Genomic DNA, 144,179 nt, shown 5'->3' on the forward strand with positions numbered 1-144,179 from the left:
AACTCGGCGAGGAATGCGAGCACTTTTATTACTTTGCTATCGGGAGAATAAAATTGCTTCAAGTTTGAAGAGAAAGTGATAATCTTGCAAAGAATACGTGTAAGCAGGTGATGTGGATATAAAGAAAATGTGTAAGCAGATGAGGCGTCGATCTAAAGAAAATGTGTAGGCATGTGAAATTGGCACAGTGTCAAATTCAGACGCTTTATTACTATCCTTAGTTAAATGTGACATATTATGTCAACTTTACCCCTTAATTCTGATACCCTGAGTTAACTCCGACATATTATGTTAACTTTACCCCTTAATATTCTGATACCCTGAGTTAAGTCCGACTTATTATGTTAACTTTACCCCTTAATTCTGATACCCTGAGTTAACTCCGACTTATTATGTTAACATTACCCCCTTTGGCGAACTCAGGTAACTTGGGTCTACTATAACACATTGAGTCGACCACTGAACAAATAACTTTCACCTGGGGCTGCGGCTAGATTTGTGCCATGGTTGGCCCAACACCTTCTTGTCCCAACTGCTCTCAGATATATCTCCCTCATGTATGATCACCAACATCTCCCTGCCCCACCCCCTCTCAGATATAATTCCCTCGTGTATAATCACCAACACCTCCCTGCCCCACCCCTTCTCAAATATATCTCCCTCATGTATGATCACCAACACCTCCCTGCCCCACCCCCTGTCAGATATAATTCCCTCATGTATGATCACCAACACCTCCCTGCCCCACCCCTTCTCAAATATATCTCCCTCATGTATGATCACCAAAACCTCCCTGCCCCACCCCCTGTCAGATATAATTCCCTCATGTATGATCACCAACACCTCCCTGCCCCACCCCTTCTCAAATATATCTCCCTCATGTATGATCACCAACACCTCCCTGCCCCACCCCCTGTCAGATATAATTCCCTCATGTATGATCACCAACACCTCCCTGCCCCACCCCCTGTCAGATATAATTCCCTCATGTATGATCACCAACACCTCCCTGCCCCACCCCTTCTCAAATATATCTCCCTCATGTATGATCTTCAACACCTCCCTGCCCCACCCCCTGTCAGATATAATTCCCTCATGTATGATCACCAACACCTCCCTGCCCCACCCCCTCTCAAATATTTCTCCCTCATGTATAATCACCAACACCTCCCTGCCCTACCCCCTGTCAGATATAATTCCCTCATGTATGATCACCAACACCTCCTTGACCCACCCCCTCATCAAAGTCTGAAGTGCCCCCCACACACAAAGAGCTACTTGGACAACTAGGTGCCGCCCCTTAAACCCTCTTGACCCATAATTAAGGCCCTCGCTGGCGTTGTCCTTGTTTCTAAGTTTAAACTAATGCTCCGGTGTTTGGCCTTTAAACCATGTCAAGGCGTTTCACCCAACTTTTCTAATCCACTTAATGTCCACTGAACAAAAGCAAAGAAACAACCTGTGAGTAGTTTAATTTGATTGAACTTTGCGATACTCTCAACACTGTCTTGTTTACTTCTAATATCCCCCAACACACTTAGATTTACTAGTAGTTTTACCCGGCTAAAGTTACGGTTCTCGTGTTACCAAAGCCATTTCTATGTGATAACAATCTAGACAACTTTACACCTTTAGTTCTCAGGTCTCTGGTAACCCCCTAACCTGCACCCCTCACCTCAGTCTTTTATCACACACACAGATCTGCGTATCTCAATGTCAGTCCTGCAGTATATGCACACACACAGGTCATTATAGGGGTGTTCGACAGATGTGCAGTGCTGAAATCACTACACGTCTGAAGTACACACAAACAAATCATGTGTAGGTAGTGTTTTTTTTTCAGACATTTTTTTCGGGGGAAGGGGGCACTCGAAGCTTTTGGGGATGGGGGTGAGGATTGGATGAGTATTGATGTTCTATATAATTTTATTTACATATTTTTTTCTATTTCATTCAAGGGTGGGGTGGTGGACGTGCTTTAGGCACGAAGAGATTTTAGTATTGGCCACAGTCGATAGGATAATAACAACCTGACGTCATACATTGTAGGGTATCCTAAGTACTGCAGCAAATATCCTTGTTATTGCAAAATGAAGGATATTCCTCGCTACAATTGTTGTAAACAAACTATCCACGGAAGAATATTCCCCACTACAATTACTGTACACAAACTATCGAAGGAAGGATATTCCCCACTACAAATACTGTACACAAACTATCCAGGGAAGGATATTCCCCACTACAATTATTGTACACAAACTATCCACGGAAGGATATTCCCCACTACAATTACTGTACACAAACTATCCACGGAAGGATATTCCCCACTACAATTACTGTACACAAACTATCCATCTGTGCATGTCACCCGGACACCGTCAAGTTCCTAATCGTTCATTACCTGCAACCGGGCAGACTATTTTTTTCCCTTCTGTCGTGTGACCTTCAAGTTCTGTCTGCTGACCTTCAAGCCGAGATTGATTTATAGTTTGTGTTGTTTGTTTTTTCGCCTGTCTCCACTCGACCGTCTCTCAGTGTCTGTATCTCGCGTGGCTAACAAAGTCTTAGAACTGTGATAAATCACAAGACGGCTGCTCGTTGGTACCTTTAAAATCCTAGTGAATTAGGAGCAAGTGTTGTGTAATCAATCAGCTGATAGAGAGGTTTTTGACGTTTATGTCACGTGATTTTTTTTTTAAGCTGTGAGGACGGAAGTGGAAGGCTTGATAACTAGGCTACAAATGCGCTCGATTTCACTTTCAAGTGGAATTTGAAGATTTTTATTTTGATTTTCATTTTATTTAAACAGAACAAAAAGGTGAAAAAAAATCTACATAGGCCCTAATGATTTTTTTTTTAAATGAAGGCCTATGCATTAATGTTTCAAATTTAAATTAAATCTAATTAACCTTGGGCGTCTCAAATTATGGGGGCGGGGGGATGCTTTGAGCTGGTGGAATATGAAAGCCATTTCTTACTGCTGGGGACTGCAACAACTCACTGGTCAGCAAAATGGCGGGTACGCGGTAAACACAAGCACAATGGTAGATCAAACAACAACACGCTCATGAAGGATAACACAGCATTGTCTCGTTCTGGCCACCGACCTTGGTTAGGGTCAAGGCTAAGGACTTAGGTTAAGGCTAGTGATGATAATTAAGAACTTAAGATACTTATATAAGTTGTATTTGCACACACACAAAAACAAAAACAAAACAAATAGCCTCGACGACTTTTTAATACATGAATTAAATGTCAACCCTTTTTAGAAACGTCTCATGTTAAGTAAATTTTAAAAAACTGCACTACACAACACCCTTAGATCTTTAGCCCAAACACACTATGGTACACACGTGTTACAAAATGGGCGGGTGTTAAACCAGCAAACATTTCACACAAAACAAAACAAGCCCGTTCATGTCACGTCCTTCAGACAGACGACATAGCTAATGTAAAGTTCTTCATCCTAGCAACCGCAGTCTGTGATCTTGTTAAAACTTTCGCCCGGCGTACCAGCGCACTTTTTGAGTGCATAAATACGCAGGTTTTGATGACGTAATAGGGCGGGATTTAAAATACCGCGTTTTGTAAGCCCTTTCTAAGATTTTTATCCAATAAGGCGTACGAATATTACAATAAGGCTCTTGATTCCCCTAATCTAATATAAAGAGTAAGCCAAAGACCCCCCCCCCCCCTTACACACACACGCACACGCACACTTTTCCTTCTTTCTGAAACACTTTGTAAGCGCTGTCTACTGTTGCTAGCTTTTATCAGAACAAATCTGATACTTTGATCAAATACCGTCTGTAACGCAATACCCCCTCCTGTTGATTTGTTCCTTTGTCTATTGTCATGCAGGGTCTTTATGAAATCAGTTTTCTTTGTACCTTGGGCAGCTTTGTACAACATGTCAAGATCTTCATGCTATTTCTGGAGCCACTTGGACATATATTCAATCTATTTGATTTTAAAGTTTCCACTCCCACCCCCTCCCACACACCCAATCCACCCACCAACACAGAAAATAGACAATTGTTAAGCGTGCTACAGGCCCACCATATGTGTAAGGTAAGGGACAGCAGCTATGATGTCACAGGGTATCCTCCCCTCCCCATCGGTACAGGTTGTGATGGTGCTGTATTTGGGTACAGGCGTGTACAGGTTGTGATGGTGCTGTATTTGGGTACAGTCGTGTACAGGTTGTGATGGTGCTGTATTTGGGTACAGGCATGTACAGGTTGTGATGGTGCTGTATTTGGGTACAGTCGTGTACAGGTTGTGATGGTGCTGTATTTGGGTACAGGCGTGTACAGGTTGTGATGGTGCTGTATTTGGGTACAGGCGTGTACAGGTTGTGATGGTGCTGTATTTGGGTACAGGCATGTACAGGTTGTGATGGTGTTGTATTTGGGTACAGTCGTGTACAGGTTGTGATGGTGCTGTATTTGGGTACAGGCATGTACAGGTTGTGATGGTGCTGTATTTGGGTACAGGCATGTACAGGTTGTGATGGTGCTGTATTTGGGTACAGGCGTGTACAAGTTGTGATGGTGCTGTATTTGGGTACAGGCGTGTCCAGGTTGTGATGGTGCTGTATTTGGGTACAGGTTGTGATGGTGCTGTATTTGGGTACAGGCATGTACAGGTTGTGATGGTGCTGTATTTGGGTACAGGCATGTACAGGTTGTGATGGTGCTGTATTTGGGTACAGGCGTGTACAAGTTGTGATGGTGCTGTATTTGGGTACAGGTTGTGATGGTGCTGTATTTGGGTACAGGCGTGTACAGGTTGTGATGGTGCTGTATTTGGGTACAGGTTGTGATGGTGCTGTATTTGGGTACAGGTTGTGATGGTGCTGTATTTGGGTACAGGCGTGTACAGGTTGTGATGGTGCTGTATTTGGGTACAGGTTGTGATGGTGCTGTATTTGGGTACAGGCGTGTACAGGTTGTGATGGTGCTGTATTTGGGTACAGGCATGTACAGGTTGTGATGGTGCTGTATTTGGGTACAGGTTGTGATGGTGCTGTATTTGGGTACAGGCATGTACAGGTTGTGATGGTGCTGTATTTGGGTACAGGCATGTACAGGTTGTGATGGTGCTGTATTTGGGTACAGCAGTGTACAGGTTGTGATGGTGCTGTATTTGGGTACAGGTTGTGATGGTGCTGTATTTGGGTACAGGCGTGTACAGGTTGTGATGGTGCTGTATTTGGGTACAGTCGTGTACAGGTTGTGATGGTGCTGTATTTGGGTACAGGCGTGTACAGGTTGTGATGGTGCTGTATTTGGGTACAGGCATGTACAGGTTGTGATGGTGCTGTATTTGGGTACAGGCGTGTACAGGTTGTGATGGTGCTGTATTTGGGTACAGGCGTGTACAGGTTGTGATGGTGCTGTATTTGGGTACAGGCGTGTACAGGTTGTGATGGTGCTGTATTTGGGTACAGGCGTGTACAGGTTGTGATGGTGCTGTATTTGAGTACAGGCGTGTACAGGTTGTGATGGTGCTGTATTTGGGTACAGGCGTGTACAGGTTGTGATGGTGCTGTATTTGGGTACAGGTTGTGATGGTGCTGTATTTGGGTACAGGCGTGTACAGGTTGTGGTGGTGCTGTATTTGGGTACAGGTTGTGATGGTGCTGTATTTGGGTACAGGCGTGTACAGGTTGTGATGGTGCTGTATTTGGGTACAGGCGTGTACAGGTTGTGATGGTGCTGTATTTGGGTACAGGCGTGTACAGGTTGTGATGGTGCTGTATTTGGGTACAGGTTGTGATGGTGCTGTATTTGGGTACAGGCGTGTACAGGTTGTGATGGTGCTGTATTTGGGTACAGGTTGTGATGGTGCTGTATTTGGGTACAGGCGTGTACAGGTTGTGATGGTGCTGTATTTGGGTACAGGCGTGTACAGGTTGTGATGGTGCTGTATTTGGGTACAGTCGTGTACAGGTTGTGATGGTGCTGTATTTGGGTACAGGTTGTGATGGTGCTGTATTTGGGTACAGGCGTGTACAGGTTGTGATGGTGCTGTATTTGGGTACAGGCGTGTACAGGTTGTGATGGTGCTGTATTTGGGTACAGGCGTGTACAGGTTGTGATGGTGCTGTATTTGGGTACAGGTTGTGATGGTGCTGTATTTGGGTACAGGCATGTACAGGTTGTGATGGTGCTGTATTTGGGTACAGGTTGTGATGGTGCTGTATTTGGGTACAGGCATGTACAGGTTGTGATGGTGCTGTATTTGGGTACAGGCGTGTACAGGTTGTGATGGTGCTGTATTTGGGTACAGGCGTGTACAGGTTGTGATGGTGCTGTATTTGGGTACAGGCGTGTACAGGTTGTGATGGTGCTGTATTTGGGTACAGGCATGTACAGATTGTGATGGTGCTGTATTTGGGTACAGTCGTGTACAGGTTGTGATGGTGCTGTATTTGGGTACAGGCATGTACAGGTTGTGATGGTGCTGTATTTGGGTACAGGCGTGTACAGGTTGTGATGGTGCTGTATTTGGGTACAGGCGTGTACAGGTTGTGATGGTGCTGTATTTGGGTACAGGCGTGTACAGGTTGTGATGGTGCTGTATTTGGGTACAGTCGTGTACAGGTTGTGATGGTGCTGTATTTGGGTACAGGCGTGTACAGGTTGTGATGGTGCTGTATTTGGGTACAGGCGTGTACAGGTTGTGATGGTGCTGTATTTGGGTACAGGCGTGTACAAGTTGTGATGGTGCTGTATTTGGGTACAGGCGTGTACAGGTTGTGATGGTGCTGTATTTGGGTACAGGCGTGTACAGGTTGTGATGGTGCCGTATTGGGGTACAGGCGTGTACAGGTTGTGATGGTGCTGTATTTGAGTACAGGCGTGTACAGGTTGTGATGGTGCTGTATTTGGGTACAGGCGTGTACAGGTTGTGATGGTGCTGTATTTGGGTACAGGTTGTGATGGTGCTGTATTTGGGTACAGGCGTGTACAGGTTGTGGTGGTGCTGTATTTGGGTACAGGTTGTGATGGTGCTGTATTTGGGTACAGGCGTGTACAGGTTGTGATGGTGCTGTATTTGGGTACAGGCGTGTACAGGTTGTGATGGTGCTGTATTTGGGTACAGGCGTGTACAGGTTGTGATGGTGCTGTATTTGGGTACAGGTTGTGATGGTGCTGTATTTGGGTACAGGCGTGTACAGGTTGTGATGGTGCTGTATTTGGGTACAGGTTGTGATGGTGCTGTATTTGGGTACAGGCGTGTACAGGTTGTGATGGTGCTGTATTTGGGTACAGGCGTGTACAGGTTGTGATGGTGCTGTATTTGGGTACAGTCGTGTACAGGTTGTGATGGTGCTGTATTTGGGTACAGGTTGTGATGGTGCTGTATTTGGGTACAGGCGTGTACAGGTTGTGATGGTGCTGTATTTGGGTACAGGCGTGTACAGGTTGTGATGGTGCTGTATTTGGGTACAGGCGTGTACAGGTTGTGATGGTGCTGTATTTGGGTACAGGTTGTGATGGTGCTGTATTTGGGTACAGGCATGTACAGGTTGTGATGGTGCTGTATTTGGGTACAGGTTGTGATGGTGCTGTATTTGGGTACAGGCATGTACAGGTTGTGATGGTGCTGTATTTGGGTACAGGCGTGTACAGGTTGTGATGGTGCTGTATTTGGGTACAGGCGTGTACAGGTTGTGATGGTGCTGTATTTGGGTACAGGCGTGTACAGGTTGTGATGGTGCTGTATTTGGGTACAGGCATGTACAGATTGTGATGGTGCTGTATTTGGGTACAGTCGTGTACAGGTTGTGATGGTGCTGTATTTGGGTACAGGCATGTACAGGTTGTGATGGTGCTGTATTTGGGTACAGGCGTGTACAGGTTGTGATGGTGCTGTATTTGGGTACAAGCGTGTACAGGTTGTGATGGTGCTGTATTTGGGTACAGGCGTGTACAGGTTGTGATGGTGCTGTATTTGGGTACAGTCGTGTACAGGTTGTGATGGTGCTGTATTTGGGTACAGGCGTGTACAGGTTGTGATGGTGCTGTATTTGGGTACAGGCGTGTACAGGTTGTGATGGTGCTGTATTTGGGTACAGGCGTGTACAAGTTGTGATGGTGCTGTATTTGGGTACAGGCGTGTACAGGTTGTGATGGTGCTGTATTTGGGTACAGGCGTGTACAGGTTGTGATGGTGCCGTATTGGGGTACAGGCGTGTACAGGTTGTGATGGTGCTGTATTTGGGTACAGGCGTGTACAGGTTGTGATGGTGCTGTATTTGGGTACAGGCGTGTACAGGTTGTGATGGTGCTGTATTGGGGTACAGGCGTGTACAGGTTGTGATGGTGCTGTATTTGGGTACAGGCGTGTACAGGTTGTGATGGTGCTGTATTGGGGTACAGGCGTGTACAGGTTGTGATGGTGCTGTATTGGGGTACAGGCGTGTACAGGTTGTGATGGTGCTGTATTGGGGTACAGGCGTGTACAGGTTGTGATGGTGCTGTATTGGGGTACAGGCGTGTACAGGTTGTGATGGTGCTGTATTTGGGTACAGGTTGTGATGGTGCTGTATTTGGGTTCAGGCGTGTACAGGTTGTGATGGTGCTGTATTTGGGTACAGGCGTGTACAGGTTGTGATGGTGCTGTATTTGGGTACAGGTTGTGATGGTGCTGTATTTGGGTACAGGCGTGTACAGGTTGTGATGGTGCTGTATTTGGGTACAGGTTGTGATGGTGCTGTATTTGGGTACAGGCATGTACAGGTTGTGATGGTGCTGTATTTGGGTACAGGCGTGTACAGGTTGTGATGGTGCTGTATTTGGGTACAGGCGTGTACAGGTTGTGATGGTGCTGTATTTGGGTACAGGCGTGTACAGGTTGTGATGGTGCTGTATTTGGGTACAGGCATGTACAGATTGTGATGGTGCTGTATTTGGGTACAGTCGTGTACAGGTTGTGATGGTGCTGTATTTGGGTACAGGCATGTACAGGTTGTGATGGTGCTGTATTTGGGTACAGGCGTGTACAGGTTGTGATGGTGCTGTATTTGGGTACAGGCGTGTACAGGTTGTGATGGTGCTGTATTTGGGTACAGGCGTGTACAGGTTGTGATGGTGCTGTATTTGGGTACAGTCGTGTACAGGTTGTGATGGTGCTGTATTTGGGTACAGGCGTGTACAGGTTGTGATGGTGCTGTATTTGGGTACAGGCGTGTACAGGTTGTGATGGTGCTGTATTTGGGTACAGGCGTGTACAAGTTGTGATGGTGCTGTATTTGGGTACAGGCGTGTACAGGTTGTGATGGTGCTGTATTTGGGTACAGGCGTGTACAGGTTGTGATGGTGCCGTATTGGGGTACAGGCGTGTACAGGTTGTGATGGTGCTGTATTTGGGTACAGGCGTGTACAGGTTGTGATGGTGCTGTATTTGGGTACAGGCGTGTACAGGTTGTGATGGTGCTGTATTGGGGTACAGGCGTGTACAGGTTGTGATGGTGCTGTATTTGGGTACAGGCGTGTACAGGTTGTGATGGTGCTGTATTGGGGTACAGGCGTGTACAGGTTGTGATGGTGCTGTATTGGGGTACAGGCGTGTACAGGTTGTGATGGTGCTGTATTGGGGTACAGGCGTGTACAGGTTGTGATGGTGCTGTATTGGGGTACAGGCGTGTACAGGTTGTGATGGTGCTGTATTTGGGTACAGGTTGTGATGGTGCTGTATTTGGGTTCAGGCGTGTACAGGTTGTGATGGTGCTGTATTTGGGTACAGGCGTGTACAGGTTGTGATGGTGCTGTATTTGGGTACAGGTTGTGATGGTGCTGTATTTGGGTACAGGCGTGTACAGGTTGTGATGGTGCTGTATTTGGGTACAGGTTGTGATGGTGCTGTATTTGGATACAGGCATGTACAGGTTGTGATGGTGCTGTATTTGGGTACAGGCGTGTACAGGTTGTGATGGTGCTGTATTTGGGTACAGGTTGTGATGGTGCTGTATTTGGGTTCAGGCGTGTACAGGTTGTGATGGTGCTGTATTTGGGTAGGTCCCTCCCACATTACCTCATCTTATACGTCCCACCCACATTACCTCATCTTGTACGTCTCACCCACATTACCTCAACTTGTACGTCCCACCCACATTACCTCAACTTGTACGTCCCACCCACATTACTTCATGACTGTACGTCCCACCCACATTACCTCATCTTGTTCGTCCCACCAACATTACCACATCTTGTACGTCCCACCAACATTACCTCATCTTGTACGTCTCACCCACATTACCACATCTTGTACGTCCCACCCACATTACATCATGCATATACGTCCCACCCATAGTACCTCATCCAGTACGTCCCACCCACATTACCTCATCTTGTACGTCCCACCCACATTACCTCATCTTGTACGTCACACCCACATTACCTCATTTTCTATGTCCCACCCACATTACCTCATGCCTATACGTCCCACCCACATTACCTCATCTTGTACGTCCCACCCACATTACATCATGCATATACGTCCCACCCATAGTACCTCATCCAGTACGTCCCACCCACATTACCTCATCTTGTACGTCCCACCCACATTACCTCATCGTGTATTTCCCACCCACATTACCTCATCTTGTACGTCCCACCCACATTACCTCATCTTGTACGTCCCACCCACATTACTTCATGACTGTACGTCCCACCCACATTACCTCATCTTGTTCGTCCCACCAACATTACCACATCTTGTACGTCCCACCAACATTACCTCATCTTGTACGTCCCACCCACATTACCACATCTTGTACGTCCCACCCACATTACATCATGCATATACGTCCCACCCATAGTACCTCATCCAGTACGTCCCACCCACATTACCTCAACTTGTACGTCCCACCCACATTACCTCATCTTGTACGTCCCACCCACATTACCTCATCTTGTACGTCACACCCACATTACCTCATTTTCTATGTCCCACCCACATTACCTCATGCCTATACGTCCCACCCACATTACCTCATCTTGTACGTCCCACCCACATTACCTCATCTTGTACGTCTCACCCACATTACCTCATCTTGTACGTCCCACCCACATTACCTCATCGTGTATGTCCCACCCACATTACCTCATCCAGTACGTCCCACCCACATTACCTCATCGTGTATGTCCCACCCACATTACCTCATCCAGTACGTCCCACCCACATTACCTCATCTTGTTCGTCCCACCAACATTACCACATCTTGTACGTCCCACCCACATTACCTCATCTTATACGTCCCACCCACATTACCTCATCGTGTACGTCCCACCCACATTACCTCATCGTGTATGTCCCACCCACATTACCTCATCTTGTACGTCCCACCCACATTACCTCATATTGTACGTCCCACCCACATTACCTCATGCATGTACGTCCCACCCACATTACCTCATATTGTACGTCCCACCCACATTACCTCATGCATGTACGTCCCACCCACATTACCTCATGCATGTAAGTCACACCTACGTTGATGCTGTTCCGACCCTAGCCCATAACTTAAGGCCCATGCTACGCATTACAAGTGCACTAATTGACATTTTGATAAGTTTAAAGACGTCTTAGGCGTGGTTTCATTCGTCAGCTGCTCGACAAAATATCTGACATGCCTAACTGTTTAAATTATGTCCCTTGGTTAAAACAATTACCTTTGACCGAATCTTCATCTTTTTTTTATTGGATTGGATAGTGAAAGTCAACATAGTTTTAACAAAAGATAAACATGGATTAGCTTCATTTGTTTGTAACTCGTTGCTTCCTAGAATTATCTACGTCAGAGGATGATCAGCTGATTGGCTTTTTTTATGTGATTTTTAAATGGACTTTCCAATGAGGGCATTGGATTTAGAGTTTCTTTCTTCATGCATCTCTCGGATAACACGTACGCCGCTTCCCCATCTGTGAACGGGAAAAAGTCACAGGAAAAAAAAACAGTTTTTGCTAGGAAAAAAGTCACAGAAAAAAGTCAGAAAAGAAAAAAATTATCGGAAAAAAGTCACAGAAATAAAGTCACAGAAAAGAGTCTCAAAAATATTCTAAAAATATTTTGATTTAATTTTTGATAATTATAAAATATTGGGTGTTTATTAGTGTGTTTGGTAATTTTTTCGGTAGCATATTTGAAAACTTTAAAAGCATTATGGTTTTTAATAATAATAAGTCAAAATACTATGAGATAATGTACATAGCGAATTCAAAATGTGTTACGTATTATTTAGTTAAATACACGGTGGGAAATTATTAAAAAATAAATTTAAACTCATTATTGTGTTTGCTTATGTTTTAGCCGTAGGCAATATCTTGGTCGGCTTCTCCTCAGTCGGCTTTGTCCGACCATATTGAGTGTTGTTTACGTTTTGCGACAATGACAGCCTTTATACCGTGTCGGCTTTCTCTTTTGATCCTATGCTTTTTTATGTAAAGAGCGTGATAAATGTGGTCAGTAAAAGTGGTTGAACTATTTTTGTGATTAACTGAGGACAGCAAGTCATATTAACTACGTCTTTAACTACGCTAATTTAAATTTAAATTTTTAAAATACGATTAAAACCAAGAAGGTTCAAACATCATAATAAATTCTATTAAATATTATATGTAAAGCAGAATTACAATTAAAACCTACAAACTTTATACTATTATTTTGTGTGCGTTATAAATATTACTATATGTATACAAACCACGCTTATATATCTAAAATGATTACACTACATTTAATTAATCGTAAGTTGATTAGCGTAATACATAAAAGTAATAACAAATTCCATGCAAATATACATTTGTGACCTTTTTTCTTGTGACCCCCCCCCCCCCTAAACCCCCCCCCCCCCCCCCCCCCCCAGAAAATGGTCTGAGAGAAACATGGATTTTACCGTTGGATTTTCCTTAGTTGGCCTTGCCCTCCACGTGGTGATTATTGAAGTTTTGCGTCAATGTCGGCCTTTGTACCGTGCCGGCTTTCGCATTGATCCCAAGCTTTGTTTTGTAATGAGGGTGGTAAATGTGGGCAGTAAACGTGTGAACTATTGTTTGAGACAGCAAATCATATGACCTGTGTCTTTTCATATTTCAACTCTATTTAAAGCTAGTAATAAAAACACGATGAAAGCAAACTAGGTAGGTTGGGAAATTGTATTAAGCGTTATTTAAACAGTCAAGTAATAGATTATTTAAAGTCAAAAGTAAATAAATCCTCATTAAACCCAGCGATCCACATCAACTAAAGTTAATATGTTTATTGACCTCGGCATATGAAGGAAAGGTGTGGTCAGCACTTTGCCCAGCCCCCTTAGGATATTTAATTAACAAAAATTGTTTTTACATTTGTTATAAATGTAACCATACTAATACAACTTAATTACAAATATCTAAAATATCGACTAAAATATCGAATTTTAATTAAAGGTATGTCGATTGGTACTTTCTGAACACGTATTACATAAATCATAATAAGTGCATTCGAAAAAAAAATCCACGCTAATACACATTTGTGACTTTTTTCCTTTGTCTTTCTCTGCGAATTTCTTTCCTGTGACCTTTTCCCCCAGTGACTTTTTTCCACCTATTGGAAATCTCCCCCCCCCCCACCCCGGCCCCGTCCCCGGAGAAAAAATGTCTGAAAGAAACCCTGGTGAGATTATAGCTCTGTGTTACTTCTAGGACAGGTGGTAAGGTCAAGGTTGAAGATAAGGTTAGTGTAGACTATAGTAATTGGTTTACTATTAAGGCGGTATATATTTGGAGGTCTGTGATATTGTTTTACACTGCAATTTTGTGTACTAAAATATGTAGCAAAAGCTACCGTGGGGTCAGCCCTGAGTAGGTTACCTCAAAGTTTGCATGTGTGGCTACCGAAGGCTACCTATTGCCTGAATACGCTCAAGGGCTCAAACACACTCAAAATGGTTGTGACGGTGGGGGAGAGAGGGGAGATTACCCAACTTAGATAAGAGTTACGGGAGCTTAATATGTCCAGGGCTTAAAATTTGAACTGGTCTCAGGTGAACGTGGAAATTGTGACGGCTGATTTAGATGTGACATATGACTTCTAGCTATGACGTGAGATTATGATGTAATATATGACATTTAGTTGTGATGTCTGATTTAATTATGACGTCTGATTTAGATTTACCAAATGCAGTATATATTATGTGTGTGTGAGAGAGAGAAGGATAGAGAAAGAGAGAGAGAGAGAATCGAATCTCCTTTTTGTCCTCTGGTTTCGTACCTTTGTTAAAACTGGGGACTGCAATTCGGAAACCTCAATTTGGTTTATTTTGACCAATCGGGCTATCCAAAGACGCCGAAAGCCTTTAGGAGACAAAACGCCAGAACACGCTTATATTGAATGTGAAAGTGTTTAGTATATTTGGTTTACACCCCCCCCCCCCCCCTCCTACGACCACCACCACAAATCCTATAGCTCTAAGCTTCAGTACACACGTCCTTTCCAGCACCTTTGCGATAAAAATAAAGTGTCTAATTAGGTAAACACCGGACCAGGCGACACGCTTGACTGAACCGGACTGGCTGTAAACATCAAAGTGGCGGTGAGCCGTGGCCTAGCCTTGAGCTAATTTTGTCTCCAAGTGGCCAGACTTTTGTGGCGTCTTGGGTCATGAGCACTGACAGACCTAGTGGACACTTGCCCAGCAATTGTAGGCTGACCACGATTCTCTAGCGTGAACACAAGAAGGTGACCTTGACATGGCAATGGCGTGAAGGTCAGATGTAATTTCCAGACGGTGCTAAGTCTAAATCAAACATGCAAAGGCTGGGATGCAATTGAAGAAAACCGACCGATACAGAGCAGAGTTTCTTCCAGGCATCTCTTTCGGGGGGGGGGGGGGGCGAAGTCATATTGGAATACCCGAAAAAGCACCCCCCCCCCCCGAACGAAATGAAATTTATATAATTTATATAGAAAATATATACTTTTACTAGTGTCCGCCCCCCCCCCCCCGAAGAAAGTCTACCCCCCCCCCCCCGAAAACTTCAAGTGCCCCCCCCCCCCCCCGAGAAAATAGTCTGGAAGAAACACTGAGACAGAGTCCGTAGATATGACTCACGGACTTAATCAGATTAAGATTAAGAGACATTTTGATCCAACAAAATATGCAAGATACGTTTTGTTTAATAGTTTTACCGTAATTTTAAAAAATGTAATGATTATAACGAATATCCAACAATAGAATCAATACCAAGAGTTGGGGTACTGGGGTGGTCGGTAGTAGCACCATATCAGTTAAACTATAACGTGTGTGGTCTATCGCTGGGGTGTTTTACTAGTAGCCTTATCCGCAACTTTGAACGATCTATAAACATGCCACGAACTGATGCACCCAGAGTTTCTTCCAGGCATCTCTTCGGGGGGTGGTAGAAGCCCCCCGAAAAGACCCTACCGCCCCCCCCCCTCCTAAACAAAATAGAATTTATACAGAAAATATATATAGTTTTACCAATGCGCCCCCCCCCCGGAAATTTTGATTGTAGGAAAAAAAGTCACAGGAAAAAAAAACACAGGAAAAAAAACACAGAAAAAAAGTCACAGGAAAAAAAGTCACAGGAAAAAAAGTCACAGGAAAAAAAGTCACAAATATATATTTGCATTGAATTTGTTAATACTTTTATGTATTAAATATTCAGAGAGTGCAAATTAACTTAGGATTAATTAAATGTAATGTAATGTGTGTAGGTTGTATACGCCTAGTAATTTTTATAATTCATCTAAAAATATTTAGTATGAATTATGTAGATTGTAATTATGTTAAACATAATATTTATAGCATTTAATAGAATGTCCACAGTTTTCATCGTGTTTTTTTTTAATTAAATTACCGTGAAATGGTAAGGTCATCTGAATTACTGCCCTCAACTCATGGCAACAATAGTTATGTTTAGTTCAACCACCTTTACTGCCCACATTAGTCACGCTCATTACATAACAAAACTTAGGATCAAAACAGAAAGCCGACAAGGTTCAAAGGCTGTCATTGACGCATAACGTCAACAACACAAAATATGTTCGGACAATGCCTACCGAGGAGAGGCCGACCAGAGAATAGCCTACAGCAAAATGTGCCTAAATTTCTTTTATAGTTAACTTTTCTACCGCGTATTTAACTAAATACGTAGCAAAAGTTGAGATTGTTATGTTAATTATCTTAGAATATTTTTACTTACAATTGTTATAAATCATAATGCTTTTAACGTCTATAAATAATTTATGCTATCAAAAAATACAACCCACAGCAATAAACATACAAAATTTACAATTCTTAACAAATTAATAAAACGATTTCTAAAAAGATTTTTGTGACTTTTTTTCTGTGACTTTATTTCTGTGACTTTTTTTCCGATAAAATTTTTCCACTGTGACTTTTTTTCTGTGACTTTTTTTCCTAGCAAAAACTGTGACTTTTTTTCTGTGTTTTTTTTTCCTGTGACTTTTTTTCCGTTTACCGAAATTTTAGTCCGCCCCTCCGAAAATTACAAGTGCCCCGGAGAAAAAAGTCTGAAAGAAACACTGGATGCACTATGGAAAATATCCTTTTATTCGGTCTTTCCATCCAGCTGACTACCCACTGATCCACTCTGGTTCGAATCTCCGTCTACTAAGTTTAGAATATAACGAATAGTGTTGATATCGTGAATACAGAAATTCTTTGTATCAAGCTTGTCATTATTTCTTCAGTTATGTCTTTATCAGGCGTCCTGAAACTTTTACCAAATCCGTCTCTGATGCTAAGTAATGTCAATTACTCTAATCTGAAATGTTTCACGTTTTAAAAATTTCTTGAGTTAAAAAAAAACAACGGAAATTATCCTCGGGTATTAACCTAATTCAAGAGTTCCTAGATCCGGGTACTTGACTGTTTTTGGTGTCACTGGTGACCTACTTGTACTGATACCCGATCTAGGTCAATCGCCAAACTTGACCAAGCCGGACATAGACAGTCAAACGAAACTGGATCCAACTAGATCTAGCTCAGTCAGGTTTTATGTTTCTATTTGAATCAACAGAAACAGAAAATAGAATGAGCAAAACAGAATGTGTAATAAAATTCTATTTTAAAAATCCGGCGACTTGCTTGACACAAGTTAGGCGGGTGACTTCCCTTATCTGCATATAAACAACTAAAAAAACCCTCGGAAATCTTGGGAGGGACCTACGGAAGAAAGTGGGACGCGTGCGCATAATAGGACAAAGTACAGAGGTTAATTAATGGGCGAATGACTGAAAATTTCGTTTTCTCTTCATCTTGCGCGTCATCTATGACGTCATGTTGGACGCGTGTCAAAATGGAGGGTGGTTGTATCATAAGTCAGTGACCTAACCAAATTTCTAACTTCTTTATTTTGGATATTTAAAACACTCTGTCTAAACCACTCGTGTTTTAATGTATAGTTAAAGCCATTGTTTGTTTCACATAAAATCTGTATAATTTAACTTTTACACTACCCAATTGTCACGTGACTTACTTTCGTTCATGCGCACCAATGAGTATTTCCCCTCGGATTAGTCTCCCCCCTCCCCCGCTAGTCAGTGTAGGTAGCGCACAGGTGGGACTGGCGCGCAGCGAAGCAGAACGCAGACGACGGGGGTGACATATAAAGTGACAACCAGTCAAACCACGGCAGTTTGAGATCTTGTCGCGACAGATTTGAACTTTCTTCCAATTTTTTCTTCTATTTCACCAAGTGCTGATTTCCATTCACCACGGCATTAGACAAATGAGATTCGATTCGTGTGAGTTTTGTTGTGTTAGGGTTAGGACATCGGTAGATGCCCACGACGCGTGGTCAGTCGATGGTCAGCTTAGTCAAGAGAATAAACCTCGAGTAACTTGAACAGTAACACACTCATCAAACCATTTGTATAAGGTAAGTTTTGTTCTCTCTCTAAATATTTAGTTTTAATGAGTTACTACTAGTAAAGACAAATTAACAATGCTGACTAGACAATCCGGTAATTTTCGAGAAATTGAGAAACTGGTAACTCTACTTTATCTACCCTATGTATAGGCTTATACCGTCAGGTCTAAGGAGACCTCAGTTTATTTTATAATTCTGACTAGTTCTAGTTGTATTTGTGTGGAGCCATTAAAAAACCCGAGTCACCGGTGTTTATATTTCTGTCGTGTTTCCACTGAGATTAATTTAGAATCTGCGATAACCAGAGTCAATACTTCCTAGCCCCCCACCCCCATCCTCCCCAGCACATTAGTATTTATAGTATCTGTTTATTAATATTGTCTATTGGTTGTTCCGAATGCTTTCACCTGTTGTCACCAACATTGGGTTGGTATACTGGCTGTTGCTGGGGTATAGCTACTAGATGTGTCCGTAGCGTTAGACATGTGTCATTGGTTTTTACCTCGGCCATGTGTGTTCACTCGTGCTGACCCTAGGGTACGGGTGAACTCTATTGGCGTGTTCATGGGGGGGAGGGGGTTTCGGTGGTTGTATTCGTGTTCTGGATAACCAGGTTGTGGCTGGGAATGAAAAGTTATGACATCACCAGATCTTTACATTTATATGCCTAATCTAAATTTAGTTTGCCGGATATTGCCGCAATTTAAACTAGGGTGAAACGTTGGGGGGGGGGGGGGGGTAGAGATTCCACCCAGCTAAAAAGCCCCCCCCCCCCCTTTCAGTAGTTTCTAATATCGAATAGCAGCGGAGTTTTATCTAATTTTAATCTTCACGACATAACGACGTGTCTATCAATGGAAAAATCCACTTTTACGTCATACAAATTAGTCATATTAAACATAATGTAACAATTCTTAAGGTGGATTACTTTAATGACACAACCTATGCAGTTAAAAATATAAATTACTAAGCACTTTTCTTTATTTTTATCCTTAAGATAATCAGCGAAATCTGTGAAAAAATATCACTTAAAAAACGGTTTCACTGTGTTGAAAATTGCACTTCTGATTTTTAAAAGTACCCGGAACTTTTACGTAGTGAATTAATGTGAATAATATATTTTCTACTGTGCTGGACTATTACATGAAAGTTGCGCTGCATTACACATTGTTTACAAAAGCCTAGCTTAAATATAGTGTTTTTTCCTTCGTTGATCCTATGCTTTGAATTCACTCACATTTTGCCAATTTATTTCTGAACTCTCCAGTGAGTTCGGTAATTAAACCAATCCGGGGGTCCGAGCAGTGAGGTCTCGCATCTATATGTCGGTTTATTTTTGTTTCGCAAAGTTTTAGTTTTGGAAATTCATACACTTAATACCCTTTGAATAGGGATGGGGGACATAAAGCACTTGTGTTAGTAAATTGATTTGCTTTTTTTATTCAGCGGATTCTGATTAGTTAATTGTAAATGTTCATTAGGGTTTGTATACATCGGTTATATACCAAAAAAGGACATGGGTGGTTTTATCGGTTAAAGGGGTTTGGTGTTGTAAGATTTTTTTTCTCGAAAGTGTCTTCTAAATTTGATATGGTAGTTTGGCTTATCATTATATTACATGAAAAGTTATTATTTGTGATATGTATCAATTAATAATAAAACATAAAAAGTAATGGTATTTGGCGATGTTATGTATCGCTGTAGCCGGGTACTGGATCAAAATTGTGTAGTTGTCCTAATATTGACTAACAGAATTCTACGTTTGATGACTTATCTTGGTGCTGATATCACTGATAAACATTACTTTGGGGGGTGTGGTGTCAAGGCCACTCGAGTTCATGACCTCTTCTTCATCGCTTGTTCACTTCTGTACGAATTCCAGTTTGTTTGTTTTCTTAATTAAACCCGAGCTAAGCCGTTTTATACGTATACATTCAGTATGCTAGGTAAATGTTAGTATTATCTTGGTTTAGGTAGTATTTTGTTGTTAATTTTAACGTTTGGGCGTTTACCTCTGTGCACCAAATTCGTCGGTGAGGACATCATAAATACATGACCCCAAATTAAAATATCTTGATTCAAATGTATCTGAATTATCTGACAGTAAGCTTTTGTATTTCCCTCATACAGACAATACGTCATAGTTCACGCTAAGACCGTTATTTTTCTTTTGCTGACGTGTTAAGCATTAATTACTATCTTTCTACCTGATTATTTTACGTTCAGCTTACAGGGGAGGCTATTCCAAGCGATTTTAAAAAAAGTTACCGTTCGTGGTGCGGTAAAAGCGCAGTTCTCTTTGACGTGAAACGTGCGTCATCGATTGCAATGATAGTTTAAATGAAAGTAGATCTAGTCTAACCAGAAAAGAAAAAAAAACGCCGAATAACTTTCGAAATCCGGTATCATCTGGGTTAAGCGTAATTTAATCTGAAATCTATGCTAATTAGATTTTGATCGCGTTAGTTGAAGGTCAGTGGGATAAACATCTTTACCTGCCTCGGTATAAGTAGTCAAATAAGTTGCATGTTGGGGCATTGGTTGGCTGGGCTGTTGGACAGTCTGTGTTTAGGTATGGTAAGTCAGCTGTAGCATATGGTAGATTCCGGTTGATAGTTTAATATGAAATGTAATGTAGATCTAATACATTTTTACATTTGGTCTATAGCCGCTTGCAATCTTAGGGACCTTAAACGTCAGTACATACAGTATGCGACTACACTTTAGCGGAAACTAAACAACAGCATAAAAAGCTAACTTTTTTGCGATAAGCATAATCTGTAAACATTTCAAGGTCGTTCATTTTGATTAATAGCTCATTAAAGTAACGACCATTAAGATAATTAATGTACACTGTCTCCGGGGTCACCGGAACGCAATTTCCCACCGGACATGCAGTGTTCCGTGTTTGCACGTCCCCAGCTTCCGCGTTGGTTTTTTAGAATTTAAAAGGGCGGGATGTTGACACGGTCTCGGCACTTATGCTGCAATCTGAATTCTGCATGGAAAACGTTATGCTTACTAGATCTAGCAACTTTACATGCTTAGCTGCACCAACTTTTAAGGCGAGTTGCTTGTGTGGCTTGTTACATATTTATTTGAAAACTTCGGTTTGTTTCTATAAAATGTTAAAGAATTGTTTTTTCTAATATTTTTGACACTATTTTGTATACATCAACTTTCATTAAAAAGATGAAATTTTAATTGTAGGCCTAGACTAAGTCGTTTTCGGAATGTTAGACCTTTATTTTTGTGTAAACAATTATACACAGATGTACTCTTAACACTAAAGGTCCGCAACTCGTGTTAAACATACATCTACTTGTTATTGAACCTGAAGCTCCTCCCACCCGAGGCCATCTCTCCGCCATGTCATTTATTGACACCGCTGGCGCCCCAGTTAAAACCCATGGCAAAAACTGTGCGCGGCGGTTTGAACTTTCCGACGAGAAAAATCTGGCAACGCGCGTCCCGTGATACGAGCGAGGGCAGCTACTGCCGTGGCCCAGTGATTTCGGGCAGCTAGGCCTATAAAGCGTGCTAGTCATCCTCAGTCGGTTATTGCCAGTTAGAAAACACGCAGTTGTCTCATGACTCGGTACTTGGAAATAGTTGCACTTGTGTAAGACTTTCGGTATTTTGTTACCTGAAGCGGCTGGCTATGTTGTAACGTTTCACGAATGTTTGTTTTATTTAAGGTACATGGTGAACACTGTTGATTAAGATGGGTGTTGTTGTTTTTAGTTACTTTTTTTTTTTAATTTTTCGAAATTTCACCTGCTATTTATTTTATTCAGATATTTTTGTTAATGCTTTGTTTAGCCTACAATTTTTAATTTTAAAAAAGTTAATCTTAATAGGGCAAAAAAATGTTTAACTAAACTATTTACAATTATTCTAAATGTTCGATATTTTTTTTTACAGGGTCAAGTGTTTTCAAGCCAATATCAAGCAAAAGCGTAAAACATCTTTGGACTAGTTTATCTCAAAGAAATCCTCGCCAGCACTACCAACCATGCCTTTTAGTTTTTTCCGCAAGAACAAAAAAATGCTCAAGGATAAGAGCAAGAGCACCATGGATCTGCCCCACAACTTCTCCCAGCCGCCCGACGTCGTCGTGGCCAAGAGAGAGGACAACGTCGGCAGTCTGTCGGACCTCCGACAGGAGAAGCCGGTCACCCAGCCCGACCTGGTGACCATCATGACCAAAATCCACAAAAACAAAAGCAAAAGCCTACAGCGGCTGGACAAATCTCAGAAAAGTAAAAGCTTGTGGAGTCTCTTCGACAGCAAGGACAAGAACAATAACTCTAAGAGCAATGAACACAGTCTTTCATTCAAAGAGAAGGTTCGGATGTCTGCGCCATTCAGAAAGAATAGCTCAAGCAGTAGCAAATCTGACAGCTCGTCCAGTAATAAAAAAAGCAATAAAAGTGACGACGAGCCGATGGTCAACAACAACGTGACGCCACCCAGACACAGATCCTCCAGGAAACGTCCCCTGGGGTCCAGCAATGAGAACCTGACCCCCGGGATGGACAAGAGACAGTCGTACATCAATCAGCTTGGTGAGCACTTGACAATTAAACTTTACTAACCATTAGTTGATTTAAAGCTAAACTTTAGTTAACATTAGTTGATTCAAGGCTAAACTAGTTAACATTAATTGATTCAAAGCTAAACTAGTTAACATTAGTTGATTCAAAGCTAAACTAGTTAACATTAATTGATTTAAAGCCAAACTTTAGTTAACATTAGCTGACTTCAGTCTATAATAAAAGCTGATTAAAATCTAAACGTCATATTAAATTGATTCCCTAAATTTTAGTTGCACATTTTAAAAATATCTACGGTTGTACCCTTGTACTCAATATTTCTTTAACGTGTTTTTATCGAACAAAGCTGCATAAACGTGTCGAAAATGTAACTGCCTTTACATACCATTTCTACTTTAACAAAAAGTTGACGGAGCAAGCTCTATAAGTTTTGTTGTTTTATCTCCACCAGATGCCTACATAGAATACCTGAAGAGGGAGGACAACAACACGCCCAACATCTACAACCGTCTGTGCTGTGCCCAGTTCCTGAGGACCTGCCTGCTCAGACAGCAGATTCTCATCAACAGATCTAACGAACGCTTGGACAACGCCCAGCACAGCCCACAAAGTGCCTCCCCCCAGCTTGTACGCAGCTTTTCAATACGCAGCAGCAGCAGAAGGCTGGGAGCACCAGCTGGCAATACAGCACCTAGGGGAGAAATCTGTGACAATGGCGTCCTCACCCACGTGGACAGTGACGAGGCGTTCGTTGGGAGGGCCTTGTCTTCGTCTACATTTAGTTTGTGTACCAACTCTTCTGATAAAGATTTGGAGCTCAACTCAGACTCGCCTCAAGATTCAGACGACAACACGTCATGTGGCCAGAGCCAGTCTAAATCTTCCAACCAAAGGTTCACCATGTCAGTTTTTCCTCAAGATATAGAGATTTATTAACTGTTTAAAATTATCCTGACACATGTGCCACGTTTTTCAAGAAAGTGTTTTTAAAGAATCTTAAATTCATCATTTTGCTCATGTTTTTTGTGTCATTTAGTGCAATTTAAAGCAAAAGAAATGTTCATTTTGTAATTTTGTTATTACTTCATAATAAGTGACTGGTATATCACACTGAGTATTATAGTAAATAAATTTTTAAACCCTCTGTACAATACTTCCTAGAATGTTAGGTCTATTTTCTGCCATAATCAAATGTAGAGAAATCCTTCTTCATCTAATATGCATCATCTTGCTCTATACATGCTCCAGTTGTAATTTATCTCGTGTAAAGAATCCAATTTTTTATGTAACCTATTCATTACCATAGCCGTGACGTCACCGTTTGGCCGTCATTGAGTGGTGAGATAACATGTTATGTACTCATTCTATTTAAAGCGGGTTTTTATTTATTTCAATGTATATGTGTTAGTATCCAAGATAATAACCGTTGACTAAATGCTATGTGCTTTAATGTCGCGTGTTATTCAACATTGTATGAGCCATTGAATATTTTAGTATTTAATCTAATTGTAATGTCTGATCCATCCAGTTGTTACTATGGCAACCTTGTCTTTCATGTATATTCAGGTGTGTAATCTGGAGGAAGTGCTACTGTCATATACTAGATTATTGTATGGTTTTGTATGAGAAAAGCCCTAGAAAGTAGTAAGAATGTATCTTATGTAAGACCTATCTATTGAAATCCGTAGAATGGCTAGTGTATATCACCAAGGATCCCATGTGTTCAAGTCGGTCGTCTCCTTGTAGGTTAGACACGAGATTAGCGTGAGTTTCATGAGATTAACGTGATTAGTAGGATCACGTGCATGATATTAGTGTGATATTTGTCAGTGTGATATTCGTGTCCGTGTTATTTTTTAAGTTACTTTGAATAAAATGTTACCATGTTACAATGATTCGTGTTTATTATTATTTTTGTTTGTTTTTGTGGTCAGTGTCAGCAATTCAGACATCAATGCTACCCACTTGTTTTCATCCAACGTTTCTCTGAACCCTTTGACTAACACGTTTATGGACCTACAATTGTAATTACAGGTCACAGCTGAATTTTTCGCCAGAAATACTATTGTTAGGGAAAGTAAAGGTGGCTGGGCATAGTGCTGACCACACTATCCATTCATATGCCAGGGGGTCGGCGTGGTCGAGCTGGGGACAGCAACTCTTCTAGGAGAGAACTCCAAAATCAAACAACTTCTGCCTTGTAGTTTGTTCTTGGTTGAACAAAGGCTATGGAAGCAAATTCAAAAAGAAAAGCAGGCTGAAATAGGAGTCAATGGCCTCAATGGCACATAACCAGTTGACACGTATCCTTAATTGTGATGGAGGCGTGGTCGAGTCGGCAAAAGCTCATGGTTGATAAATTCGAAAAAGTCTCGAGTTCAACCCTCTGGCAGATAAAGCTCGATCCCTTCCAACACTAAAAATTAAGAACGAAGAAGACATTCATATGTGTGTGTGTGTGTCTTTTTGTGACCTCGGCATATGAATGTCTTCTTCGTTCTTAATTTTTATATATAATATAATTTATATATATATATATATATATATCGCCCCCCCCCCCCCCCGGAGAAAAAAGTCTGGAAGAAACACTAGCAAAACAATCACGTTCTTGTGAACTGAAGTTGTAAACTACAATTAATAAACAAAAAGAAATTACCTTATATAATGTACACGTGGGGTTAATAATAAATGTGGGGTTTTCCATTCCCTCATTAATTTAATTGTCTGTTCACAGACATTTTTAAGTCATGGGCCCTACACTTAACCAGATTACATTTGCTGTGTTTGAAAAAAAAGTCGTTTTAGTTTTAACTATCATAAAATAACGTTTCCTTTTGCTTGCGAGACATTCTTTCAATGCACGTTCTTAGAATAGTTGCCTCTGACATAAGAGCTAATTCAAATATTAATCCAATTGCTGATTGAAACAATGATAACAACTGCGATATGGGTTGTTAGTTCCTGTTGGACTTTTTTGTTTTCTCAAGCTTTTTCATGTCACAATACCTGGTGGTCATGTGTGACCAACCATACGTCACAATACTTAGTGGTAATGTCTGTCTGGCTGTCTGGTTGTCAAGTAATTTTTGATCCATTTCTAAAAGAGGATTTCTTTCGTCAACAATGACAAGTAAACAATTTCTCATTTTCAATCTAATTAGAGATAAAAATCAGTCATTGAAATTAATGGGATAACTAAAGGGAGATAACTATGTGGTAGTAATGATCAATCACTCTATCGGCCTGGTGAGCTGATGTTCATGAATATTGATATTGTTTACAAATCAATAGCGAATTTTAGATGCGAGTTTCGCGGCTATTAAAGGGAAATTTTGCTAAACTACTATTTTGATTGAAATAGACTAGGAAATAACACGGAGCACAGTAGGTCCATTGGTTTTTTGTTGTTTTGTTTTTTAACGTAGACATCAAACTAATATTTTATTTCTACCACACTAGACCGTAAATACTAAAATAAGAATATGCTCGCGAAGAAAAAACAAACAATTTCTTTAGTTTAAAAGCTTGATCGCTCAAGAAATCTTTTTACAGCCTGGATGTTTAGCGACCAATGCACTTGTGATTATAGCTATTAAAAAACATTTCTTTTTCGCGTATTTCAAAGTTGGTTGTTATTAAGCCTGTTTTTATTTATGCGTTATTATTATCAAATTTCCCCCTTTTGTTACTCTTTTGAAAACTGAAGACTAACAAACACATTTTAAATGTTAAATGAAGTTTTGAACTGCTTTTTTACTTTCTCGTATATACGAAGTATAGAGAAAGTCTTGTAATCGTGCAAAAAAAAAAATCGAGATTTTTGCAAATCTCGACGTTTTGCATCTCACTGATACGGAAAAACATAATTTTGCAATCTTGTCCGTATGTCTGTGTGTCTGTGTGTGTGTGTGTGTGTCCGTGTGTAAACACGATAACTTGAGTACCGTTACAGCTAGGTTGATGAAATTTCATATATAAGTATTTAATCAAAATCGTAGATCCGTATCAACTTTTGAGCGATTTCCGATAACCGGAAGTGGTACTTTTCCTACTTTGAATTTTTCAAACGCCTATAACTTGAGTACTATTTCAGATAGATAAATGAAATTTCATACGTAAGTAAAAGATCTAATTCTCTACCTTCTATTAAATTTTGAGTCATTTCCGTTGACTGGAAGTGGTACTTTACGCTACTTCCGATTTCTCAAAAAACTAATGTAAATTTTAAAAGTAATAATAATATTGCGCACTATTATGCGCTTTTTTATTTCGCGTTCACTTGGTGTGCAATTAATTTGTCTACGAGATTTTATTCTATTTTTAAAACTTTAAGTATTTAACATGGATTAAAAATCATGTCTATAGCCCGAGTTCCCATCCCCTGTTATTTTATATAAGAATATTCGAGAAAGTTTAGGGGAGATCACTCCCGGTTTATTTTAAAAGCAGATCTGAAGAATCGTGACGTCACGAGAACTAGGAGCGAACAGCGCCATTTTGTGTGTGTTGGAATGTCACATGAGGATCGGCAATAGTATGTTGCCAGATTTATTTAAATACAAACTGGTACCCACATACCCTTGGCAGGCACAAAACAGGATGTTGAAATAACTTACACTACAGAGATGGAAAGTTATGTTTCTATACATTAAACCTCAAAAAAACACAAGCGTTGATACAAAATGTAATTTAAATGTTTTCATAATCGCAAGGATTTGTCTATGTGCTCTTTGCATTGCATTCTCGATTAGGTTTTCATCGCCCGCGGGACTAAACTACCCCTTACAACAATTTAGTGGTTAATCTCACATAAAAGAAAAAGTATTCGCCCAATGTAAACATTATTCATCCCACTTCACCCCCTCTTCACACAAGCTCAAGTCATAACATTTAAACACCTTAAAAGCGCAGTGGAGGACATTTTGTTGCGAGGTAGTTCTAAAACTTGACATCAGGGACGATAACTGTGCTAGCATTAGTGAGGAAACGTCACGGTTGAAAAGAGCAACATTTGAAACCAGTGGATCTCAAACTGTGGGTACATATATCAAACGACTGATACCCCAAAAGTATAAACATATGGAAAGTATCTTTAGTAATTAACTTGATGACTTTGACCTTGACGTACCAAAACGTCACATGAGCTTTGATGTTGATTGAGCACGTACACCTGTGCTGGTTAAGTGAAGACGTGGTGCCGGTGGCAGGTGTGAGCACCACTGACGTGTGTACACGGTCTCTCAACTCTCCCCATAATAGGTCACCACGGACCTGCCGCCACCTGTCTGCTGGCGACACAAAGCACATCTTCCCAGAACACACCTCCAACATGACACACTCAATAAAAATCACTCAACCGTGCATTGTGGGAGGATGAAAAAAAATATCAAAACAAACTCCTCCCATCTTTATGGATGACTTTTATTATGAAATGAAAATCTATCTAATGACATGTACATTTACGATGTCCAAACTACAGAGAACAATGAAGAGAAAAGCTAGGATAGTTCTAGAACAGCCGACTGTACAACAATCACACACAGGCCTATTGGAGAGTACTAGAGAGTAATACAATCATTCACAGTATATAGTGTGGTTCACACAAGATATTCTTCCTTAAAGCAGCAGGGAACATAACCGTATTTACACAGGGGGAATATGCACATTAAAATAGTTGAATCACACTGTAATGATTTAGTATATAGTGTATATATGATTTATATTTGTACATGTATCAAACAACAATTTTTTCTTCAAAATGCTGAACACAAAAAAAAAATATGCTTCTCCTCATATACATTGTATTATGCTTTGTTAAACATTTAATAAAAAATATTTGTATGTACAAAAAAATGAAAGAAAAAAATGTAAAAAGTTCCAATTTAAAAAAAAAAAAGAAAAATATTTATGCAATTAAGTTGATATTATAGTTTAAATATTTGACAACCTGGCATAACAAGTCCCAGCACCTGGCCAAGACCAAACTATTCCTATTGTTAAAATTATTGTAGTTCACCCTAAACCTAGGCTTCAACATGGTGCACATCCTTGTCTCCTACCCTCTATATTAAGGAAACTAAATTGAACCTTATATTTAAAACGGAAGTTTATTAATTACTGTGAAAATGTTCACATTAAGTTGCCAACAAAAATCCAGAACAAGTTTTTTTTTTAAACTGGCCATTACAATAAGAAATTACCATTTAAATCTAGAAAATTAAGTCTATTTTGGAATTATCTCCCCTGAATTTATTCAACCTGCTCTACAGTGATCAAAGAGAAATCAAGTGGAACTTGTTTACATGTTTTGTAATACAATTTATGCTACAAGAACAAACACAACCTAGTGCAAATATGCCTACAATTTCTTTCCCCCCAGGAATATCAGAAATTAATTATGCCTCAAATCAATTAGGTCTCAAAGAAGGTCATTGACTAAGACTTAAGTAGGTTAACAGTAGCTACACTACTCTACCGAGTTGACCTTAAGCTCTAGCCTAGAGTGTGCTGTTAGAAGAGAATAGTACATTCTACCCTGGTTTTAGGTGTCATTTTTCTAACCTTAACATCCAACATACATAGCTTTCTTTTGTGTACAGAAGATTTGATTCCGTCTCCACTTTATCTATCAAGCACACTAAAATTAAATCAGTGAGTAAAAATAGAATGTTATAAAAAGTTCGCTTCTAGACAAGAAATGTCAGCCCACAAAAGCTATTGAGTAACACAATAGCCCTTAACAACCATTCATATAAAAAAAAAAATTCTAAAAATAGCAAAATATTGTGCTGCATTTCCTCTCTGGTGAAATCACAAACTGCAAGAAATGAACTACAACACAAATATTTTCACAGCCAGTTCAAATATAACCTCAAATGATACAAAATAAACTCAGCTATTTACAATCTGTTATGATGGACCAATGCTGATAGTTCGGAGAACATGCATTCATGTTTTCTTCAACACTGTAGGCTCTCTTTTTTATAATGAAAACAAAAAAAAAAACAACCTCAGAATTTAAAAAAAATAAAACTGATAGAAAATAATCGGTAGAAAAAAATCACCTGTCATCCAGAGATATTTGTTCTTTTAAAATACAGTTGTGGCTCTATACTTTTATTTGTAAGATACAGCTCCAACCTCTGTAAGCTTGGTAGTGTGTAAACATATTTCTTTGATTAAAATCACCATGTGTAAATATAATCACATTATTTATTAAGAAACAATGGGCATCCCAGAATAAAATTCCACAGTGGACAATAAAGTTAATTAGAATCAAAACAACTGCGGCTTTTTGAAAGAACTGTACCATTCAAACAACAGCGCACCCTGTAAAGTATTCCCACCAATCAAACAACAGCGTACGCTGTAAAACATTTCCACCATTTAAACAACATCGCAAGCCAGTAAAACACTCCCACTATTTAAAAAACAGTGCAGCTTGTAAAATTGCCACTATTTAACAGTGCCACTAATTAAATAACACTCATCTCACTAGAAAACACCCTATAATTATTGTCACTGATAGAGAGCATCGATGCAGAATGATGTTTATCACAATGCTCTTACTATCAAGATAAAACATCTTACAATAAAGGTATTTGAATATAATAGGATGCATTTGAAGAATGAGCCAATTAATAAATTAAACAAAAAAATAACCAATGCTAATGTTTAGCAAGGCAAACAGATGATCACTCTCTGTCATGGGGACTAATTTATTTCTGTACTCACTAATATTATGTCAATAGAAACTGCTGTTTTTATATTAAAATTATACACAAGTGCTTTAAAAAGACTATAGCAAACTGCAATCTATAGAGATATTACACTGTCACATGATAATGAAAAAAAAAAAACAGAATGTCTCATCAAGTCATTTTACTTGCTCCAACAGGAACTGACTTTGTACATCTGTTGTAGTTAAAAAAAAACTAACAGAATTCAGAACGTTTCATTAAACCTAATTTAGTTAATAATTTTTTTGCTGCCACATTATATGAACCAACATTTTTTAAAACTGTATATAAGCTCAAAGTAAAATTAACTTTCAAAATGTGGACATCATTTTAATGTAAATAGTAACACTTATTTAAGGTTAATACTGGGCACATGTTCAAATAAAAGATTTTTAAAAATTACATCTTAATTCACACCCACAACTTGTATGACATTGCCATAATAAAAAAATAATTAAAAAATAAAATATAAATAAACATTTGAAACACAAGTATTTTTTTTATATCAGATCTTGTTTACAAATTACACCAAAGGTTACACAAGGGAAGTAAGCACAGAAAAAAATTAAAGTTTTTCAACTGAGCTGGATGGAGGTTGTCAACCTAACTAAACAGAGTTAGTAGATTTAATAGTTTGAATTAAAAAAAAAAAGAATCTGAACACTGAATGTTCATGTCATTGAAAATCACACAAAGCCTGAATTTAGTTCTCAGAATTCACTGGACCGATGAAATTTATTTTAAAATGAAAAGTAGACCCAATTGACATGTACATTAAACAAGTTATAATGCAACTGGCAAAAATCTATTCCAAAAATAATTAGTTTTATAGTTTTGAGTCACATTAAAGCAAAATGTTCTATAAAATGCAGAATTATTCTATGAGTGACGTTTTAAAACACTGTAAATTTATGGAAATTATACATTAGTTTACGTTTTGAAGAAAGACAAGCTAAATTTTTTTAAATATACGAAATCAAATTGCTAGAAAATTTAAATCAGTAAGGGTGTTAAAAATAGTTTAAAATTTGATCCTGAAGGTATTCTTTAGTCCAAATATTTACAGATATGATTTAAAAAAAAACAACTGGAATCAACGTGATCTTAAGAAAATAGGGTTTTGTTTAAAATAAAAACTTATTAGAAAAGATTACCCAACTGCAACTACTCTAATTGGAATTAAGTTAAATTAGAGGTTCAGATGATATAAAAATTTTAAAATAAATGGATGTATAATTAAAAATTAAAGCTAAAAAAGAGGCAAAAAATAATAAAATCTTATTTTAAAAAATTTAAATGACAAAATATGTAGCCTAAAGCAAATAGAAAACAGCTTTTAAGTATAGTCAATAGACCATTAATAAAGCAACATTTATTTGTATAAGATTTAGTATAATTATTCGGCTTTGTACAAATTACTCCATTAAATAAAAATTAAAACATGAACTGTGTGTAAACGTTACTTTTAGATTAGCTCAAGTTGTAAAGTAAAACCCACTAGGTTTAGCAGAAGTCAACATAAAAAAAAAACTTTGTTCATTTTAATTATCAACAATATAACTGCTAGAGAAGTTTAACCACCGGCCCTCTAAATTATGCTATGAACTGCTCTAAGTTTGGCACCTGAAGACTTGATGCAGCTTGTTACAGAAGAACATTATAGTTAAAGACCAATAGAAGAATTTACTAAAAAAAATTTCTTGCAAGTATTATTTTACATAACAAGTAAACTAGTACAGTCAATGTAGAGTAATAGGTAAGGAGGAAAAAATACAATATGAAATTTGTAAGTACAAAGCTGTATATAGCTTTAAAAAAGTCTTATTGAATTTGAAGTGATCTTATACAAATTGATAAGCATATTTTTAAAATGCAAGGAAAAATTATTTGAGTTCAAGAGTTACATTTTCTTTTAAAAACATCTTACAGTGGTATTTGAAATAGGTTAAGGGGGCAGTATCACCCAGACATTTGAAAATTGACGAAAAAATTTGCCAAAAAAAACTATTACACATACACACATAATTTTTTTACCATAATAGTAATTAATAAGGAGCTATAAAATAGCACATAAAAGAAAGTTAACATATGATGCAAACATTTTTTATAAATAATTTAACCAAATTTTTTTTACTAAGTACTTTGTGGCTGCGGTTTTCCAACGTTTAGGCCCTTCCTGCTGAAAATACACTGGGAGACGCATAACAGGATAGTCTATCGCTGGAACTAGAAGATATCCATTGTGACAAATTTCGAAATTATTAGAATTTTTCAAAATCAGACCAAAAAAATTGAACTTAGAAATTTTCTATAAAAAGTATCCCTCATTAGAATACTATGATTTTAGTTCCGACGATAGCCATTAACGCAAGGAAGGTTTATACCAAATTTTAAGTACTTTACCTATGGTTTCGGAAAATTGTTTACACAAAAATTCAAAATGTAATAAAATATTAACAAAATAATTTTTGCAAATATGTTGCTATACATATATTCTACAATTTATATACTGTATTATAGCAGAAGAAACGTTACTACTGCTGCACAATTATGACATGTGTATGTCGAATATTTTTTTTTGTGTGAATATTTTTGTTTTCCTCCCTTAGTCTGGGTGATACTGCCCCCTTAAGTCATGATTCAAAACATTGTATTTGAAATTGGTAAAGTCATGATTCAAAACAATGTAAAAACTGTAATCAATGCTATTGTACACATTTAGGGCAAGAAAACAAAAATCTATTCAATTGTGGTTTTCCTGTTAACACCAAATTACACCTAAAGAAAATTTAAACAATGTGGTTTCAATAATTAAGTTACAGTTGCATATATATCACACATAGCCATGCCAGAAGGAAAAAGTTCACAAAATGTTATTGCTAGTTTAACACAATACAAGTATTTACAAGAAACCAACAAAGCAAAACCCATTAATATGCTTACAGTGTACATTGCCTTTCTCTCCAGTCGTAAGTTAAAAAGGCATGATCAATACATTAAATATATATAGTTTTTACATCATGTCCAATATGTTCTAATATAATACAATAATTTGTTTCTGTGGCACGAACCTTACAATCATCTTTCAACCTCAGATCAACAGTTAAAAAAGTTTATCAAGCTTTTAACCCACTTTATATTTAGAAAATAGCAAGACTTTGAATAAGTTCTGCAGGCTAAATTTTAGCAGAGTAGGTGTAGAAATACAAAGCTTCTCTAGAGCTGACAGTGAGTTGCACTCCAAATACTGACACTATGAAACTAGTACCTGTACAGCATGCTGCGATATGGGTCTTGCATCTGGGCTTCAGGAGCTCCAGACCTGCTCATCAAGTCTCTCTCCTGCGGTGCTGGGGTGGGTGCCACGGGGTGGGAGTGTGTGAGCTTAGAGGGTGCGCCATACTGCCGCTCATCAATAAATGGGTACGGGGAGTTCTGTGGGTAGAGCCCCCTGTGGGCTGCTGCGTAATCCCTCTCAAACATGGCATGCTGTGCTGATGTTGAGTGTGTCAGGAATGCACTATTTACATTGTCTGTCATGTGCTGTGTGTGGTAGGACATGGGGTTGCTAGCATATAAGTTAAAACTACTGTTGACGCCAGAGAGTCCAGTAAACATATCAGTGGAGCCAGTGGATGGCGGCAGGCCCCGGAAGTCTGGTATCCCAGCAGATGCTGACTGCCTGTAACGTTCATCAAAGGATTTGGCTGCAGCAGGGTGTGTGGGTCGACCGTAATCCAAGCTTCCAGTTGAACTGCCATAATGTGGCATGGCGTTTGGAAAATAATTGCTCAGGTCAAATCTATCAAGCTGGAAAGAGTCTTGAGTTTGACCAGTGGAGAGAGAAGGGAACATGCCTCGTTCTGTGGATGGTCGGACGGATGGATCAAACATGAACTCTCTTCCTGTCAGGTAGTTATCTTTGGAAGGAAAAAATGAGCCAGCCGAGGTCATGTTTGGCTGGCGAGGGAGATATGGTGTTTGCCAGTGAGCCGGTCTGGCTTCTTGGCTGGCCCAAGCATTGGTGAATGGATTTCTAGGCATGGCCTGAGGCATTGTGGGTGGTGTGAACATGTCAGTTGTTGGCATGGGGCCTGAGCGCCGCAGCAAGGAGGAAGAGTTGGATCGCAGGGGGGTCGTGTCCGGGATCCGTGATAAACTGCTCCGGTCACTCGGCTGTGGGGGGAGGAAGGGAGTTGTCATGGCTTGCCGCTGAAACATGGCCTCGGCCATGAAGCTGTTGCTGACGGGCGTAGTGGGGAACAGATTCTCAGGTTGTCTGAGGAAAGTGTTCTCCCTACCCCCAGCAGCAGCACCAGGGTGAAGAGAGTTGAGAGAAGAAAATGCATCAAATGCTGCAGATGGGTTGGGAGGTAGTGGAGACTGGCGATCAGAGAGCCTGGCCAAGGAGGAAGGTGTGTCCCTGACGTACAGAGATTCATGGTGTCTGTCATAAGCATCCATTCTAGCCCGCAGGTCACCAGAGGTGAGGATGGGTAGAGTGCTCTCTAGGCTGGTGATAACACTTGTTGGCAGTGAGCTGATGGGGGATTTGCTCCCCAAGTCTGGGATTTCAGATTTTCCAACCATGGCTTCCAACTCTCTCAAGCCACTGGGAGGGTGTTCCAACCCCCCATTGGCAGCACGATTGTTAGCTGCACTGAGGTTCTTGAGGTACTGATCAAAAAACTCTTTGTCAGCATCTGAAGTCTGATCATGCATTGGTGGAAGCATTTCATACTTGGCATCTCTACCGGAACTTTCTGGTGACCTGACAGAAGCTAGTCGGTGGTCTGGCTGTGACATTGGTTCTTGTATAGACCCGTGCATCTCAACAGAGCCGTGAGACTGGACCATCTCCACTGACCCATGCGATCTTATATCTCCTGAGTTGTTGTGTGAGTGCATCTCCACTGACCTGGGATGGTGCATCTCCACAGAGCCTATAGGGTGATGCATTTCAACAGAGCCATGTGGATGAGCCATTTCAACTGAACCCAGAGACTGCTGCATTTCAACTGAGCCTTGCGAATGCATTTCCATAGAAGGAACTGATGGAACAGCTGACATGGGAGCATCTTCGGAGTGCACTGAATGCTGCTGCATGATACTGTTGGAGGGAGGGACGGAGATGGGTGTATTGGGCCCAGGAACAGAAAATGGAGTATTAGGACCAGGTACTGAAAACGGAGCAGGTTCTACCTCGGGTTCCATTTCATCCTCAGAGCTCTCCATTGGAGGCGGAGCAGGAGCTCGAGGTGGTGTCAGCGGTATGTCGTTACTAACTTCATCGTCTGAAGATTCATCCACAGAGCTTGCATGATCGTGGACTGACTTGTCCTCACTGTACTCTGTATTTTCCACAGCTTCAGTTAGTTCAGTTTTCTGAACCACCTCTGGCTCAGACATGGCTGGAGACTGAGCTTTTTCTATTTTAGGAGTCTCAGGTTTTTCCTCTGTGTCTTCACTGTCTGAGCCCTCTTCCAAAGTTTCAGCATCAGAGAAATCTCTGTAAGGACTGGCCTTGCCTTGCAGCATGATCTCCTCGGAGTAGGCTGGAGAAGGTGGACGAGCAGGAGCTGTTGACACTTCCTCAGTGCTCACTTTTACTTCAGTTTGTTCTTCACTTTTTCTACCTGGGGATTTCTTTTTCTCTTCTACTTTGGGTTCATCTTTTAATACTTCAGGTTCTTCAACTAAATCTGCTTCAGGTTCCTCCTCATTTGTTCTTGGTGAGGATTTTCTTCTGAGTGACCTCTTTTTCTGTACAACCTTTACAGATTTTGCAGCTTTCACTGGAAGTTTACTCTTGGCTGTGGCTTTCTTCTTGGCTCTTATTCTTGCACTGGGCTTTCTCTTAGGAGGGATCACTTTCTTCTTGCTCTGTACTTTAACTACTGGAGCTTTCTTGGCTCTTGAGGAAGATATGGGTGTGACTTCTTCTTTCTTGGGAGATAATTTCTTACGTTTTGGGGGAGAAGCTTCATGCACTTCTTCAATTTCTTCATTTTTGTTCTTTGATTTTTCTGGATATCTCTTTTTTCTATTGTTGCGAGTGCTTTTTTCAGGTTCTTCAACCACTTCATTAGTTGTGCTTGTTGTTGATTTTTTGCGTTTTGGTGGCACTTTCTTTCCTTTTTTCTCTTCAATAACTTCCTGAGTGTTTTCAACATCTTCTTGAGGAACTTCAGAAGAATCAGACTTTCTTTTGGTTGGTTTCTTCACAGATAATTTTTTCTCTTCTTTTTCCTTCTTCTCTTGTTCTTTCTTCTCTGCTTTTTCTTTCTTCTCCTGTTCTTTTTTCTCCAACTTTTCTTTCTTTTCCTGTTCTCTTTTTTCATTCTTTTCTTTCTTTTCTTGTTCTTTCTTCTCTGCTTTATCCTTTTTCTCTTGTTCTTTTTTCTCTGCCCTTTCTCTCTTCTCCTGCTCCTTCTTTTCAGCCTTCTCTTTCTTCTCCTGTTCACGCTTCTCTGCTTTTTCTTTCTTTTCTTTTTCTTTCATTTCTAATATTTCATTTTTTCGTAAAAGTTCTTTGGGTGGAGGGGGAAGAGGGGTCAAACTATTCATGGCAGTTTTGTCCCTTCTAAAGTTACCTGGCGTTTCCTCATCAGATTCATCATCAGAGTTAAACTCATAAAGATCTTTCGGACCTCGGTCTAATGATATAGGAGTTTGTGTGGAGATACTTTGTTCTTTGACCACCAATTTTTCAGCCCCATCTTGTTTACCTTCCTCTGTTACATTTTCTTTCAAGTCAACTTTAGTCTCATCAGACGAATCACCTGGTTTTGTGATGGAATTCTCTGTATTGTTCTCTTTTAACAAAGCTGGTGATGTTTTTTCATCAGCCATAGCCACGTTATCACTATCTGATTGAGTGGACTCACTGAGGTCGTGACCCTGGTCAGCCTCCATGGATTTCACTTTGCTGCCCAACCGCCGGGGACAAACGGAGGCGTCGATGACCTGGTGAACTTTCTTCTTGTGCCAGAACAGAGAGTTTTTCTGCTTACACTTGAACTCACACAGGTTGCAGTGCACAGGTTTTTCATTGCTGTGTGAGCGGAAGTGGACCTTCAGGTTGTCCGCATGACGGAAGGACTTGCTGCACCCCGGCCAAGTACAATGGAAGTTGCGTTCTCCTACAGGAAGAAAACAGGAAAAGTTTTTAACAACCATTACAAAACTACCGTCAAAACTGGTGATTTTCTTATCAAATAAAATACTTGCCAGTATGTGTGATGGCATGACGTTTCAGATGGCTCCGTTTAAAGAAAGAATAATTGCAGCCATCAACAGAGCAGAAGAATTTTTTGGGGACTAGTCTGTGAAACTCTTCTTGGTGGCTCTTGAGGAACTTGGGGGTCCTGAAGCTCCTGTTACAGCCAGGGATGTTGCACGAGTATGGTCTCGTAGCCGTATGGATAAGCTGGTGGCCTTTAAGTGCTCCGGAAGTTTTGAATGTTTTTTTACATGTCTCACATGCAAAGGGTCGAACCAATGTATGAACCTAGAAATAAAATCAAAGGTGTAAGTTATTTCAGTGATTTCTGAAGAATACCAAGAGATTTTTTTTTTAAAATTGTATGTGGTTTTCAGGAGCTCCTAGAAGATTTATATCAAGAGCATGAATCTTGATACAAACTTTTAGAAATAATTGTAAATTTTAAAAGTATATAATAAAATCATTTGAATGTTTGCATTCCTTGATTTTTTTTTACTGCTTGTACCTGTTTTCTCATAACAATTGAGCAACTTTATCCAGCTTAAATTTTAAATAGGAAGACTTATTTAGTTTTTTTTTTATGTTAATACGTTGACAGAATTTATGCTCAATAATGGTTTAAAAAGCATTTAAATCAATTTAAATTGTTTTTTAACAGTCTGTATGCTGCCCTCAGTTTTGTTAGGCCTGTTCTAGTTATATTTTCCTGTTAATTGGGCCTGATATATTTTTAATATGAACATCTATATGTGATGGTTGGTTAAATAGAATTTTAAATTGATTCACGGTGAGTGTAACTTATAATTTACATGTAAAGTATAAAACAATTAAAGTTAATTATGTAAATGTTGCTACAACAGTAAAAATGTGTCCGTCTGCTACTTTACTAATAGGCAACAATTTTCAAAAAATTCAACTTTGCTATAGTTTTTAGACCCTATTTAATAGTCTACATTTTAAACAAGTGTGTGTATCAGGCCGGTAAAGCTCATAGTTGCTATTGGAAGTTCCAAAATTCCAACCCCCCCCGGCAGATGAGACTCAACAGCTAGGGACAGCAACCCATCTAGGAGAGAAGACTCCAAAATCAAACAACTGCTGCCTTTCATAAACAAAGACCATAGAAGCAAATCCAAAAAGAAAAGTAGGCTGAATAGGAATCAAAGGCACATAACAAGTTGACATGTAATACTTGATTGTGTTGGGAGGAAACACCGTTCAACATTATAATTAAGAATGAAGAACAAAAATTTTGAAACACAGAGGAAGGGGTGTTCTATTTTCAACTATATTTTTACTACATTTTGTCTAAAATAAGAATTAATGTAACTTAAGTAATGTATATGGTGATACATTTGTTTATTGTGGATATTATTTCATTGACGACAACAATTCACTGAGATTAATTTAAGCTGAATGAGTGTGACTGGCCTATATTTTTCAATGCTATATAATTGTATAATGCCTCTTTTTTAAAAAATTCCTTGATTTTTAAACAAAACAACTGGTGTATAATGTCAATATTTGTTACTTTAAAACTGAAAAAACTGTTAAAAAATGACCGCCCTTCTATGACTAATTATAATTTACCTTCCTATGCCTCCTCATGTTGTCCTCAGTAGAGAAAAGTTTGCCACAGTCTGGACACTGCACGTCCCTGTCTTTAGATGCATGCATATTTTTGTGGTGCTTGTGCAAGTTAGCTTTGTAGTTAGTCCTGTACCCACACTGTTCACATTGAAACTTCTTTGGCTGGTCAGGGAAGTGGGTGTGGTAATGAACCTACACAAAACAAAAGTGAAAATATATGAGCACAACCTTCAAAGTGGATTACAAGGTAGTCATATCGTGCCCCAAGACTTCAATCACATTTACAGGCCTCCACAAATAATTCCTTTACTCTGAACTCTGCCTTAATTGACTGTTCTAGAGTCTGATTTATTTTAGAAAACATTTTTGCCTCAAAATATAAAATGAAGTTAAAAAAAAAGAAAATAATTAACTTTAAGAAAAACCAAAGGATATAAGAGACAGAGACTCACAAAAAACAGTAAATATATGAGGTAAGTAGCTAGCTTCAGAGTTTGAAAGTTAAATTCAGCCACTAAAAATATATATTATGGGACGGAGTGGTCTAGCGGTAGAGAGCTGGACTACTAACCCGTTAGTCTCGAGTTCGAATCCGGGTTCAAGTCAGTAGACCGTCCCTGAGTCCACCCAACTCTGATGGGTATCTAACTCACGTTAGGGAGAGTAAAGGCGGCTGGGCATAGTGTTGACCACACTATCTCTTCATATGCCGAGGTCACAGAAACAAGTGAACTCTACTTCACTTGCCCCATAGACTGTCAGGTTTGAAAGGGAAACTTTACTTTACTTTTTTTACTTTTTAAAAATATATTCCTAGAGCTAAGTGTCAGATTGAAAAATTACAGATTTAGAAATTTCTCTTTCTTTGTAGCTTTTCAAATCCTTGGCATTAAGTTTAAAATAGCATAAAAATAAACAGCTTATGCAAGTGACGTTACAAAAGCCAATGTGCTACTCACTCTCAATGAAGAGGCATATTTAAACTCCTTCTCACACTCAGCACATTTGAATGGTGTTGGTCCCTGGCATGCCTCAGTATGAGCTTCAATAGTCGTTTTGTCACACTTGATATAACGATTGCACACTTTACACAGTTTCATATCCAGCTTGTCTTTGTGTTCTTCCATCACATGTTGAGACAGCTTCGCCCTCTCATCAGACACAAAATTACACCTGGAGCAGGGGTACACCCCATGTGTGAACAGATGTCTGTTGAGGGACGCCATTTTGGTGCAGCCATAGTCACAGTGACTACACTTGTAGGGCATGTTAACATCCATCATATGAACCTTCTTCATGTGCCGGCTCAGTGCTGACCTGCCCCTAGCCTGGTGCTCACAGTGACTGCACTTGACAAAGTCTAACCTCTTCTTGTATCTCCTCACAGGTTTGTTCTCGTCACCGCCACTCTCTAATCCAGTGTCCTGATTTTCCTTATCAATCGACTCAGTGTCTAGACAAGTATGTTCCTCTTTTATTTCCAACTCATGAACAGGCGTGTCTTGTTCTGAAGCACCGGACGTTGAAGCTATGCTCTCCCCTATATCAGATGTCTCTGCTCTGTTAGCCGTGTCCTGATCTGAAACAGGGGCAGAATCACTGGACACAATAGGGGGAGAGGTTTCTTTCTTTTTTTTAGGTAGCTTGGGCTTATCTCCTGGCTTCTTCTTTCTCTTCACCGGAGACTCCTGTGTGGCTTTATCCTGGTCAGCCTCTACCACCTGATCATTGTGGACTGATACATTCAGGGCTTTATCTACATCTTTGGATTTCTTCTGCACCTTTTTAGGCTTACTGGCTTTCTTTTTTTCATCTATAACAACACCAGCTGCCACACTTTCACCAGGAGTGTCATCTGCCACTGTTTCATTTGGAGAGGATTTTACTTCTTCAGGCGGACAACTACTATCTGTAATATTTTGATTATTTGGTAAACTTTCACACTGATCTTGAACTGAATCATTTACTGGAGGTGATTCTTTCTTTGCAGGGATTTTTTTAGCTTTCTTTACATTTTCTACCTCCCCAAGACCACTTTCTACTGGAGGTGTTGAGTTAAAGACATCAGCTGCTACAAAGGCTAAAACACTATCAATGTTAGTATCATTTTTCTTCACCTCTGAACCCTGGCCAGAAGAATCAGATTTTTGCAAAGATACATTTGGTCTTTTCTTAGGCGGCCTTGCAGACTTTGCTGGTGCTGTTTTCTCAGAGGGTAATTCATTTTGAGACTTCACTGCAGCAACAGGGGGGTCAGCTGAAGAAGTTTCATTTTTTGGCATGTCTTTAGTGGCACTGGTGTCATGATTATCTTCAAACTGATCTCTAATGGTTGCAGCTTCTTCTTCAGTCAACGCAAACTCTTCAATTGGTTCAGGATTGTAGACAAAATCTGAAATAACATGCTCAATGGTCAGCAAGTATCTGGACATCCTATTAGCACATGACACCTCATCCATTGGAACATCTACTTTTTTCTTGTGAGATCGTTTACTTTTCTGGACTGGATCAGCTTCACAGACTGAAGGTACATCTGGAACAACAGGGTCAGACGCACTGCCCTTTACAGGTAAGGACGGGTCATCCTCTGTTGACTGCGTGGTAGGCTGTGGGACAGCCGATGTATCAGCTTGACTGGATAAATTGTCTGGATTTTTAGTGGGAACACTGGGCAGATTTTCATCATTTTTCACATCATCTCCAACAGTCTGATTTGGCACTTGAGATAAAGAAATAGCATCATCTTTAATAGACGACACATTATCTTCACATTGAACAGAACTTGTCAAATTGACTTCACTTTTTAATGAGCTGGCAAGCTCTGGTTGGTTACCTGATGTGTTTTTACCTGACTCAGCAGCCTCAGGAGGCAAGTTACATGATTCCGAGGAAATTTGATTAGCCCGCTGTGTTTTGGCACTTCTCTTTTTGGACTTCTTAACCTCACCTTTCTGTTTGGGTAACACTTGTATATGCTTATCTAGCTGAGACTCGGGTGGGAGGGTAAGACTCTGTGCTGGGACAAGAATCTTAGAGACATCTTCTGCAGTCCTGCTCTCATTCAAGCTGGGAGTGAAATGAGACTGAAGTGTTACAAGACCCAGGGCGGGTTTGCATGATTTGGATAAGTTCATGGGCTCTTCCTGCTCAGGAAGCTGCTGGAAGTTTGAGCAGCGTGGCATGCTGTTACTGGCTGGCACCAGGAGAGGTTGTGTTGAAGAATTGGAAACCTGATTGCTCAAGTAAGTGAGGCTTGGCGTAGCTGGATTGATATTATTTGTAAAAGTTTGTGGAGTGCCGTTGTTGACAGTATACCCAAGTGTTGTCTGGCTATTGCTGGTAGGGTTAAATGAACAGTGAGTGTAGAGTTGAGAGGGTGGCTGGGCTAAGGTTAAATGGTAAGGGGGGATGACTTCTGAATTACTAGATGGCAATGATGGAAATGTGGATGGTAGATGATGTGTCCTTGGATCAAATGAATGATGGGGGTAGCTTCCAAGCACCAGATTGTTAGTTGAGACCAGAGAGGTTGGTTGATGCTGCAGTAAACTTTCTACACTGTGCTTCTGAGATGAGTCTACTTTATGAGGTAAGTCAGCTTTAACCAGCGGCTTCTGAACAGTGTCAACAGCTTCTCTCAAAGGAGAGATCGGAGGAGCTGTATCCCCATTGTTGAGGACTGCTGTATTCTGAACAGACTCTTCTATTGTTTTATCCATACCCCTTCGTTTCTTTGGAGGTTTAAGAATATCTTTAGCTGGCTTTGGAGCCTCTTCTTTTTGTACATTAGCTGTGGCATTATTAGCATCTTTACTCACTGTTTTAGCATCCAGTTTAATACAGTCTGATTTTTCCAAGCTTTTTGTCGTTTTTGCTGCCTCATCTTTTAAATGATTTTTTTCCGAAGCTGAAGTATCTGAAGTTATAGTTGTAGCAGCTACCATTTTGCCCCCCTTTTCAACAAGTAAAACAGAAGTTTTTCCAGTACCATCAAGATACCTGGCACATTCATCTGCATTCAAAACCACCTTCGGAGAAGGCAGGTTTATTTTTAGCTTCTCCTCAGCTGCCTTTTTGTGATTTTTTTCTACTTTGGTACGCATCTTGAACCAATTATGTTGGCGCTTCACAAAAACTGCTTACGTAAGCTGCAACAAAATCCAATGATGGTCAACCTGAAGAGAAAGGAATGATGAAGTATTACAATAGGCATCAGCAACGCAAACATAAGTAGCTAACCAGTTTAATCTATATTTATATATAAAATATGAAAAATTAATATAGTGGCGCCTCGGTGGTAGAGTGCACCCTACACAGGGGCCCAGTGGTACTACTTGAGTACACAGTCAAATTAAATTAAGGACATTCTCTGATAACACAGTGGTTATTTCTCTGGTGTTAAAACTAATTGAAATTTAAATCTAAAATAATTCCAAATCCCAATAAACTGTGGTAGCTATGATTAAATGGAAAATATAGGCTGCTCCCATTAACGTGCCATGTCACCCCTGACACCTGGGTGATCGCAGAGTGTTGTTCTACTGTACCTGTACGGATTGTGATCAACATACACTCAAAGTTTTCATACAGACTACCCTGTCTGGGCAATATTGTTTACGTTTAACTAACGCAAGAGCTTATCAACCAAAACTTTGAAATTGCGTATCTAGGAAAAGCTGACAGCACAAACTAATATATTTGAATAGCAGTGCAGATCATAAATTAATTAATATTGTTCAACTTTTCCAAGGCCCTCTAAGTTTTCAAATACTATATTTTTCCTTTTACTATTCAGCGCTCAAATGTCTTTTTTTTTCCCTGATGAAATCAGCATCTATTATTACCTGCTCCATTCACAATACAGAAGCCAAAAAATGAGTTATATCTAAAAATACACCACTGGTAACAACTGGAAAGCCTTGTCAGTGGCCTATGTCCCAGAGGGAGTGACAGGCAAACCTCACCTAACCTAACAACTGAATGTTATCATAAGCGTCTTTGAGTTTCCTTTCTTCACAACAATATGCTAATGTAACTTGTTAATTAGGACACAGATGTTTTATTTACTTGGAATTGGGTCAGTTATAAAATCTATTAGGACGCCTAAGTGCAACAATACAAACTTTAGATTTAGTTAATGGCAATTGACAATGGTTCCACAAAAAGTAAAGTCACCCTACTTATATAGTGCTTATATCTTGCAATAAACATTATGCTATTAAAAATTTAGTGACAACATGTAGCCGCATTAGATTTCTATCTTAATTCCTTTGTAATAATATATGTTCTTAAAAAGGGGCATGTAGAAAAGAAATTGCAGCTATGTATCTGATAGCAATTTACCTGCTGGCCACTCTTAACGTGTAGAAATAAAACATCGCAAGATTGGTGCGATGAAAAATTGTCATCTGTAAACAATATGAATGGATATTTGGAGCCAGCCATTCCTGGGGAAATAAATGTGTTGTCCTTTTATTAATGTAGGTCCAATAAAAATAAATAATAATAATAAATAAAATGGTTGCATTCTTATTAATTGGGTACCATTAGCAAAAGATTAACCTGATAACATTTATTTAAAAGTCTTAAATGTCCTGTAACTCAAAGAGTTAAGTCAAAAAATAAATAAAAGGCCCAAAATTTCATGCAGTTGCCATGGTGATGGCTGCCACCTTGGAGTTTTTTTTAACCATTTTAACATTGAAAGCATATTTGCTAATTTGGTTTTCATCACCCGCCCATGCCCTTAAGCTTACATTTTTAACTAAGCTTACATTTTTAACTAAGCTTACATTTTTAACCGTATAACACACCCCCTCCCCTGGATAATAATAAAACATTTTAGTACATGCATAAACATTTTTGTGATTATTTGGCTTGCTTGCCAAGCCCACTTGTTTTATAACTTGTTATGTACAAGACTTGTAATAATAGACCATATGATTTGAACCAACAAATGTTGAAGAGCCGTCTTTATTTTTAGTTAGTGATTATATTTTCCTCCAGTGAAGCAATGAAAAAAACCAAATACCAGAAGGAAATTATTGCATTCCCTTTGCTCTTTTTTAAAACTATACATTTTTGTTTTCTTTTAGATTGATTTAGCAGAACCAACTCCAACAAAAGCAGAATGAGACACAATTTTTTTGTAAATTAGCTGAACAATTTCACTGTAGGTGGGATAGTAGGCATGTTTGAATATTACTGAACATTTAAAATTTAGTATACTCATTTTCAAACAATTTCATGCAAGTTATGTTTCATTCTGAACATGCATTTTAGACCAACTACTGTTTAACCACAACCTGATATGAAATAGCAAGATTATGATAATATTAATGAACAGCATCCCCCCCCACCTGAGTAAAGTCATATTTTTACCTGTTTTAAGTTTTTCTTGAAATTACTGAGCTATCTAAGAGTCTGAGAGCAATAACTGTACAAATAATATTGTCTTCTATAAGATGCTTGAAATGACTTTTGAAAAGAGTGTCTTTTATATCATTCGGATCATTAATTTAAGAATCAAATAAGTTGCTAAATCGTGTAACTAGCCAAGACAAAACATTCTTTTACTGTACCCTCCGGCTGCCACGAATTTAAAAATATGACTCCATGAGGAAGAGCAGGTTTACATATGCCTCATCAAACCATTGTAATACCAAGGTAATACCTCAGACCCCTTTAACTATCCATTGGACAGGAGAGAAAGTGATAAACACATTCTGACCCTGCTCGTGTTAAGGTTGATAAAAGATGAATACATGAAATGTCTGAAATTCATTATTAAACATTAAAAGTATAGATGTATATAATATAGATCTGTATGTGGTGCATTTTTTTTACCATTCAACTGAAATTTGTGTATTCGTTTGTTATTTAATTTGCTTTACTTTTATAAAAACATTAAATCAAAATGTGTATTTGCAATAAATAAAATAGATGTACACCAAGTATTTAGGAGACTATTAAAGAGATACAAGATGAAAATAAGCATACGCTATCATGTTGTTTTTATTGATTTATACCCCTCACCCACCCAATAGTCACACTAAGCCAAATCCCATAAAATTGTGTTCTAGCCACAATTAATTTGTTTTATTTTGTCCCACTCATTTTAAAGCAATATTAGACATACACTGTTATTTAACTGAATCAATAAGAAATGGTACAGATAAATAATTACTGTAAAGACTGTGCAGTGTAGCCAGACAAGATACAACACTTGGATCAATTTTTTTTTTAACTACATATGCACTAAATATGAATTAATTAGGAAATAAATGCAAAATACTAGATGTCATGTGTATTATTATTCTTTGACTAAGAGCAGTTTATGTACTTTTGTTTTTCAAGGTTAAGTAATACAGAAACAAGACACTTGGAAGCCACAGTTGTCATATGATAGTTCTAGATTTGTTGGATATGCTAATTTACTTTGATATTTATAGTCTCAGCAAGAAACTCATTACTCTGCAACAAGACCCCCAGATACATGTTAAATAAGTATTAGCACTCTTATATGACCAACATTAAATTAACACGAGCCGACCCGCTGCGTATCATACGCCGCTATTTAGTTGTTTTTTTTCTCTACTTTTCAGTAATTTATAATTTGTGAATTCGACAGTACCAATGCTGCCACTGAAAATATTTGCTTAAAAACACTAACCCCCCCCCCCCCCCCCACGTGAAAGCAGCCTCCTCTTAGTTACCTCCTCTAAGTTTAAAATCGTTTCAAACTAAATTATCTGCCCCTAATAGCCGTCACCAAACCCGTCTCTATGATTGTAAAATGTAAACAGCGTGACCACAGCTCACCAGACAATGTGGGGGTGGGGTGGGGGTTATAGTGATAGAGAGAAAGAGAGGGGACTTGCAGCTTGTTTTCTAACGGCTCCCAGAAGAGAATTATATATATAGATACAACTTAAGACATGAGACTAAGAGTCAAGACATTACAACAGATAAGTAGCAGTAATAAACACAAATGATAACATGTTGCAAAAGCTTTTAAATCTAGACCTAGAATCTTAATAGCACTGTTTTAGTTCACAATGTCTGTTTGTAAGTTTGTGGAAAATCTTATAATTTAATTTTTACCCACTTCTAATGCAGCAAATTTTGACAATGCAAGAATATCTAACTAGATATTTAATTAGTCACCAAATATTCATTTAATGGCTTTGAAACTAAGGGTAGTCATCAAGCTAAATACTTGATAGCTCGATCAGATTTTTACCCTCCGAGAGTAAAATGTTTGTCATGGTTGGCTGATATCTTGTCTGAGCCTTGACCATGAACAAAGATGGGGCAGATAACTTTTAGAGATCAAAAGTTACTGGTCGAATTTTAGTGCAAATATTTTTAGTCGAAGCCTATGTAGTGTCAACTCCATTTCCAACTAATGACTAAAACGTAGAAAATAAAACAAATATAAAAGCCCCTATAATAACAAACTTTTAAAAGCACTGAAAATAAAGCAATCTTGCTTTCTTTGATAAAATCTTAGGTTGCACTTGAGATATATTACATATTTTAGCGACCAATACTTCAATTAAAAAAAGAAAGTTTGTTTTATTTTTTTATTTTCAGTCAGCAAGGTCGTATCGGTAAAGCTCATGGTTGCTAAACTGAAAATTTCAGAGTGCGAACCCTCTGGCAGATGAGTCTAGATAGCTGGGGACAATAACTCTTCTCCAAAATCAAAAAAGCCGTTACAAGCGCTGCCTTGTTCTTCATTGGACAAAAGCTTTGGAAGCAAATCCAAATTGAAAAGCAGGCTAAAACCACAGCCAACAGCCTATATGGCGCTTAAACAAGTTGGCACATAATACTTAATTGTGTTGGAGGCAAACCCTTCCAAGATTAAAAATTAAGAATGAAGAAGAAGTGCTTTAAAAGCCTGTTATTAAAAGGTTTTAAATTTAATACCTATTTGTTTAATTTAACAAATCTACATACTAAATATAGAACAGATCTAGGGCCCTAGCTAGGGAAATCTAGATCTACGCCTATTTTCATTTTCAAGTAATCTGTGATGCTTAAATAACTAGATTCTAGCCTAGTACTAGATTTCTAGAATAGATCTACAATCTAAGTTTATTTAAATATTTTAAAAGTTTAGTAAGTTAGTAGACTTCATGGTTGAATCTAGATTCTAGCTATTATTAAAGGCCCTATCTATAGCTAGATCTAGTTAAACTAATTTACTAGGGCAAGGGATTCAACCAACACTGCTGACTGAGTGGATTGTATTAAAATATTAATATTTGGCCTACAATTTCAAAATTAAATACAGCAATGTTGATGAATCGTTGTTTTTTAGTTATACAGATTTATGCATTCACTAAGTAGGTCATCTTGGTAGAAAATAGGTAGACTAGATATAGAATCTAGATCTAGAGTAAAGTTCCACGCGCGGTCACACATAGCGGAAAATTCCAAATTCCCGATTTTCATCGGGCGCTATTTTATAACCGTTTCACACAGAAACAAACCGAAAGCACTGTATTACTCCGCTGCCATTCTACTGTAATATGTATGAGTCATTTTGTATTCCTACGCATAGTATTTAAGATATTCATGTTTTAGTGACGTCCCTCCTTGCGATATTTTTTTTCCCTTTTTTTTTTGCCTGCGTACGCAAGAACCTGCTTGCCAACGAGCGTATTGTATACGTTTTGATCCAATTTTAATAATTGAAATAAATATTTTACACACTTAAACGTGTTGTTGATTGTATTATTAATTAATAGATTGCAAAAATAATAATTAAAAACATGTTAATTAAATTAATTAAAGACATTAAAAGTTGACCCAGTGATGACTCAAGGGACGCAACTATAATAATCATAACAAAGGGACGTAACAACCACTAAAAGACATAACGTAACATTTGCTTAGATATGCTTGTATGTAGAGACACAAACTAGATTTAGAAGAAGTAGATGATCGAAATAATTTAAAACAGCAGAAAAAAATAGAAAGTATACAGATTCTAGGCTTAGTTTGAAATATAGAGCATCTAGAACTAGGCTAGTCTAGCTCAAGTCGTTGGTTACGCAGCGATGTGAAACCACCGTAATCGACACCCAAGCTGCGGCCACCCCTATTTACCTATCAGGTTGCTTTATTAGCCTTATCTATCGTATGTAAAGTGTCCCGCATATATTGTAGAAGCTATTTATAGTTAACCTAGTTATAAAAAGCTTTGATTAGTTGGTTTTATTCATCTCATCCGGGACCTAGTGTTTTTCATAGGGGGAACTAGAACCGCCTACGACGTCATACCTCGAAACTTTAAAATTTAAAAACTCGACTTCCAGAAGGAGAAAAACAAAAGAATTTGACCTGGATATATTTAGAAATGGACAGGTTTACAGCAGATATCGGTAGTTTCGTATAAAACATCAAAACAAATATTGTACGAAGCGATAAACAGGCGATGATCGCACCGGTGTTTTAACCGCGCGTGGAACTTTACTCTAGATCTAGCACTGCGTTCACTGCGTGTTATTTTATTTTCATTGCAAGACCATGGCCATGAACAATCATGGATGGACGTACTAAACTGTAGGTATTTTGATTTCAGGCAAATGCATTTTACAAAATGTCAACACATATTATCACAGGAATTTGCAAGCAATTACTGGGAAGAAATATTATAGTTCTTGCAAGTGCATTTTGAGCTAAATACACATATAAATCACTGCACTTATAAAAATAAACACAGCAGAGTACACATACCTCGGCTCCTCTATCTCTTCTAAATATAGTTACTTCCTGCAGCAGTAACAGACAAACTCTGTTCTGATTAGTTAACATTCTACCAACCATAATATCACTTCCGCCTAATACAATGGCGCCAATGTGTGAATGATAAAACATGACAACAAAATTTTATGCGCCTAATTATGGAAGTTCGATTCATTGACATTTTATCGTAATTTTTCTTTTTTTTAAACTGGTAATATTTACTTTCATTAGCAGTTGTGATTCCAATAAACTAAAATAACAAAATTTTAAGGTTTGCATGTAAAAATGTGTATTCTAAAGTTTTTCGTTCACTTGTCTTCATGCACGTTCATGAGACGACAATCGGCATGAATGAGACAATGAAAGTTGTAAAATTCTGAGTTCTAGACTCAAGATATCTAGACTAGGACTCAGCTAGAATCTAGAACATCACTGGGAAGAGTAGGACTAGCAAGCTGTTCTTCTGTTGTTGAACATGACAATGAATAATTAGTCTCTTCTAAGTTTGTTCTTCACCGAACCTGATTATTTTGACTCAATTTTGAGGTTTTGTTAAAACAAAGTTTAAAACAAGTTAATTAAAAAAGTCTAGTGACATTTATGCGCAATTTCCTTATGTTATCTAAAAATAGCTCTGACGTATAATGATTGGGTGCGTTCAAGCTTGAAGAGCGATCGGTTTGTAGGTGTTTATGTAATTTTAAAATTTGTGACCGAACGAGAGGATATTTTTGAAAACTTTCTTCGGCAATACTGTTCTAAATTATGGCAGGAATCGATTGGTACATGTTTCAAGTCGCTAAGTGGTCTGGTTGCCGAGATATGGGCCAAAAACTGCATTTTTTCGAGGTTTTTTGGCTTTTACGGGAAATACATGAAAGAAACCCGGAATTTTTATGGCCTATGCTCATTCTCGTAACTTGCTTAACATAATTGCTTTTGGAACTAGTCATCGATATTGCTTCGTTGAGGAGGAGATACGACTTAAAGCCCGGACACACATTCATCCATCCATCCATCCATTCCCAGAAATGACGAGTTAATAAACGCAATTCTCCAGAATGGAAATTGCGCTAAAAAAAAGCTGTTATCACTGGAACTCACGTATGCCTAAAAAAAAAGTCTAAAACACTAAAACTATTACTAAACTGTTAGATACATGTTAGTTACAGCATAGCTCTAGTCTGGATCTACTTGTAGTGTAGTGTTTCATGTAAAATATTCTAGGGGCCTCGGCCTAGATCTAGATATGTGGGGTTATTGAATGATATCAACTATTATCAACCATGGTCGCGGTAAAAAAAAACTCCCATTACATTTTCATTTTAATCTAACGCCTTGCTTTTGCATATTAACTTTTTAATTTGGCAGCATTTGCGCTGATCGCTCTGCAGCCTGCTAAATCTTTTTCCAACCTAGGTCGAACGAGATCTTTTTAATTCTATGCTGTTATGGTGTATGCCATAAGCCTGCCATGATGGGATTTTTCACCAGCGGGCTAGAAAAACGTAGGCAAGCGATCACGCAAGTGACGATGTTTAGAAATTTAATTTTAAAAAATCACATGTGACGTTTTTAATATGAAAATAAAATTTCAAAATGCAGTTTTCTGGTCGTATTAACCCCAGATTTGAACTCGTTACTCCAGGGCTTTAAAATTTAGCTGCTACTCTACCATACCCAATAGCCAATGTGTTAACAAATCAAATATTAAGAATTTTTAATCAGAAAATGGCAAATCCCAAAGGAAATAAACACTGCTTCATTTTCTTACAGCAGAATAGATTAACAAATAAGTAGTAGATTATCTATTAGGCCCTACTGGATATAATTTTGTATATTAGAGTTTATTAGTTATATATGTATAGGGTATAGGCCTATAATAATTTTCCCGATACCTATTTTTAGAATGCATCCTACGGAATTCAATAATACTCATTACTCAGATCATTCGCTATCTGTGTAGTCACTTCATTTTAATTTGTTGTAAATTGCTTAGCACTGTTATTATTTAGTCTAAGACAGTTTAAGTGATCATTTTCATCTTATAAGCGAAATAGAAAAGTAGAATGGCCTTCCCTGTGTTTTAAACGGTTTTGCTATATGATTGAATGAGGTCTCTCCTTTGGTCTTCCCCAGGCATACAAGGCTAGTCTCAAATAGGTTGTAATCTCATTTTTAAACCTATTTTAGAGAAGATATCTTTTCTGAGCAGCAGGGTCTTATCACTCTTATTCATATAAAAATATTTGTTTTTGGATAGGCCTATTCCTTTTAGAACATTAGTTATCACCATCCAAATTTCAGTTGTGTTCCCGCCATTTCATCATCACATACACCTCTACTATTGCTGGCTGTTGAAACTTCGTGTAATAGACAGATTCTAGATCTATCTATTATTTCTATTGATAGATTGTTCTGAATTACACTTGAATAGTTTATCATTAATATTTTAAAAATTGTTTAATGTGCCATTGTGTATATATGTATATATAATATTAGGTTATAAATTTATATTTTAAACTTTGTTGCACCTTTTTTGGAACTACATTTAATTCATTGATACTATTACTAGCATTGTTCTGATGCTTTGGTGTTAAGTTTAATTTAGCCATATTAGAGCCTTTATATTGTTACACTATCAAAAAATGTTAACCTTCTTGCAAACATCACAGTTGCAAGTAAATGATTAAGTCCTTGTACTAACACTTATTTATTCATCAAAACAATGACGGTGCCTTCTCACTGATGACTTTCTTCCACTTTCATAAAAGAGGCAAGACAACAATCTTGTTACCAGTATCAGGCACCCTAGACAAAACCACACCATATAACAGACATTCCCAGGACACAAGACAACTACCGTTATTCATAGTCACATAATAAAAACTAACTTAAACATTCATATCCTTCTTATGGGCCTAATCATTGACTGATAACATACTTCTCAACATCTGTTAAGCCTCCTCATTTTGTTGGGCAACTTATTTCCTGTTGCCTATCTTTCCTTTACCTTCAGCTCTTTTCTTTTTTTTCTCAAATAACATAACAGACTTTTTTTTTATATTTCTTTGTCAGATCATGGCAGATAAAGATGAATATCGATCAAAACTGCGCACACCCAAAAAGGAGAGTGAACAATTTCTATGGGGTGGCTCATCTCCTTTAGATGAGTTTGGGGTGTTCTCTCAGTTTCTGAATACACCTAGCCCATCTAAAAGGAAACACTACCCAACACCAGATGTTCAGCCTGCTGCCAGCCCACATAAATCTGGTTATATGCTGCGAACGCCAAGTCCTCCCAAAAAATCTGGCCTGTTTATGAGTCCTGTAGGGATGAACAAAATTAAAGCAGAATTTACTCGTACACCAAGTCCTCATAAAGCTGGCACAGGTACAGATTTGTTTGGCAATAGATCACTGTTGGATAATTTACCAATACCAGAATGGGATGACAATTTTCTAGACAATTTCCAGGAAGATTTATTTGGACTGGGAAACGATGACTTGGAAGGACTGGTTCGCAGTCCACTTAAGAGTCCTAGGCGTGGACATGCTTTTATAACCAACAGTCCTTTTAAAAAATGTTCACCCAGTGTGAGTCCATTTAAGAGCCCTCTACTGACATCAAGCCCAAAGCTTCCTGTTGATAGTCCTAGTTCGTTATTGAAAACCCCTGGTGTTACCGGTGGCCGGCCACTAACACGGCAGAGGAAACTATTTTTACAGAGTCCAGAACGCCTCATGCCATCATCCTCCAGCTCTATAAGCAACTGGCCTACACCACTTCCTTTTGCATCGTTAGATGAAACATCTTCTTCAATGTTCAGTGAAGGAGCTAATGAAACCACAACTTCTACCCAAAGTATATCGACTTATTTAAAACATTTAGACGATGAGGACAATGAAGATTATACAGTTATGCCTCCTGTGGGTTGGACTACTTCAGATAACCTTACTCTTGCCAGCAAGAAGTCAGGTGGCAAAGGAAAGGGGAAAAGTCACCGGCACAAACATACTAAAGCTGTTGTAACTTCTGCTGCACCAAGTTCTTGCTCATCCCAAGCCAGTCACAGTAACCTGCCTACATCTTCCAGTGTTTTAAATACCTCTGGCTCCAAAAAGTTAAAAGTCGAACCACAGTTTACATTATTACGACCACATACAGAGCTTCACAATAACCAGATCTGCTTAAGAATGACCCCTCGTACACCTCCAAATAAAATAAAAATCTCAAGAGACTTTTCACAGATTCAGACTCTTCCTTCCAAAGAACAATTGCGCATTGTTCGCAACAGATTTCGTGAGACTCTCAGCAAAGCCCTTGAGCAGGTGCTGGAAAAAGAACAGCAAAAGGCAAATGAAGAGCAAGTGGTTAATGATCCAGCTCTTCGTAGTGCCCTGCAAAAGCCAGTTGTAACTCAATCTATCCCAGTGAATTTAGCTTTTAACTATAATATTCATGGTCATGCTGCCAAAAAACCACTTCCTAAGCGCAAGAAAAAATAAATTTCTATTTTTAAACATAATCAGCTGTTCTCCTGCAAACATTTTAATAAACCAGACTAGCTGCATTAGTTGCCTGTTTTAGAAGACTTCTCAGGTAACGCCCTAAAGAACATTTTAACTATCCATACAAATATCTTGCATATAATGTTGTTAAGAGAGATGTACAAATTTTGAAAGCTAATCCTAACAAAGTATAACACAGATAGCTACACTGCTTATTGTTGTATGACATGATTGTCAGAACAACCATTTGTTCCACATTGTGTTCAAGCCAAGCTCTTTCTGGAAATGACAATCAATATGACTAAAAGAAATAAGTTGAATTCTATTGTCAGAACATTTGTTTAAATAGATTACGTCATTTAAACTCTTGGAGTCTATTGTAATAACGTTATGTCTCTTTAATTACTACAAGGTGTCATCCATTTGATATCAATATAGATGGGTGTTTGGGTTCTTGCTGGTGTTATTAAATAAAATCTAACATTTAACAGCTTACTGTTGATTAAATTACAGTATCTAGACGGATGACCCCCAAATTATTTTTTTGAAACTGTTTTCTTAAAGAGACAACCTTAAACTATTGTGCTAACAATACTAATGATGATCTTACTGTTACGTGAATTTAATGATTATTTATTGATTTCCTATTGCCATATTTTTGTTTTCTTACATTCTGTACACCACACTACTTTGGCTAACGCTTCTTTAACTAAAGAATTGAGAGCCCTTTTATTATGATTTTAATTTGGCTAATTTATTATCATTCAGCTTTCACAACTTTATGTACAGTATTTAAAAGTACCCACCGAAATGTAAAAAGCCATTAACAAGTGTTTTTTGTTTCTCATAGAGTTAATACTTGTCTGAATTTTTAATTCATAAGCAAATATGCTTTTTTTTTTATCTATAGTCTTATCTGTGAATAAAATTGAACATGGTTTCTAATTAGATTTTTGGCATTTTGTTAATTATGTTCCTGAATACTAAATAACCCTGTTGGAGACTGGTATAAAAATAAAATGCCTATTCACAGTGGGAGAACAGCCCTCAGGATTGAAAGTTGCTTGTCAAAGTGAACAAATGAAAATTTATAGAGTCTAATAGTGGGAAATAGTATTTCATTTTTAGAAAATTATTTTTGTTTCTGTATCTTTCAAAAGCCTATTGAACTATTGCCTTTTATAAATATAAAATCTATGGACTAGTAGAACTAGTATTTATTTTTTTTAAATAATAAAAGTAGGTTAATTTTTAAGAGCTGTTTAATATTCAGATATCTACTAGTATTAACCTGAAGTTTTATTTATTTATTTTTGCAAAATGGAACAAACCTTGTGTGTAAATAATTTTTTAATTATTATTTTCTTGTTCATTTTTTAAATGTATATTATAATTTAGTGAATGGAGCAGAAAAGCATTCTTATGGATAAAAGTATTTTATGTTTATATTTTTTCTGACTTAGGCCTTTCATCAAAGGTCAAAATTAAGTTTTTTTTGTTTTGCTTTAAATTTATTTATTGAAATCTCAGTGTAGTTAAATGGTTCCTGCTATGTAGTTTAAATTTTATGGAGCTAGTTAGTACAATATTATATAATAGTAATAAATAGCTATAATATTTACATCCTTATTGTTAAAAACACTTGGCTTAAGGTTATCATTAAATGTCACTCGTACGGGGGTGCAAAACAGTTAAACTTGCTGTGGTTTGGAGAGAAGGGCGCAAGTGAACATTTGATTGAATTGTCATTTAATGGTTCACCCCTTACTTTTTAAATATTCGAATCTGAGCAGGTAATTTTAAATTGAATGTTTAAAGCTATTAAATATTCTCAGCTTGTTATTGTTAGATTCAAAATTAGTCAGATAAACCTTTTTTTCTTTTGTTGGGTAAAATAAATGGTATTCACGAGATCTGATCAAAGTCGTCATAAACAAAAAAAAATAATAGAATGTATTTTAGTTGTAGGCTTACATTAAATGTTTTAAACTTCTTTTAGTCCGCAAAGGTGTAATCAAAAATTGAAATGGTTTGCAGGTTTTATAACAATAAGAAAATTAAGACCTAGTTATCAGTCTTCTTGCCATTTGTGTTGGGTAATGAATCTGATAATTATGCTCTTTTTAAAAAAAAACAACAAGCAATTGAATGATTGTTAGGGTTGTGAGTATGTGCCTTAACATTTGTCAGTAATGTCACTGGAATTAAAAATCTCAGCCTAATTAGTTTTTTGTTTCTTGTTATTGTTAATCCACAAGTATATAATTTTAATGTTTACCAAAACAAGAAACAAAATCTGGTTACCAAGCACTCTTTTTTAGTGATGAATTTATATAAATACTTAATAAAAAATACAATGTGATTCCTTTTTAATTTTACATTCTTTTTTTTTTAAGCTAATATAAAATTCAATTTATAGGTTTAACTTAAGAAATAGCATAGACAAAATGATTGCTTTACAAATAAACCGGGAGTGATTTTTTTCCCTAAACTTTTTCGAATATTATATTATATAAAACAACGGGATGGCAACTCGGGATATAGACATGGTTTTTTAATCCATTTTTAAAACAGAATAAAATCTCGTAGAATAAAGAATTGCACACCAAGTGAACGCCTAACAAAATGTGTATAATAGTGCGGAATATTATTAGTACTCTATAAATTCACATGCGGTTTTTTTTGTTAGAAATCAGAAATAGCGTAAATTACTACTTCTGGTCAACGGAAATTACTCAAAGAAGGCAGATAATTAGATCTTTTACTTACATGTGAAATTTTATATATCTATCTGAAATAGTACTCAAGTTATAGGCTTTTGGAAAATTGAAAGTAGAAAAAGTTAGGGAAATAGCTGAAAAGTTGATACGGATCTACAAATTTGATATAATACTTATATATAAAATTTCATCTACCTAGCTGTAACGGTACTCAAGTTATTGTGTTTACAGACATACACATACAGGCAGAATTGCCAAGTCCAGTTTTTTCTACTCGATAACGCATAAAACGCCATAATTTTGATATCTGGATTTATTATTTATGCCCGATTAAAATAAGTCCTCTATACTCCGGATGTGATGAAGGACAGGTGTAAAACGGTGAAAACTCAAATTCATGTTATTTTATGCACGATTACAATACTCTGTATACGAGAAAGTAAAAATAGCACCATTTTCAAACTGACACATTTTTACTTGCTGTATTTACACTTTCCTAAACAAATAAGTATTAAAAAAACATTACATATTTTCAAGTTTTTAATGCAGGCTTTAATAAACAAACCAAGTAAACTTTTTAAAGTAAGGGAGCTAATCTAATACTATGTTACCACAGATATGAGCTAAACAAAAATTCTTTAATAAAGTTTTGAGTCAATTCAGCATCTTAAATAATAGAACACTGATATTTACTAAATAAAGTGTGCAATGAAATATGCACTGAATTTACATTGCAGGAACAGATAAAAAGTATTCACAAGCAAGGTATAAGTGACTTTTGTATCACCGTCCAATTAAGTACTCCATTAACATTTTAAAATTTGTTTTGTTTAGTTAATATAAATGGATGGTATGGAAACTTAGTGTAAACTTAGATGGTAAAGTATAGCTTATGATATACATGTCATTTGGATAATAAATTCAATAGTAAGCTGTCATGAAGTATATTCATTATGAAGCTTTTCTGCAACACTCCGTAACACTTTGAATTCCTCTTGAATTTTATCTGTGATATGTTTACGGATCTCTTGCTGTTGAAAAAATTAAGTATAATAATCTTTTTTAAGTAAAGAAAGACAACTTATATAGCAGAACTGCAACATAACTAGTATAATTTTCAGAGCAGCTCTGAAATGTTTTACAAAATTCCTTATTTGTATGGATCTCTACTTTTTGTTTAACAATTTTAGAAACAACATAGTAAAATTAGATTCCAGTCAGCTTTTTGTACCCTCTAAACTTTCTGTTATTAGATGGACAAATGAATAAAACAAAAAAGATTAAGGTGTTGCCTGCAATTTATAACTTCATTATAGTTCTAAAAGACAAACAATCAAAAGCTACTTTTTTACCTTTAATTTGATACTAATTAGCACAAAAAAATGGTAGCCAGGAAATAGCTTATCTTTAAAAAAAATGCTAAAAGTATCTCTTTGCAGTACTGTAATCATTTTTACCTGTGCTGTGTGAGATTTTCTTCTAGGTGGTGAGTTTATTTGATAGTGAAAATTAGTTTAGTAACAACAGGCATTTAATTTTCTATTCTCAAAACAGTCCGGTGCTCAAGTTCCTTTTCAAACATGAAGTAAGGTTAGTTTGCCTGTTTCTGTGACTTCAGCATATGATTTTATATACTGTGACTCATGTAATTCTAATTCTATATTCTCGACCCTTTATTGAGTTATTCCCTGCATATTGAACAGATATATTTCAGATACAAACTTACTAACAAACTGTTTAAGCAAGTGAAGATGAAGCTTGGTCTTTTTATGGCTGACATTGTTACCATGAAAAATGGTAAAAAAAAAAAAGGTAGGTATGATCAAAAAATTTTTACTATGCACTTACAGGAGATTTTTTAGCAGACTTCAGAAACTCCAAATCTTTTGTGAATTCCATAGGCTTTCCAATTAAAAATGTTACCTTCTGTAAACAAAGACATTTTACATGAACTTTTTTTAACTATAAGGATTAGTGAACAAATTATTTATCATCAATCAATAATATAAAGTACATTTTTTTCCAATTACATTTACAAAAGTTAAGGCAGATTCATACATGTAAATGCAGAGCTACAGATAGTAATATTAACAGCATTATCAAATTTTGTACAATAAAAATCATACTTGTTTTATTTGGGGAATGTAAGGCTGACGATTAGGAAGAACCGAGTCCATACCTGAAGAACAAATTTAAAAGCCTTTAAAAATAAGCTATGCTTAATTAAATTGTTAGCATTATTAAAATTTAAAAAAAACATAAACTAATAATTACATACCAACATGCCATATGGGTACAACAAGTGGTGGTTTCTCACATTCTGCTATAATGCGTCCAACCCCTAAAACATAATAAAAAGTTATTTGCAAATACTGCAAATTTATTCACAGTGTTTTTTTTCCATAATATTAAAAATGTAATATTGTAACATTAAAAGTGATAAAAAATACCTTACAAAACATTTTTAAAAACTATAAAAGATTATACTAAAGCGTTATATCAAATGAGCATGAGTTTGGGAACCAAATATTTTCTACCATCTCAAGAATAAATAATAGTTTTAAGAAATTCTTGCTAAGTATAAGTTAAAAAGCATTGATTATCATCCTTGGAATCCATCAATATATTTTTACTGAGAAAAAATTAAGAACAATAAAAATGTTGGGCATATTTTTTTAATGTGGTATTTCTAGACTAAAGGTGCACATTCTGCAATTTAAAAAAGTGTTCATATCGCTATCACTGTCCTCGATTTACCAAGATGATAGTTACTTTTATTAATTAGATAAGTGTAAATTTACTCTGCTTAAACCATATTAAACTATTTGTACAAATAAACTCATGCTTCATAGATAAAAGATATACAGAAAATCTTAATAAAACAGTCATTAGAATAGAATACAAATTTATTTTAAAACTTAAATATATTTGAAACAAATTCTAACCTAATAAGTAAAAAATATTTACCCCATTTTAATCGTATTGCCTCCTGTGTAACATTTACTTTGCCTGAAATTAATGTTTATACCAAATGTATGCATTAATAATTATTTAATAATATATCCTCAAACAGATGCCATCAATTTCATTAATAGTTGTAATTTTTTTAAATATGAATAAAACATTATATATTGTGCTAACAAGTAAGGTATATGCAATTATTAATGATTTTTCATATGAAATTCAATTTATTTGGATAATCCCTAATTTTAAAGATACCTTCCGGAAAAAAGTGAACCCACTTTCCTAAATTAAGTTGTTCGATAGAAAAATCTGTGCCCTTTTGATAAACGCCATCTCCTCTTACTATTGGAAACACTTTGCCAAGGGAGAAAAATAAAACGTGAATTGGGTTTCGAAAACAAATGTCTTCAGCTGCAGATGTCCATCTCATCAAGTCCCAGTTTATCAACTGTCTTGTTTTTAAAATACCTATATATAATATAAAAAAAAATGTTAATAAAAATTTACACCAGAGGAATAAAGGATGCCAGACTTTATGGTGTAAGGAGGTAGAAAAAGAGTGACATAGCATTAACTTTATTTTTAAAAATAAAAACATAATTTGGTTAGAATGATTGTTATTGGGAAAGGGAGCCATTTTTAGGTGGTTATGGCTTTTTATTAACTGTAGGTGGGGTGGGCTTTTTTCTTAAAACAATATTTGTATCTTCTCAAATTATTTTTAAATAACTTGCTTTCGTCCCATTACCCCACATGAGAGGATCATCCAGGCAGCTTTTGTGGTTGCTGACTGTCAACAAGCCTTGACCTTTTGGCCTTTCATCTAAAACTTTATGTAGGACCTCTTTGTTGTGAACACGAACTTTATTTAACCATGCTGCAAAATAGATTTTAAACTCATTAAAAAACCATAAGCCATAAAAATAATAATTTAGATGGTGCTATTAACATTGTATTTACCTAGCCATAGTTTTCCATACAATCCTACTGCTGCAGTAATAAATCGACTGGATGCTTTCCATGTAAATGGCAACTTCTGAGGTGTAGAAGATGGTATTATCCAAGATCCCTCTTTCAATGGTGGCATCTTCAAGTTTATAAGCCAGATCACACAACTTCCCTCATTAATAATGTGTTTGACATCTGTTTTAGAATAGTTAATTGAATTTTATTTTGTTAGTTATTTACAAAGGAATTACTTTATTTACTTGTTATTCAGAAAATTTAGTAAAATGACTATTTTTAAAATAGTCTTTTTACTAAATTTTCTGAATATTTTAAGCATGTTCTATTTTTAAATTAGGCAAAAAATTAGGGGTCATCCTTTTTTTAGGGGTCAGAAAAAAATTGACTTTTGCGGACGCATGTGGACTTTTAAAAGGGAGTTAAGTGGACTTTTGTGGAGGGGGGTGTCCGAAATCCAAAAAATTGTGGACGTCATAAATGGATGACCCCTTATACTTTAATTATAAAATGTTAAGGATAATTCCTTATGAAAAACCATAAAAAGTAACTTAAAAAAAACATAAACAGCTAGGCCTAAAAGCCGTTTTTAAATCGCCCATAAATGATATACTTTTCCACATACTATACTCCACCCTAAGCCAAATGGTCGCTAAACGAACCTACCCTAAACTGGCCTAAATCACAATTTCCAGCGAAAACAAACATGTTCTTCATCATTTTTATTCTTTAAACAAATACATACATTCTCAATGACATGCTGCCGTAACTCTATCCCCGCCCCCTCCCCTCAAACCGATTGTAACATTTGGCTTCCCCACAAGCGGGGGGGGGGGGATTATGGCCATAAATTTATTAGTAACTAATAAGTAATAATAAATTAGTACCTACCTCTCCCTCACTAGATCTAGAAGATCACCTTTAGTCCTTTACTAGAGAGATTCTAACTAGCGCCTGATGAATTAATTAATTACATACACTTATATTTTATAGTGTTACACTTATATTAATATTACTATTAAACAGTATTAAAGACAGTATTAAAGTATTAGGCCCTATCCTATACTTTACTAACTTTACTAGTTTACTACTTTTACTTCCTACAAGTACTGTAAGTGTAGTAGTGTAGGAATAAAAATAATTTTAAAATTGGGCCCACTTCGCAGTTAACTGCCAAAATATAGTTCTGTTAGTTATGAAACTAGTGATGAATTTACTCGATATTTTTACGCGATTTCTAGAACTAGATGTAGTCTTGTAGTCTTGAACCAAACTTCGGAGATCTGTAAATCTACAACAGTAGGCATAACATTTTATTCATCAAGGCCAAGGGTCATACAGAAAAAATAGTTTCGAACTATTAATGAAATAATAAAGAAATCATACTAATCATAGTAATACTATTAATCTATTAGTATGATTATAATTATAATACTAAATTACAACGTTAGAAAAAAATTATATTGATATTCTATATATAGCCAGGCCAAATTGTTCGATATTATTATGTTTAGTATATAGATCTAGATCTAGTATTAGCAGATCAAGATCGATGTGGTTATGAAAGTATATGTAACGAAATAGTTTAATTCTGGGTTTTTTTTAATGGGTCATCTTTAAAAATAAATTAAAAGATGTCATGCTTTTCAAAACGGTTTTACCTCATCCCCCAACACCCCCCCCCCCCCACACACACACACACAATCCCCAATCGTCACCTATACTATAGTCACAAATAACTAAAATCCCAAATCCACATGACGTCACCTTAATAAATGACGTCAAGTTTTTTCGTACGATTTTTACCTCCCCCTCTCCACGCCGTCATATATCGCCACAAAAAGCCAGGCCCCTCCATAAAGTGACTTCACAACTCACACTTCAACCAGTGTTTCTTCCCGAAGAGATGCCTGGAAGAAACTGACTTCAACCAGGCCCCCTTAAAATTGTAGTTTAATTTTATTGTAAAACATCGACTTTTTTCTGAAATATTGAATAAGCTCAGTCAATATAGAATATTACTAATATTAGTATATTTAGGCCTAGATCAGGGGTCGGCAACCTTTTGAAGCAGAAGAGCCAAAAGTTACAATTTTCAAAATTTCCCTGGTTTTAAAGAGCCACTAACATTTTTTTTTTATTTCAAATATTTTATTTTTTATTAAGATTATTAGTATTTGTTCAAGGAGCTGGAGAGCCGCATCTTGATATCAAAAGAGCCGCATGCGGCTCGCGAGCCGCAGGTTGCCGACCCCTGGCCTAGATCTATATTAAAATTTGCAAAAACATTTTTCCATGCAAAAGAAAAATTCAAAGCGATTAGGTCTAGATCTATATACTATCTAATATATAAAGCTCAATTCTGTAACGCATATGTTTGTCGTTGGCATTTCTACGGATTTAAGTGTTAGATCAATTATCGTGCGCGTTTGTCTAAATTTATGAGTTAAAAAATTACTATTAAAAGTGTTGGGAAATCATTTTCATTTTTCAAATTATAGTAATAATTGTCGGCATGTTCATTAAACACAAGTTTTAAAAAAATATCATCTTTTACAAAAATTCTAATTATGTTTTTATTTAGTCCTATAGCGCTTACTTCCCTTTGATAAATTAGGCAAAACACAATTACTTCCCTTTATGAAACCATTGCATTAGTTGAAAAGCATTTACTTTTTAATTACTTTGTTTTGGTGTTGGGAAAAAAATAATTACATAATTAGCGGGGATTGATCAAGTGCAAATGTTTTAGGTATTTTACGGATAAGCTTGGAGTATTATAATTGTTCATTAAATTGAAACAGGCGCGTTCGTTTAAGTGAGTGCAAAAACTATGAATAAGTTGGGGTACTATAGTCGTTTATTAAGCTAAAACAGGCGATTCTGCCCCGGGCGTTTATGTTCGCGTTAGTGTTTTCTTTGTGTTTAGGTGGGTTTGCGTTAGTGGTTGCGTTTTGATTTGGTTCGTTTTTGTTCTTTCTTTTTTCGTTTTTGTTTGTGTTTTTTTTTTGTTTGGGTTTGTATTTGTGTTTTTGGTTGGTTTTGCGTTTGGATTTGGTTTGTTTTCGTTCTTTCTTTTTTCGTTTTTGTTTGTGTTTTTTTGTTTGGGTTTGTATTTGTGTTTTTGGTTGGTTTTGCGTTTGGATTTGGTTTGTTTCCGTTTGCTTTTTCGTTTTTTTTTTTTTTTTTTTTTTGTTGGTATTGGTGTTTGTGGTTGGGTTTGTTGTTAGGTTTTTGTTTTCGTTTGCTTTTTTGTTTGTTTTTTCTTTGTGTTTGTATTGGTGTTTGTGGTTGTGGTTGGGTTTGTTGTTAGGTTTTTGTTTTCGTTTGTATTTGTAATTGTGTTAGCGTTATGTTTGCGTTTTGTTGTTTTGGTTGGTTGTGGTTTGGGTGGGCAATGCCGGGTTTATGATGATTACTAAACACACAGGTAATGGTCGTTAACAGAAAGGTTTTTCACAGAAGCCAGAGCAGGGCCTGGCCGGGACGGCTAGTCTAATATATAAAGCTCAGTTCTGTAACGTGTGGCAAAAAAAAAGTTTGTCGTTGACACTTCTACGGATTTAAGTGTTAGATTTTTTATCGTGCTCAAAGTCTAAATTTACGAGTCAAAAAATTACCATTGAAAGTCTTTAAAAACAATTTTCATTCCATTTACTTAGAAGAATAATTTTCAATTATGAACACGACATAAAATGTTTAAAAAGTGTATCGACGTTTATAAAATTTCTAAAATTGTGTCGGAAATGTATTGACTGCAAAGTTACTTCCCTTTAATGAAAAATAAATCCTTAAGAAGAGAGAATTAACATTTTATTACTTTGTTTTTGGTGTTAAGAAAAAAAAAAATAATTACACAATTAGCGGGGATTGATTAAGTGCAATGTCGTTAGGTATTTTTAACACTGCCTTTTATTTATTCTATACACTGAACATACTGTTCAATAATTATTATTTTTTTTTAAAAATCAATAACATGTAATAAGCCAGGTCCTACAAATCATATACGTTTATTTCTTTCCATTTACGGATAAGCTTGGAGTATTATCATTTTTGTTCACTAAATTGAAACAGGCGCGTCCGCCGGCGCCCCTGCACGGTTTGATTTGGCACCCTGGGCTATCATGTGAGCGCTATAATATGCTGCATAATTTTGTTTTAAACAGTGCGATAGACTATGGATAAGAAAGGTTACTATAGTCTTTAAGTGAATCAAATCCGGGCGTCCTCCGGCACCCCGACAGGGTGCTATTTGGCGCCCCGGGCCTTCCGGTGTACGCTATGGTATCTACGTTCGCGTGAGTTCAAAAGACTATAAATAAGTTATGCACTATAGGCGTTTACTAAGTTCAATCAGGCGGTGACGTCATGGTGCGTCCTCTGGCGGCCCAACCAGGGTGCTATTTGGGGTCCCGGGCCTCCCGTGTTCGGTTTCGCGCCTACGTTCATTAAAGTGAGTGCAAAAGACTATGAATAAGTTGGGGTACTATAGTCGTTTATTAAGTTGAAGTAGGCGATTCAGCCCCGTGAGCACTTTGCGTTTATATTCGCGTTAGTGTTTTCTTTGTGTTTAGGTTGGGTTTGCGTTAGTGGTTGCGTTTTGATTTGGTTCGTTTTTGTTCTTTCTTTTTTCGTTTTCGTTTGTGTTTTATTTTCATTGGGTTTGTGTTTGTATTTGTGTTTGAGGTTGGTTTTGCGATTGGATTTGGTTTGTTTTCGTTTGTTTTTTCTTTTGTGTTTTTTTTCTTTGGGTTTGTGGTTGGTTTTGCGTTTGGATTTGGTTTGTTTTCGTTTGTTTTTTCTTTTGTGTTTTTTTTCTTTGGGTTTGTGGTTGGTTTTGCGTTTGTATTTGGTTTGTTTTCGTTTGCTTTTTCGTTTGTTTTTTTTCTTTGGGTTTGTGTTTGTGTTTGTGGTTGGTTTTGTGTTTGGATTTGGTTTGTTTTCGTTTGCTTTTTTCTTTGTGTTCGTATTGGTGTTTGTGGTTGTGGTTGGTTTGTTGTAAGTTTTTGTTTTCGTTTGTATTTGTAATTGTGTTAGCGTTATGTTTGCGTTTTGTTGTTTTGGTTGGTTGTGGTTTGGGTGGGCAATGCCGGGTTTATGATGATTACTAAACACACAGGTGATGGTCTTTAACAGAAGGGTTTTTCACAGAAGTCAGAGCAGGGCCTGGCCGGGACGGCTAGTATATAAATATTTTCAAAACTCGGTCAACATCGAGAAGATTGATTCTTTAGTTGTTATGTAGATCTAGGACTACTCCAAAAAAATCGAAATATGCAAAATAACGGCTAATTAATACTGTGTTTCTAGCATTACTTTTCAAAATGCAAAAGTATGTTATCACACTTTCTAAATCTCACTTTCCCGTTTATTCGGCTCACGATGCCATAATTCTAACACCCATTTCACCCCCCCCCCCCCCCCGACAATCTCCGATGGAAAAATGCACGGAAAGAATAGCCAAAAAAATGTAGTCTGCGATCTACTGAAAAAATGAACTCACAGACAAAACGTTGCAATTGGAGAATGAAGAGCATAAACCTTCAGAGATTCTTTCAGGGTCAGTGCACCCACCCCAAGCAAGTCTTCCGCCCAAAGAACTAATTAGAATTCATATACGATTTTTTTTTTACCTGTGTTGTCGTCGATGCCCACTTCCCTTTGGAAAATTTCGTCCATCCACCTCTGGTTTCAGCTCACATAATCAAATCACACACTTACACAATAATTTGTACAACAGATTGGATTTGGCAAACATGTCGATTTTTTAACAGAACTAGTTCTTTGGTTTATCCCCATTCTATACAATTCGTGAAGTAAACCATTTATAAAATGCAGATTAAAAGAAAATTAACCAAATACATTGACTTACCTTGTCATATTTGTTAGGTCTACAAAAGCATTGATAAGTTTTTCACCCAACTATAATATTAAGAGATTCAAAAGGCTTATTCTTTTACTGGTCAATAGACAGCTTATGGAGGTTTCTTATCACCTTGTGTTAATTTCCCTTTAGTTCCAGTGTATTTAAGCAATTTTAGAAATATCTACCTTTACTGCCTCTCTCACTTGTCACAAGTCAGTTGGACCCTCATACCATTATTAATCCAACAAAAATTGACTATCACTGATATGTATGGAAAAAGTTTGACAGAATATAACTCAAAATATTAAACGGATTAAATACAGTTCATTTATTCTTAATGACTTTTAAGCTGATTGCATGGTAACTTTCTCGGGCACATACCTGAGCACATGAAGTACTCTAGAGACTGTTGTGAATAATACTTAGAAGTTGAAGTATATTAGAGTGATATTTGTTTATTTATACTTTAAACAACTACCAGGTAAGTCTTTTATGCAAAATGTTCGAAAATTATACTACAAATATACACGTACACTCCAAAGGGCTCCTAGTTTTATTAAAAATACTTGCTTAAGATAAAAACAGCAGATATGAAAAATGAACTCAAAAATTACTTCCAATTGCTGCAATTTTATTTTCCAAAAACTTTCAATATATTTTATTCAAAAGACAAAAATTTAATCAAAATAGTAACTAATTCTTTCCTGAAATATGGAATGGTAATAAATCATTAAGATGGAATTATAAATTAAAATGTAGCTTTATCTTGATTATAACAATAGTCCAATATTTATTTTAATTAATGTCAATTACAGAGTACACTCTTGTTAATGTCAATAAAAATATGCTTGCTCAGTCTTGTTATAATTAATAAGGACAGTCATATTGGGCGAACAAACAGTAAATTCGAAAAATTAATGATAAACATGGCAATACTTTAACTTTTTCATCAAGCAGATAACTAGTAGCAAAAATTGTTTTCTTATACAAAGAGTTCTAACTTAATTATTTCACAAGTTTTCTGAGCATATTAACTCTGTGTTGTCCAGTCCAAAAGCCCAATCAAATTACAACTGCTTCTTTCTACTCAGCTCCCTGATTTACTGTAATAGTCTTGCCTTTGGGGTCATCATACCTATCCATTATGGATAGGTTCAGGATCATAATTACCCCAAAATAGAGGATTGCCAGGAGGAATGCTGATGAAAACAGGAACATCCATATGGGGGTTGTGAAGTATGGCACACAGTCTTGTGGATGGAAGAAGTAATTTCCTTGAAGATTGAATGGTTGCATCTGAGAAAATATTTCAACAAAAAATTAATGTAGGCAGTGTAACAGAGAGATACAATTTAAAATTAAATATGATGTAAAAACAGAAGTATTATTAATTTTTATAACCCCCTTCTGATATGGTGGTCAAATATTTATACATGACATTATTTTTCCAAGTAAAAACAAAGAATTTTAAGAATGCACTATTTGTATTCTGGCACACCTTTTCATCAATTTAATTAAGCACAAAGTTTCTTTTCTTTATTATTATTGATTTACATTTTCAATATTTAAATGTGAGTTCAAGCTAGTGGTTAAAATATTGGAAAATTAAATTCTATTATTTTCTAAATGGCTTCAGAACTCTGTATTTTTCAGATAAAGTGTTTCTTTCTGATATGAATTAAATAGCATTCAAGAATTACATTTTTTACAAGGTTTTACTGACATTTTACTCTAATGTGACAAGTTGCACAAATATGTACACTTCATAATTTGCGTAATACGTGACTGTTGGAGATTTAATTTGACATACCATGTCAGGACAACATTAAAAAATTTGGTCGAAATTCTAAGGTCATGTAGGTGTAGCTAGTAAACTAACAAGCTCACCTGAAATCCTTTGAGGCCCACATATGAACCTTTGTAAGCGGCAACACTTTTGTCATGGAGGGCATCTATGTACATTACCATGTCAGTGCAATGGAATGAATAAGGAAATGGTAGGGTGAAGTCCATAGTCCCTGAACTCAATGTGGCATTCTCCAAAGAAGAGTTGAAACCTTTTTCATGTTCTGATGTTAAATTAAGCGCCACACTTGTAATTACCCAACGATCCGGATGATTTTGGACTGAAAAACTACAGGACAATTAATGTTACTTTCTGTAATCAGAAAATAGTTATCACAAACTGACATTTCAGTTGGCGCGTTTGAACTAAATGTAATTCAGAAATTTTGACTGCTATACTTATGTTTCAAATAGCATAGCTGTCTTCAAAAATTGTAAAAATTATTTTAAGGAATACACTTTAATGAATACATACATGACTTGCAAGTTGTACATTGAGCCATCACCAGCTTTTGGAAAATCGAGTACAACTCTGCAACAAATGTTTATAAAGCAATCATATTTTCTAAATCATATTAAAGGGTAGTTATTCTTCAAATTATTTTTTTATTAAGCACAAGTTTAAATCCTGTGCACCAAATATTAGTAACTTATGGAAAATATTCTTTAACCATGATATAAAGTTATTAAAATAACCACCCAATTACATAATATCTACATACAAAAAAAAACCAAAAAACCTTACGTTGCTGTGTTGTTGTCCCTTGTCGATTTGTCTGCAGTTAGTTCAGTGGGAAGCATGGTAAAGTTAAGAGCACAGTTTTTGGAATCAGATGAATTCATCAAACAAAAATAAGCTTCCCGTAGATAAACATAAATTTGACCATTACTAGCATTCATGAAAGTGCCATTAGCAGAGGGCACTGCTGTTTCCAGCAAATGTCTGTTGGCATGAACATCAGCGTCAGCTTTCTATAATAAGAAATAGTTTTATTATTTAAATGACATTGGTAATTAGATGTTAAAATAATTATAAATTACAATGAATATTTACTAATGTAACTGTATCAATGGAGAGTCTGAACACTATCATAAATTAAAAATATTTGTTACAAAACCGTTTACTTTTTACTATCCAAAAAAAGGTGTTGACATAATGTACCCATTAAAAATATATGTATAAGCCTACCAAATCATCTCCTTGAGACAAACCAGTAAACAGTGCAGAGTATTTAATATTTCTCTTCTCTAGGTGGTCAATTATTGCACCAATAGATTCATCTGAAAATGTTTAAAAATAAATTACATAGAAGTATTAGAAGCTTAGTACAAAATGTAATAAGGAAGTGTTGATTATTTCCTTGGGGGGGGGGGGGGGGGGGGGGTTGAAAATAACTCCTATAACCTGGCTGGCAACAAGGCTGCAACTAACTCTTGAAACTACATACTGTTGCAGAGCTGCATAAGAGAGAGAGAGAGAGAGAGAGAGAGAGACAGGTGTATAATTACAAAACCTAACCATTTTGACTAATGGTAGACTCTTGATCATCTTTGTTAATAGGGCTGAGCTGAATAATGAGCAAAAAGGGTTTTTGATCATCAAGGTTGAGGTTTTCAACATCTTGCAGACAACTGGCAGTGTACACAATTCCCTCATAAGATGACTTTAACTTTTCAACAGCAAGATTAGGATCCAATACATGTGGAACTTCAAGAGAAAAGTTATCCTCCATAAGCCTCTGAAAATATTTAAAAAAAAAAAAAAAAGCGTTGCTCAATAATGTGGCTTACTTAAATTTAATTTTTTGTCAACATTTGTAAAATACAATATTTACATCGAAAACATTTGCATTAACAGCCAAAACTAAGTATGTTCATACCTTAGTGTGTTTAAAGGATCCTCCATCACTTTCTACTGAATAGACATCAGCATATTTGGTGAAATCATCCACATGCAACTGAAACAGAAAAGTACAAATTTAACTTCTTAATGTTTACAAAGCAACCAATCATAAGGAAAATATAATAAATATGTTAAGTCTGAGATTAAATAATCTTTAATATTTTAAAAGGCATTCAATAATATCACACAAAAACCATTTTTTTAAAAATCTGTTTATAAAAATGTAAGCCTGTGTCTGTCCATTCCCGTGTCCTGCTAGTTGGGTGATCCTGGGCACCCAGGGCTCCTCCGTGACCTAAATGGCACCTACGTTTGTTTTAAAGAGTGCCATATACTATTGGTACAATAGGCTACTATAATCGTGGACAAAATTGAATCAGGCGCCTCCATCAGGTGACTTGCAGTACCCAGTGTTCCCCTGTGAGCACTATGGTGCCTACATCATTTTAAAGAGCATTTTATAATAGGGACAGGGTGACACACAACATTCAATTAAACTAAACCCAGGGGTACCCACCACTCCTGCAGTAGTGTATTACAGAGTGATTAACATTCACTTAAAGCTTTAATACAGCACATCCTGGGATGTCTGTGGACAAATCACATCCTCAATAATGATAATCCAAGAAATATACTGCCTATTTTGTTTACATTTAAATAACTCAATTGCAGAAAAGAAGGCCCCGCGTCTAAAAATACATGATTGGTAAAGCATTGAGAAATCCTCTAAAGTGTTGCGTCAGCAGCAAAACATGGGGTGGATACTTGCTCTATTTAATAAAAATTACCTTGCTTTGCAAAAATACCACAGCACTTTCAGTTTTACTCTTCAAAAAAGGCTCCAAGAACAAAGAGTGAAAATCTTCACTGCTAACTGCTTCGTGCACTTTGACTTCCGGCAGGTTACTGGTAGACCTAATGGAAATGTTTACAATGATATTTTAAACAGATAAATCAAAACATACAAGATTGACCCAAACTCAGACAAACAGATTACACCATGACCTGTTGTCCGTTTGCTGAATGAAATGACCACTAACCAAAACAGTAATGCCAGGTTGATGCTTTGCTTTGGCAGCTTTGGTTTTGTCTTAATTTTGGAAGTCGAAAGAGAGCGAGAATCTCTGACCTGCCTGTATCATAGGCCTATAGTATTTGTAGGCTAGATCTACTAGTATTATGGTATTGGTCTTTATTTTATAAGTAAAACTACAAGTTACAACAAAGAGTGGTTAAGATTTGATCACTTGACTAAGTTGACTTTCAAATGGAATTGGAGATAAAAATAAGTAAAAAAAATAAAAAATTGTTTAGGATGCTACCTTAAAGAATAATAAAATAATATAATAATTAGAATTAGGCCTATAGTATAGGCCTACATTACTACATAGAAAGAATTTAGGGTAATCGTTTTAGGTACGTAAAATTGCCCGCAGCTAGTAATGTACAAAAAAGTTAACTCATTGTCAAGGCTTTAACAGAAGTATATTGTGATATATTTGTTTCAAATATTATAGATAAATGAATAATAAACCTAAATCAGTGGCTAAATATATCAATATAGGCAAGAAATTATCTTTAAACAGCAGTGTTTGCGAGCAGGATTTGCTATATAAGAAGCGACCATCTGTAAGTTAGAGTGGCTTCCCCTGATTCTTGCGCTATAAGTTTACTATAAAAAAAAATAAACAAGACTAGACTACCCGTCATCCGTTGGATAACTGTGGGTTTCGGGGGTCATCCATCAAAAAACATCACGTCTGTCACTCAGAGGCATAGCGACCCTTCCCGGCGCCCGGGGACAAACTTTTCGATTTGAACCCCCCCCCCCCCGCAAGATTTCGATTTGCACCCCCCCCTCAAACTTTTGATGTGCACCCCCCCATTCAAACTTTCGATTTGCACCCCCCTCAACCTTTCAATTTATCCCCCTCCACCTCCCCCCCCCCCCCCCCCCCCCGCCCCCTCCCCCCCCCCCTCCTCGCTACGCTACTGCAGTGTCACTTATCGTCACAAAAAACAGACCCCACATTCAAAAATATGTTTCTTATCTTTTAAAAACACCGAAAACACCGATTTCGGACTAGCCCTTCATATACTGACGTCACATGTGACCTACTCAACTCTACTTCACCTGCCCAGTGTCCCGCCAAGTCTCAGACAACATGTTTCTATCGTTTAAAAAACGATTCCAGCCGAGCATGTCTCTGACCACATTATCCTTTCATATGCTTAGGACAAAGAAACAGGTGAACTCTACTTCACCTGCCCTGTATCCTGGCAAGTTCAGATAGACATCTTTATCATTCACATCTAAAAAAAAAAATTGAAAAAAAAATATCATTGACATATTGGTCTAGAACCTGTGCCACCCACATGAGAGCGGGCTACGCTACCAACTTAGCTATTTACTCGTGACGTCACAAATGAATTTTTATACTATACTTTTGAGTCTCCGCGCATAGATCTAGATATTAGGCTAGTAGTAGTAACTTTCAAATTAAATTTAATCTTAAATTAGCCAAACAAAGATTTATATAAAATAAAGAAGTTCTGAAATTAGCTAGATCTAGATAATTCTATCTAGATCTATATTCTACGACTCGCTTGCTTAGGTCTTAAGTTTAGTTTTTCTTGCTAGATCTAGATCTAGATCTAATCATTAGCTACGCTGATAGGCCCGGAGCGAGCATTTCAAAATTACCATATTCCAAACAAAGATTTATATAAAATAATAAAGGTCTAGGATAGTTTAGTATATAGAAAATCATTATTATCTAAATCTAGATAGAATTATCTATATTTTAGATATACGACTGAGCTATATCTAGAGTTTACGTCTATAATTTTGCACACTTAGTGGTATAGAAGCCGCGTATGAATCTTAAGCTACGCAAATAGATCTAGATCTAGGCCCTGACTCCAGCACTTCAAAATTTGCATAGGGGCCTAGTCAAAACAAAGATTTATACAAAACAATAAAGGTCTAAAATATTTTAGTATATAGAAACTCATTATTATCTAAATCTAGATAGAATTATCTATATTCTAGATCTACGACTGGTTTGCTTAAGTCTCGTTTTTTTGGATTGTATTTATAACTAATAAATCTATGATTTGACCTAGATTCTAGATTCTAGATCTAGATCTATAAATAACTTTCCTTCGACAGCTGATCTTTAGATCTAGAGAAATTTATTGAAAAACTAAATGAAAAAAGACAGTTTAAAATTGATATAAGTGTTGGGACGTAATAAATACAGCAAACGGACGTATTGTTAAAGTTATGACCGACAGAAAATTAGATTTAGAACGCGTTAAACTTTTGAATGGGAACACAATTTTCTTCAATAGACGCCGCCATTTTATTGTACTAAAGAGTAAACAAAAACCTGTGACGTCACTATTCCCACAAAGTTTAGTCAAGGTTTTAACATTTTAAAAAAAAATGGGTTATTCTGCGTATGAATAAATCAATAAATTAATTAACGTCTTTAAATAAATTTGTGATTAACAGTCTGTCTGCATTAAAAAATTATTCTCTACCTACATACTATTTTACAGCTTTCCACGATGAGTGCAACCATGCGAGATATCCGATCAGGCAAACAAACAAACAAAAAAATAAATATTCAAACATGTAAACAAACTTGACTTTTAGTAGTATATAGTATAGATTAGCGAGGCTCACTAACTCGAAAGCGTCCTTGGTTGCTAACCAGAACATGGCTACCACACCTTGGCCTACGATTGGGCAATTTTTCAGCTTTGTTCGAGAGACCACCTTAACATTAACATTAAAAATAATTATCACGCGAAAAATGGCGTTTTTTTTTGCGTATTTTAAGCTATCTGAAGATGACAAAGCTATTTTTGCCAGAAAAAAAAATTAAAATTTGCTTCCGACAATGTAGGTCAAACGTAAACATGGGTATAGTTTGAGTTGTTTAAAAACTTTAAATAATGGTCTGTTAGGTGTCCAAATGGCACTGTACGGTAGGCTATTATTAGACTGATCGTTTAGTGAAAAAATATTGTAATTATTTTATAACCATTTTAAGAAATCGGCGCCCAAAAAAGGTCACTGAAAGCACGTAATTTTTAATTGTGACGTCATCGCTATTGTGATGGATGCTGTACGGAAGTATGCGCAATAGACGCTAAAAGGGTTGTATATTATTTCAAATGGGCTCACAATTTGGCCTTGATTTCCTGCGTAATTAGGCTAATTGAGAATCATTAGTGATCTTTTACCTGGCCATGTGATGATAGGTATCTTACAAGGCTATAAAAGCCCGCGAAACACATCGATCTACCCTTCAGATTGGTATTGGTGAGAGTATTTGATGCATACTTATTATAGCAAGGATAACTAACTTGAAAGCGTCTCTGGTTGCTAACAACACAGTAGCGTAGCGAGGGGGGGGGGGGTGGGGGGGACACATGTCCCCGGGCGCCGAGCTTAGGGGGCGCCAAAATGGGTTGGAAAAATAAATTGAAAGGTTGAGGGGGGTGCAAATTGAAAGTTTGAGGGGGGTGCAAATCAAAATCTCGAGGGGGGGGGGTGCAAATCGAAAGTTTGAGGGGGGGGTGCAAATCAAAATCTCGAGGGGGGGTGCTAATCGAAAAGTTTGTCCCCGGGCGCCGGGAAGGGTCGCTACGCCTCTGTAACAACAACATGGCGTCCTAAACCGGACGCTTAGTTTCGGACATTTTTCTTGTCTGCCCAAGTGACTTTATAGGAATTCGTTTTTAAAATGTTTACCTCGTGAAAAATTGCGTTTTTGTCACATAATGTAAACAAACTATAGTTGGCAGTGCTAAATATGCCAGAGAAACGCTATAAATTGCTTTGGATAATGAAGACCGAAGCTCAAAAAGTGGTGCCGACAAACATTCGTAGATCTTTTTAAATATTAGCAACTACGATGTAGATCGGAAACCGAAAGTACATCAATATTAGATTTAACAGTCTGTGTAAAAATAAATCGAATATTACATGCGCTAATTTTTTAAAAAATTCTCCAAAACGGTCACCACCAGAAGTAAAAATTCCATAACCCACGTGACCGCTATTGGGCGGCAGACGTTCGCCTAGGTGGCTCTATCGACTCTTTACTACGTTTGTGTTGACGAGCGTTAAGTGAATATTTTCCAATTTTGATTTTTACATTGCTGGACAAATTAATTAAGTATTTCGATCTGAACACGGGAAGATAGGAATTAGTTGGTATTTCTGTAAAAGCCCGTAAACCTGTGATCTCGTGGTGAAACGCGATCTCGAAAAAGTCTAGGTGCTAAATTATTTACTTGATTTTATTATTACTAATTACTACTAGATCGAATTATAGTTAATATTATTTTCATTTGCTTTCATTTTTATATAATTGATTATTATGATTTAGATCCAGAAGGGCTAGGCTAATAAATTATAATAATCATATTAGAGGACAGCCTGCATAAACAAAAGTTTGCATTCTTAGATCTAGATCGAGTTGACACAGTACACAGGGACTCGCGCACACGCTCGCGTGACGAAAGAACGCAAGCGGGCTCGTGACGAATTTGCATAATTTTTCACTCACAAGTGATCAACGTTAATGTGATAGGCGTAGCCTAACAATCTTTAAATAGATCTATCTAGATCTACACACCAGCTCTAGATACAAATTTAAGTATTAAAACTCCACCTGGATCTAGCTTCGGACGGGCGATGTTTCTCTCGTTGACAAAACAACGCGAGCGAGCCGTCACTACGCACAGCCTATGAGTGGCGATGTTTGGAATACATTTCTCGCTCACATGTGATGAAATTTAATGCAACGACAGTTTTAAAAATAAAAACAGATATTTTATTATGCCTATATACTTTTTTTTAATATTTAAAACTCAGCCTAGACAAAGCTTCCATGCTGGATAAGGGAGGAGGGTTAGATTCCGCCGTTAACTCAATCTATGTATTATTATGCATAATTGTCCTAATTAAACATTCCTATTTACACTGATTAATCAAGACTGAATAAAACGTGAAAATGAATACCTTTAAAAAGTTTAGATCTATATATTTTTAAACATTTATACGTGATTATTTTTGGTTCATTCATTTGGCGTTTGCTAAAAATATAGTAAATAGATTACATAACCAAGTTACGAGTATCCTTTCGATTTCGTTTTATTGCAGCATACCTCCACTTCCCCCTCCCCACACATGATCCTTACGAACCTCCTAGGTAGTTTTCAGGTCAACTTTAGGAATCAGATCTCAGACTGGTTGTCATGGAAAAATCTTTCACAGCTAAGCTGTATGGCACCAATAATTAAAATCATGTATTTTAGTTCATAATGAGCTAAAATCATCAAATGTAGTGCCTAGTTAGTTAGAAAAATATCTCTAGCTTTTATTGGTATTGGTTAAAAAAATAAAAAATTAAAATTAAGATTTAGTGAGCCTCGCTAGTATAGATGGCTGCTATAGTAAATGAGCAAGGTTGCATCTGTTGTAAACATCGCTACGATTGATTACCGAATTTAGATCTATTGATTGGGCATTGGGCCTAATAAAATTTATAATGGGTCTAATTTTAAATTGAGGGTCTATAGACCTAATTATTAGATCAATAATTTATAACCTGGATCTAGATAAGATTCTATAGAGTTTTGAAAAAAAATTAACTCACTTTTCTGACGACCACAACAAAGCTGGAACTGTCGATGCTGTGCTGCTTGCCACATTACATAAAATGACGATGGCAAAGGCGTAATGCAACATTTTCAGAATAGCTAGATTTTCTAAAACAAATTTAAAGAAGTCTTTTTCAATGTGAAGAAAATCTAGTGTAGATATCTAATCTAGAATCTAGTAAACTCCAACAGGTCTTGTGATTAACCTTCAGCACCATTCAACATCACAATACCGGAAATCTTGTGACTTGTTATTTATTTATGTAAGCTAGGTGTCGCCCTAGGCCCTAGATCTCTACATACCGTAAAATAATTTTTTTTTAAACTATAGATAGATCTAGCCTACATCTCTCAAGTATATAAATATAGATCTATACTCTAACTTTTCATTACTCTTCTCATATAAACACAAATTTTTAAAATTTCATTCTTCATTCATTTCAAAACTTCTCGCCCTGCTCGGGATTTAGGATGTATCCCACTAATCAAAGCAGACGATCTACTACAGCTGATGACCAAACTGAACAAAGTGTGGCACCCGATGCCCTGCGGTAGTGTAACCGGTGACTTTCAAGGGCGAACCTGACATCTGGTTGGTCGTCGAAGTGTGTTTCGCCTCATGTTTGCTGAGGATGATCAACTTTCACTCAAGGTTTCCATACAGAACACCCAGGGCTGTGTGGAGTTAATGCTGGAAAACTCGCACCTTAAAAAAACTATATAAAATATTAGAAATTACTAGAAATGTTGAGCAAACACTATTTCCAAACATTGAATTCCACAAAATCAGTGGATCCCAATGTTAAATTGTGTGATGTACATTTCACAACTGAAATTGTAACAGTTGTACCACCATCACTATGACATTTCCGAAATCGATAGAATCGCAGAATCGATTTCTTTTTCTGCTCAAAAATCAAGAGAAAATAATAAGCGAGCTTCATTTAGATACACATAAAAACAATATTGTTAATAACAGTGTTATCTGGGCAATACATGGAGCAAGGATATGGCCAATGTTCTGCAATTGATAGAAATACTTCTTTCCCCTTGCCAATAATCCAGATTTCAGACAATATTTGCGCGTGATTGCATCCCTTTATTTAGAATAGCCTACCCTGGTACCTATCACTGAGGAGATGCTAAAAAGGCAGACCCAAAAAATAGGTGCAGAATAAAGTATTGAATGAAGAAAAAGTCCCAGACTCTTGGAAACGGGGAATCATTATCAAATTACCAAAAAAGGGCGACCTTAATGTTTGTGAGAACTGGAGAGGCATTAATCTTTTGTCAGTACCAGGAAAATCTTCTGCAGAGTCTTATTACAAAGAATGAGGAAAGGAATTGATGGGATCCTTCGTGAAGAACAAGCTGGCTTCAGGGCCGACAGGTCGTGTAATGACCAAATATTTGTCTTGCGAAAGCATTTGATAGCATCCAACATCCATCATTATGGAAGATACAAGAGCTATATCATGGCTTTCCAGGAAAAGTCATAAACATACTTAAGGACATGTACCATGACAACCAATGCTGTGAGCGACATGAAAATCAGCAAAGTGAATGGTTCAAGGTAAAAACAGGAGTCAGACAGGACTGTCATCTCACCTGTCATCTTTTTGGTGGTAATAGACTGGATTATGATAAGAGCCGCTGAGGATAAGCCAAGAGGAATTGTTTGGGAACTTACCAGCCACCTAGAGCAGGGGACGGCAACCTGCGGCTCGCGAGCCGCATGCGGCTCTTTTGATATCAAGATGCGGCTCTCCAGCTCCTTGAACAAATACTAATAATCTTAATAAAAAAAATATTTGAAAAAAAAAATGTTAGTGCGGCTCTTTAAAACCAGGGAAATTTTGAAAATAGTAACTTTTGGCTATTCCGCTTCAAAAGGTTGCCGACCCCTGACCTAGAGGACTGTGACTTTGCTGATGACTTGGCTTTACTCTCACATGCCTATAAAGACATCCAAGCAAAAACCACAAAAATAGAGCAAATTGCTAAAAGCGTTGGGCTAAAGATAAACTCCGGAAAAACCAAGATAATGAAAATAAAAACCAAAAGTGCTCTCAAGACCTTTGCGAATGGAGCAGAACTAGAAGAGGTCGAAGACTTTAAGTACCTCGGCAGCTATATATCAGCAAATGGCAGCATGGATAAAGAAATGGCCACCAGAATAGCAGTGGCAGCACAAGCTTTCAACAGACTCACACTGCAGCAGAGAACTAAAATAAGAATCTACAAGTCTAAGTCTAATGTACGTTCTGTACTCCTCTATGCTGCAGAGTCATGGAAACTAAACAAGAAAGGAGAGCGCCGACTCAGAGGATTTGAAAGAAGATCCCTCCAACGCATCCTCAGAATAAAGTGGGACGACAAAGTCCCGAACAAGGAAATGTGGCGAAGGACAGGATTAAACGACATTGTTTCAGAAGTTCGAATGAGGAGATGGAGATGGCTGGGCCATGTCCTACGCATGAGCAAAAGAAGACTCCCCAACATGGCGCTGAAGTGGACTCCGCCTGGAAAGCGAAAGAGAGGAAGACCACTGGGAACATGGAGGAGATAGATGGAAGAAGAAGTGCAGGCTACTGACAAGACCTGGCATGAACTAAAGTGGCTCGCCCAAGACAGAGTGGAATGGCGGAGATTTGTTGTTGCCCCATACTCCACAGGGAGTGATGAGGATTAAGGTTAAGAACCATGATACCTAAATAATTAACTTTTTTTTTCAAATTTCGTATGTTAAAGCTCGATGGCCTGTGGACTTCTTCCACGTTTGATATTTGGGTATAACGCCACTAAAGGTGGATAAGGAATTCACATGAGCAAGTTGACCCAAGCGTCCCACGCCTTTAATGTCACTTACTTTGGTATTTAAATTAAAATTAGAAATTATTGCTAATTATTGCTAAGTTTTTTCTGCATTAGTCCAATGTACTAATCTATATATCGTCTACACACCAGTAACCCTTTTTCTTTAGAAACTTTTCAATTTTAAAAATAATTAAAGGATTTTTGTGAGGCAAGTTAACACACTGGGCGGGATTAGAGCTGGTAAAAATAGTTGACTTTTGTGGACGCGTGTAAACGGTTGAGCGGCGTCGGGTCTATGTGGACATCTATATATATAATTCTCTTTTGGGAGACGCTAGAAAACAAGCTGTAAGCGCGCTCCCTACCACCCCACCCCTACATGGTCTGGTGAGCTTTGGTTCACGATAAATGTTTACAGTCGTAGAGCCGGGTTTAGTGACGGCTATTAGGGGCAGATAATTTAGTTTGAAACGATTTTAAACTTAGGGGAGGTAACTAGGAGGCTGCTTTCACGGGGGGGGGGGGAAGGTGTAGGGTATGGGTTGGGGGAAAGGAGGGTGGGGGTAGTATCGTCCTTAACGACCTACTGATAGTGTTTTAAAGCAGATATTTTCAGTGGCAGCATTGGTACTGTCGAATTCACAAATTATGAATTACTAAATAGCGGCGTATGATATGCCGCGGGTCGGCTCGTATGTTGAATTTAACGTAGAAGTACTTACATTATTAACACGAAATCACTGAAATAAATAATATATTTAAACTTTATGCTATGACGTTTAAAACATAAATCTTTCTCTCTTCAGTTTAGATTCTACTTTTAATATTAATAAACACTAATATAAATATGTATATCAATTAATAGGTACACAATACATGTTATTGAAATAGTAAATTGGATGTACGTATTGTGAGGTGTACTAAATTTTTGGGGATGTGACAAAAGGATGTCCCCTTACATCTTTCCTCATAATACTGCAAAAAATATAAACAAACCAACAGATTATAGACATTTGTGAGGAGAAAGACTATGTATTTAAAGAAAATCTTTCGTACACATATTAACAGCTAGAAAAACTACAGTTTGTTTCAAGTTTTAATTGGGATATGTCACACTGTGACTTCTAAATGTAAGAGGACTTCCCTTTGTCACGTCCGCAAAAATCGAAGAAGGGGATTCTTCTGTGTCATCACTGTAAGTCGGGTTTTGCATTCTACTTGAATTAAGTAGATGTGCTCTGTGGCACTTCGCCTATCCGGAGAGATATGTCTTTTAAAAAAAAACCCACTGTAGCTTACAAAATGAAAAAGAAAAAGTTTAAGGCTTGACCTGTGCCTTAAAAATTAAATTGCGCCTACTATCCCACCTCCTACAATGTGGGGTCAGATACTTTTGCAATCTACTTGACTTGCATAAATAATTAAGAAATGCTATTGTTCTAACTAATCGCAAACTACCGTATTCGATATTAAAGACGCACAATGCAAAATAAAAATAAATGTTTCAAGCGGCTCCATGAAAGTTTTGACCCACAATATTTACATGAAATATCTTGCAGCTGTTAGTAGTCGCAATCAGATTCAAGTAAATCCCTACTTTTAAGGACATTTACACTTCTCTGTCAGACAAATACGAAGTTTATTAGATTTTATTTAGTTCACAATATGTTTGCTTTTTTGTTTGTTTGTTGTGGGAAGCGGCAAACTGAGGCCTGCTATAGATGGCAGGTGGGGGCTGTCGCCAACCCTAAGGAGGCGCCAAACGGAGTAAATAAAAAATTAAAAGTTCATTCTGAGCTGATTCGCTGAAATATAAGCAGAAGATTTTAAGAAAAAAAAAATAGACTGCTACTTGATGTATATATAATGGACTTTTAAAATTGTTTTGTACATCTATCGTATGACACCAAAATACAAATTATGAAGGGTCTGTGACTGGTAAAAAGAGTCCGGATCATTCAAAATGTTGGGGAGGGGCGCCTTTTCACCAACATTAATTACTATATATATAGCCTAAATGGGGGGGGGGCGCTAAATTGATAGTTCGACCGGGTGCCGAAGTGGGTCGCTACGAGCTGCATGGTGGCATATCTGTGTTTAATTTTGACCCACTTATAAAGTAGCGATTTCGTTCATTTTACAGATACATTCATAATTTGTATCATTTTCTTATTTTCAGTGCTTTTAAAGCTTATTATTGTAAAGGTTTTAATATTTGTTTTAGGTCTAATTTTAATCAAGCCTAGATCTAGGCCGCCATTAGTAAGATTACTGGCTAAGCCCCTAGGCCTAGGCCAAAATCAGTGTAAAAATTATCTGCCTGTTAGGACTTGAAATTTTTATGATGTATTCTGTTTACGCTCTCTAAAAATATTAAGAATAATCAAAATATTAATGCCATCTGAAATAGTCATTCATCATTATATTTTCATTGATGCAATGAAATTAAAACAGTGGTCACCAAAGCTTGTTTATATTTGCAAAAATGGTAATTTCAAATACAATGTCGGTAGTTCCGTTCACTGACTGAAATAATATGTCCACGTGGTTTCGCACACAAAAAAGATGAGATGTATAGTAGAAAATCAAATTTCAATGCAATTACAAATTCTGAATAGATAACTTCAATACCATAAAACATTTATCCAATTTAGCTAGAGTTCCTTTGAAATTAGTTTGGCCTATGAGGTTAAAAATTCTGTGATTTCCGCTTGTCGGGGCAAGGTACTTCCTTTTGGAGTGGACATTTGCAATCATGGGTACGTTTATCTCACGTGTATCTTAAAAAACTACAATAATGAGAACATTATACTTGATTTAAAAATAGTTCTGTGCATTTTCATACTAATTTGAAGTATCAATGTTACTTCAGTAGTTTAGAAATGGGATTTAACTCAAAATTACATCCTAATTAGTTTTTATTTGCGAGACCACGAACAGATGTAATCTATGGCGGCAATACCTGTTTCCGACAATCGTCACAATGGCTCACAAATCGGAATAACAAATGTAATTCATTGTCTAAAAATGTAGGCTTATTAATTAAATTAGCCTAAACCAGTTTTCATATAGCTTACATCGAGGTCTAATGTTTTTCTTCAATGTTGTGATAACGTTTCGGGTGGTCCAAGTGTTTGGGGATCAGGCGGGTCGATTTAAAATGGAAAGCGGGGTTCCAATCATTTTGATGCTTTTATTTTTCGTAAAAAATTTCTTTTAGATTTTAATTAAGTCTTATAATTAAGATCCGTTATATATGGTTGAGGTTAGGAAGGATTAGAGTAAATTTAGATCTCTGCAGTGCATAAAATATTGCCATGAAGAGAGGAAAGTACATTTCCCACTGTGCATGCGAAGTTTGATCTGGGTAAATTCTGCATTGGCCTATAGAAGCTAGATCTAGAGTAAAGTTCCGCGTGTGGTCACACATAGCAAAAAATTCCGAACTCCCGATTTTCATCGGGCGCTATTTTGTAATCGTTTCACACAGAAACAAACCGAAAGTACTTTATTACTCCACTGCCATTCTACTCTAATATGCATGAGTTATTTTGTATTCATACGCATAGTATTTGAGATATTCATGTTTTAGTGACGAACCTCCTTGTGATCAACTTTCCCCCCCTTTTTTTTTGCCTGTGGTCACCTGTTCTAGCTAGTCTCATAACGCGAGTTGAATTACCTCCCCTGACCCGCTTTTTTATGGCCACTTTCTAGTTCGTTTTTTTCGATCGCGTCTCGGCACTGTTGCTAAAAATAGCATTCGCGCAATACCGTACGGGTAAATCTGTTTGGCGTCTGGTACACGTGATAGATCGTTGAATGGCCGACAAGCTGATATAAAAATTATTGCGACCGGATGCGATTTTCGTGGAAATTGAGCTAGATTTAGCAAAAGACAGCTATATTTGTGTAAAATATTATTATTTATACTTCTACTTACACAGATATTTTGATAACTGCAGTTCAGCCGTCCATTTTTCTTTTAAAATGTATCTTTAGAATTTCTGTACCTTTTGGCAATCGGTCAGGAGCATTTGCGCACTAAACCCACCCCCCCTACGGCAGATCCGATTTTTTTCCCAGTGAACTCGTACTGACCTCCCACATAGCTAAGATAGTACATTGATACTGATGGGAAAGCCTCTAAATCTGTATTCCTACTAGATCTAGAGATCTAGAAATAAATCTAGATCTAGATCGTGGAGTTTTTATAATGACTTTAAATTGAATGTCTCCAGTTTAAGATATTTTTTTTTCAAAACATAGCTACTTTTAGTACTATATTTAAGTATTTCAAACCCTTTTGGTAGTTTTTTCTTAAACTTAGACCTAGATCTAGTGATTAGATATCTATATTTTGTACTTATAACTTGCAGGCCTATTAAAATAATAATAAAACAGTTTGCTTGATAACTTCATTAGGTCATTTCATAAACACAAATGTTATAAACATATAAAAATCACAAAACCATAGGTAATATCTGAATTCTGTAGCCTACCTTACATTTAGGCTAATACTGAATTAAAAAGAAATTACATTAAGGTTTGAAATTAATACAACTTGTAATTAAGAAAGAAAGCTTCAATTCTAAATACTACAAGATATAATAACAAACAATGAAACAAATTCAAAGCTTTTTTCAACCCATTTAGTCGAAAAGATTTTTATTTTTTCCGATATTGACCAAAATAAGTTTTTAAAGCTTAGGCCTAATGTTTTTACAAACATAACTCAATTTTATTAGGCCCCTGTAAACATTAATTAAGATTCCTCTGTAGACAAAGCAATCTATTTGGCAGATGAAGTAGAGTTCATGTTTCTTGACCTCGGCATATGAAGTGATTGTCCGTGTGGTCAGCGATATTCACAGCCGCCTTTACTTTTTACCTTTAATTTCCCCAATGTATATCAGGTACCCATCAGAAATGGGTGGACTCTAATTGAATTTTATTAAACAAACATTTTGATATAGGCCTAGATCTATAATCTATAACATTCCAAACAACATCTGTTCTGTAGAATTTACCTTTCTGCTTCCAAATGCGGTATTTTCCAATTGAAAATTCATCACAAAACATACAATAAATTATGTAAATGGCATTTTATAAATTTATATAAACTAGTTACTTTCACCTTGGTGTAAAAAAATGTAGGTATAAGCAAACTGATTTCAATAGTAAGAAAGAATCATGTCTTTTCTTGCTTACTAGCTTTAAAACAAGTGAATTTGACTTTTTACCTGCGTTTTTGGTCGCGTTTCTATATATTTTATTTGCGACACTAAAAAAATTATATTTAATCAACCGATTATGCTAAATTAATAAAATTGGTACTGTTGGATTGCATTTTTAAAGCTCTACAATTATATACTATTCTTTTTATAATTTGAAGAAAATTGAATTTTTATGAGACTAACTACCTGTTCCAGCTTGTGATCACTAGCGTATTTTTTACGTTTTGATCCAATTTTAATAATTGAAATAAACATTTTACTCATTTAAACGTGTTGATGATTGTATAATTAATTAATAGATTTGCAAAACCAAATAATAACACGTTGATTAAATTTATTAACTACAAATTACGGATGACCCAGTGATGACTCAAGGGACGCAACTATTATAATCATAACAAAGGGACGTAACAATCACTAATAAGACAAAACGTAACATTTGCTTCGATTGGATTGTATGTAGAGACACAAACTAGATTTAGAAGATGTAGATGATTAAAATAATTTAAAACAACAGAAAAAAATAGAAATTATATAGGTTCTAGACTTAGCTTGAAATATAGAGCATCTAGATCTAGGCTAGTCTAGCTCAAGTCATTGGTGACCACAGCGAGGGTAAAACACAAAAATCGTTACCCCAGCTGTGATCACCCCCATTTCACCACTAAGATTCTTTTAATAGCCTTAACTACAGTATTTTCAGTGTCCTGCACATAAATAGAAGCTATTTATAGTTAACCTAGTTATAAAAAGCTTTGATTGGTTGGTTTTATTCATCTCATCCGGGACCTAGTGCTTTTCATACGGGGGAACTAGAATCGCCTACGACGTCATACCTCGAAACTTGAAAATTTAAAAACTCGTCTTTCAGAAGGAGGGAAACAAAAGAATTTGACCTGGATATATTTAGAAATGGACATGTTTACAGCAGATATTGGTAGTTTCGTATAAAACATCCAAACAAATATTATACGAAGCCATAAACATGAATGTGACTACACCGTGGTTTTGACCACACACGGAACTTTACTCTAGATCTAACTTCAGATATCATAAAACTTTGCACACTGGTCCTAAAGAATGAAGGCCCACTTGCGGAATCTATTTAGGTTCCAGGATAACAAAATCCTAATGCAGAGTTACCCTATCATTAAGCCTACATTTAAAATGTTGTGAGATAGGGCCTATGTAGTTCTTTATATATTTTACAGGCAAGCCAATGGGATTACACACTGCTCGCAAGATGAAAGATCATCGCAGAGAGCAAAGGTGGCATGACAAAGAGTATAAAAAAGCTCACTTGGGGACACGCTGGAAGGCTAACCCATTTCAAGGATCTTCTCATGCTAAGGGAATTGTTTTGGAAAAAGTGTAAGCTTTCTTTTTTTGTGTGGGTATGCTTAGCTATACATATATTTAATCATTCAGAGTATAATTTTGCTATATTTAATTTTACAGCGGTGTTGAGGCTAAGCAGCCTAACTCTGCCATTCGCAAGTGTGTTAGAGTGCAGCTTATTAAGAATGGTAAAAAGATAACGGCTTTTGTCCCAAATGACGGTTGTCTCAACTTTATTGAGGTGAGATTCTGCAAAATTTCTATTATGCCAGCTTGTAGTTTTTATTTTTCATTCTAAGAGTGTCTTTGTTTTTGCTTTTTATTATGTAACTAAAGACAGCTCTTTTTTCTTGCTTTACATGTTTCTCAATGTATTTCTAGGAAAACGATGAAGTACTTGTAGCTGGATTTGGGCGTAAAGGTCATGCTGTGGGTGACATTCCTGGTGTCCGTTTTAAGATTGTCAAAGTTGCCAACGTATCTCTTTTGGCTCTTTTCAAAGGAAAGAAGGAACGTCCTCGTTCTTAGAGACCACTGTAAAATAAATTTCTGATACCCATAATATATTTGTTGTCAATTACTTACTGTGTATGTGGAGTGAAAGTCATCATTTTTATTGTGGAGGTAGATACCTCTAAGAAATCATTTCTATACTGGTTAATAATAAGCAGGGGTGCCACTTTTCCGGGATATCCCGGATTTCCGGATTCGAGAATCATATTTTTTTCCCTTTCCGGATTCGCAAGATTTGAGTTTGAAAATTTCCGGGTTTGCAGTTTAAAAAAAATTTTAGATCGTTTTAAGCTTGAAAATTTTGGCATTGTAAAAATTGTTTTTATCATCAACACTCCCGCTAATAGCCTTTTCCGAAAAAAAATGAATAGTAAATGACGTCAGCAACAATCTCACGCGTGCGCCAAGGACCAAATACAAATCGGCTGTATCAGATGGGTGAGGCTGTAGACGAAACTTTTTGATGTCATTAGTGGTGTGGCTGTCTGGCTATTTTTTATGACGATATGGGTTGGGGGTAAAACTCGTATTATTTACGCGATGTCATCAATGGGATACCGCTAGGCTGTGTAATAAAACAACTAAATTCTACAGTTACTAGATCTAGCTCACTAGCATCGCCGATCGTCTTTTAAAAAAAACAAAGATTTTGCTCCAATAAAAAAAAAAAAATTTTGTATTTGGTATTACAAAAAGAAAAGAAAAAATCTATTTGGAGGACTATTTTATGTATGAAATAGAACTGTGCTGTTTTCACTCAACTTTACCGTCACTTTTTACCACCTCTTACCCGCTTCTTCAAGGTCGCGCTGACCGTAAGACCTACGTCACGAGACCACGTGAACACAGTCTGAGTCATGTCTCTCGGTCAAGGCAGTTCTACAAGTACAACCGCTGTTTAATTTTAACGTGGATATTTTTAATTCAAGAAAAAAAATTAGATCTGCATCGTTTTATATAAGTAAAAAAAAATATGTAGGCCTGCTATAATTTAGTTACACGATCTAGCAGGGTCTACATCTAATTTTTTTTTTTTTTACTTTGGTAAAACGTCATTGAAATGTTTAAACAACCTTGAAAATAGCCGCTATCACTGCCCCCCCCCCCCCCCCAACCGCTTGTAAAAAAAAATCAGCTTTTCACTTAGTCGGGCGGCTACATCTCTTTTAACCGCTTGTAAAAAACAATCAGCTTTTCACTTAGTCGGGCGGCTACATCTCTGACATGAGTATTACTACTTCTAAAATTATCATCATGTATATCAAAGGTGGGGGCATTGGGGTCGTTCATAAATGACGTCACACTCGTAGGGGGAGGGGGGTCCGTAATTTTGTCATGAGGGGGGGGGGGGGTTCAGATGGTGTGACATCACACTTTTGCATTATCGAAAAGCTATGTTAGAAAACTAATTTTAGCCGTTATTTCGCGTTTTAGAATATTGTTTCAATAAAGTGTAATAGGAATTGATTAAAATACTCTATGTTGACAGAGGTCAGACAAGATTTTTGGAAAAATATCGTATTTTAAGAAAAATTTGACTGCAATTTTTAGGGGGGGGGGGTGTAGGTTGAGGTGTGACGTCATTTTAGAGGGCGGGGTCTGGCTTTTTGTGACGATATGTGACCGAGGTGAGGTGGGAGGTAAAAATCGTCAAAAAAGCGTGACATCATTTATGGATGATCCCATTGGTGTTGATTGGGAAAACAGGGTTTAAGGTTTTTGTTGTGGCTGTTAATAATTAAAGCCTTGAATAGCTACAGTAAGTCAACCCTGTATTTTAATACAGTGGCAATCTTATTAGGGGTCTGCATATAGTGGGCTTATTATTCAATAACAAGACATAGAGGTTAGCAAAATATTTGTTACTTAACAGTTGGCTGACTACACACTTTAACTCAAGCTAGGAAGTTCTAAAAAATTAAATAGTTATGTTATAAAAGCTGTCTGGGGGGGGGGGGGGAGTTCTACAATAGCACATTATGGGGTAGGCCTAGAGATGGGAGTAACATTGTAAACTAATTTTGTTGTAAGCACAATCCTTTAAAGATTAATTTTTATTTGAAGCTTGTTACAAAGAAAATAAATCCATTTTAAAGACATGTAAATTGAACATAATAATATATGAATCAAATGTCACAAAAAATAATGAAATAACAGTCCATTTTATTTTGAAATTCCGCGCGGAATTAAGTTTCAGGGTTTCAAAAATTTCAAATTTTAGTTTCAGGATTGGTAAAATTTTGGGATTCATTTTCAGGATTCACTTAAAAAATGAGTGGCACCCCTGTAATAAGAAAATCTAAACTACTTGAAGTGAAAAGGGTTACACAATGAAATAGATAATCAAGTTAGGCAGTTTATTCAATGGCATTGTTCTGTATGTAATATATCCGCATGTTTTCAAGAGTCAGCATGGTTATATGGTAGAGCGTTTGATCTATTCTGAATATTGGAGGAGTGGGGATCCAGGACTTGAGTCCCTGAGACATCCCTATCCACCCAGCACATGTGTTGAACTCACATAGGGCATAGACGGCAGGATAAAGTGCTAACCAAACTTTACCTTCGAATGCAGCCACTGAAACAAACTCAGCTTTCCCCATGGACCATCAGGATTAAAAGGGGACTATACTAGTTACTAGTAGTATGGTTAAAACGTTTCCTACACCGGTACAAGTTAAAATGTTGGTACAAGTTAAAATGTGGCAGCACAAGAAAAAACCTTATAATTTGCAAAGATATTAAATTTTTATGGTATATTGGAGTTCCTTTAAACTTTAATTGAAGGGTGAACATGTAGTTCATTAAGTGTATTAATTGATGAAAATTTTTAAAATCAAAAGGACTTCTTAAAAAATTCACCAAGGGTTTTTATCAGTCATTGGGTATTGTAATTAAATATGCCACCCCTGTAATTCATTAATCGTCAATTAGTGGGCTGTCTATCTAGCCCTACATCTATTACGACATAAATGAGCAACAGGGCAGGAGTAAGTAATGTAGCTTCCTAATGTAGTTATCTGTAAATAGAGGAGTAAAATATCTTATCTTGATGGTCATGTTACTGGTGTCAGACTAATTGAAATCTGTCCCCTTTAAATCTCACCGTGTTGTTTGTCAGTACAGTCTAATTTTTTTCAGTTCAACTATAGGGCCAATATAAGGTACATCTTTTCGTACTTGGCTCTATGGAGCCTAGTCAAAATTGAATTCGATAAATATTTTCCTCTTCTAACATTCAAAATCTGTATGGACATATGATTTGACAAGTACAACATAACAAAAAAAAGATAAAGTCAGTTTTGCCCTTTTTATTTTAATTGTGCTTAGGAGATTATAAACATTATATTTGTTGAAAGTGGCCATTAAAAGCTTGTGCTCTTGCTTTCTTCATTAATAAAAGTAATAAACCATGCAAAACTGACAAACTCTCAAATAAGTGGGCAATTAATTATTAAGTGAAATTTAAGTAAAATAACTTTAAACAAGTTCTTTTTTGTATTACAGTTACATATTATTAATATCTGAAAGCAAAGTTGGCACTGGGCTTGTAATCCTCTGAAAGCTGTGGTTCTTGTAGAAATCTGCATGAAAAAAAAATTAGTAAAGTATTATTAGTCAACTAATAAGAAAACTGGATGTGAAGAAAATATTTATGCAATAGTTTAAATTCCATGTGGAAGTCAATCTGTTTATGAAAGTTAGTTCACAAATTATGTCAGGAATGTCATTAATAATAGAGGGCAAAATTAACTTTATAGAGAATTCAAGCAACATAGTGTTGATCTGGCTTAAATAAAACTCTTTAAGTGATGAAGGGTGTAAACTCAAAAAAATATCAGTCTGGCAAAAAATGTTTAATAATCATTTTAATATTTCTTGGATCCTAGTTGTTGGGGAAAGGTTTGTTCACACTACTGCCCAGAAGCCTCAGGGCATGCTGAATGTTATTAATCACCTCAAAAATAAGTACACACAATGCACTTGGGTGATTTTCTTTGTCTGGGATGCTCTCAGGAGCCACTGGTTACCCTATGACAGCACGGGGTGTATCACATGGTTTGGTGTAGTCATTGAATGTAGTGGCCAACCATGTCCCTATTATAGGGAGGGAGCTCTCTAAAACAAATGTAGTTGCCATAGTGCTCACTGGTGGACTTGTTCCGTTCGTTTTAGTCCATGATTATATTTATAGTAACCCAGTGAATCCGTAGTGTGTTGCACTCTAAAATCTTTTACTAATTTAAAATTATTTGATCACAATAGTTTGAACATACTTGGCATCATACGCTCTCTATAAGGGCTGCGGGCATTCACTTTTTTAATGGTCATCTGGGTTATCGATATCGTAGGAGATGAATGACAACTGTTTGTCTGGGGAAAAAATGATTTTTAAATTATTTTGTCCTAAAAAAAAATCTTTTTCAACAGATACAATTTTTCATAATGAATGTATGTTAGTTAAATAAAGCCCTTACATCACTGGCGTATCCGTCATTTTTTGTAAATCTGAAATTTAAAAAAATTTTATTATCTGAAATGTTTGGTAATTTGACAAGTAAAAATTCCTATCACTATTAATGCGATTTGTTTAGATTATTGTTATAGTGTGACTAACTGAAAATGAAATGGCAGACTGAGTAAATTATAGTACTGTGATGGTGAGGTTACACTTAGTATTACTTACCCTTTTGTAATAAAAGATGATAGTGTTAAGTTAGGGTAAGGTAATTTATCATTTTGAGTGGATGCTTTGACACTGAATGGTTGTAAGTGTTGACTGTTGCATAGCTTGAGTGGTTTAGTTCTGCTGTTCAACCATTGTTGATTTTTCATTCTATCATTTGCATTTTCTGAAGCATTTGAAGCAAATTCTGTCCTAGCAGATTTTCTTGGTGGTTCATATACAGAATGCATCGGTGAATTAGTATTTTGTTTAGAATTATAGACAAGTGTCATGTCTTCTTCAACAACAAAATTGCTGTTTCTTCTACTTCTCTTTCTTGTATAGATGCTATTTTCAGTATTTTGGTTTTTGCTCTTTTGTTTTGTAGATGAAAGGTATGTCAAATTTTCAGAATATCCTACCAGTTCATCGGAGCTAACTTTCATACACTGTTTTCCTTTATTTAACCTTGTTGCATTAAGCATATCTGATGAATTTTTATCTGGAACATAATTTTCGTGACTGCTGACATCATGTTTCATACTTTTCCAGTTTTGACCTTTAAGACACCCATCATTAGATGTATTACTCCTTAAAATTTTGTCACTCGATTGACATTTTTTGGCATATTGTATATTAGGACTATTGGATGTCAAACAGCCTGATGATCTAGTGCAGTACTTTTTAGAAGGCACTGGTCTTGTACTGGGAGTGTTATTTTTCAGACTGGGGAATGGTGTTTGGTGATTTAAATAAGTCGCTGAACTAATAGCAGAGTCCTTTTTAGAATGAGGATCTTTTCCAGGACTATGCAAAAACTTGGTTGGATTATTTGCAAACGTATTGGAGTTATTTTGGTGAAAATGGTCGTTCATTGAAGACAAAAATTTGTTAATTCTGCAGGAAAAAAATAATTTGTTTAAAAATAATTAAAATAAAATTTAACATATTACTGCATTAAAAAATGGCTTATTTATTATCATTGCTTATTTTAAACTACATATTATAATATTTATAATCAGGCCCGACATTAAAATATAATCATTTTAATAAATAAGTGAGGCACTACATTAAAATAAAAAATTTTATCATTAAAAGTAATTTAATTAGCATAGTTATGCAAAAAATAAATAGTGGGATACCTTTCATCTATGAGTTCTAAAATGGCACAAGTATCAGTATTATTGATGTTATGACCAACAGCCTGTATCATCAATTCATTATTCTCTGTAACTGATTTCTGTATTTTTGCAAGGGTGATATTTGTAGAACTTGTGTTGACTTTCATTATTTCATCAATCTGAGTTTTCAAAGATTTTATCTGGGTACTTGAAAAAAAAGTATTGGGTCTATTAATATTTAATCACCATCCTTATTAAATGTACATACATTTTGTATATAAAGCTCACTCTACTCGAGTTCAAGTTTCAAATAATTTCTAAATATGCTCTAAATCACTTTTGTTATTTTTATTAGTTGTAACAATATTAGACATTTTTAATAGAAGTTTTAAAAGCATCATGAGCTGCATAAACTATATTGCTCAAATGTTAATTAAAAGAATGGGCAAAGTAGAGTTGTAGAGCTTATGGTTTCCAACCCAAAAGCCCAGATAAGGGGGTCTTTAACTGGGGACAGCAATCCAATCAAAGAGTGATAACTCCAAAATCAGACTACTGCTGCTTTGCAGATTGTATTTGGATGGACATGGAAGCACATCTAGAAAATAAATTATGTTGAAGGAAATCTCCATGTTAAAACTAAGAAAGAAGAAGGATTGTTAAATGTTTACCTTAAAAGTTCCCTGTACTGTGCATTAAACATATTTTTAAATCCTGATGGTAGCTTTTCAGCTTGCTTCACGTATTTGGCCAGACTGTCCATAATTTCTTTATTATATGTTCTGAAAAGGTTGCTGAAGTCCTCTCTTGAATTAGGTTTGGAATTTTTCTCAATTAATGATACACTTTTTTGAAATTTATTAATTTCTGACAATATTCTGAAAATAGAATGGCAGTAATCTCTTAGTTACTAATACAAACACTGTGCTTAAATCTAGGAATGATTTCATTACATATGACACTGCAGAAGTTTTTTTTGTAACAAATAAGAAGCCAAATGGATAAATTGTTACCTCTCTTGTCTATAGAAACATTCGTGATCATTCCAAATTTTAAAGCTGTGTTTATATTTGGTAAGCATGTCAATGTTAAACAACAGATATTATCTATTGTAAAAAAGGGTCCAAAATAACCTAAGTAAAGTACCCCTTTTCAGACCTGACGATCCATAAAAGAAAACATCTACAACTTGAAGGGTGTGGCCAACACTATGCCCAGAGGCCTTTTTTCTCAACCTAATTGAGTCATGTACCCATTAGAGCTGGGTGGACTCAGGAGTGTCTTACAGACTCACGACCAAGATCCAACTCGAGACTTTTGGGTTGGCAGTCAAGCGCTCTGTATACGGTACTGTATACCACATTGTCACATACTGGATGGAGTCACTTAATTAGATTATTTGTTGTCGGGTAATTAGTTGTTTAATATTACTTTTTTTCAAGTTCAGCTATTGTGTCCGTAAATGAATTTTCCAAAGTCCCATGTTGACATAATGACTTCTCCATGTGTGTCTTGTGTTTGTCTAATTGGTCATGCTGATATTGAAATGATTCTTTGATCAGTTTAAAAATTTCCTGTTAAAATAATCAATAATAACATAAATAATTTGAATAATATTATTATGATTCATTTTATTATGAATGCAAAATTATGCTATCTTTTTTAAAGATATGAACATCATAATAAGATGAAAATATGTTAAATGAAACACTAAACATGCATGGAAGAAAGTCAGAAACAGGGATCCAGGAATTATGTAAAAAAATTATGTATAAAAATAAGTAGAATTCAATATATTAAAAAATTATATTTGCTTGAATTAATGACTGTTCAAAATAAGTTTTAAGTCAAAGAAAATGCCAGCATTGTAATAATTTAGAATTAGTCACAATGTTTGGTAATTTTTACCTCAAACTTTTGGTCATTTTGAAGCTGAAATGCAGCAATATTTTCTTTTATTGTTTTTGATAATGTCTCTGAATTCTCTCTGTTAGCATTCTGCAGTTGATTTTGCAAAAAAGAGATCTGGGAATCTTTCTGAAATAAAAATTGAAGCAAATTTTAGGTTCATTGAGCTTGGAGAAAAAGTAATTTATATGTTAGAGTGTAAAATGCAGGGTCAAATGAACAAGTCTAGTAAGGACCTATTTGTGCACGCAATTTTCAACAATATTAGAGTAAGAACTTTTTGTATAAACTGCTTTTAATGGCATTAAATTATAAAACATCATTTTACCACTGCAACAAGTTTTTCAAGTTCTGTAACAGTTGCTTTGCTTTTATTTTGATCTTCAATAAATTTTTGTAACTTTTCTTGATTCTTCCAGATGTCTTCAAGAACTATAGATATAGATGTTCAAACACAAGTTTAATGAACTATTTGTTTTAACATTTAAACATATATTAACTGCAATTAAAAAAAATGCCATTCAATCAAATTGCAGGAAGCTCAGAAAACGATAGAACTTTTTTTGAACAGTCTTAGCAACAACAATTCGGAGTTAAAAAATGACAATTTGTAAAATACATTAATTTAAAACACTTTAGGTTATTTTTAAATTTTGAATATAGGTCATATTAGCATTTAAACTCTTTTTAAAAAAAACATTTGTATTGCATATGTAAAAAGTCAGAGATATTTAATGCAATTAATTTTCCTTATGCTCGATGGTATTAAACTTATTATATGCAATAATACTGTAAAATGAAAAAGTAGCATACAAAGTTGTATGATTATTTCAAAGTACTTATATTACCTTTGTTTTAATTTACAACCATTAATTACGTTTAATAAGTAAAATAAATAAAATGCAAGTTTAACATACATGCAGTAACAGTTAGGCTAAGTTGTTCATGTGACATATCTGCAACATTTTCCACTTTTTCCTTAATAAAGTTGAGGCAGTTTTTTACCTAAAAAATTTATAGTAGACCATGGTAATATCTAGTATTAAGATGTAAATATTTAAAAAGATATATTTACAAAGTCAGTTAAGAATTAGATAGTTAACTAGGAGTTGCCTTTAAAAAAATTATTTTTGTGATTGTCACACCTAACACTGCAGCTAGATCTAATGGGTAGGGTTATAAGATGCATATCTAATCAGACTATGTAATAACCACCTAAAATTTATTTAAAAGACAATTGTTTATTATCCCATACTCTTATTTTGAATATATCAATTACTATTAGATACTTAATAAAAGGGATATGTATTGTAAGATGTACTCAGTATGATATTTACTCAATACCTTGTATTGAATTAGAAAAATAACAGAGCAAAAGATAATAATTGAATTTTAATAGCTTAAAAATTGTCATCCAAATATGTAGAAATAGTACCTCAATGCTGTAATCTAGGAATGCACTTTTCATTTGTTCTAAACCATTGCTGAAAAATAAATATCACCAGGAATGTGATGTTTATGGATAACCTCAAAGTCTTCTAGTGATACTTAGTATACTGATTGTTCCTAAACTTCTGTAATTAAGTTACAAGCCAAGAACATGTTGGTTGAAATAATAATGTGAATATATATTTTTAATTCCATGTATAACATAGAGAAGTTACCTTTCCAGTGATGTTATACTTTGAGAATTATCCAAAGAACGTTTGAGTGCTAAGTGGGATGTTTTTACAGGTGCAGTTGGCTTATTTACAGAACTGACAGAGGAATTATTACCAGTTGATAAACATGTTATTCTATTATTTGCAGCATCATTGTATATTTGTGATTTTGATTCAACTACTCCTGTTTGCTGAGGATCTTTTTTATACAATGACCTTTTATTCAGCCATTTTTCATACATACTCATTTTTTTAGAATTCTGATGGTATAACATCTGTAAAAAAAAGAATATGGTTATATTGCTGAATTTTTTAAAAACATTATTTACAACATATTGGGTACAGTAACCATTTTGAGGGTTCTATAATAATAATAATATCTATGCTATATAATTTTATAGAGTTGTTGGTATACCCACTTTTTTATAGTAACAAGTTTTAATAAAAGCACACAAGGTTTTTAAGGCCATACTGACAGTCCAAACTGTTATATACCACTAGTAAATAACTATTCAATATTACAACTTTGCATTATAATATTTAAAAAAATTACTTCATTTTGAACTCCTGAATTGTTTTGAGAAAACATATCCTGGGTGTTAATTTGAGAAAACTCAGAACATTGTGAGTCTTGAATGAAGGATGATGTATTATGGCTGCTAAGAGCAGAATCTTGGCTGTTCCACATTTTTTTCTAAAATTAAAAGAATTCAATGAGCAGCAATAATATTAAATGTTGGAGTAAATGACAACATGACTTAATAATTTCTTGCAATACAATTTAATTTTTTTGACAATTAAAATGCCCCCCCCCCCCCCTCTTTCTTGTAACAATTTTACATTTTCATATGAATGTTACTTCTTATTTCTGACCTATCATTTACATTAAATAACATATTTTAATAAAAATAGTATTAAAAAGCTAGATAATTTAAAAAAAAATATCTGGTGGATTTTTATACTAGGGATTGTCTGATAATATCTTAAAGTGATCTAGATTCTAGATCTAATTCTAAGTCATACAGTACTGTAGAATTAAGTTAGTAACTTACGTATTAGTAGTATTAGATCTAGTAAGGTAAAGTTCCCTTTTCAAACCTGACGGTCTATAGGGCAAGTGAAGTAGAGTTCACTTGTTTCTGTGACCTCGGCATATGAAGAGATAGTGTGGTCAGCACTATGCCCAGCCACCTTTACTTTCCCTAACGTGAGTTAGGTACCCATCAGAGTTGGATGGACTCAGGGACGGTCTACCAGAGGCGTAGCGACCCTTCCGGTGCCTAGGGACAAACTTTCGATTTGCACCCCCCTCGAACTTTTCATTTGCACCTCCCCCTCAAACTTTCAATTTGGCGCCATCCCCTCAGGTCGGCGCCCGGGGACATATGTCGTCTTCCCCCCCCCCCCCCCCCCCCGCCTCAGCGGTTTACTGACTTGAACCCGGATTTGAACTCGAGACTTACGGGTTAGCAGTCCAGCTCTCTACTGCTAGGCCACTAGATCTAGTAAGGGGTCATCCATAAATGACAACTCGCCTTTTTGGATAATTTTTACCCCCCCCCCCCCCCCACATTATCATAAAAAGCCAGACCACTCTTAAAATGATGTCACACCCCAGCCTACAACCCCCATCAAAATTGCAGTTGAATTTTTCTTAAAACATCTATATTTTTCCAAAATCTTGTCTGAACTCTGTCAACATAGATTATTTTCATGGATTCCTATTACAATTTACTAAAACAGTTTTCTAAAATGCGAAATAACGGCGAAAACTCATATTCTAACATTGCTTTTTTATAATGCAAAAGTGTGACATCACACCATCTGATCCCCCTCCCCCTCATCAAAAAATTACGGACCCCTCCCCCCTCCGAGTGTGACTTCATTTATGGACAACCCCTAACTTATAATTAAGTTAAACTATTAAACCTAGTGAGTAGATCTGGAGTCTAATACTAATTAATAAGTAATTCTAATAATGACTAATAACTAGAATACTAGATCATAGATCTAATTTATTAAAAATAAAACTAGAATTAGATCATAAGTATATTTAGTATAGTATAAGTATACATTAAATTTAGCCAACTTACTTCAACTAATATTATTAATTAATAATTTATATTGGTAGTACTTAGATCTAATTTAATTTTGTACTTTCAACTTTATTTGAGTAATAAGGACACTAAGAGTACGTGACCTCGAGTAGGACTCTTACAGTCTGAGTTACTGTACGACTAAGTCACGAAGACTAAGAGCAAGAGGGGCAGCTAAGTAAGTTGTAGTACTAAGAAGTAGTAGATCTACTAGAACTAAACTAAGTATTAGTATTACTAAGTAAAATAAAAATATATTTATTGGGGGCGTAACCTATTACTGTAAATGTAAATTCTAGACTGAATCTAGATTACTAGTTTAGTTAGATCTAGTCAATCAGAATTAGCCAAGAAGAGTCACTAAATTTTTAAAATAATTTGCATTATTATAATATTATCGTTATGATTGGACGTTGAATGAGATTGAAACTTTGAGAAACAGTTGTACTTGTAGTGTTGTACTGTTTAACTGTACTGTACTGTCGGCGAGTTGACTCGGAGTTGCTCGTCTTCTCAGATTCACAAGTCTTTGCTACTTTTCTGCAAAATACTTAGATATAGATCTAAATTAGGTCTAGATCTATATTTATTATTTAATGGGGTAGATCCAGACATAGATTCTAGATCTAGATCTGATACATTTTAATTAGTTTTTTAAAAATATTTTAAGTCTTTATAGAAATTTAAACACTAGGCCTGAGGTCTAGCAGACGAAATAAAAAGAATTTGCCAGGTAAATTGTGAATTTTAAAGCCATTTAAAATGTATTGACCAAATCAATATTAACAGCAAAGCTATTTTACAGAATAGCATCCACCTCATATACAGTGGCTATATATATATATATATATATATATATATATATATATATATATATATATATATATATATATATATATATATATATATAGGCTATGGGGTCGTCCATAAATGACGTCACATTCGTAGGGGGGAGGACATCCGTAATTTTGTGTGTGATGAATGGAGGGGGGGGTTCAGATGGTGTGACGTCACACTTTGCGTTATAAAAAAGCAATGTTAGAAAACGAATTTCAGCGAATATTTCGCGTTTTACAAAACTGTTTGATAAATTGTAATGGGAATTGATTAAAATACTCTATGTTGACAGAGTTCAGACCAGTGTTTCTTCCAGACTGTTTTTATGAACCAAGTTCATATTATTGCGAGTTTTGAAAACAAACCTAAAAGGCTGGAATTGCTTAGCCTACCATATGTCTTCACTACCATTGATGCCCCGATAGCGTGCTTCTATTAGATAACGGAACAGAATTTGCGAATCAAATTATATGTGTATTAAATAACATATGGCTGAGCTAAAACGAGTTTACGGAATACCAAAGCGCAGCATCAGCCAAGGCTCATCCGATCAGGCTGAGAGTGTCAAATTCATTCAATTTATAAAAAAAAACCGTTATAAACAATAGTCGCCTTATGATGCTTTGTTTGGACAAAAAGTAAAAGTGATACCTGACACTTCAAATCTGATCAGAGGCTGTCAATAGTTACTATGCGAAATCTTGAGAGCACAGAACACGACATTTATGTTATAAATGCATCATCTTACTTAGCTAACATGTTTTTCAGGTATCTCCTGGGGAAGAGGGGTAGGGGAAGACACCCGAAGCTATTGAATGTTTCTGTCGTTTATTTAATAAATTATTAACAAAGACCCAATGTCATGCTCAAAACAGTATATATATTTTAAAAAAGCAAGTGCTCATGATCATCTAATTCTGACTTTGGCCGGCGAAAAAAAGGTGATATTGGCCAATGCGTATATTGGCGAGCAAATGCGTCGGCCGACTTCGGGATTTGACCGTAATACACATATATAGCGTGTTCAAGTATATATATATATATATATATATATATATATATATATATATATATCTTACAAAGACACATGATCGTCATCAGGTTTTAAAAAAAAATGTTTTAGATTTGGACAAATAGAAATTCCGACTAAAGCGCCCTCTTATTTTTGTGTTCCATAGATACGCCACTTTCGAGGCTGTGTGACGATCGTAACAATTTAGTAACATAGTTGGACATAACTTGGTAACGATCTGTATAGGCCAAGTTAATACATATTGTCGTCTGATATCTTTTAAGTAATGACTTAAAATATTTAAGATGGCTAAAGTTTCCACGCACGTAGTTGGAAGTTGGGTAAGTTAAGTAGTAATAAGTACAAGTAGGAATAATTATTAATTAAAAAATAATTCATTAATTTAATAATTAGGCCTATTTATTTAAAATTATTTTAAAATTATTATTAATTAAATTATAAAATTTAAATTAATGATAAAAAATTAAAAGGCTAGATTCTAGATCTAGATTTCTAGATCAAGATCTCTAGTCTACTCTAGTGCTAGGCCTAGGACTGCTAGACTAGGTAGATTAGTTGTAGATCTAGATCTAGACTAGTAGTACTAGTAGTGTAGGTAAATTACTAAATTAGTGTCACTAGCTAGTGGCTAGGCTAGGTACTAGATCTAGATCTACTAGTTAAGTAAAGTAATAGTTAGATTTTATTTAGAGTGAGCATAAAGAAAGTCTTAACACAAACACTAAACTAAACAGAAACTCTAAGGATTAAGTAAGTCTGTGTAAGTGTACTTGAGATCTAGATCTAGAGACTGAGCCCCTCCCCCCCCCCCTCCCCCGGGCAGTGAAGTTAATGTATACTAATGTATAATAGTAATTTGTTAAATTTAGCCTTTTAGTTTAGCACTTTTGATTTTGTATTTATATAGATCTTTATAGCACTTTTTAAAAATTTATTAGTTTTATTTAGTCCTCATTCAGGCTTAGGCTTACCGATATAATATAGGATCTTGAGAGTAGTTTTACTTGGTAGTAGTAATAAGCTTACCTCTTCCTTGTTCAATCAATTAATAATCCTTAAGCCCTTATTGGGGGTTGTTGGGTCACCACAGTTGATTTTCTAATAATTATCTCCTATTTGTCTTTGTCATCTGCTGCTCTGAGTAACTCTGCAACAGGCAGCCCAGTGCACTCTTTTATGTCTTCCATGTTGGTCATGATCTTCTTGTTGGCATTGATTTCCATGCCATATCTGTTTAATCTATGTACTAATTCTATCAATTCATCTTCAAGTTCTTCTTTGACATCTATGTCTCATCCATGAAGTGGATGTTAGTCAGTCATAATACTCTCTAGGTAGATGTTGAGAGCGATAGGGAGAACAAGCAGCCTTGTCTGATGTGTTCAGCTTTGTTACGTTTAATTTTAAAACAATTATGTTGTTATGGAGATATAGCTAACTAATTTTAGAATATCCACACTTGAGTAAAAATAGCTACACTCACTGTTTTTGCTTCACAATATTAATTAGGCTTCTTTTTGTCATTCTTACCCATCATCAAAAGCACCACTGCTATTAATACTAAGGAGACCTCTAAAAAATCTTTGTGATAACATGTTGATTTGACTGATCCATCCATTCACATAGGTTCTATAGCCTAACAATAGGAATTGAATACTAATCACCTACATTTTGTATGCCTGTTTGTATCTTTTAGAGATATTTAACATGATATAGAAATGAATTTTTAATTTCCTTATGAATGTATCAAACTTTATTATTTTTCAGTTTCCAACTGGCTACTATGGTCATTACAGAAGTAGGACACGAACTGACTTTGTTAATGAATATAGACAGCTAGCTAAACCACAACCACCTAATAAATTCATCTACCGTTCATCTGTATGAAGTATTCTAAGTTATATTTTTTTCTCTATATAAATGCAAGTTTGTCTTTAATGCACTTTAAGCACCATGGATCAGATTGCCATGAAACTTTAAGAAGTTGTTGAGAATACACCTGGGACCTCCAGGCTCTCCAAGAACCTTATATTAGAGACACAGTGAGCCACTACATTCAATAACTAAACCGAATCAGGGGTTGCACCTGCTGTTCTTGCAGTAGTATACCTGGTGGCATCCATTGTGCCCGTCACCTGGGCGGTCACCAAGGGGTTCAGTGCATTCACAAGGTTTTCATACAGCATGCCCTGGGTGTGGTGTTAATTTGTCTGGACAAATGTGTGTCACTACAACTGAGATCTAGTAAATACAGCACTGTCTTTGTTTACATTTAAAATAACTCAGTTTTAGAAAAGAAGGCCACACAACTTAAAATATACAATTGGTAACAACTATATTTTTTTATGTTGTTGAAAAATCACTTTTTTATGCATTTTATTTTCTTATGCTTTATAAACAGCATTGTAATTTTTTATTTTAATATATTTTGAAATTTATTTTTCCTTGCTACAGCTACCAGTTTCTTCACATGTATTTTCTTTGCATGACAACAGAAATTCTTCCACCATTGATGCAACTTACTTTGAACAGGTAAGATAAACAAACAGTTAACGATTAACTTTGAATTTAAATAAAGACAACTAGGGTGTTTGATATGATTATTTAAAAGATAGCACACTTTCAGTACATGAAATCAAAATATATCTTTTCTTTTTGGAAATCAAATCTTAATTAACAAACCTGTTTCTTTCCTAAAAAAGGGACTGGGAAGACGTAGACATCCAGAAAAATCTGGGGCGTTTGACCCAAACTTTATGGCCTGGTGCCCCAATACTTCTTGTTTAAAAGCTGGACGACCTCTGACTTCCACATATAGAAAAGATTTTAGATTAAATGAACCTAATGTACAAAAGTTGGTACACCGTCCTCAGACTTCTTTTGATACAGCATATACCACAACTTATCGTACAGTGTATGGTGGAGATTCTCCCAACCGTGATCTTATCAACGCTATGAACAATGAAGCTTTGATGTTGACAACACAAAACAGACAAAGACAAGCAAAACTTAGAAAATCTAATCACCGTGAGACCGTGGCCTCATGTATGTCCTGGTATCGTCCTCGTGTGCCAGCAGCAACTGCTCACTGTAATTACACAGATATTGACATCAGGCCTGCGCAGACTGAACAGATAAATATGAATAACTGTGCATCTTCTGATAGTCAAGCATCAGCTGCTCCAGTGGTTCAGACTGTTGAATAGTTTAAGAACTGTACTATTTAATAAAACATAGACTGACTATTTGATGACTATTTCATAAGTTACAATAAGCATAACTTTAGTTTTTTTATAGATAAATTTCATTATACAATTATTTTGATATGACTTATACTTACAAAGGCATTTTCTCAAAACCATCTAATAATACTAAATGCATTTTTCCTAATCCATAAGAAAAGACTTAAAAATGCAAATTAAAACGCTTTTTAAAAATATCCAGTTTGTAGACTTTTAATTTCTTTAATAATTTTAATTTTTTGAAAGATGTTATTTTTTCTCTTTTTTAAATTGTGATTTTAAATGTGAATTAATTTATTGATAATTTACATGTATTTGATTTTTGTTGAAGTTTTTGAAAAATTGGAACAAAACATTGTTGTAACATGATTGATTTTTTTCATAATTATTGATGAAGAAACATTATTTCACATAATTTATATTTTGAATTTTTTGGTAGTTTTATTATTGTAGTAATATATTGTATTTATATTTTAAAAACATTTTTAAGTGTACCAAAGAGGCCTCATAAAGGCTATAAACCTTTTTCATATTTTTTACTTTTTGCTATTTTATTCCATAGCTAGCTACTCTGCAGATTATAATTACGAGTTTAATTTTAAATATTTTCTATATTTTCTTACAATAGCTAGACACATTTTTTCCAGGTAATTTTTTTTATACTGGGATTTAGAAGCCTCAAACAGTAATTTGACATAAGGAATAATTTGTTTTCTTTATTCTTTGAGGTTTTTAAATTGAAAGATTTTTTTTTTTTACCTAATAAGAACTGTAGCATACATTATAATTTTTTGTTGCAATTTATTTAATTAAAGCACATAAGTTGAATGGATTATAAATTTAAAGGCCTTAATACAACAATAAATCTAGTTTTAATAAATGACGGTAATTTAAATGAATGTTAAGATCTTGCAAGGGTCACCTGTAAACGACCTTACACTTATAGAGGTTCAGACTTGTCTGAGGATGTGTGATGGATCGATGGATGGTGGGGGCGGGTCGGTGGGAGGAGGGCCCAATTTAGAAACACTGATGACACAATTGTTGTTTTACAAAGTAATATTAAAACTAAATTTATTGGTTATCTGGCAATTTATTATTGTTTTGATGAAATTTCTAATCAAAATTGATCATGATCAATGTATGCACTGTTGACAAAGCTGAGTATATCTTTAGACAGAAGTGGCGGTTTTAAAAATAAAAATGTCAATTTTGAGGTTGTGGTATCCTGAGGTGTGACATCATTTTATAGTAGTGCTCTGGGTTTTTGTGACAATAGGGAGGTGAAATCCATTTTTAAGTGTGATGTCGTTTATAGATGACCCCCAAAATGAAAATGTCACATTAATTCATTAATTATTTTCAATAATGATATTTGATTATGTGTAGCCTATATTGTTGTATGAATGAGTAGAATATATTTATATACATACAGTGCATTAGTAATAAATAAAAAAAACGGGTTCTAATATTAACAGTTTTTTTTTATAATAAAATAAATTATATTCAGAGATCTTTGAATGGAAGTGTAATAATGAAAGCTGAATGTACTTCGAAAATCCAACACAAAAAAAAAACCATTAGTCTAAACCTACAATATTTGCACTTGCGTTGGTATCTTTTCAGCTAGATGGGCAAAATTTCATATATACGTATTAGATCCTACATGTAACTTTTGTGCGATTTCTGGGAATCGAAAGATGTTACTTTACTTTTGATATCTCATAAACTTTCAGCTTTGATAATTTTTCCCTTTATCCCATCGACACATTTGATATTCTTAGATTCTTAAAATCAGTTCAAGTCTAGTAACGTAGGATTACTGTTCATTAACATCTTCATCAGAGTTTCTTCCCGGCATCTCTTCGGGGGGTGGTGGTGGCGGCACTGATCTTCATATAGCCTTTACGCTGCTCTCTGGCATGTCCTCAGGGGCATAGCGGGTCTGGGGCGAACTATCAATTCTGCGCCCTTATATAGAGTCTATCTAGGCATATGTGTAAATGCGCACTATGTTAGTGTTCTAACGGGCAGATAATAGTAAATATTCACTCAGACAGTCGACCGCTAGATGAACAGTAAAAAGTGTACTAAATGGTTTTAAAAATACACCAACAGACAGTGGCGTAGCGAGGTCGGATGTCACCCCCCTCCCCCCGAGAGACGTAGCGACCCTTCCCGGCGCTCGGGGACAAACTTTCAATTTTTGATTTGCACCCCCCTCCACCCTTGTCGGGATTTGTCAAATTTGCTCTTAAAATACTTTTTAACACTCGAATTAATCTCTTAATTTTTTCTCTATATATTTTGCTATTTTTTGCCTTGTTGCCCCCCCCCCCTAAATACCCCGCCCCCCCCCCCCTCGCTACGCCACTGCCAACAGATTACTAACACGGAATGAATCAAATATACTGTAACTGTCAATGAGATATACTACACACCACGCTGAACTGTTTAGCTAAATCATTTTCTAAAAAACAAACTCAAGCAAGGCCAAATGGGAGATACATCACGTCTTTTTTTATAAAAAAGATATAAAATAAAATGATGTCATGTTTATGCCGAAAAGAGAGACGGGGCATGGGCATTTAAAAATTGAATCGAGATAGTGCTTGTTGAATGGTTATGGTGATAATCAGCTCCGCCCTCTAAATGCTACAGCTTGTCCAACAGTTAATAATTAGCATGATAATTGGTAGACGTCGTGGAAGTGCTTTCTTACTTAAAGTAAAGCCCATTATTCCTGCCAGAGTTTCTTCCAGGCATCTCTTCGGGGGGGGGGGGGGGGGGCCTAGCCCCCCCGAAAATTTTTTACCGCCCCCCGAAAGAAATGAAATTTATATAATTTATATAGAAAATATATACTTTTAACAGTGTCCGCCCCCCCCCCCCGAAGAAAGTTTACCGCCCCCCCCCCCCCGAAGATTTCAAGTGCCCCCCCCCCCCCGGAGAAAAAAGTCTGGAAGAAACTCTGATTCCTGCTGGGTGTGAGCCACGATGTGCTCCATAGTTATATATCGTGACCCTTTCACTTGAAGTGTAACTAAACCTATTGGTGTCGGCTTCTTGTTCACGTCATCATATTGTTTTAAAAAGCTTTTCCAGCGCATGGCTTCCACTTAAGAGAGCTTGTCTGATGATGCTTCTTGGTGGTTTTCATAAAGTGTTCCCTATCCAGCATCAACTTCACTTCCTTATTTTACCCTCAACTGGCAGCTGTTTATTTAACTCCGAGTTTCCACTCCATATGACAAATCTTAAGATTGGAGTTGATTATGCGAATTTTGGTTTAAGCAGAGGTGTAGCGATATGGGGGGGGGGGGGGGGGAAAGGGGTGTGGCGCCGACCTTAGAGGGCACCAAAATGGGTTGTAAAAACAAATTAAAATGTCATTTTAGCTGCATTTTTTTTTTTTGCAATTGAAAATTTGCTCCCTAGGGGGGCGCCAAATTGAAAGTTTGTCCCCAGGCGCCGGGAAGGGTCGCTACGCCTCTGGGTTTAAGTAGAGATCTCTAGAGGGCCATATCTTGGGTGAAAAATTTTCTTGCTTTGCCTATCCTTTCTTTCACACCTGTGCCTGTTCCAACTTTTTCGTTTATTTATTTTAGCCATCTAGCAATACAAATGCCATCGTTACCTGCAAAAGACGGGACTTCCATATTGCATGACTGGCTGACATAACACTCGTCTTTTGCTTGTGTATTTTGAGGTCGACGTTTGATGACATGCTGTTGGCTAAGTCGGCCACAAAATCCAGATCTAGATTCTATTCCTCATGTCATGGTGTTTAGGGGGTCGTTCATAAATGACGTCATACTCGTAGGGGGAGGGGTGTCCGTAATTTTGTCACGGTGTATAATGAGGCAGTAGCGAGAGGTTGAGGGGGGTGCAAATCGAAATCTTGAGGGGGGGGGGGGTGCAAATCGAAATCTTGAGGGGGGGGGGTGCAAATCGAAAAGTTTGTCCCCGGGCGCCGGGAAGGGTCGCTACGCCTCTGTGGGGAGGGGGTGGTGGGGTTCAGATGGTGTGACGTCACACTTTTGCATTATAAAAAAGCAATGTTAGAGTTTTAGCGGTTATTTCGCGTTTTAGAAAACTGTTTTAATAATTGCAATAAGATTTTGAAAAAAATATCGATGTTTTCAGTTTTAAGAAAAATTCAACTTTAATTTCGAGGGGAGGTTGTAGGCTGAGGTGTGACGTAATTTGGTGTGTGTTTGTGTGTGTGTGTGGGGGGGGGGTCTGGCTTTTTGTAACTATATGTGACTGTGGGGAGGGGGAGGTAAAATCGGTAAAAAAAGCAATGTTAGAAGCGAATTTCGCGTTTTTAGAAAACTGTTTTAATAAATTGTAATAGGGATTGATTAAAATACTCTATTTTGACATAGTTCAGACAAGATTTGGGAAAAATATCGATGTTTAAAAAAAATTCAACTGCAATTTTAAGGGGGGGGGGGGTTGTAGGCTGAGGTGTGACGTCATTTTAGGGGGGGGGGGTCTGGCTTTTTGTGACGATGTCTGACGGAAGGGAGGGGGAAGGTAAAAATCGTCAAAAAAAGCGTGACGTAATTTATCCTACACGATAAATGATATTTTTCTTTATAATATTTAAAAATATTTATATTTATTGTGACCTGTGTGGATCTCTATGTAGGTCCATAAATAAATAAACAATAAAATATTGCCCATAATAATACATGGGCTTTATTTTTCCAGATTTTTAAAAACTGTCCAAGGGAAGTAATAAAAAATAAATTTACACTGTTACATTTTTAGAGTGGTCCACCATCAACAATCGGTTCGGAAAGTTATTTCCCACAATGCAACTAAGCAACAAATACGCATGCGCGTTGATGTTCTAAATGAAGAAAACACAAGATGAGCTCGAAAATTCCTCGAAAAGGTGAGGATTTTTCTGCGTTTTCTCCTACAGAGAAGGCTAAATTTATAGTTTAAAATTTTAAATATTAATCTAAGTCTCTTTTCCCCAGCGCTGGCCATTCAAGCACGCAAAAAGCGCTCAAAGGCTAAACCACGAGTTAAGCACGATGACAAAAAACGAACGTAAGTCTACGTTATTTTTAATATTTCACCTTATCAAGTTAGTAATTTTTGTTAACTTAATCATTAATCATAATCATTAATCGTCATCAGTCTCTTTTTCTCTATTCCTATATTCTAGATTACACATGACGTATCATGGGCTCACACGTTTTTTCGGCTATAATCAATGATTTTCTCCCTTCTGCAAAAAAAATAATGGGGGGGGGGGGTTAAAAATAAAAAAGGGGTGTTAGGTTACTTTTGTAGTTAACTAAAATACATGGCTTGCTAATGTCAATGATAACCCTCGTTGCAACCTTAGTCCTACTATTCATCTAACCCTAATTCCTAACCTTAACACTAGTCAAGATTATAATACTGCTAAAAAAGTACTAACAACCTTACACTAGTTAGTTAGGAAGAGTCTACTCTATTATTAATAATTATCATCAGGCATTGGTATTCAGTAATCATCCTCTAGAACTAGCTTTTACTTAGATCTAGTAACTAAGCTCAGTTTTATTCTAGATTTAACACTGTTAGACTGTTCTAAGAATCCGACTTTTGTTGTCTAAACTGAGTTAACTATTAATTATTAATGCAATAAAAGCTTGAAATCAAAACTGGGTTATATGTGGATCTAATTTTAATCAGAAATGAATGTTTTAGTTTTAGTAATACATTAAAAACTATAAATTTCAAATTAGTATCACTATAACTACTTCTATAACGCAGTGCAGTCACATGTTTTCAGTGCACCTCTGTCACGCAGTAAGACCTGGTATGAATCCGTTGGTTGTTAGTGCATTCACTTGAAAATTCCATTTCTGTTTTTGCTGTTATTCAGAAAAGGATGTCTGTACTTTTTTAAATATAAAGTTCCAATTGGACAATTGTAATATTTTCTTTTTGTGATATAAATGCAAACATTAATTGCAGTGAAAGGGAAAAAAATCTCATCCTCTAGATCTTTGAGAGAAAAATACTTGTGAAAATTACTATGAAAGCATTTATAATGATTAAAACTGACATGTTGGTTCACCTGATAATTATTCTATTTTAATTTAAAAACTGTAGGCTGATTGGATAGCTTTGGCCTTTTATAATGTACTAGGCTAAATTTAAAACTTGTATGTTGTAGGGCCTAAGTTAATAGTTATTTAGTAGGCCTAGATAAAGACTGAAGAGTCTTGTCCACTAACTTTAATTAGATATAAACAAATTAGTATACTAGTTTTGTATTTTTGATTTATTTTAATTACTTTTCTAGTTAGATCAAGTTGGGCCTTTAATACCTTTATCTAAACTAGATCTAGCTAGTATATATTATATTATATAGGCCTAAAATATCTAGTTTTGACCCAGTAAAAGTGACAAGTCAGTGCAAACATGTATTATTTATACTTGTGAATTTTGTGTACATGTAAATGTAGTTTTTAAAAACAGTTTTATTTTTAAGAATTGAAATTTATCTTTGACTTATTTTATTAAAAACAACTATTTACAAATAAATTCTACTTTAATAACCAGTGGTGCTAGTAGAGCAGTTTTTGGAATTGCAGTACATTCTGAGTACCCTGAATCACAGCATCTAGCCCCCAACCACCCTTACTGATAAAAGCTAAAAGAAAAAAAGGAAACCTTGTTACTTGCCTGCATTGAGCCACCAGATGTTCTCATTTCAATTATTCTTTATTCATTTTAACAATTCATTTGTTTTACTGCTGCAATTGCAGTATTAGATAAAAGTATTTGGTTCATAATACCAAAATAGTTCAGATGCAAATTTAAATTTTTGAATGTAGTAATAATGGGTGTAATGTTTTGACATCATTTGTAATAGTATGCATTTTATTAATTAAATAAAACTTAACCAATCTTACAAGGTAAATCAAATGAGCTTATAGTGATTTACTTTTTATGTTTTAAAATTGTAGTTACCTACAAATAACCTTCGAACTCTATTTATAGTAAGCTATTTTTAACAGTCTAATCAAATTATTATAAAACTGTATGCTCCTGCATGCATGTTTTTTTATCATCTTTTTTTTGTGCTGGTGTTCAGAGTGGTTGTGCTTCTATTCTTTTTTCTCTGCATTTTTAATTCTGTTGTACTTAGTAAATAAAGACTTAAAAACTTTTTTTAAGGTTTGGGGTTAGGCATTAGGGTTAGCTATAAAAATTGTTTGCTTGGATTAAATCTTGTAGGTTGTCCTCTAACAAACATGAGCTATACTTTTTATTCCAGCATTCTGTTATACTTATTTTTCTAATAAATATTAGTGTTAACGCATAATTATTGTAGGTTTTTCTCCAAAGTATATCCTATTCTAATTTTTTCTATGGAATGGACAACACCTATATTAGCACACACATGCAATAGGTCTTTTTCTAAAAATCTCTGATTGGTTAGAAGAAAAGGCTTGATATTTTAATTATTGGTATAATCTAAACGTCATCCCTCAGTCAGGAAGGTCACAATTGAATTTATGGTAGCTTTTTATGTAAATTAGACATTTGTATATTTGTTTTTTACAGTAAGTGTATAAAAAGCATAGTTAAAAATTGTGTGCTAGTCAAATAACCAAAAGCTTTAATAATTATAGCAAGGGTATCTCATATTAAATAGCTCTAAACATTTCCTTTTCATTGATTTTAGTTGATTGTATTATGCTTGATTTTGGTTTTAAGTCTTTAACTATAGCTGTTGTCCAACTCAACCAAAGAACAAAAAAGATCATACACAGATAACTATGACTATGGGGGGGGGGGGGGGGTCTGTAAATGTTTTATCACTGGAAAAAGATCTCCGCATGTTATTGCTGAAAGTTATATTTCTTACAAACTTAAAGCTTGCATCATTATTAAAGATACTTCATGAGTCCTATAAGTTATTAAATAAGAACTTTAGGCAAACTTTGTATTTCTGTGTGCAAAGGGTGTGTTATGTAGATTTGTTTTATATTGCATGGGTGTTCCAAGAAATTGGTATCCTTAATTTGGTGGATTGGTGAGTAAAAAAGTTATCCCTAAAAACTTTTGTAATAAATGTATCAAAAGCATTCATGATTATCTTGACATAAGTAAATATAGACCTACATAAACCACAACACAAGAATATTAACAAACTTGTACAATATTTAGTTAACTGATGCTTGTTTTCTATATAATTAAAACTGTTTGATAACCATTCAACATTTATTACTCAATAAACATGAAATGTAAACATGTGGGTGACTAATTTATCAAATATTTGGATTCCCCTTCTTCTAAAGTTTAGTGGAATTGAGTCATAACAATTTTAAAAAATGTGCCATGTTGTTAGGCTGTAGGCCTAACCTGCTCACCACATAGCCTGTGAGTTGTGATCAGTCGGCTCATCCCTGTGAAAGTACATTTTACCCATTGGTGATTGACATTACCAAGTGTTGTTGAACATGAGTATTTAAACTTGCCTGTATTTTAAATATTTTATTACATCTTGTATTGTGCTTATTGTAATTTAATTCAAATCATTCTTTAAACATAGCATAGTCTTTTTTAAAAGTATGTCACCAACTGTTGTTTTGCAAAATATACATATGCTGCACATAAAATCAATAGCTAGTAAGATTTTGTTGGCTGAAATGTGTCATCATGTACACATTTAAAAAATGACTAAGCTGACAATTTTTAAAACATAATAGGAACAAATTAAGCTGTTCGTTTGTTTCAAGATTATTATTTTCGAAAACTTTTTGTTACTTGTTCACATAGGAGAGGGGAGGGGAATGGCATTAAGACAATAGGAATAACCAAGGTGAAAGGTTAATTCGTTTCAAGTGTTACTTAGTTCTTCCTCGCATTATTTTAACGAGATAGGGAGGATTTTTCTTTTAATGAGACGTTTGCCGCGACATTGACACACTCATAACGGTGACACTACTGTAGATCGGGGGCTCCATTGATCATTGCTAATTAGATCTCAAGTGTGTTGATACTGTTAATTCCAAGGAATAAGTTGTGTGTAGGCTTTTAAACTTCAAAATCAGCGCGCTCAGTACTATTGGAATATGTAAAAATAACTGCACCGTATGTGTAGGCTTTGTTTTTCTCCGTAACCACGTTAATTTAACTGATGTTCCATATTTTGAACTCTGGCATTTTGTCTATTTTATAATGAACACCACCTTAAGGCTAAAACGTCACCGAGCAATTTGATTAACTCTAGTTGCAATTAAAAAACATTCTGGGCAGTAAAACATTTAATGCAAACAATTAGATTAAATACAATTTACAAAGGGTATACTTTTTTAAAAAGCACGTAGGCCTACATCTTTTTATATTTATTGTGCGATTGAGTGTTATTGCGTAGCTAGATGAAAACGCGGCTAATGTAAGAATCGAAAATTGTACCACCTTATTTTATTTTATCTCTTACAAGGTGTTTAATCCTTCAGGCTTAGTCTATAATTTTTTACACCTAAAGATAACAAGTCGAGTAAAACTTGTAAGCTTGAGTGGATTATTGTTTTTTGTTGTTTTCTTGCATTTACTTGAATACACAGGAATTATATATAGTTCACTCTAATCATTCCTTTCTTACAAAACATTAGCTACTTTTATTGAGGAAAGCCCTCTTCACTTGATTAATATTTAGATGTTTTTTTTTTGTCGTGCGATCTTTGACAATATCTCTAAACGTCTGTTTATTTGCTTAGACCTGGGTTGTCAGCCACGCTGTCTGCATGTGATCCGGGCTGTCATCGATGTCCAGTTGACATGCTTTAAACATTGTGTACCACCGCAAAACATGCCCCACTTTATTGTATTCACGGGAAATCGGTCGCTTGTTGTAGTTTTAGGCCCTGAATGATAAAAATACAACAGTGACGGAGTTTCATGCTGGTTACTTAGCTTTAGACACCACTTTGTAATGTAATAATGGTACATACCAACACATACGATCAATTGTGCAAAGTCATGAGATTCTGTTCTGGTACGTGTTGGACAATTCACGACTATTATATGCTTGGCATTGGCTTACAAGCCGTAGAGACAGTTTCATCCATTGTGCATAGTGCAGGGGTCTCCAAACTTTTCAGCTCGAGGGCCGCATTAACTATCAAATATCTGCTGGGGGGGCCAGAGTTTTTCAAGACATCTCTTCGGAGTGGTAAACCCCCCCCCCCCCCCTAACGAAATATAATTTATATAGAAATATATAAAAATTTCAAGTGTTCCCCCCCCCCGGAGAAAAAAGTGTGAAAGAAACACTGTAGGTGGCCAACAACACAATCGAGGTCAAAGTTTGCTCTCAAATTATTCTTCACGTATTTCAATCTTGAAAATATTTGTTCACGGAGGTATCTTGTTCCAAAATTTGAAAGGTACTTTGATGCAAAAGTTTTAATATTAGGAAAATCTTCCTTTTGCAAAAACTTATAAAAACCCACCTTCCCTTCTTTGAACGTGTCTCTAATGACCTCCAGCTGCATTTCATCTTTGCAACTGGCCACATTTTCTTCAAATGGGTTCTGAAACAATCTCACTTTTTTCTGCCTTTGAATCCAAGTCAGAAAACCGCTACTGAAACTGCAGCTTGAAGTCTTTGATGATCTCGTATGCAAATGACGTGGGGAACTCAGTAGTTGCTTCAGCCTAAAGACCTAGCACTACTAAGAGTGCGTAATTTGTTGGCTTGTACTTGTTCCAAAAACATGACAAGTTTGGATCTGAAGGCCTTTAGGTGGGTGTATAGATCAGAAACTAAATTACCATCTCTTGTAGTTTTAGGTTCAGAAAATTTAAATGACTAGGTCGATTTCTATGCCCACTCTTCATCAGCTTGTGGTTTGCCTTTACTCTCAATGAAGTTACCTATTTCCTTTATTAACTTAAATACTCTGCTCAGAAAAATTTCTCGCAAATTAGCCATCTTACTGCTGTGAAATATGGTAAATCTTGCGATTCTGTGTTTCTATCTTTTAACATGTCTCTGAACTATCTATATTCTCTCCTGTAGCAGTGCCATACATTCTATGTAGGGAAGCCAGCTCTTGTGTTATGTTTCTGTCTTCATCCACACCTCTAATGAACATAAGCAGTTGAGATGTGGAACACCTGTCCAACAACTGATCCATTACAATTAAAAAATTGCCAAACTTGCTTGCATTTTCGCTATTGAAGTCATGAAGCTTTCACCAATGTCTGCAACACGGCGGATAATAGAATTTGCACCCAAAGCTACATTTTCAAATTGTTTTGAATTTTCCGTGGACAAAAAGATCGCCGCGAGCCGGATGAGAGAACCTCGCGGGCCGCATATGGCCCGCGGGTCGTAGTTTGGATATCCCTGGCCTAGTGTGTAGGCTGTTAACTATTATGTTTCTGTTTATTTTTTCTTTATATTATATATAGTAAGTTTCACGCGATTCTTCAGAGGCGTAGCTAAGGTGGGGCAGCCGACTTCAGGAGGCAAACGGGGAAGGAAAAAAAAGCTAATTTTGAGTCGAAGTTAAGAAGATAGACGGCTACATGGCTTACGGACTTGTATAACTGTTTTCTCTATCCATTTACTCCGAAGTAAAAACTTTTAGGGGACAGACTGGTAAAAAACGCCCCAATCCACCTAAATGGCAGGAGGGGGCGCAACATTGATAGTTCATTCCGGGGGCCAAAACGGGTCGCAACGCATCTAGATTCTTTTGCTTTCTTACACCATTATATTAGGCAAAATATGCTTGGCTTCAACTATAATCTTTTAACGGAACATGCAACATAGTAAGTCAATTTCATGCAGCAATGTACATCAGGAGAGGCTAGTAGTAGCGTTTTTTTTTTTTAATTATTATTGCGTTGCAATAATTATAATGGTGTTAATGCTTAATTATCTTTTCGCCGCGTTTTTAATAGAATGATTAACCGACGCCCCAGTCGCGGTGCAAATTTGTCCGTTTTCCCGGCGGGCGCCGTGTACCAACTGTGTGCCACCTTTCTCTAGCTAGCTCAGGTTTAACACCCAAACTAACTGTTCGCGGACTGCGCGGCGTCTGGCTCGTCTGCTCATTGACTCCTCCCAGACGATCTTTTTTTTTTACAAATGGGCACGCTGGAATATTGATGACTAACTGCCTCTAAGAAGATATAAATCTACATTATAGATCTACTCAACGATCATTATTTTAGGCCAAAGAATAAACAATTTCACTCTACAACCATGACCACTAAATCTGTTTATATATAGTTTTAAGAAGTGTGTGCCTTTAATTTACGCAAGTTATTTAAAAAAAAAACCGACTCGTTATAAAATGACGTTATTAAATTTTTTAGGTGTCTCTCTGCGTTGCCGTGTGGACCGTCCATAGACGTCGCCATACAATTTTTCTCGTGGTTTACTCTACCCCCACTCGCCACTTGTAAAAAAAAAAAAAAAGACTGACTTACACAAATGACGTCGCAAGGTTTAATTCTCACGCTCTTTTCTATTCCCAACGTCACTCTCCCCAAGTCAGAATCCTTCTTCTTCCCCCCCCCCCCCAATCGAAGGTGATGTCATTTATGACCGACAGCTTATTTATCTTGTAATGTTCATGCTTATAACATTCAATCTCTATAAGAATGTGTAAATTAATACAAATAAAGAACCGTTTACTACGGGTATAATTTGTTAACATAAACCAATAAACTAGCCATGTTCTGTAGTAATCTATAGCATATGTCTCGCGTTAGAGATAGGTAATTTATACACGGAGTAGAGAAATCTTTTTTTTTTTAATTTTATACACGGGAAGCTTCATTAAATTAACAGCGTTGCCTCGCTCCTTCCTAACCTAAACACGAGTAGAGAAAGAAGACAGTAAGCGCCCCTAGTTTATCGGGTAGGTTTGATCGTAACGAGCTCACATGGTAGTCTGCCAGCCTACGGGACTGACTGGTTGGGGGAGGCTTCACCTCATGGATTAAAACTCTAGCACGGTTTGCGTGTTGGTCAACCGCACACCCCTGTGCTCACTAACCTACATTCCTCTAAAAGGTTTACAAGACGATGGTTTTGCCAGATCGCACACCGGTTTCTTTTTCTCCATCCTGCTTTATTCCTATGACCTTTCTATGCGCTTCTAATACGTGAATGCTAACATGTCTCTGTTGAGGTTTTTTTTTTCTCTCTCTAGATTTCAACTAGCGAAGTAGATCTATTCAGTTTTCTTTAAATCAAGCGTATAGTGTAAAAAGGTTTTAGATATTCTTGTGCTCGTGTCTGTTAGTGATATTTGACAGCAACGGGATTTATTTCTTGGTGTATTTGGATTACAATTGGTAGCTGAATGTGATGATAAAAAAACTGACCCAGTGGGTCAGATCTGCATCCAGTAAACCTAAGCAGGACCGGATTACAATACACAGAAGACGGCCTAATAGGTAAACGTTTTCTATGCTCGGCTTGCTCATTAATCTAAACTTGTTGTAGTCATCAATTTCTAATAGGTATTTACTATATTAAAATACGTTTATGTGCTATGGCGTGTTAAACTTTTGCTTGCATAACAATAAAGCTAAAACATTGAATGAAACATTTACCCTTTGGTAGCGTGGTAAATCATTATATAACGGCTATAGTCGCCGTTATTATTTCGTATTTATTTTGTTTGGTTATATTTACACACAATACATAAATAATTACCATAAGTCGTCTATGGACTGTTAAAATCTTCGAAGCGTTGACTTTACAAGTGGGATAAAATACTAGACTAGATCTAGAAGATTCTTTTCACTTCTGGATTTGCGTTTAGACCCGCCCGACTTCTTGTCGTCGTCCTTCAGCTGATTGGGGGCTTAACAATCTAGCATCACTTTTTCAATGAATAGCGTCGGCTGACGTAAAATAAGAAAGTGGGGGTAGTGGGATAGTTTTCTTATTGATTTCTCACCCAGCCGCTCGGCCTGCAGCCAGTGCACGTGTGTAGAGATGGGCTGGTTTGTCTTCTATCCGGATTCTAACATCATCGTGACTTAATGGGCTGCTTGTGTTTTTAAATTCTACCAGGATTTCGTTTTCACGATATCGTACGACACCCTACCGTACTCTGGTTGGGTCTGAGTATTCTGTAGGCGGTAAAATGAGAACTCTGAATGAGTAGCCAGCTCTCGCATCGATTATGGTAATGCTCTGTGCTCACGTCAAATACATCGCTCCCTTGTCCATTTTATCGCGCCTCGTCTTTGATTCATATTACAATGGCTTGATCTCGTGATAGCAACAGTTTTTACTTTTGTCTTCTCGAGTGGAACTTGGTTTGGTTTTCAAGGCAAGCGATTCTCTACCCAGCTAGGCTAATAGCACTGTTTTTCTGATAGCTGTTGCTTCTACGCTGTTGTCACCCAGTCATGACGTAATGGAGTTTAGGGTAGCGTGCTAACCAAAATACGTTGTTTTGAGGCAGTTTAAGAATGAAAAGTTCTAGATGCCATCCAACGATTCTGTGCTAACACCAACTAGCAGCAATTCATGGACATGCCTGTGTATTGGTATATTTAGAGAAGTGGAGACTGGACAAGAGAACATGGTGTCTACTAAAACTGAGAACAGTTCTAGTCCTGAATCAGAGAAAAATGCCTTGACCTTTTGTGATAGTGATGATAAGCAGGAATTCACTGAAAAAAACAATGAGCAAGCTAAAGATATAAATTTCAATGCAACATCTTCTGAACAAATTGGTGAAAGCTCAACAGATACCAATGTGACTGAAACAATAAGGTCAGCCTTTCAGTTCCTTAAATTATTTTTGTAGTGTTTCATCTAAAGCCTATAACCCAATGGCTACACAGAGGTTATTGAAAGTTGCATTATACTTTCCATTTGTCTACTCTGTATTCTTTTCCCACCCCTATCCACCCTTCACTACTCTTTTTACATTGGTAGCTGTTCTCTGGGCATCATTTACCCTATAAATGTGACATTTTGAGGTCAAAGCCCAATCCTGTTGGTTCTCTCTTCCCCCCCCCCCCCCCCCCCCCCCTCACCACCACAGCCTCCTCCCCCATTATACACAGGTTAGCTTTTCTCTTAGTGTGAACTACCACACAAGTTTAACAGATGCTTCAAGGCCAGAGCTATCTTCCACTAGCTTTTTTTTTATCTCCTTAAATGGTCACTTTGTTTAGTTACTGGTAACTTTGTTTACAGATAGCTGAGCAGTAAACAGTGCTCTTGATCCAGTCACAAATTACTATTTACACAGATGCATCAGGACATCTGGTGTTTGCTAGGGCTCTATTTAAAACCTTAGTGGCTTGTGAATCCATTCAGAGGAACTGATCTTCTTAGGTTTGATTTAATTGGATATGGATGAACTATAAAAATTACTTAGTGTATAATGGTAAGGATTACACAGAGAAAGAGAGTGATAATTTGTCAGTGAGTACTGTTTTATCTTAAGTGTTAGCTTCTACCTATACACACTCATTTGTGCATAAGGCAGTAATTTTATTTTACCGGTGTGCACATGTCATTTATGATTGATGCTAATTACGTTCTATAAAAGAAATATTTTTAATTACTCCATGAGTAATTTTATTTGATATTAAGTTTAATGATTACTAAAGGTGTAATGAAAAGGTTTGCTTCAATTTTAAAACAGTTGCAATTAGAAGTTAATATTTTATATTTTTGTGTTAAAATATTTAAAATGTAGGCTTTATGATCTGTAAACAAAATATTAGCCAAAATTTATTAGTTCCAGAATTTGAATCTTGACATTATTTCACATTTTGATCCTACCATATTTTTTTCTAAGTAAAAATGTTAACAGTCAATTGCATTCTTAAATGGTTTAACTATTTTACATTTCTGATTTATGGAAAAAATTTCCTTATTTTTGTGTGTTTTGTAAAGTGCTATTCAATGAAACAAGGCGTTTTCATTAATAAAAAAGATGATACACATCTTCAATTTTTTAGAATGTACTGTGTTAATGAAAGTTTTTTTTTTATTTAGTTATTACACATAATAGTCACTCTTAGAGTATATTCCAAGCTAAATATTACAAATGAGCTATTTGCTATAAAATTAAAAAGGGTTTTCTATTATTTTCAACTTGAGGATAACCAGTATTAACTTCACTTTAACTTGTTAAGTCATTTAGGCAGAGTTATACATACTTTGGCCAGGTGCCACCACAAATGAATCCCAACTTCCTTGAGTCCCATCCAACAAGGTTGTAGCCAATATTGGTCCAGGGGACAGACCACAGAGACACCACTCTCTTGATCTCGGCAGCAATCTCCTTCTAGTTGATGTTTAACGCCATCCTGACCAGGGCTTGACCAATACTTAAAGCATATGACTCAATAGTATTCGGTTAGAAAAGGGTTTCAGTGAATTTCTCATGAATTTACTGTAATTAATTTTTATATGTGGCTGTATTATCTAAACCGTAGCTTCTCCCATCTCAGGCCCGCAGTTGACCACTTGCAGTGTTCTACTCTATTTGGAACTGCGTTGTGTGGTAGTGGAGGCATCAGTGTACCCTTCTATGCAGAATTAGTTTTACCCCACTCATCTGCCATACAATACTATAGTGTAGAGCAGGCGACTCCCAAAATATTTGAACCTGAATGTTAAAACTTACTCTGTATCTCAATGATTGATTGTAGTTGAGCAGTGCCCGTCTGTATGGTTTTGAGTTTATATGTATACATGATCTGCCTTTCAATACACTGCTCACAGCTGTGATGCAATTGGTTTATATAATACTTAAAACAATGACATTTTTTTTCAAATAGGACATAAGTATGTTGCAGGAAATTTTAATTCCTCTATATCTATGATTTACTTCCCTTCCCAAGATTCTGGTACCTTGTATTGTTAAAAATCTTGACTCATAAACTCCAAGCAAAATTTTATGCTGTTGGACGGCAGCTAACAATGTACTTTCAAATCACTAATAAACTAATAAAAAAAACTTTGTAATTTTAATTGTAAAATATGCATACCATCTATTTATAGGTCAAATGATACCAAGAAGCATCATGAGCCACGATATGATGAAGAGGAAGAAGATGAAGAAGAAATTCTTGGTTCAGATGATGATGAACAAGAAGATCCCCGTGACTATTGTAAAGGAGGCTACCATCCAGTAAAGATTGGAGACTTGCTCAACAATCGTTATCACATAGTGCGAAAACTAGGATGGGGACATTTTTCTACAGTTTGGCTAAGTTGGGATCTTCAGTAAGTGGTTTGTTTTCACTACTTAGTGTACATAACACAGGGGTGCCACTTTTCCGGGATATCCCGGATTTCCGGATTCGAGAATCATATTTTTTTCCCTTTCCGGATTCGCAAGATTTGAGTTTGAAAATTTCCGGGTTTACAGTTTAAATTTTTTTTAGATCGTTTTAAGCTTAAAAATTTTGGCATTGTAAAAATCGTTTTTATCGTCAACACTCCCGCTAATGGCCTTTTCCGAAAAAAAATGAATAGTAAATGACGTCAGCAACAATCTCACGCGTGCGCCAAGGACCAACTACTAATCGGCTATATCAGATGGGTGAGGCTGTAGACGGAACTTTTTGATGTCATTCGTGGTGTGGCTATTTATGACGATATGGGTTGGGGTTAAACTCGCATTATTTACGTGATGTCATCAATGGGATACCGCTAGGCTGTGTAATAAAAACAACTAAATCCTACCATTACTAGCATCGCCAATCGTCTTTAAAAAAAAAAACAACCGAAAGATTTTGCTCCGATCAAAAAAAAATTGTGTATTTGGTATTACCAAAAGAAAAGAAAAAAACTATTTGGAGGACTATTTTATGTATGAAATAGAACTGTGCTGTTTTCACTCAACTTTACCGTCACTTTTTACCACCTCTTACCCGCTTCTTCAAGGTCGCGCTGACCGTAAGACCTACGTCACGAGGACACGCAAGCACAGTCTGAGTCGTGTCTCTCTGTCAAGGCAGTTCTACAAGTACAAGCGCTGTTTAATTTTAACGTGGTTATTTTTAATAAGGGCCTACTTCTAGATTCAAGAAAAAAAATAGATCTGCATCGTTTTATATCATTAAACAAAATATGTAGGCCTGCTATAATTTAGTTACACGATCTAGCAGGGTCTACATCTGTTTTTTTTTTTTACTTTGGTAAAACGTCATTGAAATGTTTAAAAAATCTTGAAGTACCGTGTCTGAGAAAATAGCCGCTATCACTGCCCCCTCTGAACCGCTTGTAAAAAAAAAATCCGCTTTTCACTTAGTCGGGCGGCTACATCTCTGACATGAGTATTACTAGCGTAGAAAATTATTTTTAAAATTAACTTAATTCTGTTATTTTGCGATGTGAACTTAAAACTTCCACGATATTTCTTCACGTCATCATGTATATAAAAGGTGGGGGCATTGGGGTCGTTCATAAATGACGTCACACTCGTAGGGGGAGGGGGGGTCCGTAATTTTGTCATGAGGGGGAGGGGTTCAGATGGTGTGACATCACACTTTTGCATTATCCAAAAGCTATGTTAGAAATCGAATTTTAGCCGTTATTTCGCGGTCAAGAATATTGTTTCAATAAAGTGTAATAGGAATTGATTAAAATACTATATGTTGACAGAGGTCAGACAAGATTTTTGGAAAAATATCGTATTTTAAGAAAAATTCAACTGCAATTTTTAGGGGGGGGGGGGTGTAGGCTGAGGCGTGACGTCATTTTAGAGGGTGAGGTCTGGCTTTTTGTGACGATATGTGACCGAGGGGAGGTGGGAGGTAAAAATCGTCAAAAAAGCGTGACATCATTTATGGATGACCTCATTAGTGTTGATTGGGAAAACAGGGTTTAATGTTTTTGTTGTGGCTGTTAATAATTAAAGCCTTGAATAGCTACAGTAAGTCAACCCTGTATTTTAATACAGTGACAATCTTATTAGGGGTCTGCATATAGTGGGCTTATTATTCAACAACAAGACGTAGAGGTTAGCAAAATATTTGTTACTTAACAGTTGGCTGACTGACACTTAAACTCAAGCTAGGAAGTTCTAAAAAATTAAATAGTTATGTTATAAAAGCTGGCTGGGGGGGGGGGGGGGGAGTTCTACAATAGCACATTATGGGGTAGGCCTAGAGATGGGACTAACATTGTAAACTAATTTTGGTTTAAGCACAATCCTTTAAAGATTATTTTTTATTTGAAGCTTGTTACAAAGAAAATAAATCCATTTTAAAGGAATATAATATGAATCAAATGTCTCAAAAATAATGAAATAATAGTCCATTTTATTTTGAAATTCCGCGCGAAATTAAGTTTCAGGGTTTCAAAAATTTCAAATTTTAGTTTCAGGATTGGTAAAATTTTGGGATTCATTTTCAGGATTCACTTAAAAAATGAGTGGCACCCCTGCATAACATCAAGCATTCAAAATTGAATAAGCAATTTAAAAAATAGGCAATGTATTGGCTCTAAAATTAGCAATGTCTGAATTCACTGTTTACTATGCTACAACCCTGCCAGTTTACATTCAAATATACAGAATGAGACTTTTCTTAACCCTTTGTCTTGCCATGAAAATTCATCAGTATATTTTTAAATACTATATTTGAATATATGATCCTCTTTGCTTTAATATTTTGAAAACTTATTTTAAACAAGTTTAGTATCTTTTTTCATATTTCATATTTTTCATTTTCATTTATATGATAAGAAATAATTTGTGTTTCGAAACATTTAAAATACTTTTTGTACTTTGACAGATGCAAACGTTTTGTTGCTCTCAAAGTGGTAAAAAGTGCACAACACTACACTGAGACTGCCTTAGATGAGATCAAGCTTCTCAAATGCGTAAGTTGACTTACTGATTTTTATAAAGCAGAATAGCATTCTTACATCTTCATTTAATGCATATTAAATTTAGAATTAATTAGCTTCTCAAATGCGCAAGTTGACCTACTTTCATGTGTGTAAATTTTGACACAATTAGGTTCGTGAGGCAGATGAATTGGACCCTCACAGAGAAAAGGCTGTTCAGTTACTTGATGACTTCAAAATCTCTGGAGTGAATGGAACCCGTATCCTTTTTTACTTGCATTATTTTTAATTGTGTACTAACTACTTCAGAATAATGAAAACAATGAAAATTTTAAAATCTGCAATTTTCTTTACAAATAAAACATGTATAAACACAGCTCTTTAAATTCCTTAACTCTTATTAGATGTATGCATGGTTTTTGAGGTTTTAGGTAATAACCTTCTGAAATTGATCATTCGTTCTAATTACCAGGGTATTCCTTTGCATAATGTTAAGCTTATTATAAAGCAGGTAGGTCAAATTCTTAATTTCACATTTGTTTTTAAGTTAAAGTAGTTGCTCAAGTGGTGCTGAATAAAGTTATGCTGAAAACATAAAATGTTGGTTTAAAAATTAATGGATTTTAAATATCTAGTTGGGAACATTATGTTTAAAAAGAAATCTGACATTTAGCACTGACGTATTAGTCAATTTTACATTTTTTAATTTATGTTGTCAATTAATAAGTCTGTAATGGTAATGCTGCTTTAACATAGCTATTCAAGCTTCAACTTGTAATCTTGAAATTATAACTGGATTTGTTTTCTCCTGTTAGGTTTTAGAAGGGTTAGACTACCTGCATACAAAATGTAAAATAATTCACACTGACATAAAGCCTGAAAATATTCTTATGTGTGTTGATGAATCACATATAAGAAAACTAGCAGCAGATGCAATTGAATTTCAGAGGATGGGACTCAAATTACCCGGTTCTGCAGGTGGGTTAGGTTATTGCTTGGTTTTTGTATTTAACTTCTTATTTAATGATTTAACATCTCAGCATATTTAATAATATTGATGTAAGCACAACTTAAGCTATTTCTGCATTTATATTTTTTGCATTCATTCCTGCCTTTAAAAAAATTTTAAATTACATTTTAGTGAGCACTGCCCCTAAAGAAAAACCCGTGGATATTTCAAAAATGTCAAAAAATAAGAAAAAAAAGATGAAAAAGAAACAAAAAAAGCAGGAACAGCTAATACAAATGCAAATGAAACAATTGGAAGAATTAGATAGAGAGAAAGGAAGTGACAAGAGACCGGTAAGAGATTTTAAGTTGTGATTTTTTCATATTACTGTAATTTAAGCTTTAATAGCTAAAATTTCTTTCTGTATTAATATTTGTGGCTTGTCTATTTATCTCTTAAAGTAATCTGATTTACATCTTAATCAATTTTGACTCTTCAAATTTTCAGGACAGCCAAAATGCCCAAATGATAAACAGCATTAGTGCTAATAGTTTACAAAATATGGAGGCAGAAACAAGCAGCAACAGTAGCAAAAGTATCTTGTCCAACAATGCAGGAGGTGGTGATGACCACAGAACTAAATTAACAAATGGTCAGAGAAAATCTTCTGTTGTAGAAGGAGAAAATAATAATGCAATAGGTTAGCCAAATACTTTTTAAGATTCACAGTTTGAGAATTGCAGAAGTTTCTAAAAGACGCAAATGTCTATGAAAACTTGCTAAATTATGGGATATTATATTTGTCATTTCACCAGTTTAACAGAATTTTATCATTTTATAACTAAATAAGGTTTATATATGAATACGGTTCTTACAGATAGAGTTCTTTTAAACCATATCCCCATCTTTTATAGACAATGAGATACATTTTGAATTGATTTATCATAATCAATGTTATCCCATTAAGTAAATGTGTCGGCTGATTCTCAATAAATATTCATCTTTTAATCAGTTAAGAAATATGTTTTATTAATGAATGGGGGTGTTTTATGATTATCATGGATTCATTAGAAGCTAGCAGCTCCTTCCTTCAAATGTAACATTAACAATTTTCTGTTTTTTAGTTACAGGAAACAACTTACAAACCAGTGACCAGTCAAATTCAGAATCTAAGGAGAACAAGAGAAATGAAAATGCAGTGAACATGGAAAGTAACATATCACCCTCAAACTTGAGTGACATAACTTTAATCACAGAGCAAGAAGAGGAATCCTCACTCCTAAACAGATCCTCTGGTTCTGAGAGTCAGTCTGCAGCTATTGCCAGGCTAAATGTCACTGGTGAAACAGATACAAACCAGATGGCTTATATCAATAACAACAGTCCTACACAGAATAACACAGACAATAAAACCAGCAATGCTGTAGTTGCTCCTAATCCATCAAACTATTCAGGACCATTGTGTAATGGACATTCCTCAGATTTCTCTAGAGACTCATCAAGTATGGAAACAGAATATTCAAAGAAAACTGAAGAGGATGAGGAACTTCACAATAGTAAAAACTGTGTCTCAGATATGCACTCCTCAGTAGTGGATGGGGCAGGCGAATGTTTGATAGATGAGGATGAACTATGTGTAACTGATGGTTCAAAACTTGTTAATAGTGTTTCCGTTGAATCATGTGATGGTGAAGTAGAGGATATGCAGACAGAAGCAAGCCCAGATGATGGTAATTATGCTTTAATTTTTTTTTAAAGTTGACGTGACTTGTTTTTATCCTGTCTGTTTATGCTCTTTTAGAGTCTAAAATCCTATTTTTTTGTCCATCTTAATGCTATTTAGTTTGGCACAACATGAATAATCCCTTAAAATGCTGATGGTCACTATTCAGCAAGTTTAACAACAATAATTAACAAAAATTAATCATTAATTTAAAAAAAAGTATAATGCAAGGGGTTTTGATTGCTCTTCTAGACTTTAAACCCATAAAAATTCCTTGTGTTTGGAATGCCATTTATACTGACCATGACTACAAAATCTTGTAAATTCTGCTTGATAAATAAGGTGCTCCTCATCTAAAAGTCGGTAAAGCTCATGGTTGCTAAACCGAAAAGTCTTGAGTTCGAACCCTCGGGCAGATGAGGCTCGTTAGCTGGGGACAGCCACTCTTCTAGGAGAGAAACTCCAAAATTAAACAACTGCTGCCTTGTAGTTTGTTCTTGGTTGGACAAAGGCTATGGAAGCAAATCCAAAAAGAAAAGCAGGCTGAAATCGGAGTCAATGGCCTCAATGGCGCAAAACCAGTTGACACGTAACGCTTAATTGTGTTGGAGGCGTGGTCGAGTCGGCAAAAAGCTCATGGTTGATACATTCGAACAGTCTCGAGTTCAAACCCACTGGCAGATAAATCTCGATCCCCTTCAACACTAATAATTAAGAACGAAGAAGAAGAAGAAAATCTAAAAGGCAACTTTAGGATTAGTTGTTATCTTACATGAGAATTAAACATTGCAAGATTTACTTGATAAAAAACAACTAATGAAATGTCTTTCTTGTAATCTTTTTTTTTGTTGAAACTGTCAATTTAATTAAGAATATTATTTGTACTTGTTTTTTTCAACATGTTATGTTAGTGATCAGTAAATTTGTGTAGCCCATTAACATTTTTGTAAAACAACATTCTTTACTGCTAACAGCACCATTTAGCAGATGCTTGAATGGACAGGAAGTTTTTGACATCTTTGCTGATACAAGTATGTGATAAAAATATGAATGTATTAGGACAAGTTTTGGAGGGACTTCTACTCTATAGACATGTCTTGTTTTTAACCCTTACTCTAATGTTGCTTTTCTTCTACTGTTTTGTCACAGAATGTGCTGCTCTGTAGACGCCTTTAAATTATTATTAACCCTAACTTTGTCCGATGTTGCTTTTCTTGAACAAATATTTTGACAAAGGTCCTGGTATGATAACACTAGCTTTGTCCAATGTAGCTTATCTGATACAATGTTTTGTTACAGAACATGCTGCTCCTGCTCGTAAACCTGACCCTGTACATGAGATCTGTGATGATTTTCCTGTCAAAATAGCTGATCTTGGCAATGCTTGTTGGACGGTTAGTAAAGATTATACTGGAAAAAGTTAAAATATAAATATTTCTATAAATTTTGTTGTAAGTTGTAGTCTTTTACCATTTATTATTACTGATAACTGTAGCTAGAGAGAAGTAGTTCAGTAAATCAACATTAACCAAAAACAATAGTAATCATTAGTATTTTGTATAGCCTTAATGTACACTGAGTCATTTGTACAATGTTTGCTGGTCAGAATTGAGAATGAATTTTTTAAAAAGTTTTCAGTCTGAATGTGAACAAAAGGGTAATATCTATATATATAATTCTCTTCTGGGAGCCGTTAGAAAACAAGCTGCAAGCGCCTCCTTGCAGTCCCCTCTCTTTCTCTCTATCACTATCACTACCACCCCCACCCCACCCCCACATTGTCTGGTGAGCTGTGGTCACGCTGTTTACATTTTACAATCATAGAGACGGGTTTGGTGACGGCTATTAGGGGCAGATAATTTAGTTTGAAACGATTTTAAAATTAGAGGAGGTAACTAAGAGGAGGCTGCTTTCACGTGGGGGGGAGGGGGGTTTAGTGTTTTTAAGCAAATATTTTCAGTGGCAGCATTGGTACTGTCAAATTCACAAATAAATTACTGAAAAGTAGAAAAAAAAAACCAACTAAATAGCGGCATATGATACACAGCGGGTCGGCTCGTAATATATAATATTTTTATGAATGATATGTCTGGCTGTTTTATTTGCTTATTTTCATTCTTTACAGTACCACCAGTTCACTGAGGACATCCAAACTCGTCAGTACCGTTGTCTAGAAGTGTTAATAGGAGCAGGTTATGATACACCAGCAGATATATGGAGCACTGCCTGCATGGTAAGGTTTACAAGCCAGTAGTTGGTACAGTATAGTAAATTTAGTAGGAACCAATTGTGTGAAATGTACCAGTACAAACTGATGGATATTATTTCACTTGACAAATATTTACACATTGATTCATTGACATTTCTTATAACCTGATTCATTTATGTGAGTCATCTTGAAAAAACTCAACATAATCTGAAAAATTTTTACTTACTCGTATACAGAGTATAGTGGAAGTATTGTAATATGCACAAAAATCACTTGAAATTTTGAATTTTTACCGTTTTACACCTCAGTACTTCGTCATATATAAGGATTATAAAGGACTTAATTTAATAAGGCAAAAATTCTAAATCTATTTTTATCAAAATCTTGGCTTTTTACAAGTTATTGAGTTGGAAAACTGGACTTTACTATTTGTGACAAAATTTCATATATAAGTATTAAATAAAATTTGTTGTTCTATATCAACTTTTCAGCAGTTTTGGGTAACCAGAAGTGGAACTTATTCTACTTTCAGTTTTTCAAAAGCCTTTTACTTAAGTACATTTTCAATTAGAAGGAATTTCACATAGAAGATCCAATTCTTTTTTTTCTTTAAAATTTTGAGTAATTTCTGGTGACTAGAAGTAGTACTTTACCCTATTTCCGATTTCTCAAAAAAAGCATATGAATTTATTTTTAACTTGATTCATCTGTCTTCTTTATAAAATACTAATGTTCCGCTCTATTATACACAGATTATTTACTGTTCATTTGGTGCGCAATTATTTCTTTTAATGAAATTTCATTCTATTTGAAAAAATTTGAAAATTGATTTTTAAAAAATGTCTGCAGCCCGACAACACTAGATTTGCCATCCCCATTTGTATTAGCTAAGAATTTTCCAGAAAGTTTCCTGGAGATCACTCCCCCTTTATTCTGTTACTACATCAAAAGTGGAGCTATTTGAAAGTTTTTCTAATTGGTTTATGATCTGGGCATTTGTTTCAATATACAGTTTGTGTGAACTATACTATTTAACTACTAATTTAACACACACCCCCACAAAAGTATTTATGTATTATTTTTTTTCAGTTGTAAATTATTTTGGAGGAACCAGTAGTCTTAAATGTTGCTTTTATTTCAGGCATTTGAACTTGCTACAGGTGATTATCTTTTTGAGCCTCACAGTGGAGAGGACTACACCAGGGATGAAGATCATTTAGCTCATATAATTGAATTAGTAGGTCCGATTCCAAGACATATAGCCCTGTGTGGAAAATATTCCAGAGAATTTTTTAATCGAAGAGGTAAGCTAAATTCATGATGTAAATTCCAAGTCTTTAATGATACTGTTACTTTATTAGAACAAAAAAATATTTATGCAAACAAAAAACTATTTAACACTTTGACTGTTCTGGCAGTAAAAACAGTTTTACTTCCCATATGGCCATGTAAAATGCCAAGCAAAATGAAGCATTTTACAATCCTCATGTACTGAGAAAAGTTAAAATTTAACTTAAATGCATTAAATAGTTTATTGAGTTTAAGTAACTTAATAATTTAAAAAAATTTTAAAATCCCAGAAAAGAAAAAAAGTGACTATCATTAAGAAAAAAAAATACAGTGCAAATTAAAAACATTACTGGAGCTATCTTTTTTTCACTATATTATTTACTTTTTAGTTAAGGCCTATTTCATTAGCAGTAGCCTTTAATTAATTTTACCAATATATATTTCTGTAATTTTCAGGGGAAAATAACAAAAAAATTAAATTAATCTTTAAACTCTTAGGCTGTGCCACATTACTCAGTCCTAAGGAAAGGGGCAGTACTCTTAAAAATATATCCTAAATATATGGCGGGTCCTTTAAGAAATTCTTTAAAAAAGTTTCATCAACAAACATACATTTTTAAAACAAAAAATAAATTGGACTAAGGAACACTACTATTACCATTATTAGTGTTTCTCACCTTTAGAAGTGTCAACACGTTTGCATATTACATTAATTTTTTTTCAATCAAATGTTATCACTGCTATTATTTATTTTCATAGAAATTATATGTGCCCTTATTATAACTTAGTCCAAAGGCATCTGTAAACAAACACAAAAGTCATGGTGCTATGGCAAGATTATGAAAATTTTTACGCAATTTTAAAATAAAATCTCTTAAATCTAATCCTTGAGCCATTTTGAATACTAAAAATACTGAATGGAAGTTTTCCATTTCTTTTAACTGGAGAATTTTTATTGTAATATATAGCTATTTAAAAAAGTAGAATCAGTGATGATATGACACTTTAAAAAAGCAGTGTTTGACTACATCAGGCGTTAAATGGCTAAAAAAGATGCAGACACAAAAATGTAGTGTATGCTAACAAAAACAACTTAGCTTTCGTTGTCTTATTGTAAAATGGAATGTAAATGTTATTTTTAAAATGCATGTCCAGGTGAACTTCGACATATTAGCAAACTGAAGCCATGGGGCCTAGTGGAAGTCCTTACAGAAAAGTATGAATGGTCAGAGAAAGATGCACGTGAGTTCAGTGATTTCCTTCTTCCTATGTTGGCATTTGACCCTAATGAACGAGCCACAGCAGCTGAATGTTTGAAACATCCATGGCTACAGGGAGTATGACCAGTGGCCACTCATGGTTAGCTATTTGTCAATATGTGTATTATTGTGTTTGAAAATTCAAAGCTATAATTTGATTATTAAAGTAGAATATCATGCACTGAACTGTACCATCTGTTATATTGTGTCTTTAAGTTGGACCTGTGAATAATAGAGCTCTCAGCAACTAGACAAAACAAAACCATTCTCTATGAAGTTGAACCATAAACTGTATTTTGTATGCATATAAAATATGTATTGGAAGGTGTTTTTAGAAAGAAATTGTAAATACACAGATGCCTAGGTTATCATGATCGTGACATGTATTATATCTACAGATAGTTATTTTGGACACACTAAAGTTTTAGACAAAATCGAATGTTCATTGTTTTGTACAGTAATGCACATTTGTCTGAAAAAGTATGCATGTTAAGTTAGTTTGGATATTGAAAAAAAAGACTTGGTTGACATAAAAATGGTTGGTTTACATCATAGATGGATACTATTTTGTTCATTTGCTTATCATCTCTTTTTTTTACTTAAATGCAACCATTTAACATCACATTGTTATGTATATCTTAAATTAAACTTTTTTTAGTCATTTAAATGATGCTGAAAAAGATAGCTTCTATTTTAAATACAAAATTTTAAAACAAATATAATTTTCAATTGATAAAAGCATATTTTCCTTAGATAAAAGTATCTGTGACATCTAACAGTTATATGAAAAACTTGAATATTTTGGGTATACACAAGATTCATTTATAAAAATTTGAGTCTGAACAAAAAAAGAAGACTTATATTGTTCACTTTAACATTTTTTGTTGTCATAGATTTTATAATTCTGTCAGCTTTTGAGATGCCCATACCTGTTCACGTTTATATGTTGAATTTTTTTCCAAAGGAGAACAAATAAAATTTTACAAATAAAATATTAAAGATCCTTGCAATCCATTGTTCTTTCATTTACGTAGTTGAAAAAGTTGTAGGATTCTATTCTGGTAGTTTTAAAGTTTAAAAAAAGTATTTTTGATGTTGCTGTTCTTTGATGTTTTTTTTTTTCTCATTCAAAGTATGTTGCTGCTTTATTAATTCAATATTTGTTTTCCATAAAATTCACTGATCTGAACTTTGTAAATTTGAGTAAGTAAATTATTGATCACATAACACAATTTACTCCTTCATATCTCAGTCATGTAGAATAGTAAGAACTTATGCTATTGTGAAGACATTTGCCTATTTATACTAAACAGTGCTACACAATACTGCTTTAGTCTACTGCTCAGCTACCAGACTTTTTACACAGCAATGTATGGTTAGTTTTCTAGGTCTAACATACTGTTGTTATTTCTGCTTAGATGTGTAAATTGTGAATGAAAAGTATATAAAGTATTTTAAAAATAATTTCGATTGCCTAAACCTCCGTGCAGGTCGCTTTATATCAATTAATAAGTTGGCAAGAATGTAAAAATTGTTCAGTGGTAGTTTTTTTATTGGCACATTTCATAGTGTATTGTAGGGTTACATTTATTTTCTAACAAGTCATTATTTTTCTAGATAAAAGCTACACAATTTTGTTACATATTATTTATATGTAAATAAGCATATATATGAAATATAGCCTACATGTATAAGCTTTTATATAGATTAAACTATCCCTGTAAACAAGTGTGGAAGTATGCTTAATATTTGAAGTTTTAAATGATAATATATACTGGTATATATTTATAATAACTCTTATGATCATCAAATATTCCCATAACCACAAGAGCAGCTGTTTGCCTGGTTGATTTCGTATTTTCTCCTGCAAACATGGTCTAGTGTCTTTGATCTCAGATCTCTTTCTGGTGTCCCTGGTTCTTGAGCTGCCTCATCTTTTTACAGAATTGAAAAGTTTTCCTAGGTTTTAAAAAAAATTGATTAGTAAAGCCCAGACATTTTCCATTTTTTTATGTAATACTAATTTGAGAACTTAGTAAATATTTGTCTATCAGCATAGTTTAATGCAATTAAAAAGAGACTCATTTTCCCCAATCAAGCTAAAAAGTTATATCAGTTATACTTAAATTGTGTGTGCGCTGCATTATGTGTTAGTATTTAGTAGTTTGGCACTTGTGAAGTACACATAGGATAAATGAAAAAAAGAATTTATAACATACTGGTACCGGTAGCTTACAATCTGTAGGAAATGGAACCATTTGCTAGTTAATTTGACTTCTTACTGTTCCATTTGAAAAGTTAAAGCAGTAATGGTTAACTGTTTTGGAAATACAAATATGCAATGTAAATAATTCTAGACAACTTGCTTGATTACACTACCATGCGTTAAAGCTTGCATCAGTTTTTATAACCAATTTCCTGGCAAAAGGGACTAGTTTTTTAAAATATTGAGAATTTCTACCACATGAATGTTTGGTGCTGCCATTTCATCTCCTTGGTGTCAATTATTGACTTCATCATGTTTTCATGTCAGGATATAAAGCATCACTTCAAGAAAAATGCTAGAATCATTATTGAGTCCATTGTATTATTAAGGAGGTCACTGTCAACATGATCTGCTATGATTGCTTTTATTGTGCTGTCAGAATTAATTTTTTTTTACTGGCAACCCAGTTTCTAAACTGTCCAGATAAAACCCCAGAGTACAAAGTTACTTCCCTTACTTTTACACATCAACCATTGCAGATGGCCAAATGAATTTTGTAACTACTGGTCACATTAATTTAAAACAGTCACTGTATCTCCACTGCCAAAAATGTTGGATCACTGTAATTAAATCTTGAATAAGTTTTTTTTGTAAACAAGGATTATTAAATCAATAAAATCTCCACGTTAAAATTTCCTTTGGTGAAAATCGACATGAAAGCTAAAACTATCATTTCCATCCATGTTATGGTATTGCACAACACTGATTTTTATACTCCCATTGCCATCTTTGTACAGTAAAATGTATGTATATTTGCTTGAGTTTTATTTTGTTGTGACTACTTTAAAACTTAGGATAGCTATGTACTTCCTCAATGCTAATCACTAGCACACAAGAAATAGGTGTTAGCATAGTCCACAAGTTCAGTAGTGATTATGCTGGCTTTGTTATTTTATCATAACACAGTTCAAGAATGCTTAGTTTATATTACCACATGAATTGAGCCCAAGTTTTTTTTTTTGTCATCTGTTTTCTCATTCCATATGTATGCATGAGGGATGTCCACATCATAGCTTTTTGAAGGGGATGACTTACGTTTAATTTTATTTTTAGATCAGTTGTAAAAAGTTGAGGCAAAGATGAGTCCAGACAAAATTATATGTTAAGTTAATAATCATATTCATTTTATTTATGTCTTGGTCATTACACTTAGAAAAAAAAATGAGAAAATAGATGTTTTTCTTAAAAACTACCTCTTATGTGAAGAAAATGGTAGTAACATAGGTTATTGAATATGAAGTATTGTTCAGTTCATCCTAATAATTCAAAGTTAGCTAAGAAAGCCATGGTGGCATCTTCATGTTTGAAATGAGTTGGTGAACTATCCCTGGCCAATCCCAGACTTTGCTGCAGCTAGATGACTCTCGTTTCTGAAAGCAGACAAACACTACGAATATGATGGTGATTTTGTATGTATATGTTGAATGCAAGCGAAGACGAGTGGTGAATGTCTGCAAAAAACAAAAAAACCAGTCACACCAAGAAGTTTGTATTATTTTGTACTGACATATATCACCTGTATGAAATGTGTGTTTCACCCCATGATCCTTGTGGGTAATAAATGATTATGATTCTTGCTTCAGAGTTGAATTTGTATTCTAGTTTACAATTGATCAGGCAATTATTTTAAATGAAATTTACTAAACTTGGTATCAAAATACATAAAATCTGCTATTGATATAAGTGGCCAGTTTTTTTTTCAAGATGATGTGAGGTTCAATGAAAACATTTGAAGTGAAACCCGGCAAACCATAATACGGTGACATCTACTGCATGCCGACCACCAGAGTTCATTACACTGATCACTGTGTGGGAATTTAAGAAATATCGTCATATCAGACAAATAATTAAGCGATTGATGATCTTTCAAACATCTTTAAACTGTATCTTTACTAACAGGCCTATATGGAGTCTACTTTTACCTCAACAACAAACCGTATGGTCTACTAGGCCAAGCAAAGTCGTGTTTTAAAATAAATCAGGAACGTAACCGCACCGAAGGTAATGAAAATGTTGGCCTTTACTACACGAAAAAGCTTTTCTCCTCCTGTATTCATAATAAACCCACTCCCACAACTCTCCCCACCTCCCACTGCATGGCGAGTCAACTAATTTGTTTTTGTACTATTAATCTAATTAATTAAGTACATAGCAGACGTTGGCCTATAATTTAGACATGACACCCGATGTGTCGATACAGCGAGTCTGACAAGCTGATAAGATGCAAACCTTGATGTGTACCCAGGGGCCATAAAGCCTAGAATAGTTTTATGAGAGTACAAGTAGGTCTGGCGGTGTACATAGAGGGATACATCCGACCTGATGAATCTCCGTACGAAATGTCCCGCTGGCACCGTGCTCATAAATCATGTTCTAAAAAATAACAGTAGTTAAACTATAAGGGGGAGGGGGAGGTACTTGGACACTACACATGTTTTAGAATAGTGAAACAAAATTTACAGTCCGTTGTATTGTGTTTATATGTAGTTATAAAGAGGGAAAAAAGGGTTAAGTGGTTGTCTATAAATGTATTCCTGTGAAGCCTATTTTCCACCCCCCCCCCACTTTCATCATCAAACTTAGTACAAAAAGGCCATACCCTTATGACGTCACAGATCTCCACCGTTAACTATAATGCTAAACAAAAACAACGCGTTAAAAAATGAAGAAAATTTTGTCTTGATAGAGACAATCCCCCCCCCCCCCCCCCCCCATGACCACATCCTCGAGGGTGCATAGCGTCATTAATTGACGACCATCCAACAGTAACAAGCCTAGCTTGATTATACGTGCTGGGTCGGGAAAGTGTATCTTCATGTTAGGAGAAATTCGGTCAAGTGAGATCAACTAGAAGGTTTAAACTGAGGGTAGTTGATTGTGCACAACTTCAGTCTGACCAATCGAGTGGACAACTTCAATCTGACTAATCGAGTGGGCAACTTTAATCTGACTAATCGAGTGGACAACTTTAATCTGACTAATCGAGTGGACAACTTTAATCTGACTAATCGAATGGACATCTTAAATGTGGCTAATCGTGAGGCTCTACGCTGATATTAAGCTCGACGAGCGTGTGCTATCATGCTAGCTCAAGTATGATGTCACGCTGGCTTGTGCGATGTCACGCTGGCTTGTGTGATGTCACGCTGGCTTGTGTGATGTCACGCTGGCTTGTGTGATGTCACGCTAGCGTGTGTGATGTCACGCTGGCTTGTGTGATGTCACACTGCCTTGTGTGATGTCACGCTGGCTTGTGTGATGTCACGCTGGCTTGTGTGATGTCACGCTAGCGTGTGTGATGTCACGTTAACTTGGATGATGTCACGTTAACTTGGATGATGTCACGTTAACTTGGATGATGTCACGCTGGCTTGTGTAATGTCTCGCTAGCGTGTGTGATGTTACGCTAGCGTGTGTGATGTTACACTACTGTTGAAGTTTTATATATCTGTAGACAAAGGTAACATCAAATTGCCAAATAGCTTAATTACAACGTTGTCGGGGTGGGGTCACAAAAATTCAAAGAAACTTTCGCTATTCCAAATAAAAACCAAATTGTTATTTAGTTTAGATTTCTAGCACCCTACGTACACCATTATAACAAATATTTTAACCACCCCTCCCGTTTTCTCGCTGAAGTTGCTCTAGTTTGTACACGCCACGGCCACTATAACAACAAGCTACACCTTCCAACCATTAGCCTATTGTGATTAGCTCCTAATTGATAGGCCAGGCTCGAGTCATGAGCGTATCTTCTGTTAGACCATAGGTTATCCAAATTGTTTGGTTTCAGCCAGCAGGCGACCTACACACAGTGTGTAATGTGATGTTAAACGTTGATGTTTCGCTTGACATGCAAGATTTAGCTCCCCTGGTCAGAGTGTAGAAGTAGCCTAAATGGGTTAGGCTTTGGTTATATTTTGTCATCAATAAAATATCCCACTGCTAGTTGTTTTTCTTTTTTTTTTTCTGGTAGAAAGGAGGCTACACGTTAAAGGATCGTGCAGATACTATTATTAATTATACCCTATTTCAATGAAGAATGTGGGCACATGTTTTAGTTGTTTATCATTTTGTTGTGTTATATTGGAAGTCAACAGCCGTGTAACTGTGATCTACCTTTAGTTTATAATTTGGGGCGATATCTATGGAAACAGAGGCGGAGGGGGGTGGGTGGGGGTGTGTGGGCCGCACCGGGTGATACCCTTTAGGGGGGGGGGGTGTGACACCAAGGCAAAAAATTGCAAAATGTACCGAAGAAAAATAAAATGACTTATGCCACATACAATAGTTATTAATGCTACATCCAACTGTATTATTAACAGATAATGGATAAACATCGTTACAATTAAGTTTGCAGTGATTAAAGCTTATACACATACATGTATGCGGCATATATTTAAATTATAGGCCTATGTAGGCCGACACACACATGTATATATATATATATATATATATATATATATATATATATATATATATATATATATATATATAGTTTCTAGGGTGGGGGGGGGGGTGACACCACGAAGTGCCGCACCGGGTGCAGAGGCGTAGCGGCCCCTCCCGGCGCCCGGGGCGAACTTTCAGTTTGGCGCCCCCATATATATATATATATATATATATATATATATATATATATATATATATATATATATATATATATATATATATATATATATATATATATATATATATATATATATATATATATATATATATATATATATATATATATATATATATATATATATATATATATATATATATATATATATATATATATATAAATGCATTGTCAAAAAAATTCAATCAGGATCTATAGCTGAATATGATGTATCTTTTACTGTATGGCTCGGAACAAGGTTAAAAACATTGGAGAATGAAAAGATGGTGGTTAGGACACAATATGAGGAAGATAAAAAATAACATCACTATGCAGGTGCTTGTGTGAAGTCCATGGGGAAAGAGGAAGAGAAAAAGACTAAATAAGTCCTGAAGGAAATCGTTTGAAATAGAGAAGGGGGGAGGCTGTATTATAATATTAGGGTTCAATCTTCATAAAAATCAAGTGAGTTGACGAAGTGTTGCCTACGCCCAGTGGCGTAGCGAGGTCGGGTGTCACCCGGTGCGGCACTTAATGGTGTCACCCCCCCCCCCCCCCCCCCCCAGAGGCGTAGCGATCCTTCCCGTGGACAAACTTGATTTACAAACGTGGACAAACGTGATTTACTTACAGTTTCTAATACTGTTGACTCTCTACAAGCTCCATAATAAAAGTCAATAGTATTATCTAATCAATAGTAATATAACTTTTACTTCGGCGCCCCACGTTTTTCATCGCTTATAGTAGAGTGATCGCTCGCATTATTGTGATGTATAGTATTTATTTTCTACTTTTTAGTTCAATCAGAAAACGTGGGTTTTTAAAAACTTTTTTAATGATTATTATTTTTACTGATCGGATAGCGATGCAAGAATCTGTTATATTTATTTCTCTTTAATTCAGTGATCCAGGCAAGATGTTAATGAATCAAGTAAAAGTATCTGATCTCTCACGATGAAGTTGAGAGAATCGTAAGAATCTTACAAATAACTAGTCGCGTTATTAAACTGGGTAGTGAAATCGTACGTTAAGTGTTAATACAATTGATTTTTTTTCTAAGTGTTAAAAGAGTTATCTAGTAACCGATTATTGTTGGTGAGACGATCCATGAGACGATCCTGGCTACGACACTGTTTGAGTGATATTGGTTATTTATTCCTTAATCCGGTGTGAATTTTTTGCGATTTTAGTCTTCGAAAAAGCGCCCCCCCCCCCATCCCCAATCTTGGAAAGCGGTTTCGTTTCTCCAGTCACTTTTTCTTAAGGGTATAAGTTTTACAGTTACATATTCAAGGTAGAAAACAGTTATATCAGTATGCAAAGGCTCTCAGCCGTTAAATTTCTTTACTTTGGCTGTTTATAATTCATAGCTGCAGCTTAAAATGAGCTTTTCATATTTTTTCTACCCCTTTTGGCGCCCCCCTAGGGTCGGCGCCCGGGGCTGCCGCCCTCCCCCCCCCCTCCCCTAGCTACGCCTCTGACCGGGTGACACCCGACCTAGCGACGCCACTGTATGGAAATAGTATCTAACGTTGTATGGGGTGGGGTGGTGGGTAAAAAGTCTACTCCATTTGTGGAATGATCACTTGAACCAGATTCGACGTGCTAAAAACATTTTATTTTGAAATCTTTACTATAGGCCTCTGTACTTCTTTACGTCCTTGAATATGCAGGCAAATAGGGCCTACCTACCGTAACCCTACAATACAAAACACCAGCAGTGCTAAATCGTTGAAATGTAGGTTGACAGAGGAATACTGAAAGGAGGGGGGGGGGAGAAAGGTTAATATCTTAAATTATTAAAGTTTGTATCCAAGATTTCTTTCATTTTTCACCCGATGAGGGGGGGGGGGGGGGGGGACTTAAAATTTCCGAGGGATCGGACGGACGTAGTAGCCTATTGTATCAAGGCCCTAAATTAAATCTTTTAAAAATTTCGTGCTGAAGAGCTGCCTGAAATAATCGGTTTGTATTTGCTTCTGTTTAGCTAATTTACCCCCATTCCTCAGGGGAAACGAGTGTGGACACAGCAAAGAAAGATGTTGATCCACGGAGCGGTGTTGGGGGGGGGGGGGGGGGGGTAGGGGGGGCGGCTAAGCTACCACGTCCCGAGATCCACATATGTACATTCAGAAGTATTAATAACAGACACTTTTTAATAAAATATAAAAATTACAACTATGTACACGAGTTGTAAACTTTCGATAAAATTACATTGTGGATTAGCTACCCCTATCCTAAGTCGACCAAAGCCAACATGGTGGCAATTACTACAGAAACTTATTTTATAGATTTATTATATTTATATGGCGTCAGACATTCTGTTACCTTTTTCAAGGTTTCTGCTTAGGGGGTCATCCATAAATGACGTCACGCTTTTTTGAACGATTTTTACCTCTCTTCCCTCCCCTCCGTCACACTTCGACACAAAAAGCCACCCCCCCCCCCCCTTAAATGACGTCACACCTCAGCCTACACCCCCCCCCCTCAAAATTGCATTAGAATTTTTCTTAAAACATCGATATTTTTCCAAAATCTTGTCTGAACTCTGTCAAAATAGATAAGTTTAATCCATTCCTATTGCAATTTATTAAAATAGTTTTCTAAAACGCGAAATAACGTCTAAAATTAGTTTTCTAACATTGCTTTTTTACAATGCAAAAGTGTGACGTCACACCATCTGACCCCTCCCCCTCATCACACACCGTCACAAAATTACCGCCCCCTCCCCTCCCCGTACGAGTGTGACGTCATTTATGGACGACCCCTTAAGGGTCAGCCATAAATGACGTCACACTTTTTTTGGACGATTTTTACCTCCCCCTCCCCTCTGTCACACTTCGACACAAAAAGCCAGACCCCCCCCCCCCCCTAAAATGACGTCACACCTCAGCCTACAACCCCTCTCAAAATTGCTGTTGAATTTTTCTTAAAACATCGATATTTTTCCGAAATCTTGCCAGAACTCTGTCAGCATAGAGTATTTTTATCAATTCATATTACAATTTATTAAAACAGTTTTGTAAAACGCGAAATAACGGCTAAAACTCGTGTTTAACATTGCTTTTTTACAATGCAAAAAAGTGACGTCACAACTCACAACATCTGAACACCCCCCCCCCCCCTCCCCCTCATCACACACCGTCACAAAATTACGGACTCCCCCCCCTACGAGTTTGACGTCATTTATGGACGACCCCTTATTAGTTATCTACCTAGTTAGGCTAAGGACATGTCTATAGAAATATATGCAAATCATTGTCGAAAAACTCAGGTAACAAACTGATAACTGTAAAGGCCGATAAGTTTATGATAAACACGTCTGTGCCCATACAGTAGAAACAAAATCGTCGAGAGTGCTGTACCCTACCTGACCTACTACTGGATTAGGCCTACTACGTGCTGAACACAACTGCGACGGCGTCATTTACATGTAACAACTTTACAGCTTGGATAGTTCCTAGAGTCTAGATCTAGATATCAATCTACAATCTTACAACTAAATCGCCTCTCTCACCATAATTTAGAATGGCCAAAGAACAGAGAAATTGTATTATTGCCGTGGATGGTAGTGAACACTCAGATTATGCACTTGAATGTAAGTTGTTAAAAATTTTAGAAGTTTGGACTTTAACTCCCTTTTAACTTTTAACTTATTACTTTTTGAGACATTGAGTGTAACAGTAAACAAAGACACGACTTTCTAGATCTAGAATCTAGATAGATATGTCTGATATAGAAATCTAGTCACTAGGCCTATTTTTCAGTAATTTTACTATTTAGATAGTAGAATCTAAACTTAATTAAACACACTCGACTCCTTGGTTGCCACCTTCATAGACTTAGAACACCTGCTAGTCACGTCCCTGGCATTCAGAGTATCAGTCTTTGAAACTTAAGTCTTTAATTCATCATTGAATCAAGATTATTATTATTAATATTATCATATAGTAGATCTATATAGATTCTAGATTCTCTATATTAGTTTTAGAATATCTAGATTAGATCTAGATTAGATTTAGGCCTAGATTCTAGATCTAGATTTAGTTACTTTGATTAGGACCAGATCTAGTTGTGTGTGGTTAATAAAAAAATTAATATTATTCTTAAATTAAGGATTTAGACCTAAACGCCACGCCCAGTGGTGTCGCTAGATTGGTTGTCACCCGATGCAGTACCTCATGGTGTCACCCTCATTTTGAAGCTGGTGTCGCCCTCCCCCCCCCTCGGTAAAATCTTTAAAGTGTTCACATCTAATATCAATGATGTTTTTGTCTATAGTCGGCATGTTAATACAGCTGGGTGTAGCATTGTTTTCTCTATAGTTTGCATGCTAACGTCATAAGTCATGGTGTCACCCACTCCTCCCTCGTCAGGATCGTAATTATATACTTAAAATACTTTTTAACTCTAATGAACCATTCATTGAAGTCACAAAATATACTATCATTCTATACATCTTGCAATTTTTTGTCTTGGTGTCACCCCCCTAAATGGTGTCACCCGGTGCAGTCTGCACCCCCTGCCCCGCTTCGTGACGCCTCTGGCCACGCCTATCACTCCTCACCTTATTTAGTTATGATTATTGTATTCATGGTATTATTGGTGCTGTAGTTAAAAAAAATGTGTAATAATTAAAATTCAAATAAATAATTGGACAGTTTTGTTCAATCACTATATTACTGATGTGGTTGGTTGGATGGTAGAGTGAAAGTCACAAGTTTGGTTCCCTGACTTGAGTCTGTATAACTACCCTATTCTAATTGATACACCATAGGCATTTGTCATGTTATTATTAAGGATCTGCTAAGATTCCTTTTCAGCATGGTGAAATTTAAAACTAACAGTATCAAAAGTTTCACAATTAAATCACAAATGTCTATGGGTTATACAATTTTACTTCTTTAAACTTAGTGACAACCTTTTTTCTCAACATTTATTTACATTTACATAAAATTATAATTTAAAAACAAGACCAAAAGTAATGTTGACTGACAAAACATGAGTCTGGGCATCTATCTGTTCAGCTGCTCAATACACTCTGATGTATAGCAATTATTTGTGATTATTTTTTTAGGAATAATAATGCTAAGGTAAAATAATTTTAACTTTTCAGTCTTATGTTTTCTAAATTTTTAACCTAACAATTGACTGAGTTACTTTGAGTTACTTTGTTTCCGTCTCATTTTTCTATATTAAAACATTTTATAACCTCTCAGTTTCAAGTAAGATCATAGACTGAAGATAAAAACTAGCCTTGTTTTATAGCTCTAATAAAGCCATAATGTTTTTAGTAGTTTATGTTTGGTATTATTAACATAAATGCTTAGTAATCATATCTCTCTGTATTTCTTGAGTTAAAATACACTGTTGGGCCCATAATTGTTTTTTCCCCTTCCAAACACTACAAATCATGTAGACAGTCTGTGACACTATGACTATTCTCTTTGTGTTTCTTACAGCTTTAGTTGTATGATGACTCTTTATGTAAAGATAATTTTGAGAATAAGCTTGTTGTGTGACAGTTTAAAACAAAAAGTACAGTATGTTTTAAGAAAGTAAAAAAACAATATTCATTTATGTATTTCAAAGTTTATTGAATAAAAGTACAGTTTTCTATGGTTTAGACTGAAATACACCAGAGCTTGAAATGATAGGGCTCAACGGAGGTCACATCTGTGTATAATCAGATTAGGGCAAGCCATTCAGTTACTTTTGTTACTTGCCAATTGACATACGGTTGCTACTATGGCTTTATCTTAAATGTTTAAAACAAATATACCAAAGTTCAAAATGTTAGCATTGAAATTCATCCTTAGTGTTGGCTTCTGTGTAAATAGATGAAGAATGTCCTCTTTGCATGGTATTCATAATTAACTGATAACAACCAAGTGGTGGTAAATGAATACAATACTTTGAAGTTATTATCTAGTCAGCTAGATAAAGCATGCTGATGATGATAAATGTATTCTTGTGTCATTTAAATTACAAATTGATTTAACAGATGTTTTTAATTGTCTGTCTATTCTTTGTTGCTAGCAGTTGTGTGTGTGTATCTGAATGTTTGAATATGATGTGCTATAGCTTTAAAAAAAAAGCTGCTGTTCTTCTTCTGTTAAAACAAGAGTTATGGTTAGGCTTATAATTTGAGTTGTGGTTAAGTTAATAATTTGAGTTATGGTAAGGTTTATGATTTAAGATAGGGATGGGGATAGCTAGGGTTTGGGTCTGCTGTCCAGCAATTAACATTTTCTCGTAACAGATTGCTTTAGTTGTTTCTCTGTCAGTCTTTAATAAGAGGAGCTCATTTATGTTCAGGTAGTCAAAGTTTGTTTGAAAAAACAAGAAGTTGTT

The 144,179-nt window shown here is 35.9% G+C and overlaps 10 protein-coding genes across 16 annotated transcripts in view; 6 read left to right on the top strand and 4 right to left on the bottom strand.

The window, feature by feature from the left end:
* Positions 1 to 17,575: 17,575 nt before the first annotated feature.
* On the top strand, positions 17,576 to 24,358 carry LOC131952898 (uncharacterized). 3 transcript variants are annotated; one of them, XM_059315832.1, is made up of 3 exons: positions 17,576 to 17,916; positions 21,832 to 22,475; positions 22,915 to 24,358. In XM_059315832.1, the coding sequence occupies exons 2-3, from the start codon at positions 21,923 to 21,925 to the stop codon at positions 23,397 to 23,399; spliced, it is 1,038 nt and encodes a 345-aa protein (XP_059171815.1). In that variant the 5' UTR covers positions 17,576 to 17,916; positions 21,832 to 21,922; the 3' UTR covers positions 23,400 to 24,358. The 3 variants fall into 3 exon arrangements, with proteins under 3 accessions (XP_059171815.1, XP_059171816.1, XP_059171814.1); XM_059315833.1 differs by lacking the exon at positions 17,576 to 17,916 and adding an exon at positions 21,425 to 21,529; XM_059315831.1 differs by lacking the exon at positions 17,576 to 17,916 and adding an exon at positions 21,448 to 21,605.
* Positions 24,359 to 32,747: 8,389 nt separating this feature from the next.
* Positions 32,748 to 49,803, bottom strand: LOC131952878 (uncharacterized). The gene is made up of 6 exons (XM_059315793.1): positions 49,767 to 49,803; positions 44,361 to 44,464; positions 39,977 to 43,192; positions 39,018 to 39,209; positions 37,433 to 37,712; positions 32,748 to 37,344 (listed from the first exon to the last, which is right to left on the bottom strand). The coding sequence occupies exons 3-6, from the start codon at positions 43,118 to 43,120 to the stop codon at positions 33,464 to 33,466; spliced, it is 7,497 nt and encodes a 2,498-aa protein (XP_059171776.1). The 5' UTR covers positions 43,121 to 43,192; positions 44,361 to 44,464; positions 49,767 to 49,803; the 3' UTR covers positions 32,748 to 33,463.
* A 75-nt stretch (positions 49,804 to 49,878) lies between these two features.
* LOC131952881 (uncharacterized) lies at positions 49,879 to 56,532 on the top strand. The gene is made up of 2 exons (XM_059315795.1): positions 49,879 to 49,986; positions 52,854 to 56,532. Exon 2 carries the CDS (start codon positions 52,857 to 52,859, stop codon positions 54,282 to 54,284), a length of 1,428 nt encoding a protein of 475 aa, XP_059171778.1. The 5' UTR covers positions 49,879 to 49,986; positions 52,854 to 52,856; the 3' UTR covers positions 54,285 to 56,532.
* A 1,004-nt stretch (positions 56,533 to 57,536) lies between these two features.
* On the bottom strand, positions 57,537 to 62,256 carry LOC131952882 (tafazzin). 3 transcript variants are annotated; one of them, XM_059315797.1, is made up of 10 exons: positions 62,152 to 62,256; positions 61,826 to 61,888; positions 60,932 to 61,114; positions 60,720 to 60,848; positions 60,227 to 60,439; positions 59,975 to 60,016; positions 59,286 to 59,348; positions 59,134 to 59,186; positions 58,856 to 58,933; positions 57,537 to 58,038 (listed from the first exon to the last, which is right to left on the bottom strand). In XM_059315797.1, exons 3-10 carry the CDS (start codon positions 61,056 to 61,058, stop codon positions 57,943 to 57,945), a joined length of 801 nt encoding a protein of 266 aa, XP_059171780.1. In that variant the 5' UTR covers positions 61,059 to 61,114; positions 61,826 to 61,888; positions 62,152 to 62,256; the 3' UTR covers positions 57,537 to 57,942. The 3 variants fall into 3 exon arrangements, with proteins under 3 accessions (XP_059171780.1, XP_059171782.1, XP_059171781.1); XM_059315799.1 differs by lacking the exon at positions 61,826 to 61,888; XM_059315798.1 differs by lacking the exon at positions 61,826 to 61,888 and having other exon boundaries at positions 62,094 to 62,256.
* A 5,158-nt stretch (positions 62,257 to 67,414) lies between these two features.
* On the bottom strand, positions 67,415 to 77,488 carry LOC131952880 (V-type proton ATPase subunit S1). The gene is made up of 9 exons (XM_059315794.1): positions 77,226 to 77,488; positions 71,337 to 71,463; positions 70,526 to 70,603; positions 70,165 to 70,384; positions 69,835 to 69,926; positions 69,391 to 69,617; positions 69,121 to 69,177; positions 68,688 to 68,934; positions 67,415 to 68,096 (listed from the first exon to the last, which is right to left on the bottom strand). The coding sequence occupies exons 1-9, from the start codon at positions 77,315 to 77,317 to the stop codon at positions 67,884 to 67,886; spliced, it is 1,353 nt and encodes a 450-aa protein (XP_059171777.1). The 5' UTR covers positions 77,318 to 77,488; the 3' UTR covers positions 67,415 to 67,883.
* A 5,223-nt stretch (positions 77,489 to 82,711) lies between these two features.
* LOC131952893 (small ribosomal subunit protein uS12) lies at positions 82,712 to 87,183 on the top strand. Its single transcript, XM_059315824.1, has 4 exons — positions 82,712 to 82,805; positions 86,495 to 86,654; positions 86,742 to 86,862; positions 87,003 to 87,183. Exons 1-4 carry the CDS (start codon positions 82,802 to 82,804, stop codon positions 87,147 to 87,149), a joined length of 432 nt encoding a protein of 143 aa, XP_059171807.1. The 5' UTR covers positions 82,712 to 82,801; the 3' UTR covers positions 87,150 to 87,183.
* A 3,247-nt stretch (positions 87,184 to 90,430) lies between these two features.
* LOC131952900 (uncharacterized) lies at positions 90,431 to 99,281 on the bottom strand. Of its 2 annotated transcripts, none has more exons than XM_059315837.1 (14): positions 99,067 to 99,281; positions 97,044 to 97,184; positions 96,494 to 96,765; positions 96,265 to 96,313; positions 95,747 to 95,834; positions 95,158 to 95,261; positions 94,830 to 94,958; positions 94,353 to 94,495; positions 93,593 to 93,799; positions 92,943 to 93,128; positions 91,822 to 92,697; positions 91,613 to 91,643; positions 91,412 to 91,508; positions 90,431 to 90,718 (listed from the first exon to the last, which is right to left on the bottom strand). In XM_059315837.1, exons 2-14 carry the CDS (start codon positions 97,176 to 97,178, stop codon positions 90,642 to 90,644), a joined length of 2,394 nt encoding a protein of 797 aa, XP_059171820.1. In that variant the 5' UTR covers positions 97,179 to 97,184; positions 99,067 to 99,281; the 3' UTR covers positions 90,431 to 90,641. The 2 variants fall into 2 exon arrangements, with proteins under 2 accessions (XP_059171820.1, XP_059171819.1); XM_059315836.1 differs by having other exon boundaries at positions 99,035 to 99,281.
* A 1,319-nt stretch (positions 99,282 to 100,600) lies between these two features.
* Positions 100,601 to 103,883, top strand: LOC131952899 (uncharacterized). Its single transcript, XM_059315834.1, has 4 exons — positions 100,601 to 100,776; positions 102,224 to 102,337; positions 102,911 to 102,988; positions 103,159 to 103,883. The coding sequence occupies exons 1-4, from the start codon at positions 100,741 to 100,743 to the stop codon at positions 103,660 to 103,662; spliced, it is 732 nt and encodes a 243-aa protein (XP_059171817.1). The 5' UTR covers positions 100,601 to 100,740; the 3' UTR covers positions 103,663 to 103,883.
* Positions 103,884 to 108,510: 4,627 nt separating this feature from the next.
* On the top strand, positions 108,511 to 134,796 carry LOC131952874 (SRSF protein kinase 3). 2 transcript variants are annotated; one of them, XM_059315782.1, is made up of 15 exons: positions 108,511 to 108,601; positions 108,690 to 108,762; positions 120,728 to 120,952; positions 123,469 to 123,556; positions 123,696 to 123,783; positions 123,928 to 124,034; positions 124,339 to 124,501; positions 124,665 to 124,825; positions 124,980 to 125,172; positions 125,597 to 126,202; positions 127,170 to 127,226; positions 127,495 to 127,589; positions 128,321 to 128,428; positions 129,546 to 129,708; positions 130,850 to 134,796. In XM_059315782.1, the coding sequence occupies exons 1-15, from the start codon at positions 108,577 to 108,579 to the stop codon at positions 131,035 to 131,037; spliced, it is 2,340 nt and encodes a 779-aa protein (XP_059171765.1). In that variant the 5' UTR covers positions 108,511 to 108,576; the 3' UTR covers positions 131,038 to 134,796. The 2 variants fall into 2 exon arrangements, with proteins under 2 accessions (XP_059171765.1, XP_059171766.1); XM_059315783.1 differs by lacking the exon at positions 127,170 to 127,226.
* Positions 134,797 to 141,145: 6,349 nt separating this feature from the next.
* LOC131952892 (universal stress protein Slr1101-like) overlaps positions 141,146 to 144,179 on the top strand; it is a 6,619-nt gene continuing 3,585 nt past the window's right edge. The window contains exon 1 of the mRNA XM_059315823.1: positions 141,146 to 141,423. Within this exon, the coding sequence (XP_059171806.1) occupies positions 141,354 to 141,423 (70 nt within the window). The 5' untranslated portion in view covers positions 141,146 to 141,353. The remainder of the gene's footprint in view (positions 141,424 to 144,179) is intronic.

Source organism: Physella acuta, unplaced genomic scaffold, assembly GCF_028476545.2.
Source record: "Physella acuta isolate Inbredline_101_S28 unplaced genomic scaffold, ASM2847654v3 ptg000893l, whole genome shotgun sequence".
Classification (NCBI taxonomy): domain Eukaryota; kingdom Metazoa; phylum Mollusca; class Gastropoda; family Physidae; genus Physella; species Physella acuta.

Coding starts and splice junctions, on each gene's coding strand:
- LOC131952898 (XM_059315832.1), top strand. CDS start 21,923: ATGCCTTTTAGTTTTTTCCGCAAGAACAAAAAAATGCTCAAGGATAAG. Junction 22,476..22,914: donor GTCGTACATCAATCAGCTTG/GTGAGCACTTGA, acceptor TATCTCCACCAG/ATGCCTACATAGAATACCTG.
- LOC131952878 (XM_059315793.1), bottom strand. CDS start 43,120: ATGCGTACCAAAGTAGAAAAAAATCACAAAAAGGCAGCTGAGGAGAAG. Junction 39,210..39,976: donor AATATGCCTCTTCATTGAGA/GTGAGTAGCACA, acceptor TGTTTTGTGTAG/GTTCATTACCACACCCACTT. Junction 37,345..37,432: donor TCATGCCATCACACATACTG/GCAAGTATTTTA, acceptor TTCTTCCTGTAG/GAGAACGCAACTTCCATTGT.
- LOC131952881 (XM_059315795.1), top strand. CDS start 52,857: ATGGCAGATAAAGATGAATATCGATCAAAACTGCGCACACCCAAAAAG.
- LOC131952882 (XM_059315799.1), bottom strand. CDS start 61,058: ATGCCACCATTGAAAGAGGGATCTTGGATAATACCATCTTCTACACCT. Junction 60,017..60,226: donor GGTTCACTTTTTTCCGGAAG/GTATCTTTAAAA, acceptor CATTAATTTCAG/GCAAAGTAAATGTTACACAG. Junction 59,187..59,285: donor TGTACCCATATGGCATGTTG/GTATGTAATTAT, acceptor TTTGTTCTTCAG/GTATGGACTCGGTTCTTCCT.
- LOC131952880 (XM_059315794.1), bottom strand. CDS start 77,317: ATGTTGCATTACGCCTTTGCCATCGTCATTTTATGTAATGTGGCAAGC. Junction 68,935..69,120: donor ATGTACAACTTGCAAGTCAT/GTATGTATTCAT, acceptor ATTGTCCTGTAG/TTTTTCAGTCCAAAATCATC. Junction 68,097..68,687: donor TGGGCCTCAAAGGATTTCAG/GTGAGCTTGTTA, acceptor ATATTTTCTCAG/ATGCAACCATTCAATCTTCA.
- LOC131952893 (XM_059315824.1), top strand. Junction 86,655..86,741: donor GGAATTGTTTTGGAAAAAGT/GTAAGCTTTCTT, acceptor TTAATTTTACAG/CGGTGTTGAGGCTAAGCAGC. Junction 86,863..87,002: donor GTTGTCTCAACTTTATTGAG/GTGAGATTCTGC, acceptor ATGTATTTCTAG/GAAAACGATGAAGTACTTGT.
- LOC131952900 (XM_059315837.1), bottom strand. CDS start 97,178: ATGTGGAACAGCCAAGATTCTGCTCTTAGCAGCCATAATACATCATCC. Junction 96,314..96,493: donor AGTATAACATCACTGGAAAG/GTAACTTCTCTA, acceptor TTTATTTTTCAG/CAATGGTTTAGAACAAATGA. Junction 92,698..92,942: donor TTAGAACTCATAGATGAAAG/GTATCCCACTAT, acceptor TTTTTCCTGCAG/AATTAACAAATTTTTGTCTT.
- LOC131952899 (XM_059315834.1), top strand. CDS start 100,741: ATGGCTAAAGTTTCCACGCACGTAGTTGGAAGTTGG. Junction 102,338..102,910: donor AATTCATCTACCGTTCATCT/GTATGAAGTATT, acceptor TCCTTGCTACAG/CTACCAGTTTCTTCACATGT. Junction 102,989..103,158: donor ATGCAACTTACTTTGAACAG/GTAAGATAAACA, acceptor TTCCTAAAAAAG/GGACTGGGAAGACGTAGACA.
- LOC131952874 (XM_059315782.1), top strand. CDS start 108,577: ATGAGCTCGAAAATTCCTCGAAAAG. Junction 128,429..129,545: donor TATGGAGCACTGCCTGCATG/GTAAGGTTTACA, acceptor CTTTTATTTCAG/GCATTTGAACTTGCTACAGG. Junction 129,709..130,849: donor AGAATTTTTTAATCGAAGAG/GTAAGCTAAATT, acceptor ATGCATGTCCAG/GTGAACTTCGACATATTAGC.